The sequence below is a fragment of the Corvus moneduloides genome, chromosome Z (genome assembly GCF_009650955.1).
Source record: "Corvus moneduloides isolate bCorMon1 chromosome Z, bCorMon1.pri, whole genome shotgun sequence".
NCBI classification, from domain to species: Eukaryota; Metazoa; Chordata; class Aves; order Passeriformes; family Corvidae; genus Corvus; species Corvus moneduloides.
The window spans coordinates 42248439-42367273 of record NC_045511.1 but is presented as its reverse complement, the minus strand read 5'-3'; the positions used below and the strand labels follow the sequence as shown (position 1 = coordinate 42367273).

Below are 118835 nucleotides of genomic sequence, written 5' to 3'. Positions count from 1 at the left end.
AACTTGTCAGAAAGCAGACATTTTGTTTGATCCCATTTTTATCTTGCATGTGAACAGGCCAACATGCTGCAAGTACTTTATGCCAAAACTGCATCCATTCTGGACTTCTATTTATTGTGGATTTAAAAATTTTCCCCATCTGACTGAGGCTCTTCCTGCCATCCAGATCTGCATTTTTCCAAAAGGTTCAAGCTTGTTCTTACATATAACATGTGAAATCCCAAACAGTTCTATTTCCACCTGGCTAAGTGAAATGAATGCAGCAGCTGCCAAGGACTGTGACCTTTGGCACTGTGTGGTGTGCCAGTCACTGCTCAGTGACAGGAAGTTTATTGCTCTGCCCCTGCAGCTGACTCTTACTAATAACTGCTGTCTTTTGGCTGTGCAGGAAGATTGGTGGAGCAGTGCCCTGTCACCCATTTTATTTTTTCTTGTTTTCTTGGCTGAAAAATACAGCATTAGAGCCCACTGCAGTGTTCTTCCATAGTGGTTTTTCTGGATAAACTGCCCTCTTTAAAAAAACCTTTGTGATATTAGTACTGAGAGATCCAGTGAAGCAAAAGAGCACTGGGATCTTTTTTACTGAACATGCTAAACTCTGCTTAGAGGTTGCAGCGTGATCCTGCTCACTTCTTAAGCTGTTTAAAACTGTGACATCACACTGTGTGTTTAGCTTTAGATTATAGAGCAACAGGTAAGTCAGGCCTGGAACTGGGCAGAAGCAGTTTGGCTTTGGGTAAAAAGGGATTCAATTTTGTTTGATTTTGCCAGTGTAAATTCTGACATCAGGTGTCATGTCTGCTGGTAATCACCATGCAGACTCCCTTTGGCTTCTGGGTGTTTTTTGGCCGTCAGTCCTAAAATGACTTGTAAAGGTCACATTAAGACAAAAGTTTGGAGGAAGCAGTGTTGTTATGAATGTTATGAACAGGTGACTTCAAGGCTCCAACATGGCATCCTTCAATAACACTTAACTTATTTAAACTCTCTCAAAGGAGCCGCAAATCCCGCAATCAATCTGCTGCTGCAGGAAGGACTCGGGGCAGTGTGAATGCTTTTAATATTACCAAGTTAAACTGTCTTGCTGGAGCTTTGTACTCACTGCAGAACGCATTATATTAATATTCTGATTAGGTACAGATTAGTTTTTTGATGGAATAATTCGGGTAAGTAGACTACGTCAAACACAGCAGCAAGATTACAGAGGTTCAAAGCACAGCACTTTGCATTTTTAAATATGTAATTCCAGCTGGCATCTGTGGAGCTGGAACAGCGTAATGCATTTCTGTCAGCATTTGTGTTGGGGAATTTAAAAGAGGCATTTCAACAAGAAAACATAAGTGTTTTGTTGGTTTTTGGTGTTTTGTTTTTTTTTTTTAATGGAACTGCTGGTTTTGAGCTGCACAGTGTTTCTGGCCTGCCACATAGTAAACCATCTCCCTGATGAATGCGTTGATACCGTGAGCATAAAAACCCTGGGAGAATGTTTTGATTGTGCATATTTTAGAGCCGCGACAGAAGCATCGCATTTACCCTGACATTAAATTTCATGAGCTATAACTTGGCACAGAGCAACTCAGCGTTTTATTCTTGCCTGAACAGGATGATGGTGCTCTGTTTCCTGAGCAGAGCCCTGCCACGAGCCAGGCATTCACCCAGCCCTCTGGGGAGACAGCTCTGCTCAGCCGGCGCAAATAAGCCAGTGTTGACTTTATTCACCAAGGTAAGAACTGTTTACACAATAAAGCTGGGCAAGGCCGTGTGTTTATCAGCTTTGATACACAGGAATCACAGATTAAATGGCTTGTCCTTGCTTTTTTTCCCTCCCATTCAAAGTAGTATTGGGTGTTTTACTTTGTGGGTTTCTGCACACCAGGCTTTGCAGCACAGTCCTGCTCTCATTGTAGCAAGCAAGAATTAGCAACCAACAAAGATTTCAGAACCCTTTTGCCTCAGTGACTCTATGGTTCTTTTACTGGTTGAAGATTTGGTCCAGCTGCCAGTGTTTCACCCTGAAAATGGAGAAAAGAGATGAATTGTTATACATAATCTGCCAAGCACAAGCATCAACAGTCAAAGCAGGCTCTTCAAAGTGCCTATGTTTAATTTCAGCACTACCTGTGAGACTGTAAAATGTATCCAAGTAGTGTTGGGAGCACGTGAGGGAAGAGTAGATTTTGTTTTACCCTCTTTTTGCTTTATTGGCAACAGATAAAAGCGCAGGAAGGATTCCTAGGCATATTCAGAAAATGAGATGAGCAGGAAGGATCACTTACAGACTGTCACATTCCATTAATTGTTTTTGATTATTACCTGCCTAGTTCTGCAGTTTTATAGAGGATGGCACAAGGTGAGTTATGCTGAGTTTATGTGGTTGCTGCAGCCCTCAAGAGGAGAGTAACTACAAAGCACTGAGAGTGCTGACATCTGTATAGTGGTTTTAAATACGATTAAAATAATTTCCTCCTGCTGCACTGAATGAATGTTTGTTCATTCCATCACCAACCATACAGGAGTGTTTAAACTGTGTGAAAAATGAATAGGTTAAAAATAATAGGTCAACATCCATTTAATAGTCATAACTATAAAGTTGCAGCTTTGTCTCCTCCTGCCCAGTTCAGCCTCAACTCATTCATAATTCAAATGCAGTAAGGGAGGGAATAATGCTCTTACCTTTGGGTTAATTATTGGAAAAAAAAGCTTTTTGTGTCCTAAAATTCCTAGCTAGTAAGGCACTGTGTGAAATCAGATTTTCTAATAGCAGATTTCCAGCAGTTCTCTAACATGGCCTTTTGTTGAAAGTGGCTTTAGCTCTAAATGTTTATTTTTAACTTTAAATGTTCACTGGCAATTGCCAAGCAAAGTGCAGACTATAAAAAAAACTTAATCCACACTGTTAGCTTATGCTAATTAACCCTTTTTTGCCTCCTCCTTATTTTTAATGAGGAGAAAAGAGGAGGAAAAAGTAGAAGGGAGCTGTGACTTCTGCAATACACTGATAGAAACTATCAAACAGGTTTCCCCTTGCAGTCCCCTTTTATGACAACCCCAGCATTTGTGCAACAACTGCTTATATAAATGTACTTTTGAAAAAGATTTCGCTGTTAAAATAATTCACTTTTGGTTTTAAACCAGTACTGTCTAGTGCCTGAGCTTGCCATGAGAGTAAAACCATATTTTTTTCCTAAAAGTTAGCCGACTTTGTCAAAAGCATTTATGTGACTGGTATGTTAGAAAGCTGTCCACAGGCCTAGTGGAACCAAGTGTGACCTCTTTTGACTGGCAGGAGCCTGGTGTGTTACAAAACCGATGTGCAGGATTCTAGGTCATTCCTTTCAGTCACCAGTATACCCTCCAAAAGCAACCAGAACCATTAAGAACACAGAATTTTAGTATCCTGCATAGGTTTTCAGAGCACAAGGACTTGTCTGTGCCACGGGAAAGGCAATTTAGATGAGATCTGAATAAAAGTAGGGTGTTTAATCCTAAGTAATTCAATGCAGCAAATAAAAAGTAGCTGTTTCATGTTAGCCTTACGTTTAAACAAGCCCTAGGAAGACTTTTCAGTGGGAGAAAGAGGAGAAGGTCTTTTCCAGCTGTGGGCAGAGGGACAGAGCCATCATGTTCACCTCCATATACTTTGCTATGTGAATTATAGCCAAATTCTGCTGTTGCAAACACTGGAGCAGCATGCCTTCATGAGTGTTGCTTCTTCACTTACAGACTGCGTGATCAGTGGAACTCAGATGTTCAACTGCAGTGGAAAATGAGGGAGTTTTCAAAAGTGTGAGGGTTTTTTTTTACCCTGTCACAGGTCAAAACACTGCAGCTGTTTGCCAGTTCTCCCTGCTGGAGGTTACTCTCCTTCCAGCTCTGCAGTTTGGAGGATCCTGCCTAATTTCTTCCAGGCGAAGCCACACGGGTTATCTTAAATTGCCTTCTTTTCCCATTTGAACTGAGCCAAGTGTCTTGATCTGAGACAGGCTGGAAGTTACTTGTGTGACTCTCTCATTCCTCCTCTGGGTGCAATGGTACCTGCAGATGTCTTCATTTGGTGACAACAGTGCTTTGAATATTTATGGCTGACCAAAGCGAGGAGTCTCTGCAGGACCCTTCAGATCATTCCCTTGGATCAGCTTTTAGAAGACTGTTAATTTCCTCCGTGGGAAATGGGATAGCAAATGAAAAATAATTAAATTCAGTGGCTGGATAGTTTGTTTTGTCTTTTTTCACCCACACTGCACTGATAAGTAAAGGTTCAGAAAGCCCTAGGACAGGGTGCTTGGTACAGGGGAGGGAACCTGCATTTGCAGTAATGGGTGCTCCTGTCTGTGTGTATTATTTTACAGTACATACAACTTCTGTGGTTTACTGCATGCTTTAACCTACTGTGAACATTTTCCTTTAGAAACCATGCCCTCTGTGTGATGAAGCAAAAGAAGTTCTTGAGCCATACAAAAGAAGGGTAATGTATGGCAATACTGTATATGTTTTCTATATGGAAAAAAACAGTTAATCAGGATTCTTGCTTTGTAAAAAGAAAATTGCTTGGGTTTATTTGCATCTGTTATTCTTTCATGGGTGACCTCTTCAAGATGATTTCAGCACTGATTTACATAAAACTCATTATCCAAAAGCATTTTGTGACAATGCTACTCAAATAAGTATTGGCAAACTAAACTGGTATCCAACATGTTGCAGTAGTTCTTGGAAACACTCCTTTCGTAAATGCTGTTGCCTTGTCCGAAGGAGGAGTTTGCAACTCTCATGAGGCAAGTAATGATAGAATTTGAGAAGGATGTTACTAAGTGGGGCTTCAAGTATTTGAACCATGTGTGACTGCAATTTTTGCCGTTCTTCAACCAGGTTTTGATCTCTCCGTTGAAGGATGAAACTTTTAATGGAAGCATTAAGAGCTGTTGCACTCTGCTGCCTGACAGGCAGCTGTTTTGTTCCCAGCTGCATGTTTGTTGAGCTTGCTGCTCACAGGAGAGTGGTTCCACACAGTGGAACAAGAATATCCTGGGCTAGGGAGAGATTCCTTTGTGGAGAGGCAGCCAAGGGTTGTGGCTACATATATTTTGTACTCAAAAAAACAGGCACTTATCTACAACACAAAGAATAAACCCAAAAGCTTCAAAAAAACAGCCTTGCATTTCTGGGGAAAACATTGATCAGAAGACAAGCAGGTATTGCTTTTCAGTGTCCAGCAGGAACTGACATATTTCTTTTCTGTCACAGTTTATTCTGCAGGAGGTGGATATTACCCTTCCAGAGAACTCAGCGTGGTATGAAAAATACAAATATGACATACCTGTTTTTCACTTAAATGGGAAGTTCCTCATGAAGCATCGAGTCGACACTCGGAAGTTTGAGGACCGACTTAGGAAGGTGGAGCTGCAAAGTGATGGAAACCAGTGAAGAAAATGCAGCTGCTCTGGTGCGGATCTGAAAGGTGAAAAGAACCATATTCATGATCTGGCCTTAAATTTCTTAGATCATATGGTATCAGAGTCTGAAAAACTTGAGTGACTTGTTCTACTGTGTAATAATCACCCAGCCGAGCTGCAGCAGGAGTCACCTTTTCTGTACCATTCATTTCTTGCTCTCGTGGGCTGGTTTTTCATTGACAGAATAAAAGCTGCTCCGTAACAGCAGATGAAGTAAATTCTGTTTATACGTGGTTGGCATGGCCAGGTTTTGGAAGTGGGGGGTGGTACAGGGCTGGTTTCTGTGAGAAGATTCTGTAAGCTTCCCTGGTGTCCAGCAGAGCCAATGCCACCGACTCCAGGATGGACCCTCTGGCCGCATCCGAGCCCATCAGTGATGCTGGTGGTGCCTCTGGGATATCAGATTGAAAGAGATGGGCAAAAAACCCTGCAGAACACCACTGCAGCCAAAGAGAAGTGTGAGAATATGTGAAGTAAACAGCTCTGCAGACACAAACGCCAGAAAAGGAGCAGGAGGAGCTGCTCCAGCTGCTGGAGCTGAGGTTCCCCTGCAGCCTGTGCTAAACCCCTGGCGAGGCATCTATGCCCCTGCAACCCTTGGAAGTTAGCAGGGCAGCAGAGATCCCCCTGCAGCACTTGCAGGACCCCATGACAGAGCAGGTGGATGTGCCTGAAGGAGGCTCTGACCTGGTGGGAAGCTTGCACTGGAGCAGGTTGCCTGGCAGGACCTGTGACCCTGTGGGGCGCCCATGCTGGAGCAGCTTGCTCCTGAAGGACTGCTGCCTGTGGAGAGGGACCCAAGCTTGTGAAGAACTGCAGCCTGTGAGAAGGACTCACTCTGGAGAAGTTAGTGGAGGACTCTCTCCCATGGGAGGAACCCCACGCTGCAGCGGGGGAAGAGCACAAGGAGGACAGAGAGAATGTTTAATAAAATGACCACAAATCCCACTCTCCATCTCCCTGAACCACAGAGCGGAAGGAGGAGGAGAAAACTGAGAGTGAAGTTAAGCCTGGGAAGAGGGGATGGGTGGGACAAAGGTCTTTTTAAGATTTCGTTTCCTTTCTCCTTACCCTACTCTGATTTCCTTGGTAATAAACTAATTTCCCTAAGTCAAGTTCTGTTTTGCCTGTGCCAGTGATGAGTGAGTGATCTCTCTCTGTTCTCATCTCAACCAACGAGCCTTTTGTTGTATTTTCTCTCCCCTACACAGCTGCTGAGGTGACTGATAGAGTGACTTTGGTGGGCATGTGGCATCCTGCCAGGATCAGTGTTTAAAAGATGATTAGCACGTGTAGACTGTAGGTATGAAGGAGACTTCCTTGAAGAAGTATAGGAGTCTATCCTAAATGATAATTTGTAATGGAAAATAGGGCATTTACTGTTAAGGGCACTTGGTTAAAGACTACACACTCTCACTGGAGTTGTATCTATAGAATGATCATCACAGTTTGATCCAGTTATTGCTAACCCCTAACACTGAAAAGTTCATTTTTCACATTTCAGTTCTGTCTGCAGCACAGCTGCAAATCCATTTATCATGTGGCAAGAATGCCATTTTATCAAGGATTACTGCAGTTGCATTAGAGCAATGTAGGCATGTGAAGGAGACAAAATGTCCAAGTTAGACATATTTTCAGGAAGAAGAGAATGACAGATTTAGGAAAAGTCAACTATTTTAACTTAAACAATCTGCAATAGACTGGAGAAAGTTTCTGGTGTTTTTGATCTACTTAACAGATTCTTTAACAAAGAAACAAATCCCTACCTGCTGCATTTCTTTTCTTATCGTGGTGATATTCAGTCTTTTCTAATCACTAGGGCTTTAAGCAGGTTCACTTCACAGATGTGGCTCCACAGAGGGAAGAATCCAGACACAATGCCCGGCTGGAACAGCAAACTGAAATACAGTAGGATTCGTTACAGACTCTAAGTTTTGGAGTATAATTTTAATAAGAAGTCAGCTGATCTGCTGTGGTGAAAATGGGCTGTTCCTTTATAGCCTCATCTGCAGTGTCCTTAGCATTTGACAAATCATTTGCAATACAGTTTTGTTGTATTCCCCAAGATGAAAAATTTCTGGGGAGTGGGGAGTAAGAAATTAAAACTTTTTTCCAGCTTGGTAGCTTAAATCAACTCGGCTTGGGGTCTGAAACTATCCAAGATTTCCCAGGAGGGAGACCTGCGCCATTTTTATTGCAGAGAACTTGAGGTAAGTTCAGCCAGATCATCGATCCACAGTGTTTTTCATCACCATTAGCAGAAGAACAGGGCTCTAGAGACAAAAACTTCTGTACTTTCTGCAGTTCATGCTGCTACAGCCAAACTTCTAACTGTGCCACAGGTTACTGTTAAATAAAAGGTCTCAATTACCTCTGTATCAGCAAGTGCCACTTGCTTTTCTTCTGTGATTTGAGATGGTTTCAGAGGGCCCAGGTTTTTCCCTCACTGAGGTTTTGCAATAAGAGAGCTGCATAGTGAACTTGTCAACCATAGCTCAAGTGCTCTTCTAAAATGTAACAGCATTATCTCAAAGATAGGGAGAGCAGAGGTCATGTGGACTCACCCCATTTCCCAAAATACAGAACTGACAGAGACTGGCAGAGCTGTCAGAGAGCATTTTGCCTTTGTTTTATTTTAGTAACGCCTGTTTTGGGAAGAAAAAAAAAAAAAAAGGAAGCTAAAACCAAACTTCGTAATCATTTTAGAGTTGATGAATCCCTTGTTCCTTTTTCTGTCAGACCGTGGAGGTTTTCTTCTGTAACCAGTGCCAGATAAGTTTTTTCCCCATTTATTTTGTAAAGTGAATGATAACACGATTTCCATAATAGCTTTTGTCTATTGCATAGCTTTTGTGATTGAGATGGAGCTTTGCCATCAGGGCTGTGCTGCCAAAACCTTCCAGTGGCTTTGCTGTTTTATGCTTTTAAGGGAGTGGAAGCTCTCTCTTCATCAGCTTGGACACAGGGATAGGAGGTGGGAATGTGTCAATATAGAGTGTTGGTGGCACAGGCTCTCCATCTTCCAAAAGCAAGAAAGGATGCATCATATATAAATTAGAGGAGGATTTTTCTTCTTTTTGAATATAAGAAATGCAGCAGTCTCCCAGCACATGCATCTCTCTAATCAAATGTGCTAAAGTACAGCACAGATATTAAAATGAGAAGGCATATGTCCCTGCTGAATATATATTTATGGAGCAATATGCAACTTCGTGAAAACTGGCAATTTACTCTTTTGACAGTGGGTATTGGCAGGAGTGCAAAACCTCATAATGCACTATCCCCATCATGTAAAAAAAGCTTGAATACAAGATGGGTTTATTTCCTATTTCTGGCCAATTAAAAAGCACATACACAATGTCCCATCTTCTTCCAGTAACTATAAAAAACAAGTACCAGCCAGGCTTACTTGCTTATAAGTTCTGCTTCTCTGACTCTTTCTTTGTATTGTCAAACTGTACACAAGACACACAAGAAAATGTCTCATTTCTTTAAGAAAAGCACTCCAGGCACAGTAGTGTCTTCCTGTCCAAACTGGCCTGCAATACACAATCTCAGATTCAGCTGTAATCACATGGCCATCTGGATTAACCAGACATGGAAGTAAACAAAGCCCCATGTGCAAGTGTTTACAAGATCATATTTAGTTTGGTGTTTTGTTTTGTTTTTTTTTTTTAATTTCAGTGGCAGTGTCACTTTCTAGGCAGTTTTGCTTTATACTCTACCAATATCTCTTATATCTACCAATACCAATCTCTCTTCCATCATGCCCTGCTGGCGAGAAGGCTCCATCCCATTCTTGTGAAGCTGCTTTGCCTTGTATATCCAAATCTGAGTTTTTGAAAGTCAGGGCTGGAGCTGTGAGAACAGAACAGCTTCCAGGTAGGTAACCTCACCTGAATGATGATTTGAGCTGCTTTGGCAAAAATTAAAAAAAACACAGTAAGGACAACAAAACTATTCTCTGCCCTCTATCCTCAACTCTTGTAGCATTTCAGATCAAGTCAGGGCTTGGTTTGGATCTTCCAGAGATAAACTCCACATGATCAGGCTATCCAAAGGCTAAAATGAGTTTCTACAGGGACAAATACCCTCAGCTGTCTGTCTTGTCCATGGAATGAACTGCAGAGACTGAGGGCATTCCAGACCTTCCTCATTTTCCCTCAGTGCTGCCTTCTGGGACACATATGGTTGATTACAAGAACAAAAACTAAATCCCTCCCAGTCATACACAAACTTCACTGAAATCAGACACAACTGCACACACTCACTTCCTTTCTCCCATTCCTGAGTCCTTCCCAGGGATATTTAAACCAGGGACCAGTTCAACAGGTGATCCGGCTGTGTTTTTTTCTTGTTGGTTTTGCTTTTGGTGGTTTTTTTTTTGTTGTTGTTGTTGTTTTGTTTTGATTTGGGTTTTTTCCTTAGCTATGACATTCCCTGAACGTTCCCTGAAGATCTGCTCCCAGAAAGGTGGCACCTATCTCTCCATCCAGTGGAGAAAAGCATGGTGAATCAAACCACATTGATACACATAGATTTGATTTATACACTAGGCAGTGGTTTAAGCTTCTTCTCCAGGAGGTGAGACGCCCATTGCAACAAGATCTCCAAGGTGCCAGGAGCTGTGGCTGCAGATCTGTTTGCAAGGCTGGGACCCAAGTGACTTCATTGATGTTCCCACTGCAGTGAACACTACATTTCTGCTTAATTTACCTCACCTGCCTCCTGCTAAGGTGTGCTGGGTGACTTGGACAACCCGTGCCAGGCTGTCCCTTTTAATTTTAATTGCAGGTAGCTCCTGTGTGCTGTTTCCATTTCCACCTGGAAGTGCAGCTGTGTCACCAGGGGTGAACCTCCAGGTGCACATACAGGTGGGCTTTTTTTTGCTTCACTGGCAGGAAAGCAAACCAAGGATAACCCCTCCCTGTTCCTGTGGGCTGCAAGTAAAATTTTAGTACATCCCAGTGATTTAAATGCAGTTGTATTCAGGGAATGCAGCAATTTTACAAAATTCCATCTCAGCCCTGCACCATTCCTTTATTTCCGAACAAAGCAAGCACGACAGAGGCAGTGAAACGGAGAACTGTGGTTAGGCAAGGAAAAACACTAGCCTTCAGGTTTATCCATCGCTATCTTTGGAACTCGGAGCTGTCGTTTTCGATGCAGCTCCAGCTGAGTCTCAGCAACTCGGACGTTTTCATTGACATCAGCACAGGAGCTGCGGAGGTGCAGCTTTTCCCCCCCGTCTCGGACTATGGAGAAAGGGCTGCTTAGAGGTTTTTAACTCCCGTGTGACAAGAAAATGATTAATTCCTTGGTTTCTCGCAGTGCTCCGGCCGCCGCCGGGGCTCGCAGGGAGCTGTCGCTCCCCGGCCGCTCCTTTGTGTCGCTGCTGCTCCGCGGGTACCGCCAGGGGAGGAGGAGGAGGAGGAGGAGGTGGAGAAGAAGGAGGGGTTGATGGTAGCGAGGTCCTGTGGCGACAGCCGAACCGAAGGCACGGTTCCTGTGTCGCTCGGGGTCTGGCGGCTGCTGCTCGTGGGCTCTTGCCTGTTTGAGGCTGCTTCGTCCGCGTTTTTGGAAGGACAGCTGAGGGTCCAGGTGGAGGAAGTAAGTGTAACTGGACACATGCAAATGAAAATGCGTGACTCTGGGAGGGTGGGCGGCTTGCGTTTTCTGTACAGGAATAAATTCCCGCTTCTTTCTTCTTGTTATTCTTCTTCTTCCTGATATTGTTGTCATCGTCGTTTTCCAGTAGCGCAACTGAGGATTGGATTTAGCTCTTTCCTTAGAGAAAATGACGTGAAACCATTTAAAGAGTAATAATGTCCAGCGAGAAGCGATCTAGCTGAAGGCTCTTTCAGGCAGAATTACCTTCGGGGCTTTGGAATCGGGGAGGAAAGAAATACAGCCTCTTTCTGTTCCAGAGGCTGTGACAAACTAGCCATTTCTGGTATTCAGCCTAGGAGTTCTGTATCCCTTAGCCTTTTCTTAAAAAAAAATCTTTTTCCTTTTAAGGGTCATATGGCTCTTTGCAGATATAAAGGTTTATGAAACTTGCAGTAATGTACTTGCACATGTCAGAGGAGTTTAACTTTCAATGCAAAGCAATTGTTTAAACTTAATTTAACCCTGTGTTGCACCCTCTTCGGCTGCTGATGGTGCATGCAGGATGTTTAGCAAGTAGTGTCTCAACCCTAGACCGTACAGGGCAATCCAGCCATTCCCAAGTCATCAAACCAGTGAAAGCAGGGTATATTCATCCATTAAAGAGGACTTGTTTTGGCAAGGATGCTTACAGCCCATCCAAGGTCCGTTGAAGTAAACAGGAAAACTCTCACTCACGATGACTCATGTCCGTGGGCTTTGGACCAGTGCACGGTGTTGGAAACGTGCTTTGCCAAGTGGGACTCTGTAGGTAGCCCTCCTGCTGCCCCCTCGGCTTGTAAAGGGAGTGGGATGAGGTGGAGAGTGGTGTCAGACAACAACTTGTGGGTCTGTGGTTTGCTTTACCTAAATACATTTGCTAATTGTGCATGTGTTCCTTAGGGTTTTACATGTCATTGATCTTTAATTAATTGCTAATGGCTTAGTCTGCTGCTGTTTACGAGGCTGATGAGGCAAATTGCAGCCTGTCTCTCTGCAATAATTATTATTGTGATGGCATCTCGGGGTGTGCAGTGTCTGCTCTGAAACTTCCAGGGGGTAGGGTGCTTTTGTGTGAGGGTTACAGGCATCAGACTCACCTGGGAACACACAGATCAGCTGGCTGCCGGGTCTCCCGGTCAGAAGGGACCTTGTCTAATACTTGTTCTGATCTCTTGCTCATCACAGGCCACAGGATTTCACAAATAAATTCTGCATCAAGCCCACGACTTCTGTGAGGTCTCCACTTGCCCTTATGGACAGGCTCCATCCATGGCAGGGGTTCAAGCATATTTGAGCCACTGCCTAGTGGCTCACAGGCCTGAGCTCTAAGAGGGTGAGTAATATCTTCCATTTAAAATGCCTGTAATTAGGCTGAGAGCTGTTTGGATCTATCAAAATATGGTTTTGCAAATAATGCCTATTAAAACAAATCAAGATAATTGTAGCTGTTGTGGCATTTGTGTTAGCAGAGCCACTTTCTCTTTGCATGAATTAGTAGAGACTCTTCTGCAGTAGATACAAAGTCTTTCAGGGATGTCTGATGTCTGTAGTAGCAGAAACTTAACCTACATTTGCAAACACATCTGCCTAGTGTGTTCTTTGCAATTCTCCAGGGTCTCTTGATGCAAATTTTAGGGGGGCTGTTTCTGAAAGTTGTTCTGAGTGGATTCATCCTCAGATCAGCATTGATCAAATATTACCCTAAAGATGACTCTAGCTAGCTGGAGCAGGCCCAGAAGAGCCGTTGTGGGCCTCCTTCTCTTAAAATAAAACAGGTTATAGACCAGGGAAAAGTACCTGAGAGCATCACAAAAGTGGGCACAGCAGATTTCTGCTGCCAGGAGGGTGTCCTGCTTTCCTTATGGAAGCTGGCAGGAAGAAATGCTGCTGCTGCTTAGACCCTCAGTCTGAAAGGGAGGGAAATTATTTGTGACACAGTGCAGGAGGGCTTGTCACAAAATCAAAGTGCTGAAAATCACCAAAGTGATAATAAGAATGCTTATCAAGGAGTTCTTGCTTTGCTCCCATGTCATCCTTGCTGTGTCAGTCCCCTTGGCACTGTGCTGTAGATATTTTTTGGTATCCTTACTATGATAGATCCCTCCACACAGCACAGAATCTTGTATCTTTCTTTCTTGTGATTGCTGAGCCTATTTTCACAGCAATACAAAGCAACAGGAAGGGAAAAAGAGTGTCTGGTATCTCTCTCACTCTGCTCTCAGTTAAGCTTTGTGCAAGGCAATGTAGACCAGAATTAATTACTAAATCTAATTATACTTTGTGTCTTGGAGATATTGATGATATTTTCAATTTCAAATTTATGCATCTGCAGCTTCTTTTTTTTTCTTTTCCTTCACTGCAGCAACAAAGCCAGCAAAGCTCTTAAACACGTGCCTATTTTAAGCCTGCCAGCAGTCCCTTTGACTTAATTCAGCTGAGTGGCCCAGGGCAATTGTTTAATATAAAATTCTCTCTGTCCTGATGGCAGTCAAAGTCATTGTGGTTTTGTCAGGGTTTTGAGGGAAGAGGAGGGAGGGAAAAGAGAAGAAGTTGTTTATTTCTGAAGCCTGGCATGACTTGGCCAAGCTCTTCTAGGTAAACTCTCAAAATGGGGATTCTTGTATGTTAAAAATACTGGTGTCTCAGTACTTGCTTTCACCCTGAAAAAACTCCCTTTTTTATGTGATACTCATTCATTCCAAACAGTGTTAGAAGGTCTTGTTCATTCCCACAACACTTAATTACAATGAAACCACCGTTAGATCTGCTTCAGACATGCCTGTTTCTAATCTGGAGTACGTCCACACCCTGGCACTTTAGCATCCTTCCAGACTTCCTTATCTTAACCTTTTTTCCTTCCTTAAGCTCTTGCACTTTGCTGTTTCTTTACCCATTTTGCCAGTATTTAATTTACCTCACAATTTTTCCTTCCTTGATAGCCTTCCCCTGCTAAAATGTAGCTGGCAGAACAATATATTTGCCAACTTCATCACTCTGCTTTTGTGTTTTCCTCTTCTCTGTTCAGTGTCAGCCTGAACACTCTGAGCAGCTTGGGACAAGGATTTTGGCCACCCTTCTTTGTTTGTCCCCATGCTTGGACATCAGCATGCACTGCTGCAGTGATCACAGTGATACTTCTTTGATTGTGTCTCAGAGAGGTGTGCCAGTGGAAAACTCCTTGTTTGGCCTCCACTAGGACTAATTTGGGGGATAATTCAGCACCCAAAGCTGGACCACTGTGAGTGACCAGTGGAAAGGAGGGAACGATGATCAGCACCACAGTTAAAGGGAATGTAGCCCTGACACTGATGAAATTTGACTAATATGGGGCAACCGTGGCCCATTTGGCTTGCTGAATATCACCTCATAAACTCCTGATCCTGGGACCCTCCTTGGCTCTTGAACTGAAATCTGCACCTTCCCATCCTTATTTTTTTTAATATATGGATGTTGTAATGAGTTCCCATCTAGCAACAGTGCATTTGTTATTCTCTGTTCTGAAAAATGATGATTACTAGCATGCTTCTTTCCTAACAACCAGCTTCCTCTTGTAGCTGTCACTCAGTTTGATTTGCTTATACCACAGATTATCAATGTCAGACTTATTCCTGCTGGTGAAACCCAGTGCTTGACATCCTGGTATCTCAAAATACACAGAAAGGATGAGGGGGCTATTTATAAAACAGATAGTAGCCAAAAAAGCTCGTACCCAGTGTGAACTGACAAAGAAAACAAGGCATACTTGAAAGAAGTGATGGCAAAAGAGTCCACCTGTCTTTAAATTCAGTATTAAATTGAAATTATGAACGAATCTGTCCCTGATATTACCATGTGGTAATATGCATGAATATCTGTTAGTCCTTTGTCTCATTTGAAATTATCTTCTGTTTTTTCATAAATTAATATTTGGTCCCCAGCACTGAAGATGCTGGCATAAGGAATCTGCATTAAATTTTAAGATTACCTCCATCAATTTTAGCAATCTCCGCTTATTAAATGTATTATGTAAACAGTTTTAAAATGCCATTGCCTAAGAATTTCTGAAATACCTTTGAGCAGGTGCATTGCAAGCTGATTTCACCTCATTTTGGAGGTTTGGGAGAGTGGGATTTTGGGCAGCAGGGGCAGGGGAGGTGCAGAGTTGTTACTCATTTGCAGAGAAATAGTCCTTTCTCAGCTCACTCACAGGTCAAAGCATGCAAAAAACACCAGAGAATTTCAGTGGACTTTGCCAGATAAATAATCAGTATAACTCCAGCCGGTCTTCAGAAAGTAGATTTTCATTCAACCAGGTATTTAAAAGAAGGAGAGAGAGATTTCTAAATTTGAATACCTGTGATTTAAAAGTATTCACATTTAACACAGTATTTTAGTCCTAGTGATTATTCAAAATGAAGTTTTATATTTTCCTTTTGCTTTCCAGAGTTGTGAGTTTTCCTTGTATTTCTGCCCCTTTTTGGATTGAATTCTGCTGTCTGCACCTCAGTGACTGTGTAAGGAAATTTTCTCTCATGCAGACACGACCAATGTAAACTCTAAGAGCAATTTCTAGACAGTTTTGAACATTATGCCCATAATACTTTTTATCAGAAACACATAAGAATTGCAATTCTGCTATCTCTGTGAGGATAATATTAGCAGAGTTCTCATCATCTTTGCACTGTCCTTACTGGAGCTTTAGCTTTGTGTTAAGAGCTCTTCTGGAGGCATTCCATAAAATTAAATGGAGATTAAAACTAATTGGTTTCTATGTAAGCCACTGTAAAAAACTTGAATAATAAGTTGAGGAAATTGTCTTTTTGAAAGGATTTTTTTTTCTCCCATTGAAACATTTTATCACAATGGAGTTATTTTCCTCTCCCACCCTATATAACTTTTACTAGTGGCAAAGAATCATTCACTGTAAGTTTCAAAAGAAAACTGTAAACAACGGAAATAAGAATCAAAGTAGTTATTGAGCATCATTTGTATCCCCAAAGTTTCAGTGATGCAAAAGCCAATTACAGGAGCACTTCCAGTATCTCATTTATTATATTTTGGTGGTATTAGTCATGGTGAGTTTCTGGCTAGAAGGATGAAAAATGCAGTTTTCATATTTAATATCTGATATTTAAGCTTTGAAAATCCCACAAAAAAAATTGAGTGAGGAGGTGATTCAGTGGTGTAACATGGGACAGGAAATCGCACAGCTTTTAGAAGCCAAATCAGTGCATTTTGTGACCTTGGCTATTGTCCATTGATGCTTATCTGAAAGCCTGTATGGGCTGGATTCCTCTGCTTAGGAGCAACTTTAGGAAGAACTTTTTCTTTAGTCATTCCCCTTTGTCTGCAGAGAGATTATTTCCATAGTGAGGAAAATTAGGAGTGCTGTAGGTTTTTCTGCTGCTGACCAAGTCTTTGCAGCAAGGTCTTCACTGGGCCTTCACTGGTATTTGAATCTTCTCATCTCTGCCTCTGTTTCCTTGTGGAGTATCTGAGTCTTAGTATTCTTATCTGAAAATGCATTTAAAAGGGATTAGCTGAGGCGTGGGAGTCAAGACACTTTTGAAATGCATAGCATTATAATCTGAAATAATTCAGTGCCCCTGTTAGGAATAGTTTTTAATTTAATCTACTCGTAATGAAAAGTGAGAAATATGATGCCAAGGGGAAAAATACTTACATGTCATCAGGTAAAACTTAGGTAGCTACTTAAATTCCTAGGCTTCCTGACATTCTATTTTACTTAGTTGATCTTAGCTGTTAGGTTTGCCCAGTTTGCCCTGTTGCCCAGTCCAAATATTTGTCTCGTGTTTAAATTGAACCTGATTACTTTTAAGTAATTTGCCGGTGCTTTGTTTCCTCACTGTTTAATCAGTGAATCTGATGACTATTCAGATTTTTTTTCTCTAAGATATATGAATATTTTAAATGGAAATCCTTGCTGGAAGGTATTTGTATATTTAATATCACTAAAGGATTACAAACTGCCCTGTGAGCCAGAAGGGGAGAGGCAGAGATGCTTTCTCAGATCCGTGAGATCCTCAACATTCTGTAGGAGAACCTTCAAGTTTTTTTAGGAAGAGGAAAAAGAAACAGACTCAATTCATCTTTGAAAATTGCAGTTGTTAAAGAAGAAAAAAGAGGAAAAAATAAACCTGGTATTAATTAAAGCAGAACTTCGGAGGAAAACAGTAATCTTTTCTGCATCCCAGCTGCTTACAGGAGTACATTTGCTAGTGCCAGACTGGTTACAGATAGGAACCATCCTCTCATGCTAATTTAGGTGGTTGAATAGCTGCCCAAAAGCCTGGGGCTATTTAGATAAAAGTAGGTAGAGTTATGCAGCGATGACTGAATTTGAATCTGTTGTGAGACTCATCCTTCACTCACTGAATGTCCTGAGCAGAAATAACCCAAGCTTACAAATACAGGGTACACCATGCAGGTGACTGCTGCAGCAACCTGTAGGAACTACTGGGCTCATGTTTTTGCATAGAATTCTCTATATTAAACACTGTTAACTTCGGGCAATACACTTTAAACCAGTCTCTCATGCCTTTTGGAAAAGAGCATTCAGGGGGATATTTTTCTTCTCAGAGATCTTCCAGAGCCATGCAGGGTTTTAGTAAAGTTTCAGATCCAGAATCTTCACTGTGTTATAGATCTGATCGTGAGGTCTGTAGGCATGACCTGGAATCCCCTCCCTTTCCAAGCTACAATTTGTGTTCTGACTGTTGGAGGGAGTTTGAGGTCTGACTCTCCAGTGTTCAAAGTCATCCTGACAGAGGCTGCTGTAAACACATCTGTGGCTGACCAGCCAGCCTTCCCTGTTTGCACTGGGTCTGGCTGGGGTGGAGGTAATTTCCTTTAGTGTAGAAGCCCATAAGTTGCTGAGGTTTTGTTTTGTGGCTGGACCAGTGTTGTTGAGGTTTTTGCTCTCTGTGCCTCCCCTGCCTCCTGCCCCCACAGAGAGTAGGTTGTAGGTTTTTGGGGGATGACCTGTGCTGACCAAAGGGTTTTCCACAGCACATGGTGTCATGCCCAGCAATAAAACCTTGGGTAGGGGAAGGGGGAGAGTGGGTGTTGTCCTACAACTGGCATAAAGCTTTCATTGACTGTGATATTTATTAGGAAGGGTAAACACAAATAAATATATTCTGTTGTGAAGCCGTTACAGCCCAGGCAGTCTGAAGCTTTTTAGAATTGGTAATTTATAAAAAGCTAGTACAGGAAAAGAGTTGTATCATATTTCACTCCTGCACTGGAATTTTATCCTGCATTTTAACTTTTACCCAGTGGTCAGGTTATGGCACCATGTGGTGGCTGCCAGTCTCCGCTGGGACCATCTCCATCACTCCTTTTACTTCTCTCTGAAGCCTCTGTTCCAGATTAGCTTCACATTTCACCTGTTAAACTGGTGAGTCCTGTCCACACGGCTGAGGATCACCCTGGAACATGGGGGCAAAACAAATCCTTGTTTTTCTTTGCTGTGACTGCCACCACTAAACACAAACTGAAACCTGTTTTTGTTCTCTTAAGCGAGGTAATGGATAGTAAGCAGTGAATTTGAATGCTGCCCTACAGGCAATTAACTGTAGATTGCTCTAACCTTGTTTTTCCCACTGGCCACAGCAGTCCTTGACACTGATTTGCCACCTTCTCTTTGGATGCCTCCATGGAACCGAATTTAAATCCTCTTCCAAGTCCCACATAACTTCGCCTGCTTGATGCCTCTCTTCTGCAGTGTGTTGTATCCACTTGTATCATCTCTCTGACCATTCAGGCCTGTCTCATTCCATCCTTTGACTGAGTTTCTCATAATCATCTCTGTTTTCATTTGTGTTGCCAAATGTGGGAAGCTGTTCATGATGTTGTCCTCAGAAAGTTCTTGCTGGTGTAGTGGAGAGGGACAGGATGACCTTTGGAGGTCCCTTCCAACCTCAGCCTTTCTGTGATTCCACTTGGAAGAGTTATCCTCGACCCCTTGTTCAGTAGTTTTCAGCATTAGCTGTGCATAATTAGAGCTGACTGTCCATTTTAGTTAAGCACCAGTCCCACCTCATCAATAATTACTCTAGCACTATAGAAGGGGAATTATCTCGCTGTGAGCACCATTTGCCTAAATGAGTTGTCATATTTCCCTCTAATTTACACCCTGTTGCTTTATTGTATTGGATCATAAACGCCCCTAGGCTGAGGAGTTAACTTATTATTCCTATTTGGAAAATATTTCATATATTAGCACAACCATTAAGAAACAAGGTGCAGATCATCTCTGGCTGTCATGCCACTATCACCACGTAGCTGTGGCCTTCCAGAGGAGTATTGCTGCAAGTTTGCACGTGGTGTCCATGTGTTCACGTGCTGACAGATTCTGGAAAGCCAAAATGAAAGCTCAGCCCTAATCGAGGCTGAAGGGCTGCACCTGCACTGTCCCCCATCCTGTTGTCACCCAACAAGCTGCCTCAGACCACGGGGGCATTTTGAGACTCTGACTTCATGTGTTGCCAAGAGGATTTCCAGAGCTATCAAAGGCTGATATGCACTTTTGCAGGTGGTGGTTCCCTCTTGCTCTCTGGATATCGGAAAAATTTTTGAGGTAACAGAGGACGTGGTTTGGGAAGTGTGACTTCATATGAATGTGTGTGTCCTACTTTAAAGTTTTGGATAGTAAAAATGGCGGGGTCTCATTTAACCTGAAAAGAAAGAGGAATTATTTATTTATCTCTGAACTGCTGATTAGTCCTTGTAATACTCAAGATGTTTAAGCAGCAACACGGAACAATAGAAGCATAACAGTGCTTAGAAATACAGAATTCAAAGCTGTGCTGTTGACTCCCCAGGAGCCTGTGTTCAATAACTGTACTTCAGAAGGATGAGGATACTTTAAGTTTGTTCACTGAGGGGTTTTATAGACTTGTGGTGTCTACAGGTGATCAGTTGTAATGTGAATATTCTCTATTCTGTGTGTATTCTGTAGAATATATATAGTAACCTGTAAATGTGAACACAGCCTTTCTTTTAAAATCTATTTTCCTTCCTTTCCTTGAATGTAACAAGTAATATTAAAACCAATTCTGCCCTGGTGCTGCTTGTGACTAAGTTAATTTTTTAAGGGAATCCTTATGAGTAAAATCTTAGTACTGGTGTTAGGATTGAACACATTTCTTAGTCGCAGGCATAATGCTAAAGAAAACTTGAATTATCCTTGGCTCCACTTTGAGCAATGAATCCCAGACAACTTCTAGAGCTTCACCTTTACCAGAGTGCAATCAGTGTTGCCAAGGAGAGTTCAAGGGTTCTCTGGGCATTTGTAAATAGGACAGAGGAGAGAACTCTTTCATCTTACCTGGGCAGTTTGCAGTGGAGACATATGTGAGAAATCTGTAAGAATTCCAGCAAAAAAACCCCTTTCAGCAGCATCCTTGCATCTGTGTAAGGAACAGTTTAAGCCCAGAGTTACAAATACATTGAATTTACAGACACAGCAGCCACAAGCTGCAATGCAAACAGACCTGTGTGTCCTACCTCATTAGAAAAAAGCAGTTTTGTGTGTTGTGTGAGCCAGCTGGTCTATTAAGCAAAACCTGGAACCCCTCCCTTTTCACATCTTTTAGTTTCTCTGCTTCATGCTGGAGCAGCCAGCAGAGAGTCTACCACCAAAGAAAACGTGGGGGTTCAAAGCAGGAGACAAAAATCTTGAACAGAAATAGTCTTCCAGAAAATGGTAAATTAGTGCAGAAAGAGATCCTGTGAACAAACTGCCCTCTTCTTTAAGGAAAAGTTAGATTCTGCCTCACTCTGATCTTCCCCACGATGTGTTGTGGCTGTATAAATATTTCGTGGGAATCAACAGAAGGTTGGTGTTTCTCCCCTGGATCGTGTTAAATATTTACATTCTCAGCCTCTCTCCTTTCCTTGCTCAGCAAGGACAAGCAAATTTAGCAGGACTGAATGTAAGTCTTTGCAAATCGCTTTCTAGTACACAGAGATATTTTTCCTTTTCTATCCTCTCTCAGTTCTGAAACTGCAGCTTCCTTGTAGAAAAGAGCTTTGGGTAGTTTCTGATGTCTTCTAGTGTTTTTAATGTCTGAATGAATCTGGGTGTCCATGGGGTCACATTGCCCTTCTCAGAATGAAAATCTGTCAGTTTTCAGGTGAAACCAATAGTTTCATCCCAAAAGGAATTTTAGGGAGCAGGGATGGACAGACTGGGATGGGAAGTGTAGTTTAAGCTTAGCAGCAGTGAACATGAACTGTGCTCAGTGCAAGCTCAGCTTGAAAACAAGGCTCTGTCCAGAAATGCTTTGGGTTGTGAGACATTCGTTTCACAACTGACCTTAATGTGCTCACTTTTGGTTAAGTTGCTCAGGGCACAGCTCAGGGTGTGTGATGCTCTGAAAAAGTGATGAAAAATTGTCCTACAGAGCCCTGCTATTCCATAAACTAACTAACTTTTACACTTCATTTGTACTGAATATTGCTGCTGCGGCAGTGTGGCCTCTGGAGAGAGCAAATTCAGCCTAGCAGTTAAAAAGGGAAATTTGCCAGCCTATTCCAGCCACTGAAAGCGGGAGAAAGCCAGGCAGTACTTCCTTCCACCTCTGTTTTATTGTCTGTAGAATGAATATGACTACCTGAAAGTGATAGTTTGATATTTTAATACTGGTACACCTTGCTAGAAAGGTGTAGAAAGCTTTGCATGCTGCCCATAACTTCAGTAAACTGACAGAAGCAGAATTGTTTATCTGTGATGGTCAAAGGACCAGATTCCTTCAGGATATCTTCTAAAGCGGTACCAGGTATGCGTTTTACTTCAGGTAGCCTGCCTGACATCTGTTTGTAGATTATTACCCCTTTCAGCAGTGGTCATCAATCACTGGGTTTTCCTTAATGGTAGGGAATGAATGATAGCCAGAGGCAACAGTGATTTGTCTTTCCTTTGCTTTGCATTTCACTTCCCTGTGCTGAAGAAGTCGCACAGCTCATTCTGCTTCAAGGTTGGCTCAGTCTTCTAGACAAAATGATCGTGATCAAAGCTTCACTTCAGAAAGGAGTTTGAAGAGGTCATTAAAAAGGACAGAATACCATTCCTTGATTTTTAAACTTTGCCAGTCCTCAGTTAATTTTTGTGGTTTTACAAATGTATTCCCCCTTCCAGAAAAAGCTTTGAATTTTGTTTTTTGGTTGGGGTTTCTTTTTGCCTGAATTTTGTTTTGTATTTTGCAATTGATGAGTTACTGGTGGTTGATTACAATTTCCCTCTGCCTTGATTTGTTACCTTTCTCTATTTCATCCCCTTACGTCCTCCTTCTGTCTTATCCTTGGGGGTCTCTCCACCAGCACCTCTCAGGGCTTTTTGGCAATAGCAGCTACCAGCAGCTCTCAGTTCTAACTCCTGTAATTCATGTTGGTTACCCAAGTTCTAGGATAGAACTTCATTGCACTTTTCATGCTGACAATGACGTTTTTCAGGTGACCATGGCACTCACCCATAAAGTCAACAGAAAGTATGGGAAGTAACAGGAGGCAGAAGCTGTGTAGCAGCACACAAGGGCTGTTAAATGATACAAGGAAGAGAAAATACATCTTGGAAGAACTTATCATTTATCTCAGTGGATTAGCTGAAGTGAGACAAAGTCTTTGAAGGCTGAGAGAATTCTGGCAGTGAATATCCCAGGTGGCTGAGGCTGAAGGTCTGTCCCTTTAGGAAGTCAAGGTGCCCACAAAAGGTGTTGATGTATCTTGCGGGTTTGACATGTACACTCTGTGAAGACAGACTGGCAAGATGGAAACCTCATCTGGGACACTCCAAGGCTTTTCTGACCAAACATTTTTTGCAGTATGTGCTAGTGCCTCATCCTATCAGAAACAGTGCTGTAAACAGAATCTATTTCATTACCCACTGGGGAAAATAATTGCCTTCTATAGCTGTCTGCTTCTGATAAAATCCAGTTATTGGACCTGTGAACCTTTCCAGATGGAGCAGTAGGAAGATGAAACACAACATCTGATGCGGTCCTGGAACTGGGCTACCGGTCCACTGAGAGTTCACTATTCCATGTGTAAAACTCCAGCCACCTGCAGCAGGTCTGTTCTGTTAAATCCACTACCCCACAGCACAGAGCAAATGGTTTATTATTTAGAATGTTTTTAAGAGCAGTATTTTCTCACTGTCTTTTGGACACAGATCAGTAAAAAGATGACGTTTTAGCAGTGAACCGAATCCTGGATTTCAGGCTTTATGTGCCCCTTGTCTCGTGTCACTGTCGTGATGCAAACTCCAGTACAGAAGGCACGAGGGCAAAGTCCTCTGCTCTCACAGTCTCCTGCCCAAGCAGGTGTGACCAGAAGAATTTTGGCTCCTGCTTTCCTCTGATGCAGTTTGGCTTATGATCACTCAGCACAAATTGTTGGAGTATTTTGCTGGCTCCCCAAAGGGAGCTAAGAATACTCTTGTAAGGTGTCTTGAATTGCTGAAAGTTGTTCGCAGGAACAAGACTAATATCCACAAATCCTATGCTTTAGGATAACCAGGGGTGGTGATTGCTTACACCCGATTGTGGATCTCTGCCTGGAAGTTTAATCCTGTTACTTTTGAAAGACATTTTTATACCACACTAAAAATTCTCGGAGTGCTGTGCAACAATGTAGGGGTGTTTAAAAGTGTGCACGAGGACATTGTGCTGTTGCCAACAGCATTTCCCAGGCAAGAATAATTTTTTTTCTTCCCCAGTGTGTTATGCTTTATAGCTTGGTTCACTTTATAAGGGCTCCTGGCAGATCTTTAAACTCTGGGATACATCCAGAAGAAGCAGCCAAAGTAAAGCTGTGCCAAACCACAGCTACTGTGCTGTTGATTTGTTCATTTTTATTACAGGCACAAATTACAGTATTTAGCAAGCAGTCATTCCCTGACATTTGCAGCAGTGGCTGAGTTTCTCAATGTCTATTATTAAATAAAAATTATAATAGTAATAAATAGTCATAAAAAGTCATGAAAAGCATAAAGCAAGTCTTGGAACTTTGTACAACAAATAACTTAGATGTGATCTGAACCAGAATCTACTCTGAATTTGGGTTTTTTTCTGCTTTTGTAGAGAAAGAGAGAATTTCAATTTTTTTTTTTTTTCATGGTCTCCTTTTAAAACCTCATATGTCTTGTGTTTGGGAAGAATCAGTAGCCCAGTTTCCTCCCAGTATTCTAGGACCACACCAGAAACTGTGTATGAACACATATATATACACACACAAATATTTGTATTTAAGCCAGACATTAAAATATTTTTAGCTGATTTACAGGATGTCTCCAGAGTATTGAAAAAGCATGGGAATATTCATGATTTCCCATGATGACATGATTCTTACTCAGCTTTCTCTGAGGATAGTGGGGAGGGGGTGGGGGAGACAGCTGGATGGGAGACAGCAGCAGCTTTTTAGTACATGCTACCAAAAAAAATTGTAGGATTCTCTTTGCATGGAGACACAATGTTTAAAGGAGAAAAAGAAATGCATTTTGTGTCTCCTCAGGTTCTCTGATTGTAAATATTTTGACTAAACCTTTGGGGTGTGGATGTGGTACTTCTTTTCAATCTCCTCTTGTGTTTTTTCTTCTCACTTGAGGGTTCATTGAAATATACAAAAATTGGAGTAAGAGATTGGTCAGGCTCTGCTTGCAAGAGCAGGGAAGAGTCTTCCCTAGAGCTCTCTGCGCCCTGTATTTCTTATTAGAAGCTAGTCAGATTTAACAAACCCACACCCAGTGTTTTAAATCTTTCATCTCTTACTTGTTTCATCTCTTACTTTCAAATCTTACAGTCAAAATAGAGGGGGTTTTTTAGTGTGATGAGATTTCCTGCTTCAGAATCGGAGAAGTCAAACCTCTTACATTTCTAAAAGCAGAGAGAAATCCTTTCAGGGTGATAAAGTTGGGTCGTTATGTAAAAAGGGAGACTGAGTGCACCAACACATTTTCCTGTCATTTGCGCGTCTTTTTAATGGGCAAAAATCCGTATTGGCAGCCTTGTGCGTCAGCCCTAAGCCTGTGTAATTTCAATCTTGCCTAAACTCTGTTTTCCTTGGAAGAATTACCATTTGTCATCACTCTGAAACGGGACAGAATCTTCCAGTCTTGTTAAAGCTCGTTTGACTTTCCCAGGTAGTTTTTGCAACAGGAAAGCAGAGGCTGTGTGTGTGTGTGTGTGTGTGTGTGTGTGTCTGTGCGGGGGTGTAACTCAACTTTCTGACCCACAAATATTTGTCAGAATGCTCTCTGTGTTTGCAGAGGCTGCTCTTCTTGTGTGTGAAGGTCAGGCAGCCTCTGAGCCCAGCTCGTCCCTCCCCAACACCTCTGTAAGACATTAACTCAGCAAGAATGAATGAAGAACTAATTCAGGAGAATAAATGACGATTTAGAGGAGCTGCAGGTTGGCTGGGAACACCAAATGGCACCATCAGCCTGACAAGAGGCCAGTCCTTCTCCTGCCTGTCTCTCCAGCTAATTGTGCCCTCCCAGGACAAGGGCAGCGTGGAGCTACCACCAAGATGAAACAAGATCAGCAGAAGATGCAGAAACTGCAAGTTTCTGGCTGGTTTTTAATCTTTCACAAGGAAAATTCTTAAAAGCAGCCTGGAAAAGGGCAGCGTGGTGGGGACCTGTCCTCCCCCTTCTGTGGCAACCAGAGGGTTGAAATGATCTCTTTTGCAATTGTCACAACATCAAAGGTTTAGTTTTTCCTGGAGAGTGTTTCTTCCTAGCTGGAGGCTTATGTGAAAGAGATTTCTACAGAATAAAGCATGGATACAGTGAAAATCCAATGTCTTGCTCTTTTCCCAGAGGGTGGGAAAGAGACTTAGCTTTACAAACATTTGCAAATCTCTGTTTTCTCATTAGTTGAGTCAATTGAGCCACTGATTTCAGGCCTTCTGTGTATGTCTTGTACGGGAGGAGAGAGGAGCTGGCTGAAGAGGGGAAGAGAAGTTTCCCATAAAAAGAGAATTATAGCACAGGGAAACAAAGCTTGAGCCTGAGATGCAGGAGTTGAAGGGAAAAGAGAGTACAAAAGCTGTGTATATCTGAAAGGAAAAGATTAAACACACTGAATTCCACCAAGGAAAAGGCACTGAAAACTCAAACAAAATTTGAAGGAAAAAAAAAAGCCAGAAGAAGGAGTAAGAAATTCTAAGGTCACAGTATAAATTGCTTATCTCTTTCTGATTTCAAGCAATAAGTGATTTGATCCACATGCTTCCAAAGAAGCCTCTAAACCTGAAATTCTTTCATAGATTTTTGCCTATTAAATGAAGAGCAGGGAAGATGCTGACAGGAATGGCAGCAGGGAGTATTCCAGCTGCCTCTGAGCTAATTTTACAGGCACACTGGAACAGGAGTCATGGGTCCACAAGTCACTCATTAGCCCCAGTGCCTGCTAGTCCTGAGTATTTTATTGTTGACAACACTTGGCTAGTTCTGAGTCCTTTCCCCGTACCAGTTGCTGGTCTGTAAAAATCAGGGAAGAAAAAGCTGTGCCTGCTTGGCACACCTAAAAATAAACCCACAAATCTTTTTTTAACTTTACAGCTAGGACTTTTCTCTCCTTTTTAGAGAAGGGGAAAGAAAAGAGTGACACAGATGAGGATTATAGCTTGTATTATGGAGCAATCTTCTCATAAGCATGTATAACATCCAGTTCACTTGTCATCTGAGCTTTTTTTTTGATTAAATATCCATCTCAGAGAAAGTCATTGCTACTTGCTGATGAGTAGCTTTTGCAATGCTTGGCATCAGGTCGGAAATTGCTAAGTGTGCTGTACCTGCTATAGTCCTCAAGGCAGGCTATGGCAAGTAAAAATTTCTGTCTAAATTACAAAATAAAAATAATACGGAAATTAAAAACCTACTCCTAGGAAAAAGTTCTTGTCCAACAGCAGTAACCACTCACTGTTTTGTGGGGTTTGTTTGGGTTTGTTTCATTAAGTGACCTGGCAAAGCATGTTTTTCTGGTTAAATTCCTTCACCATTCACAACATCCTGTGTGTTTAAAAGCATGATTCTCTGCTGTTGGGTGATACGCTGAGATGCAACTGCAGGCGAGCTCCATGCACCAGGAAGTCTCTCTGTGTGCTGGAATGCATCTTATGTGCCCTCAGTTAAAATAATAATAATAATAATAATAATAATAATAATAACTAAATAACTTTAAATTTCTTTTAGTTTTGTAGCTTGGAGCTGACATGCAGCCCATTGTGTGACATGTACAGTTCTTGGCATGAGAGATCCCTTGCTTGTAACAGGCTGTGGGGCTTTGGGGGTGAATTTTGGACAAGGAACAAACAGAAAGCAGAGAAGACCAGCTGTAATTTGCTCTTGGACTGTCTAGCACGGCTTGTTCTGTTGGGATGATGTGACATGAGCAGCTCGGATGTCATCATTTGGGTATGGTGTGACTGTCCAAAATACCCAGTGGTAGAAGGGTTGTTTTTTTTTTTTCCTTCATTATTCTCTTTCTTATTAGGAAGGAAAATAACCCAGCTCTGCAGGCAGTGCTGTCAAAGATGCACTTATTCTCCAGGACTGAGAACGCTGCATTTGTCTTTCGCCTTTTTATAGCACTCTTTCTGGCCATGCAGTTTTCTTAATGGAGTCGTGTGTCTGATCCTTTTAGCTGAGAGAAACATTTCAGCATTAGTGACTAAGGAGGAGATGTGGCTCTGTGTGTGCCAGTGAGGACCTTAGGAATGCTGTGGGAGGCAGCTGTAAATTCTCAGGTGGTTGTGGCTCTGCTGAAAGGATGAGAAGTCTGTAAGGATGGAAAAGGAAAACAAAATTTTAAAGCGTTTAATGAAATAGAACAAGATTGCAGCCAACCTGTGCTCCTTCTGCCATATATGTGGGTTCTTATTTGAATTATTTATTTTTAAGTGCAAACACAAAATAAGCATCAAAAAAAGAGAAGAGAAGAACTCAGTTCCATCAGTTCTGTCCTTCTGTGGTCACCTTTTAACCATTTTAGCTGTTAGCACATCTGGGAGCTAGAAGTGGTAGAAAAAGATTATATAGTAGTCAGATCTTTCAAAACCCTGAGTTATTTAGAAGAGTGATGCATTTCACAATGAGTTAGTTTCTCTCCAGTTGAATACCCAGGTGGGAATAAGTTTGGATGCTGCACAGTTTGTGTGCAAAATTAGGCATTCATTGCAGAGGTTTCATGGGTACATTTCCCTAAGTTTTTAAAGTGTTTGTTACACAAAGCAGCGTGGAGAAATTAAAAATAATTTTAAAAAAAGTTAGCAGGGAAACATGTTTGCTTTGGAACTGCTATCCAAAGGTGCAGAGGGACCTAGGAGCACAGGAATTGTCTTTCTAGGTTTGGAGGAAAGGAAGGAAAATATATCCAGGGTGAGGCCTGCTTCTTCATCTTGTACACAGGATTTGTATTTTTGCTCTTTTAAATCTTCCCTATATGAAAGAAATTTACTTTCACACAGTCTACCAAGATATGTGGGAGAGAACAGGAATATGTTTCTGGGAGTGGAAAATGCTCCTTTTTTTGGGCAAGCTAAGCTTTGAAATCTCCTTGTGAAGTTTTCATGCTAGATGTGACAAAATAATGTGAAAGTAAACATAGTAGCTTGAAAAGGCAGAAATCACAGTTACTGATAACTGCAACATTTGAAATGTGATTTTGAAACTGAATGTTGAAGACCAGAGACACAAATAATAGTGATGGATAAGCTGAAGTGCATTTGGCTACATATATATCATCTAATTACTGTGTTTTAAAGGTTCCTGAAGCTTCTATCCCAGAAGAAAATGGTTCCTCTAGTAGGAGAATCTGGGTTTGAATTTTGTACAGTGAACAGTTATATATGTGTTCATGACATAAGTAGAACTCTTTATTTGGCCCTATAATCTCAAGAAAACAGGACTGGGGGCATGTGGGGTGTCTTCAGAACAATAGAAAACTAAATGAAGGAGGGTTTTGTGCAGCGTGACTGTGAATGAATGGTTAAAGATACAAACTCAATGCTTCTGAATATGTTTGGGATGGTCAGAAAAATCTCCCAAATGTATTGTACTCAGTTTTGTTAAATAATTAAACACACGTTGTGGGACTGAACCACTAAAAGCTCTCAGTGAGTGCCTGGAATTCAGTAAGTGGGAGAAGAACCCCCTGAAAGGCAGCCCTGGTCCACAGAGATTTCTCAAGCAGCTTGATTGTGTTTAGCCAACAGGATCTCCCTCCTGTTTTGTCAGGAGGGCTGAACAAATAATCTAAACTCTGCCATGAGTTTAGAGAATCTGCTTGTCAGGCGTAGGAATCATCAAAAGGGTCGTGAGTACTTCGTGTTTTCTTTTTCATCACGCCACTGAATGCCCTTCTGCTTCTCAGAACTGATGTCTGGTAAAGCAAAGAATTCATAGAGAGAGGCACTGAAAAGTTTAAGCCATCTCTGCCTTTTACCTAAGCTGTGGTTCAAAAAAGCGTGCTGCCCATAAATTCCATAAGTTCTGGAACTGCATTATAATTCCCAACAAAAAAACAGATATAATCAAACTGCATGCCAGCTTTTCTTGCATTAAAGCTTTACTAGAAAAAGGGTGGCCAGCTGAGCCAAAGATCTGCCCCCATGGCTTTATGGGTAAGTCTTGAGCTTGCCAGGGTAATGCATCTCGTGGAAGCCTGTTTTCCATCTGCTGGTCTAATGACACATTAAAGCTATAACAAAAAGTTAATTCCCAGAGCCTTGAAATCTTGTCCCTTGTGTCTGTTGGCATCGTGATTGACTGGATGAATTTTGGAGCAGTGAGCAGTTACATTTGTGGATGGTTTGTATCACTGAATGATGGCTAAATATTCTCTGCATCAAGTCTCTGTCCTGCTGTAGTTCTGTGGCAACAAATCTGCGATGCACGTACAGCATAACTTTAATTTTAACATCCTGTGGCCTCACCTGAACTATTAGAAACTGAACTATAGTCTGCCTCAGGACTGGTATGAGGCATTTCTGGCTGATTTGGGTTTTGTAATGTTCGAGATGCTGAAAGCAAAATTAGCCACTGAGTATTTGACACAAAGTAGCTGAACATCAAGTGAAGAATCAGAGAGAAATAACTTAATAACAGTCAGCTGGCAACAAAGGAACTGAGCTTAATTGCTGAATATTCTGTTTCTTAGAATGATGAACATTTCTAATAGGCAGTTTTGTGAACTGGGTTTCCAAGCCTGTTCTGTAAACATGCAGAATAATTGATCTTGCCAAGAGCCTGCTGAGATGGACCTTTTTTAAAGCAGTAAGGTGATGATGGCCAACACAACAGCAAGGAAATCTTGACCCTGCTGAATTCAGTGGCAAACTTCTCCTAAAAGTCAATTAATTCAGAAGTCATCTTAGGTGCTGGATCAGAGCTCCTGAAAGTTGCTGGAAGTAGATGGAAGGCTCCTGGTGGAATCTATGCTGAGAAAGACACCAGGACAGGATGGGTTTCTTTGCTTCTTTGCTCTACTTATGCTGCATTATTGGATTTGCATCTGTCTAAATTCCCTCAGGCTGAGCTTGCCTCACTGTCTGCTGCTGTGCTTTGTTCCTGTCACAAACTTTACAAAAATCTGGTGGTTTTTTCACAGTCTGGAGCTTTAAAAAACATCTGTCTTTGTTTTTCAAAACAATGAGTCTGATGCTGCTCCTGGGTCAGTCCAAGAGAACGTGACAGGACTAAGCTGCTGGGTCCCAATAGGGGCCAAATAAATTTTGGAAGAAAGCAACTCTCTTGTTCTGTATCCCATTTTATTCTATGGTGCCTGGGGATGCAATTACTTAAAAATTTAAAGCCTAAAATTAAAAACAGAATTCTTTTTGTTAACTTCAGCCCTTGTGGAAAATTAGTAAATACTTACATATGCAATTGGGTCAAACACTGTTCCTGAGCTTGCATAGACTTTTCATTGAAGAGAATAAAATACATTATAAATTTGTGCTTGGCAGAAGGACAGAGGCGTTGGATTACACCAGACACAGGTTTAAGAATAAAATACTGGTAGATACTGTAAAAATATTGAATTTAGTATTACAGTATTAATATTAATACTTCGTGTACAGCACCCAGACTTTGCCCACAGGCAATTTACATTTTACTCTCAACACACCCTAAAAACACTAAACTTCTTGTACACATTGAAAACCTCCCAAAATAGGAGGAAGTAAACTCCCTGAAAATATATAATTCTTCTTAATAAGGTGAGCACTAAGTTGCAGTTCTTACCACTGGTGGAATAAGGCCTATTGCTCCTCATCAGATATACAAGGAAAATATGTGATCAGTTGTAGCCCAAGTTAACTGCTTTGTCTGCTTTTTAAGCATGCAGACAGGCATGCAAACCCACAATTCTTTATGGTTTCATAAAACTTAGCATGAAGTGATTCCAGGAAAGTCTTCTAAAATGGAAATTAATTAGAAACTTGGTGCAACAGTCACATCTCCAGCTCTCTGGATTATTCCAAATTTTCCAGAAAAGCCTGTCTTCTAAAAAAATTTGCATTAATATAGGCATCACTTTAAAGTAACCAAAAGTCATCGTTTTTCATCATGTTTTTCCTCACAGTTTAACTGTGCTTTTAAATAAGAACTGAAAGAGAAGCATGAAACTCAATTTGGCTTGAGAAAACTGCCTTTCTGGCTCTGCTACTCCTTTAGTTGAAACACAACGTTAATTTCCACCAAGTGAGATGTAAGGCAGTGAAGGTGACTGTGTTGTAAGGAGAGGTTCAGGGGGTCAGTGAGAAAATCCCCCTGGCTGTGGTGAAGTCCTACCTGCAGGTCACTGCACACAGCAGCCCTAAACAGTGGGATAATCAGCACAGACAGCTTGGACAATGCATGCTGATCCCCAGACTCACACGTGAAATGAGTAAAAGATTGTGTCATTGGATGAGCAAATGTTAAATGTTGTGGGAGGCACCCAGCCTTTTTCCCCTGTAAATGTTTCTCTGTGGTTACATGGCCAGGGAGCTCCATGGTGAATGGTTGAGATGCCCTCTCAGTCTTGCTCAGGACAGAGTTCTCTTCACAGCACTGTTATTAAAAAAAGCCCCACAATATAGAGAATAAGAAGTTTCATGGATCTGGGATTTGTCCTTTGGAGTAATTAACAGCTCACTGAACTGAGGATTCTATCGTCCGTTCTCTGTGGAAAAATAATAAAATTTGTAACAGTTGCCATTCATTTTTATTTAATGGAGGGGTGAGGCTTTTGTTAGCAGAATCAGGGAATTAACAATCTTGTTAATGTGTTCTGCTCTAAGCTGTTGGTTGTCATTGCAATGCTGCTCTGCCAAGGACAAAGGAATAGAAAATAACTTCGGATAATGTAGTCTATAAATTACTTTCACCTGAAGAGTTAGTGTATTCCTGTGCTGAGCAGATCCTGGAAAAATGAATGTTAATTAACTGACTGGTAGACATTTGTTTCAAAGAAAAAAAATTAGGAGTAAAAAAAAATGTTATTAAGAGAGAACAGAGATATCATCTACTTTTAATTATTCAACAGTATTTTGTAGGGATGAATCATTACTGGCACTGCTAAAGCAGAGACAAAATATTTAGTCTAACACTTTGTTAAAAAAAAAGCATTAAATGCTCAAGACAGATCTTGGATCCATTTTCTTTGATTCATGCAGATCTTTACTGAGTTTTATTTTGTGGAATCACACAGAACCACAGAATCAATTAGGTTGGAAAAGAGCTCTGAGTCCAACCTCTCACCCAGACCAGAGCACTTGGTGCCGTGTCCAGTTGCTCCTTGGACATCTCCAGGGATGGGGATTCCACCACCTCCCTGGGCACCTCCTTCCAGTGACCAATCACCCTTTCTGTGAAGAAATTCCTCCTCACATCCCACCCCTGGTGCAGTTTGGACTAAGCTGTGGAAGTGGATTGAGCAGCTTTTTTTTAAACTTGTTTTAATTTTTTCGTTTTGTTTTGATTTTGGTTTTTGTTTGTTTGGTTTTTTTTTTTGATATTGAATGAGTCTGGTGCTACTTGTAACACAAACCTGCTGGGTTTTGAGGACCAAATTTCCTTTTCTGACTATCACACCTATGTGTGGAGAAGCACACTGGCTTGGATAGAGCGCTCTGACAGGCTCTTTTACTCCCATTCAGTTTTACTGATTTTTTAATGTTGGCTGCTCTGTGGGAGATGTGGAGACATATCATGCCCTGGGGACAATCTCTGCAAGACTGAGGATTGCTAGAACATGGGGAAATAGTCAAAGCCATGAAATAAATTTGTGGTTCATGAAGCTTGCCAGAGGACCTTGATAAACTGCTTCTCAAATGTTGGGTGTCTTTTCAGAAGGAATAATTTTAAAAGGTAGAAGCCATGTTTTTCTTCCTAGTGTAAGGCAGCAGTAGAGATGGCCACTGGAATTGTAGAGCAGGACTCTGCTAGATAGAGCTGACCAAAGTTTTTTTTTTTATTATTGTTCTGTCACATTTATGTTAGGTTGTCTAAACTTTACAGCAAGTGTTGCAAGAGTGCTAAGCAAGTATTAAAAAAATAACACATAAAATATGCAAATTTGTCTCTGAAGAAAAAACAACCTAGCAAAAGAAATCTCTTTTTCTTTCTGGCTTGATGACAACAGTTGTGATGGAAAGGCAAATTTTGCAGAAGGTTAACCAAAGTTTACAGGCAACTGGCACAAAGCTTTCATTGACTGTGATATTTATTAGGATGTGGCAGTAAACACAAACGAATAAATACTGTAGTGAAGCTGTTACAGCCCAGGCAGTCTGAAGCATTTTAGAATTGTCATTTTATAAAAAGCTAGTGTAGAAAGATATTGACCATATTTCACTCCTGCACTGGAATTTTATCCTGCATTTTAACTTTTACCTAGTGGTCAGGTTATGGCACCATGTGGTGGCTGCCAGTCTCCGCTGGGACCATCTCCATCACTCCTTTTACTTCTCTCTGAAGCCCCTGTTCCAGATTAGCTTCATGTTTCACCTGTTAAACTGATGAGTCCTGTCCACATGGCTGAGGCTCTTACTGGTCACTTCTGGGGAGGTAGAACCTGGAGATAAGCTCAGGAGGTTGATGCTGCTGCAGAGCTGCAGTTGGTCAGCTCTTTCAGCATTTCATCATTTTAGTAGACCTGGGATTCCCACAGGCTGATGTGCAATGCAGAGAGGTGGCACCTAACAAGGGTTTAAAGCTGCACCCTCAGGATGGTGACTGCTGCTTTGGGGTGCTCAGTGTGAGGTGCTGACCCATAGCATGGTGCTCCTTTACTGGTGCTTAACCCTTCCATTAAGCCACCATCAGTGACACGAAGGAAGAGGAAATAGTCCAAGATGTTTAGATTGCAGGCGAAGTGCAAGAGATCTTCCTTTTTTTTTTTTTTTTTTTTTTGTTGTTGTTGTTGTTGTTGTTGTTGTTGTTGTTGTTGCTGTTGTTGTTGTTGCTGTTGTTGTCGTCATCAAGTCTGGGCTCTGCTGTCCCAGTTCTGAATGTAGCTGATCCCTGCTTTACCTCAAGGAGCCTGAAATCAAGAGAGCATGAGAAGCATGAGGCAGGGTCAGAGCTACGATAGTCTGCAATCCTTTCTTATCCATGTGGTTCTTCCTACCTCTGTGTGAGCTGGGTGCTTTACAAGCCTCACTGGGCTGAGTGCTGGGGAGATTAGTTTTCTCCAAACTAGCTTATAGTTTAGGTAATTGGTTTTCCAAGGGCTTAAAAAATAAAAATTGTAAATCTGACGTGAGGTCAGTGTTGGTTCTTTGCTTATCTGCTCTAGGCTGTTTATGAGAAGCATCAAATGCATTTATCTCTAAAATGCTTGGAAATAAAACCGTGTAACATTTCAAGGCTGTAGCTGGAATTAGTAAATATAAAGGCCTTGTTTAAGCCCTCAGTTTCTTCACATGAGGACAGGTTTACACCCTCATCTTTTGGGCTGTTTGAACCCCCAATTTAGTCTTTAAAGTCTCTGTGAAACAGAATGAAATACCTTCTGTGGATGCCACTGGAGACCTTGTGAACTTTATGTTACGGAGATCCTCAGGCTGCTCCTTCCTAAGGTGAACTGTGCCAAGCCGTGTCTGATGGGACTGGTGCAGAGGGAGGAGTTATTATTTCAGTGTCAATGGGAGTATTAATAACACACAGAATAAGCTTTGTTTTCTAGGAGCAGCCCCCGAAGATGATCCAATCTCCAGAAGGTGGAAATTGAATCCCACCTCTGTCTTTGCTCCTCCCAGCAAACCGCAGATCCACTTTTCCACAGCTGCTGAAGTTGTAGTTTCTCTGACTCACTGCATGCATCTGTGACAAGACAGGCAGGAAGATGACTGTGGTAGCAAGTCTCCCCATTCCTGCCCTCCTTCTACTGGTGCCTGTAACCTTCCAATCCACGCAGCTCAATTGCAGCAAGACAGGGCCGTTCCCCTTGCAGCAGCTTATTTTAAGTTTAGACATGTTCTGAAACCCAGGAGATCAAAGTATTTTCAACAGCACAAGAGGAACTCATCCATAATAGAGCCCGTAAAACCAGCTTCTTGCCTGTAAGCTGATTTCATTGTGCAGCAATGGTTGGCCGCTCACTCACTCTGACTATGGGGTTCTGTGACAGCCCTGCTTTTAGGGACACATATTGGGCTGGAAGTAACTGGAGTGGTGTGGGCTTTCAGCTGTGACACTAACACAGAGTTACTTTCTAGCTGCTTTTTGACTGCCTGCTATTCAATAGGGTGCTGCTTGGCTGCCAATATGAACAGCCAGGGGTTTATACAGACTTAAAAAAAAAACAATGGAGAAGAACAACTGGAAGTAGTTCACTGGGCATTACTGTTGTAATCAGCCTCTGCTGATACCACTAAGGTTTAGAAATTAGAGACAACTCTCTCAGTTCCTGGAAATGCTTTATACTTTGAAATTTTTTCTATGTGTACACATTGCTCGTGTTTGCTGGCTCTCAACCCATTTGTTAATTTTCTTTCTCCTTTTAACAGATTCCAGATAAAGTTTTATTTAAAAGCTTCTATTAACTAAATCAAATTAAACAATGAAATATCAAATTGAATAATGAAAAATGAGAGTGACTAAGGCTCAATTTTCCCCATGTTTTGTATAAATCTGTGTTAAAGCCAGGGGACACAAGGGCACCTCCATCCCAGCTCACTTGGGTTGTGGCTGCCAGACCTTCACAGTGTGTGTGTTCATGCTTTGTTAGGAGTACAACTTGTTCAGGAGCATGTGCAAGTGTGTCTTATTTTTTTCTTCTTCCTGAAGACTCAAATGGCAACGAGTCAGTTGCCACCTCCCATTTGCACACATAAAAATACACCCTCAAAATCTGGGTGAAATTTGTTACCACTTGGACTCCAGTGCTGGCCTGTTGCAATTAATTGCCTTTGTTGATCAGTAGGCTTCTGTTGTTTTGCTCCTGACAAAAGACAAGTGTGCTCTGGCCTGGGCCGAGGTTGTTCAGTATTTTGGGGCTGAGACAGTGAATTTCCTGTCTCTGTTTTGCTTATTTCAGAACTGCTTGGCAGTCGAGAGCCGATGGCTCTATGCAATGAGACAGATAGTCTGAGTTTCTGGGAACGCTTGGTCACAAATTCCTATCCCTAATTAATTCATCCTCTGTCTGTATCAGCAGCCAGGAATGTAATGTGCTTGAAGCAGGTACTGACTGTCAGAAACGACTGATCTCACAAATATTGGAAGCAAATATGTGGTTTAATTATTGCAGTTATCATATGGGACTGTTCAGCTTTGGAGATGAGCTGCACTGGGGAGGGGTTTGAACAAGGCTTTGCCTTGCTTTAAACTAATTTTTGTCAGTCTTTTAACTCCCTATTCTTCATTAGGGCTACAAATACGTTGTGTGCTTGGAGGAGGTTACATAGACAAGGATGCCAAGAGCATTAAGATATATTTTATAGAATGATGGGATATCAGGGATTCATCCTCCTTCCACAGCTGTGGTAAGAGATAAACCAGGAGCTAGAAAGGAAGGAGAGCTGCTGGAGGATGTCAGCTTCCTTAGGAAAATGGGATTCATTTAATGGAAAAATTGAACCAGTTTAAGGACAAGTGTGACAAGCTGAGAACAATGCCCAGGTGGTGTGGGAAATGTAATTAACCTTTGGCAATGCAACAGTGTCAAAGTGATGATACAAAAATTCACTAAATTCACTAGTTTATTAGGGTGTTTGTACATTAACTGATCAGTTTTTCAACTTTGGTATCAAAGTTGTTATAAAATATTTATGGAAGTATTTTAATACTTTTTAATTAAAGACCCAGAAACATCCACTTAAAATCACACTAGTCTACGGCAAGGAAGGCAAAAGTGATGGAGATGGCCTAACACAAAACAAAAAATGATTGAATCTTACTTATCCAATTTATGGGGTGAAAAATGATGTTTCCAGCAACAGGCAAAAGCTAGGAGAATTGGTACTTAATGAGGAAATTTGTTTCAGTGCTTTTCTCTAACAAGGTGTAATTTCTTTCTGACCTGACAGGCTGCTAAACCTTGGGATGCCATTAAACTGGTAATGAAGTGCCATGCTAAAAATAGCCTTTCTGCTTTCTTTCTGGTTGCCAGAACCAGCAGAATCCTCTGTATACTCAATTTACCACTGAGTTTGAGGCATCTCTGCGTGGAAGCCTCCGGGGAGGAGAAGTGTTGTCTTTTCTCTGTCACGCAGAGCAGAGTTCCGTGTTCATCATGTGCTAAACAGGCAGATAGAATTGGGAGCTAGGCATTTGATCCTGAGTGTTTGCTCACCAGGTTAGGATCACCATGAAGTGTCCTTTGAAAGCTCAGTCCTGAGCATTAACTGAACCAAGGAGAGTGATCTTTGTGGAAAGTGTGGTGTGCTGGTTTATTCTATTAAATGGCGGAGGACCTTTGAAGCCAGGATCCTCAAACTTTACATTTCTTGGGCTGCGTAAATATAAATTGCTCTTGATTAAGCGATGGAGCTGGAGTACATTGCTAGGGCTGTTTTTCAGGACTGTAAAGATTTCCATTTTTTGGTTTCATTGGTAATTGTTCCTAACTAAACTCTCCTCAACTGCAGTTGCAGCCACTGCACCCTAAGTGTCAAAACAGAAGGTGAGTGAATAGATTCCAGAAATTTCCACAGTCCTACAGCGAGGTAAGGCTAGCTGACCCTAAACTCTGGTGTTTAGAGTAGCGGAGGGGACAGAGACCAACAAAACCCTGCATTGTGGAAGATAGAAATCAATCAAGAGTTTGTGGAAAACTTACATCCTAAACTTCCATCGGGGTGCTCCTTTTTACCTGCCTCAGCAGCACGCAATGGCAGGAGGACACATCTTGGAGGAGAATCCTTTAATTGCTTGTTTACCAAGAAAGAATAATTTATTGGAGGATGAAGCAGGCTGGTAAAACACATTGCTGAAAGCAAATATGTATTTTATCTTACTTTTTACTTCTGGCTGTTCACAGCATCTCCAGAGACCCCAGAATTTTGCAGCCCCCGAGGTAGAACTTGGAGCTCTTTAGTTATTTTGCCCTTTGGCAACAGCTAACTTCACACAGATTCTTCTGCAACAGAGCCAACGTGCTCAGCCAAGTTTTAGCATTTCCATGCTTCTGGATGATTTTTGTGCCATCAGTGATGTGTTACGATGTGCAAAGTGGTACAAATATCTGCAAACGTTTTGATGAGACATAAGTGAATCTTTAATAAGATTCTGCTTTGAAATTGGAATTGGAGGAATATCACAATCATCATATTCTCAGACCTAGTGGGACTTGGCCCTGGTGTTTGGGGCAACCCCAGGCATCAGTCTGGAGAAGGGAAGGTTTCAGGGTGACCTAATTGTGACCTTTTGATGCAGAAGGGAGGCTACAGGAAAGATGGAGAGAGATTATTTACAAGGGCTGGAGGGACAGTACGAGGGGGAACGGCTTCACACTGACAGACAGTAGGTTTAGGTCAGATATTAGGAAAAAATTCTTCCCTGAGAGGATGGTGAGGACCTGGCACAGGGTGTCCAGAGAAGCTGTGGATGCCCCTGCATCCCTGGAAGTGTCCAAGGCCAGGTTGGATGGGGCTTGGAGCAGCCTGGGATAGTGGAAGGTGTCCCTGCCCATGACAGGGGGTGGCACTGGATGAGATTTAAGGTCCCTTCCAGCCCAAACCATCCTCTGATTCTGATACACAAAGCTCCACCAAGCAGCAATCATATAGTGGTCCAGGGATGTGGTGTCCAGTTTCTGGATTACACACACTCAGCTTCTAAAACAGGATTAGCAATTATCTGCTAGTGAAAACAAATAGCAGAGCTTGCTCGGTGGCACTCTAAAAATCTATGATATCTCTTGCCGGTCCAATTACATAATACTATAATTTTTTACCATTAGTCTGGCTCACTGCTGTTCTGCAAAGCTCTAATAATCCTGGACCAAGCTTGTCTTGGGTATGCAAGGAAATCTGCATGTCAGGGTTGATTTCAGTGCAGAAGTCACAATAACACACAGAGACAAATCCCAGCTGAGATCAGCAGCCACTCCAGATTTCTACCACCTTTATTTCTTATAGAACTAAGGCTAATACCTAGTTCACTTCTAACTCTTGCTACTTTTCTTGTTGGCATTTCTCTTGGATTTGGATAAGGAGAATAATGTTGTCCAGTCAAATTTTGCCTCTGCTATTTTGATTTAGTTCTGTCTTGTAGTTTTGATTTGCTACTGCAGCATTTCAGTAATTTGCTTGAACATTACTGAAAAGAAATTGAATTTTATAGGCTTTATTTTGCAGCAATAATTTTTCACTTCCAGGTCTGCACGTCAGATCTGATTTGTTTGATCAATGCCAACTTCATGTGGCAATGACTAAAAGCATTCTTGGTGTGCTTGTTACTGGAAAAGAAATGGGACTGTTCAGTCCCCACAGCATATAGTTTTACATAACACATCACATACCCATGTAAAACTAGTTAGTGTAGGGGATTATCAGTGATTTTAATTAACTCACAATATTCCCCATGTATTTGTCTCATTCTGGACTAGAGAGAGAGTCTTGGAGTTTGATGAAAGACTCTTCCACCCACCCCCCAAAAAAAAAATTCAAGTTCAGAGGGAAGTCTTTATGTAAATATTATAGAAACCCATGGAGCCCACACTTTGATCCTGCTGAGAGAAATAGACTGATATGGGAACAGGAAGCTTTTATCTTCCCATGTGAAGAAAAATGCAGCAAGAATATTTTTAGCTGCTTTTGGCTGAAGGGTAAAAAAAGGGAGAGGAATAGACCTGCATTTGGAGGCATTTTGCTTTTTAAAGTGCTTTCCTCTTTTTCAAACAAGATATTTGGAAGACTAATTCCCATATCATTAAACATCAAAAACTCAGCTGCTGCCAACTGAAACACAACAAGATAAAATAATGCAAAGTAAATTCTCTTCAGGGAAGGAAAGTGGCTTGTTAAATGGCACCTTCAGAATGACCTGGGGTGATCCCAGAGTCTTAGAACAAGCGAAAGCACATATTCCACATGTGAATATATTAGTTTGGGACATGCTTTGCAAAGCGTCACACACAAGCCAAGTTTTGTATAGTTGCAAACAATCATCAGCTGATTCATTGCTGAATAAAACATGAGAATTGAATCTGCCCCATGGGGTTTTCGGTCTTGTTGTAGAACTGACAAGCACCGTACCCAGGGAAGAAGAGGTCTTCTGATTGTACTTGGCGCACGTAGGCTTCAACGCAGAGCACCAGACAACAATTTTAGTAATGCAGGTACCTTGCAGACAGCAAGACGTCTGGGGTGCACCATGTGGAAAGGAGAGAAGTCCTCTGTGCAGGAACTAAATGTTAATATTAAATTTTTATGCAGACGAAGATTAAGGAAGAAAAAAAGTTAATATGAAGATACCTGACTGATTTCAGGTTAAATTACAATGCATCAAAACAGAGGTATGCAGGGTATGATAACAATCTTTGTTTCAAAACTGGAGTCCTAAAGAGAAGCTATGCTCATTGAGCTTCTAATGAAGCTTTTATCAAATGCAAGACTGATGTAGCCAATATTGCCAAACTCTAGAATTAAAACATAAATGTATTAAAAAGAGAAATGTTTTCAATTTTCTACTTGCTTTAATTTGAAAGTGGGTTTAGTATCTTTTCTAAGTTTCATGCATTGAGCTGTTTTCCCATCAATAGTGAGAAGCAAAATGCAATAATTGTAATAGGATCATATTCATGTGCAGTATCGACTGCAGGAGCTGGAAGAATCAAATGTACTAAAAGCGGGCAAATAATTGACTTAGCAACGATGAACAGAAGAACTAGCATTTTTGTTAGGCTGTCTGCAGAAAAGCCATGACAACATTGTTCCAAGTAGCCCCCATTAGTAACTGGAAACATTTTGCTTTGTGCTGGCTCTTTTTCTGCCCTGCAGTTTTCAGGCTCTTGCTTCCATCACCTGCCAGCACTCCCTGTGCTCTCTGTTGCTCAAACTCTTGTGCAGACACATTGCTTGGTCACAGCCTCAGAAATCTGTGTGGATTTGGCCACCGTGAGCCAGGTAGAACCACAGGTTAAAAACTGGTCCTGTTTTCGAGGAATTAATTCACACAAGATTTACATGAACAAGAGTTCATTACTAAACCCCAGGCATGAAGTTAAGCCTCGGGTATTAAGTATTTACACCATTTGCAGTTTAAGTAAGTCATTTTCAGCTTGGCCTTACCTAGCCAGGAGGAATCAGTTGGATTCAGGTGATGTTTGTCTGTGTGAGTACAAAAAGAAGCCAAATTAGGGATTTATTGCATGAGGCAGGGCAGTGATTTGTGTGGTGTTGGCAGCCCTCCTTTCAGCCTTGTAGTGGAAATGAGGAGAGCTATTTTTGAATGTGAAAACGTGGCCTTGGGAGTACATAAATATTGAACTTTGAACATTTTCCCCTGAGCTCCATCTTACAACTGTGGCACAGTAACTTTGAGTCCAGCCTAAATATGAGGGAGGTCAATAGTAACAGTTCCATCAAATGCAGCACTTTTGGATCAGATCTGACTGAACTTGTCCTCCTAAGACCTTGTATTTAAGAAAGACTTCAGGAATTTGTGTTTGACTGAAACATTGGTCCTCACGCTGTCTCGATTCTCCCCATCTGCTGAAAAAATAGTTGAAAGCATCAAGGTGTAGTAAGTGTAACTCCTGTTCCATTTCTTTGGTGCACTTTGCTGTGTGTGGGTGTAGTGTGAGTCTCAGAGGGTGGAATGAGCATCCTGCACTCCCAGATTTTGCTTTTTCTGACATAACAAGCGCCAGGAATGAAGCACCTAAATTGAGCAGAGGTCAGAGTCCAGTAGCACAGACTGATGTGGTTAAAACTGCTGCTGCTGGAAATAGCAAAAGGCAGGTTTTCTGATGAAATCTGAGGTGCTTGCAGAGAATGGGACTGCTGAAAGTTTTACAGTTCCTGTGCTGAAGGAAGTGCCTAGTCAGTAAAACATATTGTGCAAAAAAATACTGTTGCTCTCCAGAACAGAGTGCTTGGTGATTTTTAGAGATGACTCCTGGCATTAAGGACTGACACGGATTTCTTTGTCCTAGACTCTCGCTGAGAGCAAATTAAACTCTCATCTTACAGGTTTTAAGCCAAAAAATGATTGTCTCATCTGTACAAAGTGACTTAATTTAGAAGATGAAAGAGAATCTAGAACTTTCTAGAGCAAAAACCCCAAGCTTGTGAGCCTCTTAATTTGCAAGCTTTGAGTATATAAGCAGATACTAATTCTTTCACTGCGTTTTGATGTCCAAGTGTGAAAACAATTGTGGTTTAAGCCATGCCCTGGGGCCAGAATAAGCAGGAAATTTGTGGACAGGAGCGGGGAAATAAGGGAGTGGGGGTCTGAAGAGGACGTGGCAATGAAAAAAAGAAATTTAGGAACATGTTAGGGTAGGTGCCTTCCTAACCTGTGAGGAAAGTCCTATCTGCTAGAAATAATACAACACAGTACAAGAAAATATATCTATTTCCTTATACTTTGAAAAAAAACCCAAACCCATTTCTGTTTCCAGATCAGTTGTAAACAGTATTTGTAAACAGTATTTGTATCTTCTTGGGTTTTTTTTCTTATTAATGCAAGGCTAAAATGCCACCTCCACCACAAGTGCTTATGGTATTTATTATCATGTGGAAACTTTCATTTCAACAGCCAGCAAAAGGATACAAATCTAAGCAAATGACCCAAGTTAGTGGCTGTGCAGGTGTATAAAGCAATTTAGTAGAGTTAAAGTGCCAAAAAGGGAGTCTATTGCTCTCATGGAAGATGGTTCAAGGTTCAGTACACAACAAAATAACAATGATTTATAGGTGGGCAGCGAAGTTTTAAATGCATGGCCAGACTCCTAAGGACTATTTATGCTGGACTGCTTTGTGCTGCTGCCTCAGACTAGCAGTCAGTTTTTTGATGTGCTTGTTTATAAAATTGCACTTTGCAAGCAGCCTATTGCGTGGCAGTTTTTAAAAGCCCCTGGAGCTCTCTGCAGTCAGACCAGATGAATGGAAAATGCTGTTCACAGCATGAAAAATTAGTAATGTGTGGGCTGAAACAGAGTAGAATTGCCTAATGTCATCCGGGTTTGATATTGTGCTACTTTCTGTGTGTCGAAATGCTTTAATGTGAAGTCTGTTCTCCTCAGCTGGTGAACAGTTACCACATCTTCCTCTTGCACTTTCCAGTGGTCTCTCACAGCTCCTTGGGTGGTGGTTGTAGTGATATATTGCAAACTGGATGCTGTTGACCAAAAAAAATTTTCTCCAGCCTTCTTCTCCTGTCATCATGTCCCAGAACTGCTGTGTCCTCGTGCTGCCTCTCTCACTGATGGCCATAATGAACAGGTCAGGCAGCATCTTTTATCTCTCCTTGAGGTGAGGCACGTGTCATTATCAAATATAGGAATTAGTCTTATCAATTTAGAGAAACTGATTTTTTACTCTGGAGGTCTTGAGGGTCTTGTGGTGCTGCAGCATCCAGGGCTTCTGCTGGAACTGCCAATTACTCCACGAGTTTCTTTACTCAGTGTTTGTGTGTTTGAGACCAGGAGGGCATCCATGAAGCTCTTTGAGGTGGATCATAGAGGGAAGAGTCAAGAAACATTTCAAACAATTCCAGATGTGAGTGTCTGAGAAAGGATGTGCATAAAACTCCACTAAAATAGGATTTTCAGGTGCCCCAGAGGTTCTTACTTTTTTTAAAGTGTTCTGTCCATTCCACCTTCACAGTACCCAGCATGATTTCGTAATAGGTAAAAAGCTAAGAGGTTTCACAGTGCTTTAGAGCTGAGAATTTTAGTTCTTCTGCACTTTTTTGGTGGAAAGGGGAAACAAGGATCACACAGCAACTGTGTGATCCAGTGACTGCAGTGGCTGCTTTGGTCTCTGGAGCATCTTAAAGGGTGGCAAAAAATTGTTGTCTAAACCTCAGAGATGGAAGGATGAGTTCCTGTTCTCCATTTCTAGAAACAAAGGTAATCTTGTAACACTTGAGCCAGTGGAGAGCACATTTTTCACACAGCCTCTGATGACTGCATTGTTGGCAGCTTTTGAAAACAATAATTTATTACTTAGAATGCAACAATTTGCATTCTGAGTAACCAGCCAGGGTTGGTAGTAGAAAAGAAGATGGGCGATGCTTCTCCATGATTTGCACCGTACTTCCAGCTTGCACTAAGACAGAGAATTCTATCTGTGCTCCAACTCTGCTGACCTGTCTGAAGTGAAAGCTGCCCACAGGTCCCTGGGGTCCAAAATTCTGGAGTAAACTCATCAAAAATATGTCAAAATATAAAAATAGGAAATAAAAGTACATTTCTGAAACTTCTGAAAACTGGAGAGTGTTTGTTTTGGTTTTGGTTTGGATTTTTTCTCTTTTTTTTTGTGTGTGTATGTATTTGCGATTTTTTTGTGGGTGTGGGGGCTTTTTTGTTTTTGGTTTGGTCTGTTATTGTTATTATTATTTGTAGAAGTAGTATTGGTATTATTATTTCGGCTGTCTTTTTAAAAAATAATGCAGTATTTCTTGGGAAAATGTCTCCTTGTGGGATGCTGGTGGTTTTTCATGCATATTTTTAAATCTCAAAGCTGATTGATGCAAGCTCGCATTGCGTTTCTTGAAAGTAATAGAGTCACTAGTGGGAACGTGGAATAAGAAAGGTGAATGGGTTTCCAAGTTTGAAACCATGACTGAGAGGTTAAATAAGTGCTTTTCTTAGCAGAGATGCTGAAAGAGAAGGAAAAGGGAGCAACTCCACGAGTATCTGTTCAAGATTCGCAACCCACTGCTTGAAGTGTAAAGATCATTTTGTCTCGTGCAAATCTCAGCCACCCACAGCTTCAGCAGGAAAACAGCGCTAAACAAACTCTGCTGTGATAATTTAACTCATCACCCTGATGATGCTTTGTGGGTCTGAGAATTGGGGTGAATTCATCCACAGTCAGAAAGAGCGTGACAAGGATTCCAGTGGTATTCCAGTTCTGCAGATGGCTTTGTCTTTAAATTTAATTTCAGGGCAGTAATGCTGGGTTTTAACATCTTATTTGAGTGCAATTTGATGGAAGTGGCAGTGTCTTGCTCACTGGCATTTGTTGAGCTTTGTGGGGTTTTTCTGATACAGAAGTCATAAATCTATTAAATTGGAATAAAGGAATGTAGGAATATAGGAATATAGCATCCTATGAATTATTATGGGGCAAAGGATGTGTTTTGCACTTGAATCTTCTGCCTAGCTTCAACATGGCCTCAGATAATTTGCTTGAGTTTATTGGTTGGTTTGTCATTGTTCTTACATTTATTGCATGAAGAAAATACCTGGAATACCTTTACTTTTATTCTGTTACCCATAAACCCATACATATATATATATATGTAAATGAAAAATTAAGACTACTGAAAACACAGAAAAGAAAGAAAGAAGAGCTAAATACTAAGATACATTCATCATGCCAAATTCAGCCACTTTTCTCAGAATTTTCTGACGTCTGGAATAAATATTGATATTTTGTCTTCCCCAAATTAATACTGCTAGATTTCATAAATACTATCTAAACACATCTTCCTGTTCTTGTTCTTTATTTTCTCTTTTATTGAGGCATTTTTAACAGACTTCCACCTGTTTCAGGTCAAAAGCTTTTTGACATAATACATACATATAGGTAAATACTGACTTTGGAGGTTTGTGGCTGGTAAGATTTACAATTCCTTAATGTCGGCTTTGACTTCACGTTTGCTAAGGATCTCTGTGCTTCTCAGGACAACTAATCTTCATTATTTACCATGGAATTCATTATTAAAGCACATATAATTTAATTCTGTAATTGCATTACTTTTCAGGCACAAGCACTGATCTTGCGTGAAAGTGGTTCTTCTGAATTCGGAAAAACGTGTTGTAACTTTCAACTTCCTTTTACAAAAAAAATGAGGAAGAAAGGGATTACGTTTATCTGCTCTGCCAAAGTGGGATATCAATGCAGTGCTGTAGACAGAAATTTGAATTAACGTTGCTGAGATATAGCCAGATTATTTCCCACGTGCTTTGAAGCTTTGCATTTAGTTGCATCTTCTGATGCTCCAGCAAGTGCTCCAAACTCATCAAGTTACTGATGGATGTGTTTGTAAAGGCCTGGATGGTCACTTTATATGAAATTATAAACCCACTGTTGTACTTAATGAGGTCAGTGAAGCAATCAGGAAAGAAATATATAATTCTGCTGCGTGGGTCTGTAAGCATGATACATCTTAGGCTTTTTAAGTTTAATGAAGCAGCTACTCAGCAGCTGAACGTTCTTGTTAAAGAGTCTCAGCATGGATTTTAAAACTAAAATGTTGCTGAACACCGTGGTCTCCTTGGAGAGTCTGTGGCTCTTATTCTCTTGAAATGTCTGCATCTTTTATATGTTAATGGTTTTGACAAGAGCCATTTGCTTCATTTTCATTGTAAATTAAGCCCAGAGTCCATTCCCCATTCTCTGAACACTCAATCCCCTGTAAGCTGTCTCATCAGTCTCCAGCTCACTCCCTGGGGTATGTGTGGTCTGAGAATAGCTGAAGTAATCCTGCAAAACAAACGCTTTGCCGAAGCATTTTCCTATTTTAGAAGCCTTTCTAAGAATACAAGTCCCTGTGTGAAAACTTGCGTGGTGCAAGTGGTCCAGCATCCTCATTAGTCCTCGCGTGCAGCAAAATCCTACTGCCAAATACATCCCTTCAGGGGGCTTCCCAAGGTTAATGCTGCTATTACTCAAATCCAACAGAGGCAAATCACAAGGTTTCTTCTAAACCCTTGGAGAAACACCCCTGTTTAAAGGGTTTTATTAACGTTTAGTTTTTAAAGATTCTTCTCAGCTGCAGTGCTGACACCACACAGCCATGGCATGCAACACAGAACACTTTTTTTGAGGGGGAAACTCCTGATTTTAACATGGGAATATCATCATTGCAACCTGCAAGGTTTACATGTGACTGCAGCCAAGCGTCCCAAGGCATGCTAGGGAATCTTTCCCCCTTTTGCAGAGGGATTAATCCACCCTGCACGTGTGTTTTTGGTGCCTGACCTGAAGGGGAAGAGGGCAGGGACACATCCTGGTGGAGCCACGCAGCCTCCCCTCCACGACAAACCCACCCAGCCAGGAGCATCCCACCAAAATATCAGGAATTTACATGCCCGGGCTCCTTGTTCCCAGCGTAACCCTTCCTTCCCGATTACCATTGAAAGCACCATGCAAAACACACCACCAGGGATGCAAGAAGGAGCAAAATAGAGAAGAGAGATGTGGGCAGGCTGTGATTTCTGCCTCACCTTGTGGCATAAATTACTGCTGTGCACAGGCTGCTATTAAGCAGGTTTGTGTGAATAAAGCCCTGTACAGGATTAATTGCCAGGTCTGTTCTCTGCTGCAGGCTGGTGATAGGAGACACTGAGCAGCAGTGAAGTGTTTTCAAAGGGGATTTGAAGCTGATCAGCCATTTTTTCTTCCAGTATGTAACTTTCCCCGCTGGCAGACAGTGGCAGAACCTTTAAATTTAAAAGTGCAAAGGGTGAAGATTGTATATTCCTCTGAAATATTTGGAGGGGGAGCAGCAAAAGGTTCAGCCTCTCTGTTTATCACTCGTGACTTCAGGAGTCTGCAGAGAGGAAAAACCAGGGTTGTTGGCTTGCTGCTTGTGGGATGCGCCGACTGTTTTCCTGTGACACCTAATGTTGTGAACTCACTCTCCCTGCCGAGTGGGCTTCAGAAATCCGGGGTGGGGAGTGAGGGATGCTCCTTCTCACGCCTGGTGTTGGTCAGACAGGGGCAGATGTGTCCCACACCACCTCCCTGTCCTTCCTCCTGCCTAGATGGGGACCCGTGGCCCAGCGCCATGAGGACGAGCCGCTGCAGCCACCTGCCGGGAGTCCCTCCGGAGTGCCCGCGCCCACCAGCCCCTGATGTCAAGAGCCTGGCCAGCAGCAGCGGGGGCCTGGCCAGCAGCTGTCCCCAGTATGTCATGCAGGTGTCCTCCAAGGACGGGCAGCTGCTCTCATCTGTCGTGCGGACCCTCGCCGTGCAGAGGTAGGTGGGGGACAGCGCGAGGGACAGGCCCCTTCCCGTCTGGTTGGACCCCCATCCCAGCTTCATCATGGCCATGCTACAGAATGCACCACATTTCCTAAATGCTTCCCCAGCCAGCGTGCTGAGCAGCCAGACAAGCTGTTTCTAGCACCAGTGCTGCAGCTTCAGTTGTTGTCCAACTGAATGGCCAGCTCTTTCTGCTGCTGGTTTAGAGAAGCAGATTAGTGGTGAAATATATGTTTAATTTATGCCTTTGAAGCCTGCTTCAGGCTGGCTTTGTTCTCATTAGAAGAAAGAAAGAGCATTCTGAAGGCTTTGGCCTTATCTAGACTTGATGCTTGGGTCAAAATTAAATTTGTCTTCACTGGTGGAGTGCTGGAAAAACTTCATGGATCTTAAAGCAGTGCAGAAGAAATACCCACAGGCAGCCACACAGCAGGGATGTGTTTGGTACAGTCCTTTTCAGGTCTGTTTGTATGACTCCTTGACCTCCCTGTATTGTGTCCCAAAGAGAGGGAAACTCTTTCCAGGGACAAGAGCTTTCTGCTTGCATGTGTTTTCCTGAAGTTGTGGCCCTGCCTTCACTGTTCTCCAGGGCACGGTGCTGCTCTTTCAGCAGCTCTTTGCTGTTGGCCAGTGAAAACAATGTTTAGGTCAGAGGATCACCACTACAACAAGAAGTGTCCAGCTGAGGCAGATTGAAAACCTCCCTGATGCACTTTGGGATTTCTTGAGGTGGCTACACCACGGGTCTGTGAGGAGCTGGGGAACAAAAAAGTACAGAAGCACTTGCTCTTCTGCCTCTCATCTGCCACTCTGATGTCTTTCACTCTGCACTTTTCCCCCCTAACAGAAGAGATATTTTAAACAAGAAGGCCAAAATGCCTTAAACCATTAGCCCAGCAGCTTGGATTACTAATTACAGAGCAAAGTACTCTTAAACTCAAATATTTCGCACACCGTTAGTTCGTGACACAGAAAAAGGCTATGCCACAGCCTTGTGCATTGACCAGCAGTTTTCTCTCCCTCTCCTGCAGCAGCCCCTTCAATGACCGTCCCATCTGTAGGATCTGCCACGAGGGCAGCAGCCACGAGGAGCTGCTGTCCCCCTGCGAGTGTACGGGGACCCTGGGGACCATTCACCGCAGCTGCCTGGAGCACTGGCTCTCGTCCTCCAACACCAGCTACTGTGAGCTCTGCCACTTCAGGTTTGCAGTGGAGCGCAAGCCCAGGCCGCTGGTGGAGGTCAGTACATGGGGCACGGCCCAAAGTCTTAGTTTTACTGACAAAACCTTGTCTGCTTTTATACAGGCATCACAAAGCCTCTGCGGATCCACGGGAGCCAAAATGAATTTTGGTGTTTGGAAACACGAGGGCAGGGGCTCAGGGAAAGGGCAGGGAATAACAAAACTCCTCTTTTTGGGCCAAATCAAAACAAGTGATTAAGAATGGGATCAATGGGTTTGCTTCACTCTGAACCTGAGTGAAGATTTAGGAAGCAGTGTGCAGGGTGTTCCTAGAATGCCAGCCGGCCTGGTTGAGGGTGGAAGAGAGGTAAGGAGCAGTTTCTGTGGAATGTGAGACAACTGTCTGGACTCAGAATATTAAATATAGGTAAGGAATTTTATTTTCTTCTTGCTTTTGAGAGAGAGGTAACAAACTTAAGAGCTTTAGAAACCCAGTTTCCATGTCAAAGCCATCAAGAAGGAATTGTTCTTGTTCAGTATCTGGCATGTTTAGACATTTTGTGAGTGACCTTTTGGCCTCTTCTTGCCTATGTGCCAGACTCAACATTGAATTGGAAAATTGTTCTTCCCTTATCAATGAAAATTCAGTTTTTGCCAACTATAGATAGCAGCTTCATTAAGTTTTCCGGGTTTTAGGGTATGTTTGGCCCTCAGGAAAAGAAAAGAAACCGAAGAAAGTTCAGCCTCTTGACACTGTTAATGACCTTTTTTCTCCTTCATTATATTTTGGAAAAAGATGAAGCAAAGTTAGAGTTTCTTTTGGAATTAAAAGTGAAATACAAATAACACTTGACAACATGAAGGAGAAGCATCATTTTGTACCAGCTGGTGACAGAGGCACCTACATGCAGAGCTTGGGTTCAGGACAAAATGTCTTTCCTGTGCATCTTAGTTGTTCCTGTAAACTGTGTCAAAACTGGTGGAAGGAGTTACAGTATTAAAAATGATGATGGAAGGAGCTGAAAGCAAAGCTGACCCTACACAGGTTGGAGCACTGTGGTTGTTTGATTGTTCCCTGATGAAGTGAGGCTTCTTTTTTGGCAAAAGCAGTAATAAATAGTAGAAACAACAACAATGATATTTAGAGTAATAATGGTAAACCTGTCATTTATTTCTCAGCTGAGGACAAATGAAAACTATGAACAAGAACATTTCTGAAACATAGTAAAATGTTTTTTATCTTTACTGCTCAATATTTTCTGCCTTCTCAGCTACTTACACCCACAGTATTTTAGTGCAGAAATCAACAGCTTGATGCAGTTGCAGGAAAGATCATAAAACCCCCCAATCCTTTTAAAAAGGATATGTTTACTGTTTAGAAGGGAACTGAAGATGTACTTCTAAAGTTGAGAGCAGCAGAGACAAAGAGTAACTAAAGTGAGCTGTATGCCAGGGGGAAATTAAGCAGGAAGATAATCAAACTTCTTGATTTCTGTCAGTGTAAGTCAAGTTTGTCCTGAAAGTTTCTACTTATTTAATACACGGTGCTTTGAAATGCAAAGACCTCCCCACACAAATAATTGCAGCAAATCTGAGAGTTCCCAAAGCAGGACTAAAGCAGGTGCCAAGTTGCCAGATTCCCTCATCCTCTGTGTCCTAAAAGCACTTTCATGCCTGTCTCTCTGTGTTACCTTGAGTGCGAGGACAGGCACGGAGGTTTATCAGGTGCAGTGGGTTTTTTGCATTTCTCACAAAAACCTTGCTGTAATATTTGGCAAGTGACAAGCCAAAGTGGCCATCTGCTTTTAATACCACAGTGTGTGTAGGTTTGGAGTGGGGTGTCTAAGTTCTCTTCATTTAATGAGATAATTATTTCTCCAAAGTTTCCCCTGACCTAGACAATGGAAAGAGTAAATGGTCCTCCTTTCACTGGAGGTGAATGGTGAGCCTTACCAATGCATTTACTAGGTCAAGAGGGACTATTGTACTCATAAAGTGATTTATAGAGCACGGATTCTACAAAGCTATCCAGTAACTCCTCAACAGGCCCTATCTCACAGAGAGAATACATCCCATTCAGGGGTCAGTGACAGGTAGTGAAGAAATGCTCAAAGCAATCAGTCATCATATTGATCTTTTCTCCGAGATCTTCCACCAGGAAAGAAAAAAAAAGGTGTTTTTGACTATTCCAAGTCATATTATACTCTTTCTTAAAGCCCCCCCCCCCCTAAAACAAAGAAAAGAAAACAGCATGCTATTATGCGTTCTCTTCATCCCTTCACTGGATTGATCACTGCTTCCTGGTGGCTTAGACATGGGCCTGGAATAAATCTGTTTCAATGCAAACAAATTGAGATACTTTACTTGTATTATCTATAAATGTCATATGTGAATTTATTCCTGCTGTTAGAAGGAGAGGCTGCAGCAACAGTGAGCTTGAAATGGAATCAGTGTCATGGCTGATGGTTCAGCCATATTCCCTCCTCCCTGTCTCCATCATTATGGAAGCAGCAGAGGAGTTTCTGTGCTTCTCCTTTGTCTCTGCCACAGGTTGTATATTTTTGTCTAAAGGAGAATCTTCTCCCCAGAAATGTGCAATGTGCTGGCTGTTTGATGCCCAAAACCCAACCAGAGCAGCAGGCAATGGTAGCGCAGTCTATCAGGCAGATCCATCCTCTCAACAATAAATGTGTGAAGCTTCCTGGTTTCTTTTTTTAAACTCGTATTATTCTCCCCAGAACTGTGTTTCCACACTGGGAACGTGAATCAGGCACTATGGTGGTGATTAAACCCCTCCTTCAGCACTCACAGTACTGCAAAATTCAGTTCAAGGAGCCAGGGTCTGAACCCACCCCTTCCACTCTGTGCCAAAGGAAAGAGAAACCTATAATATGGTGGTTGATATGCATAGATTTGATATTCCTTGTGACAAGCCAGCCAAGGACCTCAAAACCAGCTCAGTAAAATCTCAAACTGAAGTAAGTCCATTACTGACTTTTATGGACCTTCCAGTTTTATACAAGCTGCTTTTTTAATGCAGCTTGTATAAAACTGCTTCCAATCCACAGGAAGAAATCTGCACCAGGAATGTGTGGTATTATCCACGTAGCTGCTTTTTCTATGTTTCAGCATAAAGATTAGTCAAGCTTTATGTAAGTGTTATATATCATCTCCATTTCAATATCCATATTGTGCCTGTGTTGCTTCCACTTGGCTCAGTACAGAAGCAGGCACAAAACGTGGCAGTACAAATATATTTATTTGCAATAAAATGTTAGGGAACAACCAGCTAAGGCATAAAAATGGTATAAGAGTATTATGTGACCGTGTAAGTCAGGCTTGTATTGCTTGTAAGTTACTTACCTGTCTTGAAACAACCAGGATTTGGTACCTGTTGGTTTTTTGTTTTTCTGTTTTTTTGGTTTGATTTTTTTGCAAACAAATAGAATTTTATTTTTTAATACTTAATTAACAATACAAAGCCCATAAACAAAACAGCATGACTAGGAGAAAAAATAAAGTCAGGATAATCACAGCAATATTGGGCTGAAATTAACTTCAGTTTTTCCCACTGTGTTGCTGTCTATAAAGCTTCTATCAGTAAGGTAAAATAAATTTAAAACCCCTCTAAAATGTACACCTATGCATGAAGTAGTTAAGATGAGCTTACATTATAAATTAAAACTTCCCCAAGCCTTACATTGAAATATGAATTTATTCCCTTTGCAAGACTTCAAGTCACAATGTTTTTATCTGCTGGGATTATTTTTACTTATTTTTCCTCTCCACTGTTCAGTGAAGCAAGTCATTAGCATTAAATTACTGTAATGAAGAGACACCAGATTTGCTGCAGGTAGTTTATAAAAGGATGATGCCTCAAGCCAGAAGGAAAATAAATGGTTCCTCGGCATAGTAACCAACTGGGAAAACTTTCATAAATCAAAGTTTGGAGGAAATTCAGCTGTCCGTACAGCATATTAGGGCTGGGAGCAGATAATTAAGGTGTGTCCATCCTCCTTCCTTTCTTGTCCCTAAAAGGGCAAGGTGACGGAGACACATTTTGTACCTAGTTGTCTTCAGCTCTGAAAATAATCCCCCTGAGACCAAGACACAGGGAGAATTTGAAGTAACCATGTATATTTCCAGCAGAAGTATGTCTGAGTTTAAAAAAGTACTAAAAAAAAAAGTAATAAACTCCCCAGCACAGTTTTAAAACCATAAACTCTCCAAGATGCATTTTTTTTTGATCTATTTATTCCTAATGGAGTGAAAACCAGAGACCAAACCAGAATGTTCTTTCTCCTTTAAAGAGAAATTAAGTAGTTGTTTTATGTTCCTTGCAACAAGGATTTGCTACTGTGCACAAATCTTTCTTCTAGTACTGACAGCAGGAGTGCAAACAAGAGCAACCCACTCCCCATTAAAAAAAAAAAAAAAAAATTACTTATCAGAGAACAGACTAATTCAAACCATCACATCTGTAACTGCTCATTCCTAAATTTATAACAATCAAGGGCAAAAATACTCGAGGAAATTTTCCAGGACAAATAAATGAACAATCAGAGATACTTCAAGAATGAGCAAGGTGGGGGAAGGTGATTGCAGTTTTCAAAGATAAAAAAATAGAAGTGCTACGATTTATTGCACTTGTCTTTTTGTAGACCTATCAAGCATTTATTATCTATCATGTCCTTCATTCCCATATATTTGAGCTTACAGATCAGGACATTTACAGTGTGTGGAAGTATGTGTTATCAACAGTGAATCTCTGCTTTCCTTTTGTTTCAAAATGCAAAATGTGATTTTTGTTGGTTTTCTTGAAAGCATATATTTGTCTGCCTAACTGGGAAGACAGTCACCCAAAACAGAATGAGAGCATTGGAAAAATACACAGATAGAAAGAAACAGAGCTTTTCCCACAATTCCACAAAATCTTTTTTTCTTGACACATCCTGAAATCTTCTAACTGACACAAGCATCTCCAAAAATATTAAGTGGCTAGTAGGAAAACCGAACAGCAGTGAGCCAGACTAATGGTAAAAAATTATAGTATTATGTAATTGGACCGGCAAGAACTTTCATAGATTTTTAGAGTGCCTCTGAGCAAGCTCTGCTATTTGTTTTCACTAGCAGATAATTGCTAATCCTGTTTTAGAAGCTGAGTGTGTGTAATCCAGAAACTGGACACCACATCCCTGGACCACTATATGATTGCTGCTTGGTGGAGCTTTGTGTATCAGAATCAGAGGATGGTTTGGGCTGGAAGGGACCTTAAATCTCATCCAGTGCCACCCCTGTCATGGGCAGGGACACCTTCCCCTATCCCTGGCTGCTCCAAGCCCCATCCAACCTGGCCTGGAACACTTCCAACAGTCCATCCCTCAAATCCATCTCTCCCCAGTTCAGACAGAAGGTTGTTCTGTCAAAGGCTTTGCAGAAGCCCAGGTAAGTGATGCCCATATTCCTTCCCTTGTCCACTGGTGTGGTCATCCCATCAGAGAATGCCACTGGGTTGGTCAGGCAGGACTTGTCCCTGGTGAGGCTGTGCTGGCCGTCCCCAGCCACGTCCCTGTGCTCTGTGAGCCTCAGCAGAGCTTCCAGAGGGTCTGTCCCACGAGCTCCCCAGGCACAGAGGCAAGGCTGACAGGTGGGTGTTCCCAGGGTCTTCCTTTCCATGTGTTTTGAAGGTAGGGGCAATATTCCCCTTCTTCCACTCACCTGGGATCTCACTGACTGCCAGCACTTTTCCAGTGTCACAGAGAGTGGCTTGGCAACTCCACCAGCCAATTCCCTCAGGACTCTGGGGTGCATCCCTGCAGGTCCCCCAGACCTGTGCCCGTCCAGGTTCCTCAGCTGGCCCTGAACAGGATCTTTCCTTTCCCCCAGTGCCCACCCTGCTCTCCATCCCCTCGGGAGGGTGGGAGGAGAGGCTGCCATTGGAGACTGAGGCAAAAAAGCTGTTGGGTGCCTCAGCCTTCTCCCCATCCCCTGTCACCAGTTTGCCAGTGTTGTTTGTCATGGGGCAAAACACCAGCTGTCTGTGCTGTGGTTTATCCTTTCTAGAAAACAAAACAGAGCAAAACTTCAAAGTTTTATCATGCACCATCCTTACAATGGAAAACGTAATTCTTCCCCTTTCAGAAACATGCAAATGTAGCAAAATTCCTTTGCTATTTCAAAAAGAAGCCTTGGTTCGTAGAGACATCCACAATTAAAATATTCCCTGGAATTTGAGTTAAAATAGGGGTTAAACTTAAGAAAGAGCAGAATCATTTACAAAGAGGCCACAATATTGGCACAATAACATTATAGAGATGAAATAATTTTGATTCCAACTCTCAAATACACAGGCCTCTGTCTTTGAGAGCAAAGAAACATCTCTGTGAGCTGTCACCATGGCCTTTCTAAAATCATCTACTAAAGACAATATCACTGTGCCAGCAACTGAATGTTTGATATAAGGAGGAAACCCAAGAACTGGAGCATAAATATTTTTTTCAGCCAAAAGGTAACTGTCAAATGTTTGTTTTCCTTGGCAAAACATTAATCCAGGAAAGTTTCAAGACACCCAAAATGTTTCACAGCACTGAAAACAAGCATACATTCCATTCTAGTCTGGGAAATTTTGGTTTTGAGTTACACATCATTAAGCCAAGTTTCAAAACGTTTCACTGAAAAACATTAAAATGGACATTCCGAGTAAAAATAGGGTCAGGAAAAAAATTGGTTCAGATGCAATTTTTTTGGGGAGGGGCAATAAACGCTGCTCCTGGTCCTCAAAAATGTTCTTCATTCCAGAGAAACATTCTAAAAAACCCAGGCAATATCAGGCTTTCTGTGCTTAAAGCCCAAAGCAAAATGCTCCCACTGGTCGCTGCTGGCACGAAACCAGAAACCACAGTAATTTCCAGCACTTCAGCTTGTGTACAGCCTGCTTCCACCAGGACTCCCTGCTGAGCCATCAGCGTGAAAACGACAAAATGAACTGATAAGTTTTGATGTGCAGTGAGCTATTTTTAGCTCAAAGGAAAATGCATTTAGGGGAGATAATTCCTTCCTGTCCTCTCCCCCCCGCTTCGTGGTGTAACTCCAGCAATGTTTAAAATCATTTCTCCAAGAAAAATGTACAGAACTAGAGGGTGCTCTCCAGCAGAAACAGATTGTAGCCTTGGGATCTGGTCAGGAAAACCACTGTGCACACACTTTACTTTTACATTTGTGAGTCATCTAATTGAAGTTAGACCTGTGGAGATGAGCACTTCCAGGATTTGGCCTTTGGCAGTGGTGAGACAGCTCAGAATCGTGGAGGTGTTTTACAGCAGTGTTCTGCTGGCAGCTCATTTAGGTTAGGACAGATAAATTCAGAGTCTGAGCCTCTCCAGGGTGTTCTGGTACCTGGCTGCTGCTTGTTCCAATGATTTCCTTCTCCAATTTCAGCTCTGCCTTGTGAAGTGACTGCAGCAAATCTTTCTCTGTGTGTTACGTGTGTGGGGTGAAGGAGCCCCAGGTGTGCTCACAGTGTTTTGTCAAGTCGAATGTGGTACATCAAAAAATCTCTCTCAGAATGTAAGCAAGGTCCTTCTCAAAACTGTGTCAGCTTTTAGGGTTTTGGCGTAACCTGCCCTTCTTGGGAGGCTGTTCCAGAGCTGGATCCTCTGAAGGATGGGGACTTTTTTTCTGATTCTCATCCTAAATTTATTTGTGGACAACTATTATCCATTTTTTCTTAAGGCAGCCTTGTCCCTCAGCTTAAGTAGCACTTTTAATTCACTGATGTCCCCCTTCAGTTCTCCCATCTGGCTTTCCCCAAGATGAATTTAGGGAATGACTTTGCTGAGATAAATGTGGACCCCCATCCCTCTGAGGTGCTGTATTCTCAAATGGTCTCTTTGCTTGTCCCAGTAAGACTGGGTTTTGCATCAGGTGCTGCGCTTAAAGTTCTTGAATTCATTTTTTCTGCCATTGCTGAACTCGTTTCATGTCTTGTTACTCCAGCTCTCTACCTGTGGATCAGGAACAGGGAATGCTGATCACTTTAAGATTGTACTTCACAAAATACCAGGCAGGCCAGCATTTTACTTTAAACACGACACTTTTTATAACCTCTTTTTTTTCTTTCTCCCTCCCCCAAATGGAAATTATCACTCTGAGAGTCTCCATTTATTGCAGAAATAATTGGGCACATTGACACATTTTAATGGGTCAGATTTCAGAGTTTCACAGTGCAGATCTGACAGCTTCATCTGGCCTTACATCTCGTTCTTGGCCAGCAGGGTAGTCCATACCATACTGCCACAGTAATTAATTAGCTCAGGGCTTTGTTAGGATCCCTGTGTGGCTATGAGTTGTACAAAAGGATTAGTTGACTTGGCTTTTTAGCTGTAAAGTTAACTTGACAGTGCCCATTCCATTCCCAAAACAAATGACTGAAACCTAGAAACAGATGCAGATTTAGGCAGGTGTGCACTACTTCAGGAGAAAAATAAGTGCTGTGACTGAAACCTGTACAACCACTGAAATTGCTTAATCTTTGCTTTTGACTTATACTTCAGAGCTTGCTGATGAAATCTTTCTGGCTTTTTGAGGTTAGACTGTAGATTGGTGATGGCTTTATTTATTATTTAATACTACTCTTACCTGTCACAGCCTCATCTAATATTTGAATTGCTAGGATTTGACTCTTTGTTCATGTGCCACAAGGCATAAGGAGCAGGGAGCCATCAGCCTGTGAAGCAGTTTCACACCATTTTAATCTGCTCAAACTTTCAATCAAGTTTGATGGCACACAGAAAAATGCGGTGTTAATTCAGGTGCACTGCACTGTGTCCAGTGACAATTGTAATGTGGGGATAATAACACATGCCTTGACAGGTATGCTGCCTCCCCTGCACTCCTGGTCTTCTTCCTCCTTGCTCAGAACTAGGAACCATTTCTTGCCCTCCCTGAGCTGCATGGGTGCCAAAATTTTGAAGTCTGTCCTGGGAAAGTGGTGAACACCTGCAATTCCTGTTGGGGTCAAGGAGAAGCATACAAGTGCTCGGCATTTCTCTTCCAGGTCACCTTCCAAACAAGTGCTTTCCACAAAATCTTTTTGCAAAGTCTTTAAAACCCTTAAAAGCACAATCTCTACTCTCAGGTGCTTTCAGTTCCTCTCATTTTCTTGGTGGTTTCACATTGCAGGGACTCGTGGAAATGGAACAAGGGGAAGGTTGGAATCAGACCTGTTCAGAAGCAAACAGATATAACCCAGAATGGCTGTGCATAAACCCTTGGGGGTGTTTTTAAGTAAATGGATTGAAAGCTCCAAGGAAAGTAGTGTGAGACTTTCACTCACTTCTCAGCACTTTCTTTAAAGCTACAGTAAAATAAAGAGATGCTCAAATGTAGTTGTATGTCTCCTCATTTTCCACAAGTTCTGCTGAGGAAAACTGCTTGCAGCCCCTTGCTGTTCTCCCCCTCATACTGATGGGGTGGAGGGGTGAGGAAATGGCTGTGTGGGGGCTTAGCTGCTTGTTGGAGTGAACTCTCCACAGCTGGTTATTATCTTTCCTGGTTAAGGAAAGGAAAAAGTCAGTACTGAACCCCCCTCTTTAACTGGCACCTTCCCTTACAACTTCTTACTTACAGTAATACATAGCTAGTTTAAAGCACTTTGCACTTCCTTAGCATTTCAGAAGTATTCAAGCAAGTTAAAAGCCTACATCCTTCAAAAAAACATTTATGAACATATTTTTCGTGTTCTAAATTCCTGAGTTGTACATGAGGATGGATCTTTGGCTCCTGAGTCATTCTGTTGCAGTTAAGCCTCATGGAAAAAAGAAAGTAGATTATTTATTATTTCCACCTGAGAGATGGTGAGGCTGAAGCAAACTTGTCTACTGATTTGTGTCTTTTCTGCTAGTGCCAGAGTAGTTCCTGGCTGCACTCAATTTCTTGACTGTTTTTCACAAACATGGAGAGATAAGTGCAGCATTTGTTTTCATGGTGTGGGTAAATTGGGAAAAGATGAAGCAGAGGTTGAAAATAATAGAGGAGTGGGATACCTAGATGAGAAATATTCCTTACCTGGCACACTGTCCTCGACAAAACTCCTGAGTCCTGCTGCTCCTTCAAGTCAGTGCTGCAGCACTGTAACAGGGAGGAACAGAAAAACCCAAACCAAACCCAAAAAACAACCAACCAACCGAAAAAAACAACAACCCAAAACCAAACAAAACCCAAGAAGGTGGCTAGAAATTAGGGCACTAAGCCGTGAAGAGATGAAATTGCCTCCTCAGCCTCAGTTTCTGGAGCTAAAGGGACAGGACTTCTACTGCCACATTTAACATGCTTGGAGAAACAAGACGACCAAAGAGTTTAAGGATGCACGAGCCTCATCTGGTTCTGCTGGCCCCAAAAACCCATAAAAGGATGCTGCAGAGCAGGTTTGACCAAACCCTACAGCTCATGTTGGCAAAAATTACAGGGCTTAGTAGTTTTCCTGTTCAAATATTGACTTGTGTGACGAGGTTTTGGTTTTATTTTAATTAAAAGGCCTCAATGTACTGTTGTAGGAACTTCTTTCACCTCTGCTCTCTCAAATCCTGTTTATAGAAATGTGGGCGTGTGGGCTTGATAGCTGTTCAATCTTAACCTTTGCTTCAGCAGCTGACTTTCAGGCACTCTGTTTCACAGGATTAATATCCTCTTAATAAAAATAACCTTGTGTGCCTCGAACTCTGCTTAAATGTGGGTATCTGCAAACAAGTTGAAAATGGCTTTGCGAATATTACGAGCTGAATGTAAAGCAAAAATCCTAAAATAGCATGCAAAATGTTAAAACATTTTCTGCACGCTGCACATTAAGGAGGGAGTTTTTCAAAGAAGCCAGCAGGCAAATGCCAGGAGCTGCACTACACTAAACACATCCCATTCTCAAGGCAGCCCTTACCACAGCTGAACAAATGATGTGGTGGGTACAGAGAGAGGTGGACACCAGCAGGAAGCAAGGGGGAGAAAGTCAGGTCTCCAGTGTTGCCTAAAAACAAAGGAAAATCCCTGCAAACAGTGTTAAGTGTGGTAAAGTAAAAAGCAGCTCTTTAATGGACGCTTTCAGGTGCACAAAGTGTAGGTATGCACATGCCTGATACAGGATGTCTACAATTTTTATAAGGTAAATTAATGAGTATATCTAGCAGGTACATCCAGTTAGAGACCAGTTGCCCCAGGGTCTGTCCCTTGGAGTTGGTCCAGGGGGTTGCTTGCCCTATACCTTTTTACATCTCTCAGATTCTGGTGAAAAACAAGGTATCCTTGTTAGAAGCTGTCTCCTTGAGGGTACAACTAAACAGAATATGAAGAACCTGTTACAAAGGGTTAGCTTATTATTCTGAAATGTGAGAGAGTCCAGGCAAAGTACTAGAAACCATACAGCTGTATATTAAAAATCTACAATTTAGCATGAAAAAGCTAAAAACCTTTAGTCATCACCAGGGACATCCACAGCCACATCCTGCGTGTGGTCCATGTTCAGTCCTCAAAGGGGTGGGTCTGTGCTTTGCAAACGACAAAAGAACATCCTCCCTGTGCTGACACTTGCTTTGTCTGTGTTCTGCCTGCAGTGGCTGAGGAACCCGGGCCCCCAGCACGAGAAGAGGACTCTCTTTGGGGACATGGTGTGCTTTTTGTTCATCACCCCGCTGGCGACTGTCTCCGGCTGGCTGTGCCTGCGAGGAGCCGTGGACCACCTGCACTTTAGTAGTAGGCTAGAAGCTGTCGGCCTCATTGCACTCACTGTGGCACTCTTCACTATTTACCTCTTTTGGACCCTAGTAAGTATTGGGGATTTTATTTAACTAACAGGAATAAGGGAAAGAGCAAACGGGAAAATTAAACACACAGAGTGCTCTAGACCATTGCACGGGGCGTTGCTTGTCTTTGCCTCCTGTGCTGGTAAGTGTGAGCTGCATCTGCAAAAGACCTCTTGTTTCCACACCATTCCAGTTCCCTGGAACACCAGAAAGTTTGCTTCAGGGTAAGGATTCTCAAATCCCAAACACCAGTGGGGACAGCAAGAGGGAGACAGGGAAGTAGCATGGAGGAGTTCAAGGCAGATGCTACAGGAGGGAGTTTCATCAAATATGATGTGCAAAGGGTGAAGGCACAGCATACAAGAAAAAAAGATTTAGGTGAACAACTTGGCTGCCACAGAGGATTCAGATTTTATTCTAATGCAACATCTTGCCAATTTTACAATTCAAAAGTACAGGATGTGGGTGCTTCCTGTGCCTTTCCTCTAGTTCGTGGCGCTGGGGGAGGTCTGCAGCAGAACACGCATGTGCCCAGCTCTGTAAAAACAGAGCTGCTTTTGCAGTGCAGGTTAAATTGCATCCTGCATCCCAGCATGAGCCACCTGCATGCCATTCCATCCTTCTTCTGTGTCAAGTTGTTAAACTGAGATGATTTTCTGGCCCTAGCGCCTTGACAGGATGTTGGCCCAGCAGAAACGAGGGGAAAATAGGGGACAGCTGCCAGAATGGGTGTTTATCAAGCCATGGCCTAGCAGTTCACTGAAAACCCCAAGTTCCTGCTTTGTTTGACATTTCACAGCTCTGCGTGTGGTGTGGGAAGGGGAAGAAGAGCAGGGTGGGTGCAGAGGGGGTGCACTCGCAGCAGTGCTCCTGTGGTGGTGCCAGGCTGTGTTGCTGGGGCAGGAAAAGCCCATCCTGCCCATGGTGCTGGCATGGCCACATCCCACAGGGCCAGCACACAGCTCTGGCCCTCACTGGCTGTGGCAATACCGTAACACAGACCCATTCCAGCAGATTTGGATCTGTGTAAGCTACTGAGGAGCTGGCACCTTTAAAAATCTGCATTAGTAGATCTAGCCCACAGCAAGAAACCCCCTGCACTGAGAGATGAGGAAAAGGGGGTGTGGGGGGAACACAAAAATCCCACACTTCCTCACAAGTATCTCCAAGAAAGCTACGAAAGGGAACGTCTCATTCACACATTTGTGACAGTGAAACCCTGTCTACCCACAGAAGACTTCACCATCACCAAAATTGTTGGAAGTTGTAAAAGGCTTTTTTTTTTTTTGTTGGATTTAATTAGCTATGACAAATGGACTTATCCAACCTTGCTTATTAAAACCACTGCAACATCTCAGTTTTGGCCCCTATCCCTGGGTATTGGATTTGCAGAGTAAGAGGCAAAAATGCCTTCTATTCACTTTATAAATTTTACCCCTTCAAAAGTACACAGAGAAATGTGCTACTGGCTCTTGGAGAACATGACAGTGACAGTGAGCCTGATCTAAATGCACACCTTGCTTGTTTTAATCAAAATTCAGGATCTTTGATGCCCACTCAGTTGTGGACAGCTGTGATTCTACTCTAACTTATTATTCGGGGCAGTAGGAGATGGATAGGCCAAGGAAGGCCTTTAGGGGACTGAATCACAAAACTATTGAAGCTGGGAGGCAAAATAACCCTCCCTTCAGTGATGTAGGAAAGCCCCAGACTGGTTTTGCCTTGGGGAGGGCTCCAGGCTCCCCTTGTCATGCAGGAAGGAATGGTCCCACACACAGACGAGTTAATTCCATCAAATTCTTCAGCAGCATATTCCTTGTCTCTTTTGGAAGTGGGAGAATCCTGTTACATGGCTGTGGCTGTGCAGGGAATAGGTTGGGTGCTGCAGGGTACATTACATACACAGTGATACAATACTCCTTTAGGTCCTGCGAAAATTAAGAGAACTAAAAACTTCATTTTACTTCCAATAAATCAGCTTCCCTTCTCTGGAGGCAGAAGCTGGCATACAGATTATTTACACAGCACAGTTATCCCAGTGAGCAGTGAACAGGAGGGATGTTATTTTTAGCATCCCAGAAGCTGTTTTTTCCCTCCCTCTAAAACAGAGAAGTGATCCATAAAACACTGTTGGTTTTTACTCTGTATTTTTTACACACACCAAAAGAGGTGCCTGGTCCTCCCAAGAAGAAAGCTCCAGACACAAAAAAGGGGATTGGCATTTAAACAAAGAATTCAGGGCCACACCTGCTTTCTCTTGTGTTGTATACATGCCTGGTTTAACAAAGCAGCTGTTACTCAAAGAACTTCATGTTCTGCTGTTTGAAAACTCAACCTGAACTCCAGCTCGCTCTCCTGAAGCTGTCATTGCATTCCACAGGGCACCCACCCTTGCAGATGTTGGGGTGTTTTTTTAACCTCCTCACTACACCAAGTGATTCTGCTGCTCCTCCAGTGTCTTTTGAGATTTCTCATATTCCTTCAGACACAATGCTCCACAGAAACAGAAGATGCAGGATGCTTTAGGAATAGAGGTTGAAAGTTGAGGGAATCAGTCTGAAGATCAGTCTGAAATCTTTGCAAAACCGCTTAGTAAACCAAAGCTTTATAGGTTTCCCTCAGACAGCTGTAAAAAGATCTAAAAAAAAAAAAAAAAAAAGAGGTTTTTTAGCCCTGGTAGGGCATTATTGAAAGGTAAATTTAATCCATTAAAAGCAGCCCTTTTGCAATAAGGAAAGGACACAGTGCGTGGGTCAACTCCTGCCCATAGTTCAAGAACACAATAATCATCATGTGGCACATTTCCCTCAAAATTCACAGTTTGTTGTTGATTTTTGTTGGGTTTTTGTTTGGGTTTTTTTTGGAACTGCACATATACACCCTCTTACACAGCTACAACTCCCACAACACTTGGTTGCCACTAAAACAAGTAGCAAACTACTTTTTTGAAAACATGGGGCCGAGCTATCTTGCATCTCCACAGCAGTCACACATTTCTCTTCCACAATAAGGTTGAAATTACCTGCTAAAAAGAACAAAACAAACAAACAAGAAAGCCCCCAAAAACCAACCAAAAAACCAAACAGCCCCCCAGACCCCCCCAAAAACCCCAAAAAACCTAAAATACAAAACAAAATAAATTTAAAAAAAATTCAGAGACAATCTAAATTGAGACACACACACTGTCAGCTCATTGCCTCCGTGCAATCCCAACTTTGATGCATTCAACAGTAAAGTTTTACAAGGTAGAACACACAGCCCTGTCTTCAGCTGCCTGCAAGCCTCCACCATCCAAACAAGTACACTGTTTGTCAACCTAGCAACCTGAAGCAAGAGAGTATATCCCAAATTCTCATTCCATGTGTGCCAACAGCTCTTGGGAGGGCAGAGGCAGGAGGTCTGATTTTTCAGGTTGTGAAAAAGGGGAATGAGAGGTAAATTAGGTACAGGCTGCTTTTCTCCTCTGCTGTGGCACCTCGGGGCACGAGCCATCCACATGGCAGGTCTCTCTTTTCACCACTTTTTGCCCGTTTTGTCCCACTGGAAGGTATTTTGAGCCCCAGCTGACTCCTTGCAGGATCACAGTGACTGAAGGCAGTGTACCTTCTGTCCCCAGGTGTCGTTCAGGTACCACTGTCGGCTGTACAACGAGTGGCGTCGGAACAATCAGCGGGTGATGCTCCTCATCCCAAAGTCTGCCAACGTCCCCTCCACCCAGCAGTCCCTGCTGGGCCTGCAGCCCCTCAAAAGGAGCTCAAAGGAGACAGTTGTTTGATTTGGGGCAGATCTGAGCAGGAGCCGTGCACTAAAGATGTTTTTTCTCAGACTTGCTGGGGTCAGGCAGCATCCAGTGCCCAGGAACGTGCTATTTGAATTTACAGACTGACTGCAGAGGGATAAATCACTGCTCGAGTTCAAGTCATGGGTGCTGCAGTCATTTGTGACATTTGCTAAGCTGCCAAATGTGTTTAGTTAGCAGGGACCCTATGGATTCTGCAAATATGTTAATTGTTGCATCATCAAGCGATGCAAATTTTTTTATTGTTTAAAGTATTAAACTATGGTAATTAACAATGCAAAACAGGTTTAAAAAGTGCTTTGTTTTTATGATTTCTTGTTCCTACAGTACTAGTTCTTTAGGCAGCTGGACAGCAACCAGTACTTCTTTCTGCTTCCTAAGGCACAGCAATGGAATTTCCTCATTTGATTTTATCTGCAGGTCCATTATACCAATGTTTTCATTATTAAAATATGTGCGCAATGAGTTCTACAAATTGGCACATTATTTAAATGCTACAAAGTGATTAGGAAATTATCTTACCCATTTCCTATTTGGCAGGGAAGGTCTGAGAGGAAGATTCTTCAGTTATGAATTGAGCATGCGCAAGAGAAAAATTAGACAAATTGCAATAATCTTCCTATCAAAAGTATTACAGTACATAGCACTCAGGAAAAAAAAAAATAAACTTTTCCATGCAGAAGCAACAAATTAGGCACCACATTCTCCACTGAAGTGCACATTCTGCTGGTGTGAATTCAAACTTAGCCAATTTACCCTGCACTTACACCAAGCTGAATTTAACTCCACAGCTTACTTTTGTATAGGGAAAGCTCTGCATACATAATGAATGAGATCATCAGGTAAGTTTTAGGAAGCAGGGACTCATCTTGCATGAAGAACAGCATTATCTTAGAGCAGCAGAAACTCCAGCTTGACAGGTAGGATTTGGCAGAGCTTGTGCAAACCCTGACCTCTCATGGTTGCACTGAAGCACCTTTTAAAATATTTGACACACAGCCCTCTATGGTGACCAAATTGAATTTGGAGTGTAGAAACCAGACCTTATTCCTGGGTGACTTTATCTACTTCCCCTTGGTTTTATGCCCAAATCATTCAGCAATTCTTCACTCCCAGAAGAGATGCACTTATGTAGACAGACTTACTTAAAATAACTACACAAAATCTCATTACCAAATGCTGCCAGAATGAGAAATTGATACAAAGCCCCTCTGAACAGATGAATTTCTTAGAAATGTGCTTGGACGGCAATACCACTAGGTGCTTTGTTTTCCAAACCCTGCAGGAACTGAAAATCAAAAGGAAGACATAGCAGGAAGGCTAATAATTTGTTACTCATAAAGTTGAAGGTATTATGGGTATTTACCATCAGACAAGAAGTTATTTGATGTTTTGTGTGTGCTCTGTGCGGGGAAAATAAGCTTAGTACACAAAGCCAAATCTGTTAAGTTTCTTTATTCTGTCTGTGGACCAGTCTAGCTGTGAGCATGTTATTTAACAATGTTCTTTGTAACTGCCAGTCATGGGGATAGGAGAATCATGGGGATATAAAGCAATAACAGCCTCATTCCAACAGAAAGCTGCTTACACAACAAGCCAAGGTGTGTAAGAAAATCATGAACCTGCAGATCTGCACTCATCAGTCTGACAACAAGGCTGGGGTTGGTCATGTGTGGCTGTGAATAACTGCTTCTCTTCCAGGGAAAATTATACGAGGCTCCAAAGGGATGGATATCACAAAATCTGTGATAGCCTAAAACCTGTAGTGCTTATTTATTTATTTTTTTTATACCTCTTCCCAAAGGTAAATAACTATTTAGATGGAAGACTGAACATGCACTTAAGCAGAGTTTCTAGGTAGGAAAAAATTTGCTGGCCAGGGGCCCAGAAGTAAAGCAAATCTGGGTGGGTCAGGATGCTGTCAGACAGTGTTTTAATGCCTACACACATACTTTAGGTAATCTTTCTTCCAACCTCTGTTACTGCTTCTCCTTCTTTGGGAGATACTCCAGAAAGAGTTGTTATTCTTAGTACTGCTGTTGGGTTTGTTTCATAAAACCAAAAATTAGGGTGATAAGGAATTAAATAAAGGGCACAACATTCAGGGAAACATTTATTCAAGCGAAGCTGCAAGGTCTATGCACAGAGATCAGCACAGTGACTTGGCCCAGCTCACCTGTGTTATTTCAAATTTTTTTTTTTTTTTTTTTTGGTGCAAAGGCAGCTTCATTCATCTGAAGAAGGCATATTGAAGCAGACAGAAGGAACAAGTATGGTCCAGTTTAGCACATGCACGACTCATCCTGTTTCTGTGCTTGATGCAGCAGCACAGCAGAACTGTCTGGTGAAGTCAGCAGCAGTAGTGTCCCATGGATTTTCTTGAGGAAAAAAAGTGTCAGGAAAGATCCAGTGGGACATCATTGCATTAAAAACATGGAAAAAAAAGCATACTTACATTTTTCCTCGTTTTTCCTAAAACACAAGATCTGGGAGGTGAGAGACATTACTCCTTAATCCCGCTTCTGTTCTAAAGCTTTACAGACAGAAGAATCTGCCAGATGGGAGTCGATTTTTTCCTTCCACATGTTGACGCTGTTGCTGCCACACCAAGCCCAAACTTCCATAAAAACTGGATCATTACAGCAAGTATTCCACAACAGTAGCAATACCCATTTCTGTCTGAATAGAAGTGAAAGACAAAACTAACCACAGTAGAAGCCACGGCGAGCACAGCTCCTGACAATATAATGACACCTTTGTTATGCTCTCCTTACAAAACAAAATTAATTAAAGAACATAATTAATGAAAGGATGAGTGACCACTTTTTTATTTTTTTTAAATGTCACTCAACTTCCCTCTTAGCAACTTTATGCTTTCTTCTCATACAGCTGACCTTGTCATTTACATTCCTTTTTCAGATAAGGAGTTATACAGAAGGAACAGTACTCAACACTATTTGAGTCATTATTTTAAGTTGCAAGTGATGAAAGCAGCCCATTCAGATTCGGTGTGATGAGTGCAATGCAAAAAAAAGTGAGGAAGTTTTACTTTTTTTTACATAGTCTTTCCCCTGCAGGACTTGCCTATCACATTACATGAAGATTTAGAAATACCACAGCTTTCTGTTCAGCAGGAAGGAAGTCACAGCAGAAGCAGTTATTAAAAATACTTCAGTTTTTGGTATTGTTCAGGGTTTTTTTTTTCATTACTCAGCTGTACAGTTCTGCCAGACTGAGACCTCACAATGCCATTTGCATTTCATTTATTAAACCCAGCTTTGCACCAATACAAAGTCACACAGGGCAAAAGTGACAACTCTGCATAAAGGGACCCGGAGCCAATATATGCAACTGGCTTTTGATGCAATGGGCACCATCAGAAAGAGGTATGAGAATAGATATTGGGACAGACTCATGCACTAAGAGAGCTAAAGAAGCTCTCCCTTTGAAAAAAGAAAAAACAAACCTGTTAATAATTAAATGTCTTTGCTTGTTACTTTTTGTGAGCCGGCGCTTCATTTAATTGGTTGATTAAAGAAGCATTTTCCTTGCAAGCAGAACTGAGCATTGCCTCTTTACTGCCAAATATTGGGTATTCAAAAGTATCTTTAAAAACTACAACGCAAACTCATAGAATCACAGAGTTGTTAAGGCTGGAAATGATCATCGAGTCCAACCACTGACCCAGCACCACCACTGATGTTCACCACAAACCACGCCCCCGGGTGCCACATCCACAGGTTTGCTTTTGAACATGTCCAGGGATGATGATTCCCTGGATTCCAGCTCATTCCAATGCCTGACCACCCTTTCAGTGAAGAAGTTTTTCCTAATATTCAGTTTAAAACTTGTCTGGAGCTGCAGGGGGTTGTTGTGACCCAGTAGCAGGACCCAGCAGTTCCCCTGGTTGTACCTCACCCCACTGGCCTCATCCCATGGATGCAGCCTGTCCAGATCCCTCTGCAGAGCCCTCCTGCCCCACAGCAGATCCACACTCCTGCCCAATTTGTTGTTGTCTGCAAATTTACTGAGGGTGCCCTCAATCCCCTCGTCCAGACCAATAAAGACAATAAACACACCTTGTCCCAACACCTCACTAACCCACTGTGTTATTCCACACTTCAAATTTAATTTCATATGCATTTCTACAGGAGACAGCTTTTTCAAAAGTCAAGGATTACATCTCTCAGTCCTTAAATAGTTTTCAGGTCTTAAATCTGTTGCTGACAGCCTCTCCACACCTGTTTATGGCAAGGCTACAAAACATTTGTCCCTCCCTTTGGTGTTGAAACATTACAGAACTGACGGGAATTTTCTTTATTCTAAGTGTACCAAATGCTTTCCCAATAAAATGTCTCAAGAGAGAATAAATGTTGATATTCCATGGACAACATACCCTCAGAAGCAACAACAAACACACCACCCTCAAAAACAAGATGCTGCAGTAGCAGGGGAAACCAACGTCACAGCTTCATTCCATAGCTTCTATTATTATGCACGAAGACTTGCTTGCCAATAATAATATTTTTTTGTTCTGAAAGTGCAGAATAGCTATGAAAACTCACATCCAAGAGTTAAAGGTAGGAAAATTCTATCACTCAATCAGCTTAAGCTGAAATGTGCCCTCCTTTATCGATTGCCCCAAATCTAACTTCTTCAGGGTTAATCACACTGTGTTTTTATCACACAGAAGTCCTGTATTTATGCAAACCCACTAAAAAGAAACCAGGAAATCAGCAAAAGACTCTTGAGCAATAAATGCACACCAAGCAAAACCTGAGATAAAATAGCTAACTTCTGCCATAATCCTGTGATGGAGCTAGTTGAATATTATAAATAATTAAGTGACCCAGCATTTCCTTGATGTTAGCCATCACATACCAGGAAAGGTTAAGTAAGAATTCACATCCATCACACACAGCCTCTATTCCCTTTCTAAAAATCACCAATTATTACCAGTTGTCCACTTTGGAACAGGGCCTGTAAGAGCTTTTATTCTCCATCAACTACTTGATTTCTTTGCCTGGAGAAAAATCCTTCATAGTTATCACGTGGCCATTTCTGTAAAAGCAGCGGCGTTTTTTTACCTTGAAATACAGGTACTGCTTACGGTGCAGTATGAATATAAAAGGCACTGTTTCACAGATAAAAACTATCATTTTCAACCCAGAAACCCTCAAATTAGTGTCAAAATGACACACTGGTAAGACAGACTTCCATGGAAAAAATTAAGACCAGTGTTTGAAACAACATAATTTATAGAAGAAAATGAATAATTAGCATCTGTTGAACAGAATTTACATGTTAATTTCTCTGTCCATATTTTGCTATCTGCTTGGGCAAATGTGATGTAGGTATGTGAATCAGGGACAAGGAAATCCAAAGCAAAACCCAACTTTCAGCATGAAACTTCTGTCAACACCACCATGAACTAATCTGCACCAATTTCGATTACTCTGGGGTTTTTATAATGAACACTATAAACAAAGAATGCAGTTCCCAGGTTTGCTGCACAGCTCAAACCACTTGTTTCCTAAATTCCTTACCCGTTTTGCACAGGAATGAGTGTGTTTGAGCAGAAACATTCCTGGTAAAGTGTGTTCATCCAGCTACAAGCAATAAATTGCTAAAGAGTTTTCACCTGCAGGATGATTCAGTTTGTATCTTATGCCACTACCAATGATATTCAAGTTATGGAACTTGCAGGGCAGTGCAGGAAGCGTTGGTTTGTTGCTGTACAAGTATTAAAAAAAAGACAAGCAAAACAAGACCTCCACCTTGTGGCAGGATGTTTCACAGTTGTGTTTCACAACAATCCTTCTGCTATTTTATAGGAATTCTTGTCACAGCCAAAAAAACCCTGCCAAAATTATTGTAAAATCTGTATTTCTCCCATTGTCATTGAAGAGGAGGCTCTACAAAGGGTGTAACCACGAATTTGATAATGCAGGAAGGTTCCTACCATGACCTAAAATTGTGCATCAACCCCCACCCCTTTCTACCTCCTGCTGGCACATGTTGAAATGCCACCATGCTGGCGACCAGAAAAGAGCTTATTCAAGATGAAAGACATGTTAAAAAGTCTTAATTTTGCCATGAAAAAATAAAAACTCCACTCAACTTTTTCTAAAAGAAAACTCCAATCAACTTCCAAAATTTTGGCTGTGCATTTAAAAATACATTCAGGCTATGTCAAAGGTAACTATTTTACAGTATTTCTAAATTTCTCTTTATGTTATCAAGCTTGCTTAAACTGCTCAGCCTGGTACTTCCAAGATGTGGTAAAAGCCAGTAAGAACAGACCCATGAGCGAAGAAGAGCACAAATGCAACAGAGTGAGAATAAAGCTCTGAAGAATTAATTTTCCAAACATGAAGTAATATTACTCATTTTATAGAAGAAATCTTTGCATCTCAAATGCCACTGTTCCATTTACACAGATGTTTCTTCAGCTTCAAAGGCCATCAATTTCAAGGATTCAACGCTCATTCAACTTTCAGCTCAGTTCAAGGACGAAACAAATTCCAAAAACTTTACTCTGCAGCAGAGAGATACTTTATTAAAATGTTTTTCAGACATCAGAATAATGTGAAAAGGACAGAAAAACTTTCAACATTGGCAAAATTACAACTGTTTCCCATACAAATGTAGACTAGACCTCTAGAGACTTTGTTTTGTTACTAAAAATTGTAAACAAATAAGGCAATTCATATTAAAACAGCCTCCTAATTTGTTAAGAAAAACCACATAGGAAAATTTAAGCTGGTAACACTATCTTAACAACACGACTACAAGGTGTAACATGAATCCTCTTCCAGAGTAAGAACTCTAAACCAATCCCCAACAGCACCTAAAATACAAAGAGGTCGTAGCACTAGTCTAGAGTGGTATAATCTAAAAAAAAATCGATCCCCAAAACACACTGGAATATTCCTACTCCAGCAAGGTTTCAATGAAAAGAGACTGGCGTACAAATCTGAGAGAGACAGGAACATCAAATCTCAAACAGCTCCTTGAGGGGAGCCACCAGCTCACGTCCTGCGAGGAAGTCGAGATACTTGTCACAAACTTTCCTTTTTTTCAGTGGCAAAGGAAATTTAAGGCCATCAGACTCACAGCTTCAAAAATTCACAGACAGGAAAATAATGTTGTGCTTCTCAGAAGGCTCTGTTCTGCAGGCAGGGATTACCACAGCTGGAGGAACCTGGAGTGTCTGCAATTTCACATGACCACACAGCCTCTGTTAGACGCCCTTTGCTCTGCCTGTTGAGAAAAGAGAGAATCATTTAAAACAAAACAAACCAAAAAATCCAGCAGCAAAATATTTTCCTACTCCAAAGGACCTACTGTGCATTTTTAATATATTAAATTATTAGCATGGCATGGTATAAACAAGAGTCAGCAAAGCTGTACAACCTGTTATACCCTGGAATTGAAAGAATGTTACATATCCTTTCCTATGAGGGGTAAAGGAGGACAAGTACCAGAAAAAACACAAATAACTGCCATACTTGAATCAGGGAGCATATACAATCACCTTGAGAGGTTTTATTTAAGAAATCTAACATCTCTGATTTCTAACACAGTCTTTTTCTTTTTTTGTTTGTCTTCAGAATTTCATTTTTTCAACATGCAAGGAACATTTTCTCTCAAAGAATTTTCAAATCTCAAATTTTCTCTATGAGGAAAAATATGTGAACAGAAGTCACTAACAAAATTTTCTGTACCAGAGATATAATAGAGAGATTTGAATTCTCTAAACTTTCAGTAAACTCACCTGCTTAAGCCAAACTTTACTATAAACAACTGGCATGGGGGGGAATCTTACTAGGAACGGAGTTTAAGGGAAAAAAAAAAATCCCCATATCTTTAAACTTTGAAAAAAGTGTACTTCTCTCCAAGGGGATATATTAGACAGTATTTTTACCCTGGTTTCAGAAAGACAGCTCCATGCCTTCACTAATTACTGACTAAAAAAAGAAAAAAATTAAAGAACATCCACACTTGGTATTTTTTATGTTTTGGGGTTTGGTTTTTTTTAAGATTTCATGACTTCTATCTCCTTTTTTGCAACGTAAACAACCTTGCTAACCCTAAAAGAAAATACCTGCTGACGGTAAAGGTCTTCCTCATCCAGAGCTTCAGCTGCCTCTTCCTCAACTTCCTCATCTTCCCCTTTACGTGCTGTTGTTTTGAACACAGTGCTTCTCTGAGCAACCTCCTGCAAGACATTTTTAAGACCTGAACTCTTCAAAAAAACCCCAAAAAACACAAACCAATCTCCTGTTGCTCACCTGCTTAAGACTTTGAGAAATGAAAGCTCCAGCTGCTGGGAAAACTACTTGTACTCATTTTGTTTGTATACTTTTCACAGATTGCTGAGCATAAACAGCTTAGTTTTAAATCTCTTAATGATTAAAAGGTGTCTTTCTAACAAAACACTCATCAGTTTCTTCCAAAAATCTGCTTTTTTCATACATATTTAAACATTTTCTTTAAATTGCAGTCACAGTAGCTGTCCCACCCCAAGTTTTAAATCACACCTTACACCTGAATTAACCCCTCGCTGCTTCACGTGAATTTCACTGTAACATTCCCCCCCTCCTCACCAGCACACAAGCATAAGGAAAACTACTTCAGAAGACAAATCACTGAAGAGTTTACCAAAACTTTCTTGTCAAAGCTTGTTCTAAGGCACTGCCCAGCTCCTGGCATGAGGGAGGTGTCTGAACAAGTCATTTTTTTACTATTTAGACTTGATACAGGGGAAAAAAACCGACAGGTTTCAAGTAGAGGCATTTCTGAACTGCAGCTAATTCTCCAAAAGAAGAGAACTTTACCAACACTGCAGTGCACTCCTGTGTGAAGCCCTAACCTGCATCTTTGTAAGTGGTAACACCACAAAAAAAGCTCACGCAGATCTGAGGTGCTTTACCTCTCCCTGAGAATTTTTCAGTACAACTTTCACATCTTCACCGGTGCCCCAGGAATTCTGGTTCTTCCAGATGAGGTCAGAGGGAGGGCTTGCAGTAACTCCAGCATTTGCAGCCCAGATCTGTCAACAGAAGTCACACAGGAACATTGTTTGCCAGTTCTTACACATTTCTGAATTACTGACTCATTTCATGTATTTCTGAATCTCTTCCAGTTAAGAAAACACAAGTATCTGCAAAAACGTTTTGGGCAATAAAACAGAGACTTTAGAGTAGGTAAGCACACCTGTACATGGTGAAAATTACTGCATCATACAGAAAATAAAGTTCTGAAAAACACCTTTCTGTGTTAATTGCCCCAGCAACTGACACAACTAATGTCCAACACAAACACAGGTGATTATTTTCTGAACGTGTACACAGGAAGGACAAAACTAAAAACCTGATGTCTTTTTGACCCACACAAGTTGGCCTGGAGTCCATTTCAACTGAGCAGCTGAAACTTGACAACTTACTGTAACAGTTTGGCCTGCCTTTAGTACGTATCTTGAGGTATATCTGTAACTTGCAGAAGTATCTCCTATTTTTCGGATCATCTCCCAACCTCCCATAGGTTGATCCTAAGAAAAGGGAGAGGAAAAAAAATTATTCCCACCAGCGTTCATTTTCTGTTATGCTTGCAGTGAGTTTTTTATCCTTAAGGTTGTGAGACACATAAAACTTTCAGTAAAAAGGGTTCATTATCACTTGATCTTCAGCATGGAATTAGAATAATTTTAGGTAAATTTATCTTACCTCTTATTTGAAGTTAAAACTTAATACATCCTGCTTTTGAGTTTTGATGTTAACTAATGTTTATGATTTGCATCAGTTTTGTTATCACTTGGTCCAGAAAAATACACATCAGTAATATGTATTAAATATTAAAATCCCCTTACAAATATTTAATATGTTTTTTGAAGCACAGAATGGCAAGCAGGCTTCCTAGAAAACAAAATATTGCTCGTTAGTATTCTTGAAATAATTTTACATATGTACCACCTGCCACCACATACTCCCTTGTATGACCTATCAACTACTTGAAAAGCATTAACAAATCATATACAAGTCATCCTTACAGAATGACTGCTTCAAAACAAGAGTAGGTATTTTTTATATTCCCCCACCAACAGTTTCTGATCATTCAACAGCTGCCACTGGACTTCAGACAGCTAAAATTATCTAAAATAAAAAAATCTTAGGTATCTTAATGGATGCTGATATTTAGTTTGTCAATGACAGAAACATACCATACTTAAAGAGGATTTACTATGTTTTAACCTATTTATTTATACAAACTGTCAGACACTTGTGAAGGTTCCCCAAGTACAGTTTATTACACTGCACAGCAGGGAGTTGCTCAAATCTAGACTCCCTAGAAAAGTGCTAAAAACATGAACCACCCATGGTTACTGGGAACAAAACTGATGCTTCTCCTTCCTTACGAAACAATGAATGTGTATGCAAATTAAATAAAAGCTGGGGGGAAAATCTATGTGGTAAACAAGTATGTGTGTGGCAGGGGGGAAGCTAAAAAAAAAAAAAAACAAAAAGGCAAAAAAAAAAGCAGGTTCTGACTCACTAGAAATAGTTTTTGACTTGGCTGAATTGAGTCATCTACACACTAAAGTGTCTAGACCAAGAGAAATGTCAAGGTTTCTTGAATTCACTAAACAAAGCCATCACTCCCCAGGTGTGGTAATTACAGTAATTACAATCCACATTATCACAGTCTGGAGGAGCCTGTCCATGTCCTCACTGATTAGAGGGGACTGGGACACTTGGAACCATCTTTGTCATCTAAATCATCACAATAAGCTGCCTTTTAGTGAAGATAAAGGAGGGAAATGTACTGTATGTAACAGCATCATTTTGAGGGCAACATAAGGAAAAGTTGTGATTACTATTTATCAAAGAGTTCTTCATTTGGGTAGATATGTGTAAACTCCAATATAAACTCCTACCTATCCACAGAATCAAATAACCTCAGTAGTCACTGTAACAGTGACTTTGGCATGGGAACTGAGGGCTCATAAAATTGCAGGTGCAGCCAAGGGAGAAAAACTATGATTTAGAAGAGCTCTATGCAGATACAAGGGACATTGGCAACTAATTTCATTCAGACATTTATTCTGCATCTGTATGTATTTCTCTTAGGGCTTTTTAAGGCAGAGAAAGTGCTAAAAAGGCTTCTAAAGCAGCCTGGTTATCTATCTGCAAAGTTTTAGAACTCTGCTCTGCAAGGCAGAACTCTGAAGTGCAAGGTAACAATTTGGTGGGTGGGATACCTTGCAGAAAAACAGCAGCACTGAGAATGGTTGGGAGAAAGTCACCATCAATCCAGAACAGTGTGTGAAAGCTGTCTTTGAGACACACCAGCTCCTTAACGCCATAAGCTCCGGGGTCAACACGAAGCCCAGGAGCTGAGAGGGCGCTGAGGACTCCCTTTGTGCCTCAGCTCGTGACACACATGGCACTTTCAAACCTGTTCAGAGGTGTTCTTCAAGCGGATGAACTTCCCATCCACGTCTATCTCCTCGATAGACACATTCCCCGTGGCAGAGGCTGAGTGAGAAATGGTGACACTGCTGCTGGCTTCGGACTCCTCCACGTCAATCCTCTTCCTCTTGCCGCCGGCCGTGCGGACGCTGCGGCTGGACGATGCCCGTGAGACGGTCACCCGGGAGGAGGGGCTGGGGGAGAGCTTCAGCCTGGGGTGGGGAAGGGAAGGAACACACACACACACGTCACATCAGAGGAAAGGAGGCTTAGGGAGGCACCTTCTTTCTCTCCACAGCTCCCTGGCAGGAGGGTGAAGCAAGGTGGGGGCCGGGCTCTGCTCGCAGGGAATGCAGGACAGGGTGGAAAGAAATGGCTTGAGCTGTGCCAGGGATGGTTTACACTGGATATCAGGAGGAATTTCAGGACTGAAAAGACAGTCAGGCTTTGCCCAGGGAAGTGTTGGAAACACATGGGGATGTGGCACTTGGGGACACAGTTTTGTGCTGAACATGGCAGTGCTGGGTCAACAGCTGGACTCAAATCTTTTCCAACCTTAATGATTCTATGATTTGGCTTAAGTTTTTCCACCTTTTTTTTAAATAAACTTTCTTCCATCTCCTCTTCTTCCCATAGACTAATACACCGATATAGTAAACAAAGCATGTTACATGAAGAAGTGAAGCCTTATGTACTTAAGAGGTGAATAAAACGTGTCAAACAGCTGATTAATGTTCCTGGAGCACAGAATACTGATGGACTACTACATTAAGAGCATAAAGGCATTTCTGTGCATTTGTTAAAGACTGCAAAGAAACAGAAACCCTAGGGAGACTTAAGCCACTGTGGGAAATTTATGCAAAAACCCAGTGGCATAAAAGCTTTGGCTGTTTCATCCCCGCAGTTGAGAGGAACCAGCCTTGAGCAGCTCAAAACATAGTGAAGAATCAAACTACTTTAAATGACAGCGGTGACAGAGGTGAAAATTCTCAGTCTTGGAAGAACTCTGATTCATTTCCAGATGTGGAAAAAATGCAGCTGGCTGATGAGCTGGGCAATCAAAATGGTTATGACTTTATTAAAATTAGTCTATACTTAGAGAAATTTGGCTAACAATTAACTAACCCTGCAATTCATTTCGAAAAGGAATATTAACTATGGCATCAAACAGGCATACAAATGACAATTCATTACCTCTTCTGTGCTGGATTTTAACCAAAAAAAAAAAAAAAAAGGTGTTTGCTGCCTTGAGAGCTGGTCTGATACTCAGTGTGCTTGGTCTCATGGTGACTTAGAACTGTCTCAGACAGGAGGGGGCAAAAACAGTGCCTTGCAAAGCAGTCTAGCAGCATTAAAAACTGCTTTTTACCAGAGAAAGAGGCCAGTGAAGGAAGCACAGAGATAACAGAGACACCACCACTTGTTGCTGTGTCCTTTCCTACCTTTCCTCTTCACCCTCCAGCAATTTCCGGTATGCATTGATCTCCATGTCAAGTGCCAGTTTAACATCCAGGAGCTGCTCGTAGTCAGTCAGCTGCTCCTGCATTTGATTTCTTATCTCTGCAATTTCCTTTTCTTTCTCTGCCAGCGTTTTGCGGCAGTTTTCCTGTTCCTGGGCCAGGCTGCTCTCCAGCTCCTGTGCTCTGTCCTGCCACGCTCTAGACTGGGGAAAAAAAGCATTGAAAACATCAATGACGGTGCAAAGGAAAGCCCACCCAAGCCTCCATGTGCTCTGCTGTTCAGGCAACATGGAATTCAAAACACAGGAGTTGCACGTCCTCCTCTACTTCTGAGTTCATACTCACCCGTATTCAACTTCCTGCTCTCCACTTCACCTACTACAAAAATAAACACCTCAAATTCCAGCGAAACTTGCAACATCCTTGGGAAAACAACTACTTGCTCCATTTTTCAGAGGTCTGAAAATATGCTACTGTACTTGAATTCACTCAGGAAAGAAAAATTGAGCTTAAGAGTTTAACTGTTTAAGAAGTGCCAGACACGACATAGTCTTAACCTGCACCAGGGGAGGTTCAGGCTGGATGTAAAGCTGAATTTCTTCACAGAAAGGGTGGTTAGACATCAGAATGGGCTGCCCAGGGAGGCAGGTAGTGTAGTCACCACCCCTGGAGGTGTTCAAGTGCTCTGTGGTTTCCAAATGTCTGCTTTGTGCTTCAGCTTGCTGCTGCTAATCCTGAATTCTGGGAGGCAGTTCCTCTAAAGGAATAAGGGTTGTTGTCAGTGAAAACCTGCCTGCCTATCATCAAAGCCTCCAAGGCTTGCTCAGTGTGGTGGTAAGCACTCCTTGAAGAAACCTAATTTGTCTCCCGCTTCAGAACTTCCATCAAGCCAGCAGATCTCAAAACTGTACACCCAGAATGGACAGCTTATCAAAGAAAGGCCAAATGATGGCAGCTGTAAGGCTTTGCTTTCCATAAGTATGATTTCTTCTGTTTGATTGCCCCTTAAGATTTAATTTTTTAAGGACAGACACAGGCACCAATGGCCCACAACCACAAAGTTTGCTATGCATGCACCCAATTTAGGAAATCATCCCAGTCCAGAGACAAAGAGAGGAGAGTCTACATGTCTGACACAGGGGACCAGTGTAACTGGTTGTCAATGTTAAGAGAGTCAGATAAGGAATTTAATAAATGGAGTTTTGTGTCACGTGGAAGATCACAGTGGAGTCTACTACAGAGCTCAGTGCTGGCAACTCAAACCAGACCAGCACCAGGGATAAGAGTGCTCTTCCAAGAAAATAAAGCTTAACTTAGCGCTAGTAAAATGGAAAACAAGTGTGCTGCCTGACTTCACTAACGCTACCAAAAAAAACCCCCAAAAACACAGCAAAATGGATCCTTTGGTGGAAAATCAGTCAAAATGACAGAAGCTGATTTTCATAGCCCTGAAGTTAGCAACAAACACTTCTGCCACTTCAGAAGTAAGTTCTCTGAACCAAGCTGTCACTCCTGACGTAACAAAACAGAGGCAATTAACTTAAAAAACCTGTTGACCGAACCCCCAAAAGATGATGTTAATCTAAAGCCAGAAATAAGATCTAAGTGGCCAAAACTTTCCATCCAATTCCTGTGTAACCTCATGCACATTCATTACATCACCTGATATTTTCCAGAGACTAACTTGACTATATAAAAGGAAAACTAGTAAAAGATTCTTCCTAGTATCTGCCAATTTATTTGGAAAATTAGGAAATAACAACCCCTGCATTAATATTTTTCACTTGAAATATACAGTACTTTGATGTCCTACTGCACAGGAGGAATACAATCAAAATGTATCCCAGAAAGGATGAAACAGCGCTAGTATTTTATATTCCTAAAAAAAATTAAAAGTTTTGCTGCATTTTCAAGTGAGTTACAAAAGCTTACTGCAGAACGAACTCCTAACACTTCTCATTTTCACTCTGGATTTCCCACTGCAGTGCACACAACATTACAAGTAGGCCAGTACTGAACACATCACTTGTCATTTGTTATGTCATACTTCTCTGGGTGTGATTTATGCTCTCTGGGATCTAGGAATAACCAATTTCTGCTCGAGATCCTGCCCTACAGATGCTCAAGTACAGTTATTTGATGTTTTTACTCAGTCTCATAGTCCTAATCTGGGCAAGATCACGCCATTAGGGGTTTTTTCTGTCAGATGCCTAGATGCAAATTGGATCTGGGATGAAAAGAGACACTGAACAGAGACTGCAAATTCCAGTTCTGGCTTTGAATGTTGCTTTGTGAAATCCTACACTAGGCTGTCTAGTCACTACTAAACTGCTCAGTGTCAAGAACTTTTAATACAGGTTTGTCTAAAGTTGCCTCATCTATCCACAAAAATTTTCACAAAAGCCAGTTAACGCTACCTCGTTTCAAACACTATCTCTGTCGCAGAATACTGGACAAAAAAAAAAAAAAATTGAAGTTTCTCAAAAGGAGACATGAAGGAATTTGAAAAAGTACAGAACAGGTAGGAGAGAAGACAAACTCAAGTCATGACGCTGAACATACTTACAAGTTAAGGGATTAAACATTGCCTTTAAACATGCCCTTTAATAGAAAAAACAACAACTGCAATGTAAAGAAAAGTCCTTCAGTACAAAAACCAACAGCTGTAATTAGCAGGGCTGAGGAGGCACAGCTGGTTACCTCTTTCTGGAGGCTGGTGATGTGGGAGGACAGGCTGTCGATGCGGATGCGGCTCTCGTTCAGCTGCTCCCTGATGGTGTTGGCTGCAGAGCTGCTCATCTCCACAGACAGCCTGGCACTCTCCAGCTGCAGGACATCAAAGTTAAGACATCAGTTTCAAAGTAACTTTCACTAGAAGGAAAAAAAATGAATCACTAAAAACCCACACCCAACGCTAAGCCACCTAGTTCCTCTCTGCAGCTCCAAAGCAGTGAAACTTTTCTTTCTTTAAGGCCAAAATGTGGTGCCTCAGTTACCACGTGGATTGCCCTGCCCGGAATTCCAGTTCTCTGGATACTTACTCTAGGATTAAAACTTTCCCTTGTAGACATTACTGAAGTTGAACTAGAGAGTTCAGTTTTCATGCTCAACCGAGTTTATGTAATATGCTTAAATTGAAGAAGCTAAACTGAAATTACCAATTCCCTAAAAAGAAGCAAACTTGTTAACCTTCAGGCAATATAAGCAACTTAGTATCAGCACCCTAAGTCACTACTGCTTCATTCTATCACTTCAATCTTGAATAGTTTTACTTTTACAAAGTAACTAAATCCTTCCGGCTGACCACCACCGCACACACTTGGTCTGCACCACAGACTTACGGAACTTGTTGTTGATTATAATGCCAAGGAGTCTAATTTTTTTAAAAAGTAAGATTCAAAAAATACAGAAACAGTATACCTGGTGAGAGATCAAGAAAGCAATGAGAGGTCGCCTTTTTGGTTAGATCTTACTTTAAAAAATCTTTTCCAAGCCAGACTGAAGGCCTGGAGATAAGCAGGCTGAAAAGACCAAAACCAATGCAAATAAATTCAGTCTGTATGAACTTTTTGCTCTAACATCCCACCTTGCTTTTAAAAAATACTAACTGCAACAAGTACAGCCACAGAAACAAGGTTCAGTTGAGACATCAGGGTGTCTCCTGACATAAATGCTGAATAACAGCAGAGGAAGGAAATGATGAAGCATAACTGATTTCAGCTTTCTGTCTAGATGAGTGAAAAACAGAAGTTTACTGGGCACTGTAAAACTTCCCTATGTTTTGTAATGGGTCAGAGGACTCTATCTTCTGTCTTCTCAGCAAGCCCCATTATGAATTTTTACACAAAATATGGGATGCTTTGTTGATCATTGTTCAGTATCATACTTAACAACACATGAAAATTTCCTCAAAATCACAGTAATCCCAGCACTAATCACTTTTTCCCCCAGATCACCTTCACACAGTGCTTCCTTCCTCTCTGTTTTTGTACTTGATGAGGATTAAACCTGCTCCCAAAGTGAGTTGTGAAAATGCAAATTCACACTCAAACGCATGCTAATTTCAAACCGAGTTCCCTAATAAACTCCTCTGAGCTGCCAGTAATTATGGTATTAAGCAAAACAAAAACAAAGCACATCAAACAGCTGTGTGAAAACATGTCCTCACTTTGGAATGGTAAGTCTCCTCAAGCTCTTCTTTGTACAGCTTCACTTGTGCATCGTGCTGCTCTCTGATCTCATGGAGGGCTTGGGCCAGTTTGTGCTCATACTCAATCTGACGCCCAGAATCAACCTCAACTAGGCGAGTTTCATGCTTCCTTCTTGTCTCATTTATCTCCTATGAAAACCAGGAAAACGTGGTAACATTCAGTAAATGCAGGACAAAAATGTTTAGAAGACTACCCTGCTGAGTGGAGAGCAATGCAGGTAGTAGCATTAGATTATTTTGACATGGAACTTTTAGTAGAAACAGTCTCCCCAGTGTTATTTTGCAATAGCCTGTCAGTAAAGTAAGAGCTAGGATACCACCAGCATTTTTTTCTGAGAGTTGTCTGAACTTTCAACAAATACAACTCAGCATCACTAGACTTTAGAAATATATCCCCCCTTTCTTGAGGTACCTTCTCTGCTTGCACAAAATCAAACTACTGGGAAATGGAAGAATCACTTCCACTAATCAGCACTTTCCCAATTTGCTCGTGTGCTTGCCTGTGCTTTCCCTGGAAAGAAAGAGATTCCAACAACATGAAACAAAGCTGAAAATACTACCAGTAAAAAAAAGTACACATGGAACAAAGACAGTACAGTCAAGTACATTTGTTACTGCCCTAAAGTTCCTCCTGGAAAGCCTCCAGGTGAAAGGGAGAATGTCAAGAAAAAGTTCTAAAAGACAACTATTCATCCACTTTTCTTTCCTTTATTCAAAAACATACTATTATAAAGGCTTGAAATCAAAAATACTGTGGGTCCACAGCACCTGTTTGAGTGTCCCTCTCCACTTTATTTCTCATAATGGGATTATGTGGGAAATTACTAACCTACTTTCTCATTACTAGGAAAAGACATGTGCACTGCATATCATGATCAGAATTTAAGATGAAACAACACGATACACAAAGTTATTTTCCCACAAGAATTCAGAGTTAAAATCATTTTTCCTAGAAAAAGTAAGAAAGAAATCTTCATGCTAGAACAGAGGTAAACCCTACTACTCCGAGCAGGAGTTCAGACAACTTGCAGAGGTACCTCCCAACCTAAATTACTTTCCTGTTCTAGAATGACCTCCCAGTCGTCTTCTTCCCTTTAATAGTGTTGATTCTTGAGACAAAAGTATTTACCTCCTCATACATATTTTTACGGAATTCCAGGTCCTCAATGAGGCTCTGACAACGGTTTTCGAGGTCCACCTTCTGCAAGGTTTCATTTATAAGCTGGTCCTTGGCAGCAGCTAAAGAAGCTTCAAGCTTTAAGGAACAAAAGAATCAACACTACAGTTATACAGCAGAATGCACAAAATGACCACAGCCTCACAGAACTACAGCTAACTACATATTAAGGTTGAACTTCACAACCAAATCCCAATATTTACCCCAGTGATACTACATATCACACACACACACTTTTGCAGTTGTTTATGCAAGTGAGTTCTATATATTTCACGCTGGTAACTGGCATTAAAATTGCTACTTACTGATTTTCCTTACAGATCAATTTTTAATACATGGCAAATACCAATTTCCTGGTCTCCACAACTCGTCCTCTTGGGGTGGCATTGCTCAAGATTACAAATCAAAAGGCTAACAAAACTAGGACAAGAGGTTTCTTTCCTTGTTGTTCCATCAGAACATGGAGAACCACAGGCAGAACCAAAAGGAGGGCAGAGAGAATCACAAACTGTTACTTGTCAGTTATTATCTGTTCTTGTGAAGTCAATCTGCCCCCCAAACACTTCTGAAATGTGTCAAGTGTACTTTGAGTCCTGACCTGCTTTCTTCCCCATAAGTAACATCCCTTGCAATTTCAGCACCTGCAATTTTAAGAGCTCTCGCTTCGACCACTCATGTTATTAATAAAACTCAACAGTGCTGGACTCAGAAACCTACTCAAAACTCTGCTGCTAGTGTTGAAAGTGAACCACAATTTGTTCTAGCTGTGACTAGATGATAAGTTTTCATCCTTCTTTTTGGTTACGAAGTTATATTTTATCACAATAAATAGTACAAAAACCACTCATAGTATAGAAAACCACCTCATAGTATAGAAAACCACCTCACTTGCTAACAGAACCTGATGGTTAAAGGTTTCTTCTTCTCACCTCTCTAATTTGATCTTTCAAATCTTCAATTTCTCCTTCCAGACTTTTCTTATCACCAAGGGCTGTGGCCAGTGCAGCTTCTTTAGAATTTAGGGCTGCTTCAAACTCACGAAGTTTGACTTGGGCTCCATTGAGGTCAGATTCCTTTTTTGCATAGCTGGAACAAACCAGAGAAAGTGGTCAAGAAAATCTAGAAATACCCCCAAAGTTGACTGTTGACTAATAAAGCAATCTGAATCTCAAACTTGAGAAACACCTGGAAAAACATTTTGTCTTAGCTAAATCTATTGTGCTTTTGCAGCACCCTTCTGATCATATGGAATGGCAAAGTTCCACAGACCTGAGGAAACAGACCCAAATCCTGTCTATACAATACCTGCTATGATAGAAATTGCACTGGTGCAGAGGCGATTTGATTTCTTTATGAAGACAAGCACACAAGTTTTTCAAATACCTTCAAATTTAGTTTTTGTGTCTACACAAGCAGTCAGGCAGTTTCTAGGTGTTTATTTCCTAAACCAGCACATTCAAACAGGGAAATCCAACAGGAAAAAACTAAAGTAATGTCACATAAACACAAGTTTGTTATCCACAAATAATGCTATCCCAGGCTACTACCAAAAATAGGAGAAAGGAAACCCATACTTGTGAATCAAAATGTTTCTTGTCCTTAGATGGCACAACCAACCATTAAGTGTGTAACAATTTCATCCCCCTTGGAGTTCATTCTTTTTCTCCCTGGGATATCCACATTTGTCTATCAAGGGCAGTAGCATGCAGAAGTTCTAGATGGTTTTAACTGAACTATGAACTTTTTAAAGGAATAGACTGATTTAGGCTCAATAATACCACAGCTGGCACATCCTTCTTCAGTTCTCACACTTTTCTTTCCAGATGCAAAATTTTTTAAAAAAAAGGAGAATTAACAACAAAATGCTGAGAAGACTTAAAATTGGATAAAGTTTGATTCAGAATACATCTACTGCTCTTTTTAACCACTGCCCAGGTGGTAAGACACAACAGCAACACTTCTCGACAAAATGAGACCTAACACAAAACCAACACAATTTTAAAAGGAGAGCCCCTCAGGTTTAAAAGATGCTTTTTTCCTAAGATTACCTGCACTTAACATCATGCTCAGGAGAGGTGCGTGCCCACAGAGGGATGCAGGGATGGAATCCGTGTCTGGAGGTTTCAGCACCATAGCCACACCACATGGCAGGCTTTACGCAACAGATTTAGCGCTGGCTAATCCCGATCCCGTGGGATTAGCGCCTGCTCCCCCGTGGCACCCAAGGGGCAGGCTGGGAGCCCCTGAGACACACAAAAACACACCCTTCTGCACTCAGATGCTTCCTGCTGCTCAACACTACCCAGTCCCTTCGCGGCATTTCACTCCTCAGACCCACAGCTGGATCCACAGCTCAGACAAAAGCACAGCATTTAAGGTTTGGACACATGGGCTCCTGCTTCCAACTCTCTGCTTTATTCACTGGAGATTCTGTCCTGACCTTCCTTCTCCCACCCAGGCCTGTAGAAACTTCAGCATCCAAGGAAGGTGTGCAGCAGAAGAGGAAAAAGAAGGAAGGGAAGGTGTCTTGCTCTAGTATGTCTATAAAAAAGCCAATCTCTCCATCCCCTCTCAGGAAGTATGAGGGCCCACAGCAGACATCTGTTGTTTGATCACTGCTGGAAAAAGCTTTAATCAAAACATGAAGAAGCTGCTTCTCTCATGCTGAAACCAAGCCTACCAAGTCAGACCCGAAAATGAGAAAGCTGCAGAGCCATAGACAGTGTGCTGCTCCCCCATCTGCCCCAAATTATCCTGGACTCTGAAACAGAGAGACTCCCCAAAATACACCACCATGCAAAGTGCATGAATATCTTAAAACTTTCTGGATTTTAATTTCTTTTAACACAAATACCTTTTTAATGCATTTACAGACTGGAAGGCAGCTGAGAAGAGCATTCTTGCCATGCACCAGCAGAGAAAAAAGGGTATATAAAATGGACTAGCAACAACAACACGATTAAAACCCAATGTAGCACCTGTACCACAGAAAGTAAGTATTACCAGTTAGATCAGCCCTTTCTGGCTTGTTTGCAACAAGACTGTCTGGGAAGCCACACTATAATTTAATGCAACAAAAGCCACAGCAGGGGGGGTGGTGGGTGGGTGGAGAATTAAAATTAGTCACTATTAGTTTTTAGCATCATGAGTTGTCTAACTATGAGACAGCTCATCTGAACACATTCTCAGAGAGAAAACAGAAACTGGAGCTCAACACTTCAAACGCTAAGAGCCAGATGAAATCTCAGCAACTCAGCAGTGTCATCCCAGCCCTAAAGGGAATACAGGAAAGGAGGGAAAGATCAGAAAAGCCTCTGTGATTTATAAAAACAAACACTAATGTATACAACACATACTTCACCCTTACACCCACTAATTTTCACCAGGAAGAGCTTCAGCCTCTTGACAATAGCTGGCTTCTTCCTCCCCAGCAAAGCCAAAGCAACATCTGAATACAGCAAATAAAAAAACCTCAAACACCTTCCTGTTACAGTGCTCAGAAATTAGCTAGAACTGTACTCCTTTTCAAATAGTTTGACTGATGAAAGGAAAATAAAAGCAAAGAAATAATTGCAGACTTGCATCTTTTTCAAAGCAGCAGCTTGGTTTTTCTCTCTTTTGGCTTCAAAGTGTGCGGATCTTCTTATCCATGGAATTGTTAACAACAACCTAGAACTTCCCATAATCTCCTTAAACTTCTTGCTGAGTTAATAGAAAAGCCATGCAGGGAAAAAAAAAAAAAAATTCTAGCAGTTTAATAGGTTGAACTGACCATCTGGAGTCAGACAAGCCACACACCTAATGCAAGGCAAGCAGTCAGCAGCCAGATCTGGGGAGGTGTAACTCAAAAGCTCCTCTGAACCTGACCAAGCGCAGGATGCCGTCACCCTACAGCAGATTCTTCTCACCTCCCACAGCCCACCCACTCTTTTCTGCCACTGCTTAAGAGTCTGATCACAAAGCTAAGCATTACCAACATTAATCAAACTCTCCCCGAAAAGCATTGGCTTTCAGCCAAGTCATGACATAGATATACACGTGCTGTAATTCCTGATAATGCAGCCTATATTTAGATCCATAGAAAATTACATTTACTGCACACTGGGCTGGTTTTCCACTACAGTTGTAGAGAAACATGAAAATAATAAAAAACACCCCAACTACAGTCATTAATAATTTATATTCTATTTAGCTACCAGTCAGTCTCCCACATTTTTCCCCTATGACAGACAAAACACTAAGGTTGTGTTTTGCAAGGAAGTGACTTAAAATAATGTAAGAAGGGCTTGTCTAAGAGCACTCAAATTTTTGTACAGAGATCAACGTGAAAGTAAGAGTAACTGGACAAGTTTGGCTTTCCTGTAAATAAATATATGTAATGTGGTTTCAACTTGTCTCATGTCACTCATTTTATTTAACTGTAGTGCTTGAAACCAACAATAATACACCATCTCTGACTGCTCAGCTGTGACCTTTCTCGAAGTCACAAACCCAACCTGAAGTTCATGGTCACCTATGTGAATCCCATGGCTATAACCCTATTTCTAAGCAGAACCTACACACACAAAACACCTATCAAGCCACTGCCCACCACCCTGTCATCATTACCTGTCCACGTATTTGAGACCAAATATTTATGTCCTGCACCGCACAGAAGACAGGCTTACTTGAGAATATAAATTCTTACATTTCAGTGGCTTAAGTTATTTTGCAACAAGTTAACCACCCCACTCCTTCCCCCTTTGGGTGCTCTATGGTACACATCAAAACAGCGAGAGATTTCAGATTAAAGCTCTGAAGCTCCCCAGACTCCAATCTCTGCCTCACTTTTCAAGATCACCTACAATAATAAAAATAAGCTTCAAAATTTTTAAGTCGGCTTCCTTTCCACAGTTCCTCCTTACAGCACATATGCACCCTGGGAAACCCTGGAACAGGTGTCACATCTTTGCCTGCACCAACACACCACATGGTTCTGTGTAGTTGCTCAGGGTATCAGCTGCAGAGTGCCACACACTTGCACAGTAATTCAAGCCACAGGCTGATGGGAAGCTGTTCTTGATATTTATTTTATTGCCTAATCTCAATGCAGAAATGTACTTCAGAATGTAGATGGGAAGGAAGGACAACTGGAGATAAAAGGTAAGACAGACAGATAAATCATCTCTTTGATAGTTAAAATGAAAGTTTAGTTCCTCGCCACAATTACATCTCCTATTAATGCTTGCACTCTACAAAACACCTGAAGATAATAAAGGAAGATTAAATCCTTTGCCAACATCTTCAATAAAACACACAATTTCCTTTGAAGTTACTTTAATCACATTGTCTCCTCTTCCAGGAGAGCAGATGTCCCTCAGCACTGGAAAACTGCCACAGTGAAACCTCAGCCTGCCAAAGACAAATGTAAACAATGGGTTTCCTAAATGAACTAGTGTTAACACCAGCTTATGCTTCCTGAAGGACACAGTTTCCTCACACGACCAGTCACAACATGGAAAAGTCCAGCCAGGGATTTTTGACCTGCCATACACTTAATTTAAGTCCCCAACACAAAAATTCTTTGAAATAAATTTTCTTATCTTGGAAACCATCTCCACCAATGGAAAACTGTGCTGAAACCTGACCCATCAGCAGAGCCACATAACACAGCAGCCAGCCTGGCTTTCTGAACAGCCCTTGTTCAACACGTCTTGGTGACACAGCTGTACCAAACTTCACAATGTGCATCCTTGTTAAGTTAATTGCTCAAGTGACACACGAGACTTTTTCCCTCCACCACCCTGGCTCTGCAGTTGTCCCTGGTGTGCCGCTGTGGCAAATGATGAACCTATGACACATTACCCCTCAAAAGCAGAAGCTTTATCTGGTCTGTAGGATGTGATGGAGCAATTGGGACCCGCTGCTTAAGTGATGACATTATGATGTGCCCACGGATCACATTTTTCACTGCTTTGTATGCCTTGTCTATTTAACCCTTTTCTCAAGAAATATGAAATTTGCAGCAATCTGAACTCTCAGCCAAGGTAAGGCTGCTCTGTTGTAGGAAGTGCACTCCATCTAAAAATATCAGCAGTTACTCCCCTAAAATAATTTGTTGCTAATTGTATCATCACACATTTTGAGACTTTATGATACAGCTATCTGCAGGCAACTACCTGCTTTCACCTCCACGGTTCATGAGCAAGTCTAGCAGCTGGAAATCCATATGCACAGACATTTTTTTCTGTGGAGCTAGTGCTGGCGTCTTCCACAGCCCTTGACTGCAAAATTGTAGCAGTCACAATTAACTGCACTATTTATTTAAAGGAAGGAAGTAGAAGGATATCTCTACAACATCTATCACCAATGGCAAAGCTTAGAGTGAAGTCTTGCCTCATCAACACTGAGAAAATAAACCGGAAATAGTGTGAAATCGGTACGGTCTCTCAATTCTTTCTCAAACTATGGAAGACAGAGAGCTCCCTCTTCTCCACCTCCCAAGAGCTATACAAGAGTTCTACACACCTAAAATCAAATTACCTGGTTTTTTTCCCCCCTGAGTCTTCAGATACAGAGATTTATTTTCCCTTATCTCCATTCTGCCCATCAAAAGCTTCCTACTTACACAACTATGAGTATCATTTTTCCATCCCCTCCCCAGAACAGAAATAGGGAGGCTGGTTTTTTTTTTAATCCCACTTCCCCCCCCCCCCTCCCTCCAGCTCTTTAAAGATTTGAAGTATTAAAGAAAACCTTCATATTTAGCTACAGCAGAACCCACTGCATGGCAGGCACTCTAGAAGAAGAGCATGCAACAAGTCTGCTATATATAGCAGTGTCAGCTATAGAAACAAATGCAGTTTTTCTTGAGGGATTTAAAGCACAGAGCAAGCTTTTGGTGCATCACACCACGTAGGTGGCACTGAAGTCAGCAAATCCAACAAATAGGTGACTGGGTCTTTAATTTTTATAAAGAAAGAATAAGAGAAGCCCTCCAGCACTTTTGGGAGTAGCTAGAAGCTTGAGTTTGAGGCACTAATTCGAAGAGTGGCTGAAAGACAACTGGAATAAAATAGATCAAGCAATTAAGAAGGAAGCCATGCTAAACAGAAAAATCAGAGTTGCACAAGAGTAACACCTGCAAAAATATTCAAACAGCACAAGAAGGCCAGCTAGACCATGAATAATATTGCCCACCTTCAGGTAACTAAGTGGCAAATCATCTTTGCTCCCCCCACAGACCCAGAACACCTTGAGAGCTATTTCTCCTCACATTTATCTCCACTGGCTCTGCAGGGAACCAAAGTCATCACTAATTTAAGTGTTATGACATGGCTACCAGAATACCTAAACCACACGAACCAAACATGCCAGGAAAGTCTTTTTTTCTTTTTTTTTCCCCCCCTCCTTTTTTCCCCCCAAGTGGTGCTCTTAGATCCAAACTACCACATACTCACATTTAAACTAAAGCCAGCACAGACATCAAACTACAGTTCAGCTTTCAGAGAGGGCAAGGAAAATTCTGTTGAGAGCACACATTCTCATCTTACCTTGCAAACCTTTACAGTACTCCTATGCACACTTGTGGAAAGTGTTTTTAAAAGCAATTTTTGTCAGGTTATAATGTGACTTAACAGCTTTAAGAAGCCATGAGGGAGCATGCTCCAGTTCAAGTGAAAAAAACCTTTGCTCCTTTTTAAGACTTTGCAAATAGAATTACAGATAAGCTTAGATATCCAACACTCAAAGACAAGTAAGAAACTGCTCGCTCATCGTAAGGTCTGCCACCAAACAACACCAAAGAGCCACAAGCAAGTGGAATACAGGAGCTTCAAACAGCATTAAGTGATTGTTTTACTACACTGTCCAGGAGTTCTTGTCCAGATCTATCACCTGTATTCTCTGGGGTACAAAAATGACCAGTTTGAGACATGGATTGACTACCAGGCAGGGAGACCACTCTCCAGAAAGGTTGTGACTGCAGCGCAGGAGCAGTTAATCCCCTGCCCCCACCAAATCGTCCGTTTTTTGCCAAGTATCCCATCACAGGCAAACGCAAGACAGAATATGAAGATGTCCATGTTCACATTATTAATGCCTTGGTTCCAGCCACAAAAAGGGAATCCACTACAGACTGCATTTAGAGCCCAATCCCCCACATGCAGTCTTGTGAGAAGCCAACAGAAGAGTGTGTCTTCCTCAGTAAAATCACTAAGAGATGGAAATTCCTGGCTTGACCTTGGAGTCAAGTAATGTTGATGCCTGTCTGCAGCTACACCTGGCTCTCCCTATCACTATCAATAACCACTTTAAGACCTTACTAAGGCACCAAGAGATAACCTCCAGAACAACCAGTCTCACTAGTTAGAAGCTCACGGTTTTAATTTTTTAAATAACAAAGAGGACAAAAGATATCAGGGCTGTCTGCAGATGCACGAAAACATCAATATGCTGGTTACACATGAAATATCTTTTTCATAATGAAATAGCAGGGCTGAGAGTGCGTTAAAGAAAACTAACAGGTTACACAGTACCAGAGGAAGATTAAGAACTCTGCAGGTTTCTTCCCCCCCCAATATTGACACACCTTGTGATTCCAAGACTAAAGCTTGAACGCCTAAAACTGCAGCAAATCACAGAAATCAAATTGAAGGTAAACACCACCAAGGAACCAAACAAACAATTGAATCAAGTTGAATGTGTAAGAAGCACAATCTAGTGTCACAAAATCAGTTCGCTGCAAGAGCAGGGAACTTGGCACTGTGCCGTAAAGCCGTCAATCTGGAGGATGTGTGGACACAAATTCTGCCTGCTCTACCTTAACATCCTGGAAGGTGCACAGAAGTTACAGTTCTCTTTGGTTTTAAGTATGCCCCACGTATTACCTAGTGAGCATTTTCACGTTAAGAAGTCAATGTGTTTCAGAAAAGTTCCATTTCTCATTCCAAAGCAGCTCGAGCCTTAAGGAAAGTCCCTGTCTGTACAGGGAGCAGTGAATATTCATGGAATCACAGAATGTTAGGGGACTGGAATGGACGCTAAAGCCCATCTAGTCCCAAGTCTCCAGCTAGGGGCAGGGGTGCCACTCACTAGAGCAGCTTCAGAGCTCCATCAAACCTGGCCTGGAACACTTCCAGGGATGGGGCACCCACAGCATCCCTGGGCAACCTGTGCCAGGGCCTCACCACCCTCACAGCCAAGAATTTCTTCCCAATATCTCATCTAAACCTGCCCTTTTTCAGTTTAAAGCCATTCCCATCTCGTCCTAACCCTCCAAGCCTTTGTCAAAAGCCTCTCTCCAGCCTCCTTTAGTTACAGGAAAGTGCTCTAAGGTCTCCCTTATTGCGGGTGGCAATCAGAGCACTTTACCTCATCTTTTAAGAGCTAACCTCCCTGTAGAACCTGTTACAGCACCTCACCACCGGCACAGCAAGGATTTTCTGCCTACTATCTAACCCATCTAATCAAAACTTCCCGCTGTTGTCCACACCGGTTGGAGCCGTCCCGACGGGCACCCGAGCGCCGGACCGGCCGCGGATGCTGCGGGGACCGGGGCACTCGCAGCCGGCAGGGGCGGCGCTCGGGGCCGGCGCTTCCCGCCGGGGCGGAGCGGCGGCAGCGCTGCCCGTGCCTCATTCATTCCTTCATTCATTCCTTAATTCACTCCCGGCCGCGCAGCCCCCGCCGGAGCGGGCAAGGGACGGGCGGCCGGGAGCGCAGGGCTCGCACCGCGCGTGTCCCCGCCACCGCTCCGCCCGCAACCCCGTCTCCGTTCCCGCACCTCACGGGTGCTTCCCGGCCCTTTCCCCGCTGCCCACCTGCCCAGCAGCTGCTCGTGCTCGGCGCGCAGCTTGCCCAGCTCGATCTGCAGCTTGGCGCGCTCCCGCGCCGTGTCGTCCAGCGCCCGCCGCGCGTCCGCCAGCTCCGCCTCGTAGATCGCCTTGAGCCCGGTGACCTCGCGGCCCCGCACCTCCTCCCGCTGGGTCACCTGCAGCTGCAGCGCGCTGTTCTCCGTCTCCAAGCTCCGCACCTTGTCGATGTACACGGCCAGGCGGTCGTTCAGCTGCCGCAGCTCCTCCTTCTCCTGCAGGCGGGAGATGCGCGTCGGACTCTGCGGCATCGCGGCGGCTGGGCCGCGGGTCCGCGGCGTGGTTTCGGCCATGGAGCACGGGCGCGGAGGACACCGGCGGGGCGGGGACCGACGGACGTGCGGGCAGACCGACGGACGGACCGACCGCCACCTCCTCCGCCGGCTCCGCACCGATCCAATATGGCCGCACGCCCGCCCCGCCGGACCGCGCTCGCGGCCCTCCCGCCCACGTGACCGCGCGCCAGCCAATGGCGAGCAGCCTTCTGCCGCGGGCTAAATTCAAAACCCGCCAACGGCCGGCGGGCGCGCCACGGAGGCCACGCCCCCCAGGGCCGCGCCCACGCCCCTCATTCCCGCCCCTCGCTCCCGCCCACGGCCCCGGACAAAGGGAGCGGACCCCGCTCCCCTCCCGCCGCCGCGCCCGGGCTCCCCGCACGGCCTCCCCGCACTCGTTGGGCGGTGTGGCTGTAAATTACAGAATCACGGAATAAATCAGGCTGGGGCAATCGAGCCCGACCTGTGACCGGACACCACCCTGTCAACAAGACCGTGGCTCTGAGCGCCGTGTTCAGGCTTTCCTTAGGCACCTCCTGGAGTGGTAACTCCAGCACGTCCCTGGACAGCCCGTTCTAGTGCCTGGCCACCCTTTCTACGGAGAAATTCCTCCTGATGTCCAAGCTAACTCTCCCTCGTCTCAGCTTGGGGCCATTTCCTCCTGTCCCTGTTCCTTGGGAGCAGAGCCCGACCCCCCCGGCTGCCCCCTCCTGTCAGGGAGCTGTGCAGAGCCACAAGGTTTCACCGAGCCTCCTTTGCTCCAGGCTGAGCCCCTTTCCCAGCTCCCTCAGCAGCTCCTGGTGCTGCAGACCCTTCCTCAGCTCTGTTGCCTTCTCTGAACATGCTCAAATTTTTGTCGTGAGGGGCCCAGAAGTGGGCACAGCACTCGAGGTGTGGCCTCAGCTGTGCAAGCACAGGGACAGTCACTGCCCTGGTCCTGCTGCCACACCACAGCTGGGACAGCCCAGGGGCCATTGGCCTTCTTGGCCACCCGGGCACCCCTGGGCTTGTGTTCATGTGCAGCTATAAACCCCGCATAAATAAGGGATTTTGCTGTGCCAGGTGTTTCCTATCCCGAATTTACTTCTTCTTCACACACACAGGCTGCTCGCTGTGGTTTAAAAACAGTGTTGATTTCTGGTGCTACCTGAGCACCCAGTCTGGGGCTGCTTTGAAGGAGTTTGATATACAGGGTGACCAGCAACAGGATGAGAGGGCAGCCTTAAGCTGCGTCAGGGGAGATTCAGGTCAGGCATTAGGAGGAATTTTTTCACAGAAAGGTTGATCAGACATTGGAATGGGCTGCCAAGGGAGGTGGTGGAGTCACTGTCCCTGAAGGTGTTTAAGGAAAGAGTGGAAGTGGCACTCAGTGCCATGGTCTGGGTGATGAGGTGGTGTTCGATCACAGGCTGGACTTGATGACCTCAGAGCTCATTTTCAGCCTAACTGATCCCATGATTCTGTGAGTTTGCTCATTTCAGTACTCAGAGTACAGTTCCTCAGGTTGAGTTAGCCGAGCTTTGGGGTGTGCATTTTCATATTCCTTGGCTGATGTCAGTCTGGTTCCTGAAAGTTTGCTGCCAGTGAGAGGCACTCACTTTCAGGTTGAATATTGATTCTTCAGAAAAAGCAGGAATCCTTTTGCAAATTTCCACTGCTAGGTCACAGCCCCTCAAAGGGAAAAAAAAATATATTCCAATCACAGGGGTATATTTAACTAAAGTAATTTAGTCATAGTGGGGAGCTCCTGGGTTTCCTACATGGTACCTTTGCTGACAGAAACCATTATGTCTTTCTGTTTTTCCCCTTCACTGCCAGTTATTAGAATTTGCTCCTTTTCCACTGGAAAAATAGAAAAGCAGGGTAACAAGAGTGATGGCAGCTGGGAAAAAAATTCTACAGCACCTGCTGGAACATAAAATTGTCAGCACAGTAGGATTATAACCCAGGGTAGTTTTACACTGCAGCTGGCACTGGTGTGAAAGCATCTGTGTTCACAGGCAGTACAAGAGACAAAGTTTGGGAGGTTTTATTGTTGGGCAAACTGAGCCCTCTGCAGGTGTTTAGTGCTGGCTTTGATTTTGTCTGCTTCCAGAATTTACCTTGGTGCTTGGTTTTTTAAATCACGGAGTTTTCATAGCGTTATAAAAATGCATGCTATTATCCCTTCCCCATCCCCCGCTATTTGTCTTGCAGTTGACGTGTGCCTGAAGCAAAGCACTTTTCTTTCCCAACAGAGGTATGGGTGTGATGTGCTCCATTTCCCCTCCCAAATCAAAATAATGTATTTAAAGTCGAAACTATTTGTAAGGAGGCCTTCCTTTCCCCCTCGGAAGCCTCAAGATTTAACTTTTTGTTGTTGAAACCACTGCATTTTAGGTTCCCGGTCTACCACATGAGATTAAACTAAATGGTGCTTATTTAGCAGACAAGGTTGGCTCATACTATAAAAATTAAATGGAAATGAATATTGTAGTAGAAGCAGCTGGCCAGATCAGTCTGCTTACTGTAATTACCCAGTGAAAAAACTAAATGTTGATCTTGCCAATTCCATGCTTATTTTTTACCCGTCTGTGTTTTCAAGTTGCTGCTTACACCTCATTAAAAAAAAAAAAAAAAGTTGATGTAGCATTTCCTATACACATAAAAAATTATAATAGTTGAAGCTATTAATATCTCATTGTTAAAAAATATACACCTCTGTTGGTTTCAACAGCAAGACTGGCTTCCATAAAGAAACAGGTAATCATTGCTGCTGTCAGATTTCCCTGCCATTTTCTTATGTCTGAGATTTCTTTCTGCTGCTTGTGTGATTGAATTTTTCCTGCTGGATTAGGCTGAAAAAGGAAGTGAGTAAAGGATGGGTCTTCAAACTGCGCCTGGGCTGATGTCAGGCTTATGAAACTGAATATCAACATTGTTCCTCTTTACTCAGGGCAGCTCTGGCCGGATGCAGGGCATTTCAGTAACTGAGACATTTTGAAGAAAAGCCTTCCAACTTGTACCACTTAATAGCAAAGATTTTCTCTGTACACTGATTTAAGTAAAATTCTAGAATCTGGAAAAGTCTGTGGGAAATTTGCACAGATCCTGTAATTCTTAGTAAATGAGCCATTTATTTTTGCTGTTGCCAACTTTGTATTGCTAAAATAGATTTTATGTATGCATATAATAATTTGTATTTATACTGTATTTACTTTTGAAGTGGACAGAAATCACTGTGAATAACATTCTGCATATGTATCCATACTCTGAGGGTTACCTCAGTGATTCAGATATTGTTCTTCTAAAGAAAAAATGGACAAATATTTAACTTTATGCTACCCGACACGAGTATTTATGAGAAAATACTGTCTGTTTGTTTCCACCTGGGGAATGTCTGCTGAAGAAGAGTCAAAAAGTGCTTTAGTCTGTGCTTTTAACAAACAAAATAAAACCACAACAAAATGAATAGAAATGTTTTCCTGTAACAGCCATGGCAGGAGGAGAGAGCATGGGGGTGTCTGCAGCTGTTTAGAAAGAGAGCAAAATCTGGAGAATCCTCACACGAGCACATGGAGTAATAGTAATACTCCTCCCTTGTTTTTGGCATCAGTGATGTGAAAATGTGAGTGCTGCATGGCCCATGTGCTAATTCTAATTGCTGCTCTGTATAGCAATAACTCGAGTATGACTACACTGCACTTTGTAGGTTCCCTCATGCAGAACTTGAAGCCTTTCCTAAAAAAAATACTTTAAAAATACTAATTTAGCACTGTGTCTTACCAGGATTCAAACAGAGCTATCAATATTGTTTGAGATAAACGAGTATATGAAATGAAAATGAACAAATGAAATTTTTTTTAAAAACCTGCAATTTTTTTAAACTGCTGTTTCAGGTAGAATGGAAAGTCTGTTTTCATTTCTGCTGAATCTTTCACACCGAAAACTTTCTTAGAAAACTGTGTTTAGTGTTCTGCGGGATCTCTTTTTCCAGGAGAAGCCAAAATAGGATGAATAAACACATTTGGGACGTGGACACACACAGCATGTGCCTGTGACAGGCTGGAAGATCGAGCAGTGCAGGGGCAGGGGAAGCAGAGCAGGAAAAACAGAAGCGAAGAGAACCATCACAAGAACTGCACTGCACTGGTCTTTGTCATCTAAGTCATCATCTAAACCACCACTCTTCAGCTTGCTCTGCTTAGGCAGACCCTGAGCCACGCAGGGATATGCATTTGAAGGGATAAACACATGGGGTGGGCGTTTGGTTTTGGCTGCAAACAGCCCAGGGAATTGTCTACCCGCACTGCAGAGCTACCCACAGGGGAGAAACAGTGATATGGCTGTTAGCTGTGGTTGAAATCACTTCCCACATTGATTGCAAAACACCAAAAGGGAGAGGGAGAGGCTGTGGAAGGTAAAGGAGAAGGAGGAACTCATAATTACACAGTTCCAATGAGGGTCAGATTAGGCTCACTTTAAAACAGACTGTGCAAAACTGGAAAAGTTGCATTTCTGAAGAACAGGCTACAAACCAAGCTACAAATACAGGATCTTCTGGCTAAAGGACCCAGTTGTTAGCACAGATGGCTTATGCTTAGACAGAAGTACTAGTTTTTGGTAAAAAAACGTTTTGCTGGGAAATTACAGAGGTATTAACCCTACCAGTACATGAGAGTACGTGCTTTGCCGTGGCTGGTCCTGTGACAGGACAACTTTGATTTACTTTGTAAGCGCGTGGTTAGAGAATACATCAATTATTGCCAACTTCTGAGACTTTAAAGGCGATTATATGAATTTTTCAGATTAATCACAACTCAAAGTCTTAGTTAACAGGTCCTTGTCCCCTTAGAGGCAGGGGAGAAAAGCAAACCTGTTGTGTGAGTCAGTGCAAAATTAAACATCTTAAAAAAAATTAAACACTTGCCCTAAGTCTGATCTGGCATTGGACAGGTAACAGCAGGCACGGTGAGTTTCCCAGATTCTCCGAGTTGAGGGCCTGTGTAGCTGTTGTGCTCCATGTCTCGGGAGAAGCACAGAACTTCAGAAAACCAGATTTTTACAGCCTGCTTATCTCTCACATATGCTGCTCTCTTGCCAGTCAGAGATCCTCTCTTCTGTTTTTATAGAGATCTGGAGAGTTTGCGGCTCTGGAGGGTTTTAACTTCCAGAGCTGCTCCTCTAGAAAATAATTTCATGCTTTTTCTGGGGTGAAAGTGTCTCACTTCCACTCACCCACATCTGGAAGATTGTCATTATCAACTATTAGATAATTATTCAGCACAACTCTTTTTGTTGCATTAGTACCCAAAAAAATAGCAGTTGGGGTGGAAATCCAACCTTCTCCAGCAGGCCTTGGAGAGGGGATGGCTATGGGGTGGGCCCAGAGGATTTAGGAAACCCTAAATTTTACACACACACCTCACCCCACCCTGCTGCCTGCAAGGGGCCACTGGACATGGGGCTGCCTCTCTCCTCCCTCTGCTGCAGCGTCACCTGTGTCACCCCCACGGAGGGACTCCCACCCACCACAATGCAAAAGGGGCACGGCTGTCCCTGGAGGGCGTGTTCCTGCTGTCCCTGAGCAAGGGACACCCTGGCATCCCAGCACAGCTCCAGTCCTGCCCGCCAGCGAGCCCTGAGTCTCTGAAGGGCCAGCGCCCTGTACCCATGAGCTCAGCTTGTCTCCATCCCAAGCCCAGGTGCACCTGAAACCACCTTAAGGCAGCAGAGAGGGATGGGAAGGCAGCTGAGGACAAGGCTGCACTCCAGTGACAGCACCACCCTCACCTCTACCCCTCCAGGTCCCATAAATTCCGAACTGCAGCCAAGAGAACTTGGAGCACACCAACGCAGCATCAGCTGTGGAAAGCCTGGTTGCCCTGCTTGTCACGCTAGCTCACAAGTACCCTGGGAAACTGGCCCACAGCATGTTGACCTTTGTGGTGAGAGGTGGCATAAGAGGTGGCCCCAATAGCCCCGAGGGCTTGTTCCCTGTGGGCAGAGGGATCCTAAGACTCTCTGGCTGCCAGACCAGAGGAATGCTGCTGGACAGCCCCTTGCAGGGACGCCCTCAGACTGTGGGAGCAGATGTTCTCCATGCCCCAGACTCTGGAGAAGGTTTTGAAGGAGCTGCACATCCAGCTCTGGCACAAAGAGCTCATCCACACAAAGGAGGAGGACATCTGCCTCATCATCTTGGCTGTGAGTCAGCAGGAGAAGCCCTGGTGCCCCTGCCCTCAGCTACACCTGGGGACCAGGTGTTGCACAGTGCGGGCAGCCCTGCTGGATCTGCCGGCAGCTCACTGCTGGGTTCCTTTCAGCTGCTGGCCTCTGGCAATGTGAAAGAGGAATTCACTCAGCTGTATAAAGCCTTGAGGTTCCTGACGTATCCAAGCAGTGGTCTGCTCTCCCTGCTGCTCAGGGGCCTCACGACGCTGTCGGAAAGAGCCCAGATGGTGAGCAGTGCAGTGTCAGGGCACTCGTGTTGGCAGCGGGCTCTGGGGCCATGGGGAGGGCGCTGGCTTGGCGTGAGCTGGGAGTCAGGAGGTGGGGTGAGCGCTCCAAACCCCCTCCCTGCCTGGTGTCTGTCTGGGAAGCTGTGCTGGCTTGGACCTTCTCACAGAATAGGAGCTGTGTGTTTCATGCAGGCAAGAAAGACACGGGTCCTCCTGCCAGACTTGTTAGAGCTCCTGTGCCCTCACTGCACATCTCTCGGGAAGGAGGCCCTGGTGGTGCTCCAGAACGTGCTGAAGCACCTGGAGAAGACAGAGGTCAGCACCATCGCTGTGCAGCTGGTGCAGAAACTCTGTCCCCACTTAGACAGGGTAAGACTGACGTGGGAGCCTGAGCCCCCCAGACAGGCACTAGGCAATGTCAGCTGCCCTTCAGCCCAGCCCTGTGAGCAGCACTCGGAGCAGGCCCTACTCCCCTGGGCATTTTTGGGACAGATTCCAGCAGCCTAGCACTGCTCCTTCTGCAGTCTGAACATCTCCCCTCACCACTGCCACCATCACGCCTCTCCTGAGGGAGCCACTGTTTCAGAAGCTCACCTTTTCTCCTTTCTACCCGTGTAGAATAAAATCCGTGTGTGACAGCACTGCACTCACTTCTTTGGAGGGCTGCTGGGGCCCACAGTGGGCAGTGACAAGGAAGAGATGAACAAGTACACATGGAGCACACTGGTCACGCTCCTCTTTGGCCTGAGCAGCCAGGCCCCCAGCATGGCCAGAGTATGGATTTCAAGGCTGCGTACGGACATGGGGGCATGGGGGGGAGGGTCAGGAGAGGGGACTGATGGCTCCCGGGGGTCCCCGGGTGTAAGGGCAAGGGCTACTGGCAGTGCTCCCCCAGCCCAGCCTGTGGGGAGGGTTCCTGCAGAACCAGCACGAGCAGGGCCAGGGAAGCTGGCATGGCCATTTCCAATGCCTGCCCTGCTTGCCCCAGCAGGTCTTGGCAGCAGCTGCCAACCACGGAGGCTGAACACGGGGGTCCCCAGAGGCTTCACAGCTGTCCCCACCAGTGTCGGAGGCCACGGCTTCGAGCCTCAGTCCCTGTCCTCCACGGCTGTCCCCAAGAGATCCCCAGACACTTCGGTGGGAGCACATCCAAGCTGGGGATGCGTAAGAGCAGGATTGCCACAGGAACAAAGCCCAGAGACCTCCTTCATTGGGCCCTGTTGCCGTCTCCCAGCATCTGCCATCCTGCAGGTCTCCAGGGAAGCCCTCCTTGCTGCCACAGCGCTCCTCAAGTGGAAGGAGCTCAAGCACCTGGGGCAGACGCAGCCGATGTGGAGGATCAGCAAGTGGGGGAGGGCCCAGGCTGGGCCAGGGCTGCCCCTGCGCCCTCTGGCTCTGCAGCCGTGCCCCATACACCCTGCTGCAGCCCAGAGTCCACAGCCTGGAGCTGCACCCTTGTTCCTGTCCCCAACAACACAACGCCCAAGGGCTCTTTAGGCCCCTCTCCCCTCCCTGCACTGAGCAGGAGGGAGGCCTCTGGACAACAGGGGGAAGGGGGGAGATCTGGCAGGAGGGACTGCTCTGGCAGCTGTGGGGCTCTGTGCCCTCTGTCCAGCTGGCAAAGGATGGGAGCAGGGCTGAGCAGAGCCTCAAGTACCTGCAGGACCCTCACACCCTTGTGTGAGAGGCGGCCCTCAGGTTCATTGGTGAGACCCATTCCCTGGGGTTCCTCTTTGGGCAGCCTGGCTCCCATCCCCCTGAAGCCCAGCGGATGCCCCGGGCAGGGCCTCCCCCTTGTTCTAAACAGAAGTAGGGAATTGGCTTTCGTATGTTAATGAGTTTATTAATTGTGCATTAGTGTGTTAGTGGGTTGATGAGTCATATTGAGAGTAATATGTTATGTGAAGTAATTAGTTGTATAAATTGACAAATGTCTTTGTGTAAAATTTGTATTTATGGTTGAAAACTGGTCATAGAAGTTTCTGGGCATGAGGCGAAGGAGGGGCGCGTGTGGTGATCACATTAACATAAGGGGAGAAGACAGAAGACTCCATTGGACAACTGTACACCAGTGAAGAAGATCCCTAGATGAGGACCAGCCAATCTGAATACCGTACGGAGGTGGGGTCATGGGAGGAGCTATGCTTAGCTCCGGAGTATAAAAAGTATCTCCCTGGCATAAGGGGTGTGCCTCTGGCCATGTTCGTTTCTTGGCTGAGTACCCAGCAGTGCTTCCTTTGTTTTGTAGCTCAGCAGTTCACTAACTATGGTCTCTTATTGTCTATAGCTTACACTTCTAAATAAAAATCCAATTAAATTTAATTGGCTAGAGAGCTATTCTTGGGGTATCGTCCGGGATAGTAGGTCTCATTCCCATGGCTCCAGAAGATTTCAGGATGGAGGCACGCCCCGCCGATTTTCTTTGGCGGCCCAACTGACTTCTTTCTGTGTCATTGGGAATTGCTGGCCAAAACCCCGGAGCCATGAGGAGACCACTACAAAACAAACGAAATCAAAACTCCAGAAAATCAAAGTAAAGGAGAAGGAGAGGTACCTGGAGGCTCCCTCCACGTGGAGTGACCCACAATTCAGAGCACTTGACCCGCAGATGAATAGGAGACTGTAAGTAGCTTGCGGGGGGCAGTTTGGGGTGGTGACCTGAGTGTAGCGTGTGTGAGACGGGGACTGGTGATCAGATTCCCAAAGCAAGTGCAGAGCCCTTCTAACTGTGGTTCCATCCCTCCACGAGGAGGCTGGCCAGTGAAGGGGTGAAGCGAGGGTTCTGATGAGTGAAAGACCCCCCCAGGAAAATTCTCCATAGCTCCTCGGATCGAGGATTTCCTTGGGTGAAGGATGGATTGGGGAAAGTAGCAACTAAGATGTCCAGAGTGGGGCGGAGCTAGGCTCAAAGAGAAGGAAGAATATTCAAGTTTCAGTGATAATTTGTGTGAAGCCCCCGGGGAAGGAGAAAACTAAGAAGGGATCCTAGACCCAAAAACCCAGGAGGGCACCAGGGTGGTTCTGGGCTTGGGCTGACTGAGGCATCCCAGGCTCCAGACAGCCGTTGGTTCAGGGGTTCCTGAGAAGGAACTTAAGATTTGAAGTGTCTGAGTTTAACTGGGGAAGGGAGCAGGTTTCTCTGCTACAGTCCCCCAGGGAACCATAGGCCGGGGAAAAAGGTTCCCGGGTCCCTTGAGTCTTGCGGACAGGGGTGTTCAGGGAGACTTGGGAGGTCGAAAATTCAAATATGGTATTTGAAAGGGGTTCTGGGTGAAATAAAGAGTTCTTTTGTTGTGGGGTTCTTTTGGTGGAGTGAATGAGAGAGAATTAATTTAAGACTGGCACATGGGTGGGATTGGATGTGTGACTATAATATGAGCGTTGTGATTTGAAAGTGAGTGGTGGCCACTGGATTGTGTGTGAAGGAAGTGTGTCAGTAAAGATATTGTGTTGTTTAAGGAGGCATTATTTCTGGTGGGTGTGGGATTTTTGGTTTGTGTTTTGGTTAGCGGTGGTGAGGGTGGTGGCAAATTGGGGTATTGTCTGGGTTTCCCGGGGTACAGGGGGGTCTGGCTCGGTCTCTTGATCTGTGGTGACAAGAACACTACTATGTATTACTGTCTCTGTCCGGCTCTGTGGCTCACACATATGTATGCATGCACAAACGTTGGTCTCAAAGAGATGGGAAGCGCCTTTGCATAAATTCCAGCAGGACCATTTATTGCTTCTACACTGCTGAAGATTCAGGGGCAAAGACTAGAACAATGGTGAGCTCAGGGTTTTTCCCGGGGCCAGGGAAAAGGCAGGATTAGGGAACGGGACCAATGGGGGAGCTCTGGGGGAGTGACAAGGGGTAGAGGCTGACAGCCAACCAGGGAAGCCAAACTGGGGTAGATTAACATAACAAAACAATGCATTCTGGGAGAAGCCTTTCTGGTCAACCTAACCTAAAGTGGTTCTTTTGGTACTAGGTGACTTGTCTTACTGAGAATTCTCTGTCCCTTGTAACTTAGGTTCACTGGCCACCACAACTTTGTTCAGTTTTTGCCAGGGGAGTTCTTTGGTGCTTATGTGATAATGAGAGCATAAGCAACACTGGTGAAAGAAGATGTTGTCCAGAGTCCAGGTTCATCTGGGTGGACATCTAAATCCCTAGTCCGGAGCTTGCCCAGTGTTAGCCAGTCGTTCGATAATGGTTGTGGGAATAGGCGTTGCCTGTGGGTTGTGCGTCGTCCAGTCTCTTTTCTTTCTTTCTTTTCTTTTGGTGTGATCCCATAGAGGACACCATCCAGGCGAACGCCATTTTGTTTCATGAGGGTGGAACGTCTCTCTCTGTGGGATGAAGGTACTTCCTAAGAGCATAAGAGGACTAAGACACCGGCAAAGTACAGGAAGGGATGGGATTAAGAAGAAGCAAATTGAATCGAAGGGAAAGGAGGAGTAAAAGGGACACTGTAGACGTCCCTCTGGACAGTCCTTTGGGAACCATGTTAGCTAATTGGAATATGGACCCCCACACAAAGGAAAAAGACAAAACCAAGATGATTCAATATTGTATGTTGGAGTGGACTAAAAGAGAAATGAGGCATGACAGTGTATATTGGCCTAGATATGGGTCTACTAAGAGATGGATTTGCCAGGCTTTAAAAGCCTTTGTAAACATGAAAGAACCCATAAATCTGGAGGAATGTGAGTATGCAGCCTGTTGGCTGGAGGAGACTAGAACAACAATACTAAAAATATCAGAGACAACCGGAAGGAATGTAGAAAACCAAAGGAAAGAAAAGCAATGGGATCCTCTCGACGTAATACCTCCCCTATATACACCTACTCCAGGGGATATAAATGTCCCTGTGGCTCCTACACCTATGATGCCAGCCTCTCCTTCTGCTGCACCTATTCCTACCAGCCTCGCAGATTGTGCTCAGTGTCCTTCTCCCACTTCCTCCATCACCGAGCTGAATCCTGAGTGTAAACCCCTCGAATTGCTAAACCCTTGTCCCAATAGTGAGGGACCATACTTTAACACGTGGGGAAGAAAGGCCCTCAAACCTAGGAATGGAAAGGGAGACAGGAGTAATCAGGGAGTCAGCATGGTTCCCTTACGGGAAGTTCCAATGCGGGGAGTCAACGGAGGGATGGGTTATGTGAATGCTCCTCTAACCTCCATGGAGGTGAGGGGATTTAAGAAGGAAATAAAGGGACTCTTGGAGGACCCAGTAGGGTTGGCAGAACAGTTTGATCAATTTTTAGGGCCCAACGTCTATACTTGGGAAGAGCTCAATTCCATTATGCAAATTCTGGTTTTGCCTGAAGAATGGCAAATGATAAGAGTGGCCAGGATGTGAATCTGGGAAAGGGAAAATCACCAAGGCCCTCTGGAAGAGAACAAAATGCTGATAGCCTCCCCTCAGTGGAACCCAAATGATGAAAGAGAAAGAAGGGATATGAGTGACTACTGAAATTTATTTACAAAAGGAATCAAAGAAGCTGGACCCCGAGGAAGCAGTATCAAATGAATCTTTGAAGCTGGCCTTTGACCCAACAAGAGAAAGATGAAACACCCACCGAATAGTTAGGACGACTCCACTGTAACATGGTGCAATACTCCGGGATGAACCCTGACGGCTTTGCTGGACAAGCCTTATTAAAGATCCATTTTGTAACACATGCGTGACCAGACATTTGTAAAAAGCTGGAGAAGATCGAAGACAGGCAGGAGAAAGGTTTGAACAGGTTACTGAGAGAGGCCCAAAAGATATATGTTAGGAGGGATGAGGAAAAGATGAAACCTGAAGTGAAAATAATGGTAGCCATGACTCGTGAAAATCAGTTCTCGCAGAGGCAGACTCTCAAACAAAAAAGAAAAGGAGGGGGTAAAGTTTCTAAACGGCCCAAACTAGAAAACCAGAGGGGAGGTATCTGTTTCTATTGTGGACAGGAGGGACATTTCAAGAGGGATTGTTGGCAATATGCCAAAACCATGAAAATCTATAAAGAGACTCAATCCGAGAATCCTGAGGATTAGGGGTGTCAGGGGCTCTACCTCATGGGAAATTGTTATCCCAGTGAGCCCTTGGTAAACTTACAACTAAGACCCCAGGAGGAAGAATTTGAGTTCTTAGTGGATATGGGGGCGGAGTGTACTTGTGTAAGCAGAACACCAAAATTAGTGGGGAAATAATAGAGGTGGTGGGAGCAAATGGAGAGTATTTCATGGCTTTGGTCATCAAACTGGTAATGATCAAAGGAAATTCTAGAGTGGGAATAGGGGATGTTTTATTAATACCAGGGGCAGGATGTAATTTGTTGGGAAGGGACTTACAGATCCAGCTAAACACAGGAGTGATCCCAGAAGAACGGAAGATGGTGGCTCAAATGCTGCACCTGTGAAAACAAGATGAACTTCAGATAAATGAAAAGGTTTGGGCTAAGCCTGGGAACCAGGGAAAAACGGACATCCCACCTGTAAGGATCACCATCAGGGAAGAATATCCTCCAATTAGGGTGAAGCAATATCCAATTTCGGTAGAAGGGAGGAGGAGGCTACACCATATTATAGTGGAGCTTCTCAAAGACAGGATACTAGAACCTTGTAAGTCTCTTCGTAACATCCCAGTCGTATCTATTAAAAAACCTGATGGGACTTTTAGATTGGTTCAGGACCTGCAAGAGGTTAATAAACGTGCCTTAGCCCAGTACCTGGTGGTACCTAACCCATACACTCTCCTGAGTAGGATCTCCCCAAGCCATCAATGGTATAGCATTATGGATCTCAATGACACCTTTCAGGCTTTCCCTTTAGCAAAAGAGAGTAGAGACATCTACTATCTACATCCCACTATTGAGTGGGAGGACATAGACTAAGGGAGAAGACAGCAACTGTGGTGGACTCGACTCCCCCAAGGGTACACTGAGTCTCCTACACTTTCCGGACAAGCTCTGGAGGAATTGTTGCAATCCTTCTCCATCTTACCCAGAATACTGATGAACACAATACGTTGATGACTTATCAGTATCAGGGGAGAAGGAAGACCATGTCCGGGAAGTTACCACTGCATTGTTGAACTTTCTTGGAGAGAATGGACTAAGGGTATTAAAGAAGAAACTTCAGTTTGTTGAGAGGGAGGTAAGATATTTAGGGCTTGTGATGGGGCAGGGAAGCCGATGGTTGAGCCCAGAGCGAGTAAAGGGTATTCTCTCTATTCCTCCCCCAAGGACCAAACGGGAAGTTAGGAAGTTGTTAGGACTGGTGAGATACTGTAGGATATGGGTGGAAAGTTACACTCATGCAGTGAAATTTTTATATGAGAAGTTAATAGAGGAAGAACCACTGATCTGGACAAAGCAGGACACTGAAAGACTGAACGAATTAAAATCCAAATTAGCTTTGGCACCAGCCTTGAGTTTACCATCTTTGAACAAACCCTTTGACTTATATGTCAGTGTGGAAAGTGGCATTGCTCACAGTGTTCTAACTCAGGAGTGGGGAGGAGTTAGGAAGCTGGCAGCATTTCTGTTGAAGTTATTGGACCCAGCCACTAGGGGTTGGCCGACATGCATCCATGTGGTGGCAGGGACATCAGTCCTAGTAGAACAAAGTATCAAACGGACTTTTGGCGGAAGACTAAGAGTGCACACACCTCATGATGTGAGGAGTGCGTTGAGTTGAAGGGCCCCCCAATGGCTCACAGAATCCCGCATGTTGAGATATGAAATGGTGCTGACGCACTCCGATCATCTCACGTTACTGACGGACAAGAGCTGTAGTCCAGCTCAGTTTTTGTATGGCGAGCCACAAGAGAATTTAGGCCATGATTGTCTGGAGATTGTGAAATATCAGACCAAGGTGAGGGAGGATTTGACAGACCAACCACTTGGGGAAGGAGAGAATATTTTTATAGATGGTTCCTCCCAGTGTGTACAGGGAAAAAGGTGTTCAGGATACGCAACTGTGGATGGGAATAGTATGGAAGTAATCGAGAAGGGCAAGCTACTGCCTAGTTGGTCTGCCCAATGCTGTGAATTGTATGCCTTGAAGAGGCACTTAGAATACTTAGATAAGAAGAAAGGGACCATCTATACTGACTCTAGATGTGCTTATGGGGTAGTACACACATTCGGGAAAAGTTGGGAGGAAAGAGGATTACTGAATTCAAAAGGAACAGGTCTGATACAGGAGGGACTCATATTAGAAGTCTTAGAGGCTTTAAAGAAACTGGAGGAGAATGCAGTAGTGCATGTGAAAGGGCACCAGCGGGGGATGACTTTCTAAATGAAAGGAAATAACTTGACAGATAGGGAAGCTAAAGAAGCTGCAAAAAAGGGTAGTGCAAGAGCAGTGACAGTCATGCATGAAAGGGAAAAAAGAGTGGAAATCCTGGTATTTGGGGAAGCAGAAGAAAGAGAACTGATAAGAATAGGAGGGAAGAAAGACAAGAATGGGAGATGGGAACTTCTGGATGTAGACAGTTACTGAACAAAATCTTGACTAGGAGAATATCGGAGAACATGCACGGGAAAACTCATTGGGATGCCGAAGCTTTGTGTGACCCATTTCTGAGATTTTATGGGTGTGTGGGAGTATATGGATTGGCTAAGAAAGTAACAGAGAGATGTATGATCTGTCAAAAAGCAAACAAGAAAACAATGAGGAAGACCATAACTGGGGCTTGACTTTAGCCACCAGACCATTCCAAAGCATGCAAATAGACTTCACTGAAATGCCTTAGATTCAGAGGTGGAAGTACTTGCTAGTGAGGGTGGATCATTTTACCCATTGGGTGGAGGCCATTCCAACCACTAAGGCCACAGCCAATGAGGTGGGTAAAATCCTTCTGGAATGCATTATCCCCAGATATGGAATAATTAATCAAATTGATTCAGACCATGAGACACATTTCACTTCAAAAGTATTGCAAAATTTGATCCAAATTTTGGGAATTGAATGGAAGCTACATACTCCCTGGCACCCACAAAGCTCAGGAAGGGTAGAGCGGATAAACCAAACGTTAAAGAGAACATTGACCAAATTAATGCTCAAGACGCAAATGTCCTGGATAAAGTGCCTGCCACTAGCCCTGTTGAGGGTCCGGACACAGCCTAGGACCGATCTGGGTGTATCTCCATGTGAGATGATGTTTGGGTTACCCTTCCTGGTTACCCAATATGAAGCTGCCACACATGAGGGAGGACAGGCCAGTGCAAACAAATATCTAAATACTATTGCAATAAATTTAGAGAACTTGAGGTCCCAGGGTTTGTTTCCCCAAACAACTCCCTTAGATTTCAAAATTCATAGTATCAACCCTGGGGATTGGGTGTTAGTTAAGAGCTGGAAGGAGAAATCTCTAACTCCACGTTGGGAACGTCCATTTCAGGTCTTGCTGACCACAGAAGCGGCTGTTAAGACTGAGGAAAGAGGATGGACTCATGCCAGCCATGTGAAGGGACCTGTACGGCCACATGAAGACTGGCCTGTGACCTCCACACCGGGTGAGACAAAGGTGACCCTGAGGCGGAAAAGAACTGGTTGTATGGACAATTCAGACTCAGATACACAGGCTTGTAAGACCAGTTGAAGAATAACACCTGGCTTTTGGGGATATCTATCTGACTTTCTGCATCCTCACCTCCTGACAGTACTAAGGATATTAACCCTCCCATAAGTTAGCTGGTCCAGGTTTCGAGAGCTCAGTTTGAGACCGTGGAGGGTTGGAGAGAGTGTGATCTCAGCAGGAAGGATCAAAGACAACAGCAATAAGAACAGAAAGAGGGCAAGACCAGATAGTGGTGCATCTGCCACAAGGAACAACCCCACTGTAAGAAGCAACCTTACAGGTATGGAGGGTGGAGGTGCACACTACACCGGACCTCTTACGTTACTCCTTTGTCTTGTGTTGGGCCTCCCATATGGAGTCAGTGCAGACTCCTGTAGTAAGCGCTATCAACTTGCCTACTTGGGAGATGTCCAGGCGGCTCTCATCTGGAGCCACATGTATCTGGACCCGGCCTCTTTTGGTTCCTCTAAGCTGAAAACTTTTGAGGATAATGGGAGAACATATTGGTTAGCTGAAAACTTGGGTACGTATGAACGATCCGGAGGTGAGTGTCCAGACAGAGAAAGGTGGGTCTGTTTTGAGCGAAATCTGGGAGAGGGGATTATTGAAAATAGGATGTATCCCCCCGATATAAGAGAACAGGTTGTGATACAGGAAAAACCAACTACCAGTCCCAGACCAGTCTCAGATAATCTGATAATACCAGAGCCGGGTAAAAATTTGTTTGTGGACCTGGTAGAAAAGATGAGTAAGGAGCTTAATGTAACTAATTGTTGTGTTTGTGGGGGAACACTCATGACCAAAATGTGGCCCTGGTGAGGAAATAGTTTAGGTCCAGTCAAACTTTTGAGATGGGACAGGGACCGAGACAACCACGAGAAAAGACTCAAAACTGGAATTTGGGTATTGAGTGCACCTGTAATCGGGGAGAAGTGTCTCCAACGAGTGGGAAAAAGTTTAAAGATGAAGTTAGAAGTACTTCACATAAAAGATATTTAGTAACCAATGGGACCTGGTCGGTGCCCAGTGAACCAGAGATATATTGGGCAAAATGGTACCGCAAACGAAAAAAGTCTGTCAGAAATCCAAGGGAAAACTTGTATCAATGCTATGAACTAGAGAAAAACCCCTTCTCTGAGATCCCTGAAGTATCCAAATTCTGGAGGAAACTGAAAAGCCGAGAAACTGGATTTTGGGAAGCTCCCAAGGGATGATTCTGGATATGTCACCAGAAAGCCTATCCCACGCTGCTCCCGAGTTGGAGAGGCAGCTGTACTTTGGGAGTAATACAACCTGGACTCTTTCTGTTACCAGAATGAGAGGGGGGTAATTTAGGAATACCTCTATATGACCCCTTATGGTGAGACAAAAGAAGTATGCTGGGGAAATCTCAAAGATGGGGAAATGAGAAATGGCCTCCCAAGAGGATTATTAAGACTTATGGACCGACAACATGGGTGCAGGATGGAAGCTGGGTTTATCAGAGCCGGATCTATCTGTTAAACCATATCATTAGACTCCAAGCAGCTCTCAAAATAGTAGCTAACCAAACTGCCTCCACCCTGGAGCTAATAACGCACCAACAGAGACAGGCCAGGGCAGCCATATATCAAAACCCGACTGCCCTCTACTATTTATTAGCCAAGGAAAGAGGAGTCTGCAGTAAATTTAATACCTTGGACTGTTGTATCCAGATCAATGATACTGGGAAGGCAGTTTTGGATATTGCACAGAACCTCAGAACAATCACCCATGTTCCAGTACAGAGATGGGAGTCCACTCTTAGACCAAATTGGTGGGACAACTTGTTGGGGGCGGGTTGGTGGAAGAAATTAGGGTTTCTTTCTGATATGTTCAGTGACAATTTTACTGTTTCTCCCCTGTCTAGTCCCATGTTTTATTAAGGTTATTGTTAGTGTAGTTCAAGGAACGCAGATGATTGTTGAGTTGGACGACTTCAAAACCTCCAAAGCCAGTAGAACAAAGAGGATGATGATACTGAAAGGAAAATAGACCACCACAGATATTTGTCAAGAGGCCAAGTTTATATATGAAAGGCATGAACTAATAAGTAAAATCAAAAATGGATACGAAAGCCAAATGGTCTAATGAAAAAAGAAAAAGAGGGTGTTGTTATAAACAGAAGTAGAGAATTGGCTTTCGTATGTTAATGAGTTTATTAATTGTGCATTAGTGTGTTAGTGGGTTAATGAGTCATTGTATCGAGATTAATGTGTTATGTGAAGTAATTAGTTGTATAAGTTGACAAATGTCTTTGTGTAAAATTTGTATTTATGGTTGAAAACTGGTCATAGAAGTTTCTGGGCATGAGGCGAAGGAGGGGCGCGGGTGGTGACCACATGAACATAAGGGGAGAAGACAGAAGACCCCATTGGACAATTGCACACCAGCGAAGAAGATCCCTAGACGAGGACCAGCCAATCTGAATACCGTACGGAGGCGGGGTCACGTTGTTGTAAACAAGGCAGAGACTTTTTGGAAAAAAAAGTCAACTCGTTTCTTTATCAACAACTGAGAGCGGGAACCCAGGATAAGCCCAGGCTCCACATGACAAGCCAGAGTCAAACAACACACAAAAAAGAACAGTGACCCACTGGGTACTCCCTCGGACACCAAGTTCCACAGGAGGACCTGGGATAAAGTCTCAAGACAGTTCTTACACCCTCTGTCAGTTCACAATTGGTGGGTTTTGGATCCTTCCTCTGACTGGCTCATTTCTAGGGCTTCTATTGGTCTTTATCAAGATGCATTTTTGTCCAATCATTTCCCGAGGGCATTGAATAATTGGATGATTCTTTATCCAGTAGCAGTCCAAGACGTTGACATCACCTCCATGAGGTAATCCTCTAATCTATCACATCATCACATCCTCAATTACATCCCCACCTAGTGTTCACGCTTCGATATTACACCTGTACAGTTTCACAGTATCCTCAATTAACACGTTAATCTATTTAACTATCAACTCCCCTCTTTTTCTTCTCATTTGAACACTAACAATCAACGCCCCGAAACAAATTCATTTATTACAATGGGAGGAACTATGCTTAGCTCCGGAGTATAAAAAGTATCTCCCTGGCATAAGGGGTGCGCCTCTGGCCATGTTTGACTCTTGGCTGAGTACCCAGCGGTGCTTCCTTTGTTTTGTAGCTCAGCAGTTCACTAACTATGGTATCTTACTGTCTATAGCTTACACTTGTTAATAAAAATCCAATTAAATTTAATTGGCTAGAGAGCTGATTACACCCTGCCCCTCCGTCCCTCACAGCTGGGCTTGGCAGCCACTGAGGCTTTTTTTTTGCTGGGAGCCAGCTGAAGGGAGTCTACCCCTCGCGTACCAACAATAAGAAGCCTGGAGGTCAAAGCTACAATCCCTCTGGAAGGTGGCACTCCCTGCCAAGACACACAAAAAGGAAGGGGTAGAGCTCCTCACTCGAGGGAGCTATCTTCCTGTTGCTGGAACGAAGGCACGTAGGCAAAGGCAAAAAAGAAACAGAGAGGGGACTCTCTATGGTTTCCACATAGGTTTGCTCCGTGAAGCAAACAGGGACAAAGAGCCAAAATTTTTACAGAGTCCAGGGATTTTATACTAGGCACGGAATAGGCGGGGAAAGGGATCCCAGCCAATGGGACAAGGGCAAGTAGGCGGGGTTAACAGTGAGGAAACCAATAGGGACAATATGTAGGCGGGTCTTAGGGAAGGAACCAATGGTGTGTCGAGTACCAAGGAACTTTCTAGAACTTATACATAGGGAAATGAATAAACATGATCTTATTCATAAAACAGGGAGCGGAAAGCATGAACCAATCTTGGGAAAACATGTAGATTACTGAAATGGGAGACTGTGGGCTCTCAGCTTAACTAGGAGTGAGCTGCTTTAAACTTGGGTGCTTGACCACCACAGCCTGGTGTCGGTGTCTTCATCCAAAACCAAAGTGGTTGAAGCCACTTACACTGCCACAGGCCACCTCACCCAGTGTCATACCGGGGTTGCTGGTGGTTGCTGGGGTCAGTCTGCCTGAGGGGTGAGGGCAGGGCTGGGGAACGTGATGGAGTTCTGTGCCCAGGGATGGCCATGCAGCACCTGAGGGGCCCGGGTGAGGAGAAGCTGGCTCCAGGCTTCAGCAGTGAGTGGGGAGCGAGGGCTGGGAGCAGCTGGGGGGGGGAGGGGGGGTCTCTGCAGACACAGGGACTCATCTCACCTCTGTTCATCACAGCTCTTCAGCCCCTGGAGGTGGACGTTGCTCCTACCGCTTCTTGCCTGGTATCTCAGACTGCCTTGATCTTGAGCAGCCCAAGGAAGCAGCAAAAACCAGGATGCTTGCTGCAAGCGCTGTGCTGCTGCCACTGAGCCAGCGGCCTGAGGCAGGCAGGGTGGGAGCTTCAGACAAGGTTTCACAGAAACCACAGAATTCTGCGTTGGAAGGGACCCAGAAGCATTGTCAGAGTCCAGCTCTTAAGTGAATGGCCCATACAGCAGTCGAAGCCACAACCTTGGTGTTACCAGCATCAAAAGACCCACCAGCAATGTCAGGAGTGGCAAAAAGGACCTCCAGGCTTTCTGAAGTCCTTCTCAGAGAGGAGATCTAACCCCATCCCCAGGGCTGGTCAGCCATTTATGTCTAAAGGATCACACAGGTGTTGTTGAGCCTCACAGGATTCAGGCTGGCAAACCAACTCTATTTATAGAGATAAGACAAATTATTTATTTTTGCAGCCCAAAAAGCAAAACATACATTGGGCTGATCCCCCAGAGTGGGCAGCAGGGGCATGGGGATTCTACTCCTCTGCCCTGCTCAGCTGAGACCCCATCTGCAGAGCTGCTCTCAGCACAGGAAGGATGTGGACCTGCTGGAATGAGTTGGGGTGGGGTAGGGTGCTTTTTGAGACCTTCAGTGAAAACACTAAAATCTTAGAATGTGGACATTCTGTCTGCTCCTACAGGAGTTGCTGTGGGTGACAGTGCAACTACAATAAATATGCATCAGATTTCTGGTCCAGACATGCCTTTATATTTAGTTTTATACCAATAGCCTTTTTTATGTGGCTGCGAAGTTTGTTCTGAGGGTGTTGCAGGCATTGGAAATACCAGTTTTCATACTTTGAGGACACAGGGGCGTATAAAAGCCTTATGGTTTTGTTAAATGAGTCAGCAAAGTACTCATTACAATTTTAAAGTTTGGCATCTTGGCTGTGTTCTTTAAAAGTCACATTCATGAAGAAGGCTTGTGAAAATAGTACTGTTTCAGAGTTAGGAACTGTGATTGCCCCAACACATCAAGAAGGGATTTCTGATACAGAGCACTAACATAAGGAAAGTCTTGTAAGCCACAAAACAATTTCAATGCAATTAGGGCGAGTCTTCCTCCTAAGCCCAGAAAAAAACTTCATTTCTTAGCTGTGTAATACTGCCTTACAGTATCTCTCCAGTGGAAATTCAGTATGTGTTTTTTATGAGTTTTCTGAAGATTCAGAATAAAGGATACTTGCTCAGCTCCTGAAGTTGATAGTTGAAAACTCTTCCATTTTAAGTGTTGTTTTTGCTATATCTGTCAAACTCCTCGATCTTGCTTGGCAGAGGAAAAAAAATGGCAGTTTCTAAACTGTCATAGCAGTCTTTTCACAGCCCAGCTATCTGTGGCCCTAAGTTAAGTGGAACTATGGATCCCCAGAAAGCTATAGAAGCACTCAAGTAGCCATTTTAGAAAAAAAGGTCTTTGAGAACTTGATAAAAACTTGATAAGGAAGTTTCAATGTGTATTTAATAATAAGTTTCCAGTTCTGGGCTTTATGAATACAACATTGTAACCACAAGTATAGGGGAATTTTGGCCCTGCAACTTTAAGAGGATTTAATTTTTAAATTATTTTTTATTTTATTTATTATTACTTTTTAACTATGGCTCTATTTAATTTTGGCATGCTGCTTTTTACTTCTTGAGCGAGAAATGCACGTTACTGGCAGGTTGTTACCTTTTAAATTACCAGTAACATCATTATAAACATTTCTCAGTGCACAGGTACGTGCAGGACTAATTATTCAGAAAGAAGGATCTATACCAGGGTGCAGAGCTTTATTGTACAGACCCTGAGTACTTCAGCAAAACTGATCTCACCCTATAACTGTCATTAATAACTGCCTTTCACAGAATAAATTAGCTCATAGAATAACTTCACTTCTTGAAGTTTCCCTGCATCCTTTACAAATGGGGCAAGAGCACTCTGCAGTTAACTACAGAAAATTAAAAGTTACTTATTTTCACTTGGCTTCAGTGACTAAAGTCATCGTTTGTGTTTGCCTCTAGTATTCAGCTGTTCTCTGAAAGTTCTGGCAAGTTCTCTGAAAAATAGCTGTGTGTCCCAGCATGAATTTAGGTGAGATAAGCCAAGGTCCAACAGTACAAAATCTGATCTTTCAGCTCAGGGATCCCAGTTCCTGCGGTGGGGATGGGAGCAGAAAACTTTACCAGTCCCCTCAGCTGCTAAGTTAACAAAGCACTGACTAAAGATAAGATTATTTGTTCTGTAACAAGAATCCTTTTGTTACTATTTATTTTATAATTTTTTTTTTTACCCGCAACTCTTTTCAGTGAGCCCTATATGTATACTCATAGATTCATGCTCCTGTATTTTATTTCATTTTATTTTTCTATTAGATAAGGCTCCAAATCAAAGACTTTCCATGATCTGTGAGTATCTCATTGCAAATTGTGACGTTAACTGTCACCAAAGTGATACCATTTGCACTAATTTCCCCAAATCAGCTTCATTTTTTCACTGAGTACACTGAGTGCACATGTGCTTCTTGGTCACTACAGTGCTTCTTGCTTAAACTACTAGAAACTACATTTAAAATCACAGCCTTTAGAAATTTCTCTTAGGAGGATGAGGAAAGAATTAGGATTGTTAAGTCACACCTTCGTAAGTTTTAGGTCTTCTGTTAATTTTCTACCAGGCCATATTCTTTTACTTGCATCATTATAAAACTATTTTACAATAATACATAAAATTATTTTACACTGATAATTGGCTGCCTTGCACATGAAGAATTTTTGGAATCCTAAAGCTTAGTTCCTCATGGTTTAAGAGATTTAGGTATTAATTCCAAATGGCATCTCACAAAGGGCCAAATTCCATCCAGGGATAAATGACTGCTCATCCATGCCAACTTTAATGTAATCTGCTCTGCTCAGCAGAGGACAGGATTTCACAGAAGGCTCTTATTTGATTCTGTACCCATTTGCAAGAGTGAATTCTTCATGCTTCTCTTGGGCACTATTGAAATGGCAAACAATGTTAAATGCTGCTAAGGGTGCCAAAAAGAACTTGAGCTAATATTCTTACTGATTAAAAAAACCATTTTGGAATTAGCTGACAGAAATCTTATCTCATGAATGAGAGGTGCTCTGCCTCGTAGTAGCCCATGAGTGGGAAAAACAACTTTTGATAACAAAGCTCTTTAAAGAATAATGCACTTCCTGTATGTTCTTATAAAGAAACTAGTGTAATGCAAATAGGGTGATAGCTAAGATACAGGTGTGCTGGATACAAAAGAAAACTCCTGTGCTTTCTAGAACTCTGACAGTCGGCTCATCATCCTCCAAACTTCTCGAAGGCTCAAACAGTACTCTGCTGGTTCCAAAAGTTTAAAGATGTCTGAATAATTATTTCAGGCCTCGTGCCGAAAGTTGCTTGAACGTCTTGCAGAGATGACTTAGTTCTGAAAATATGCATGCAGATAGGCAATAATGGACCTGCAAGATATCATCTGCAAAGTTCTGGGCTAGAGACCTGAAGCAGCAAAATGTGTTGCTCTCTTCCCTGCCTTTCTTTTCAGGATGTAGCTAATTTTTCTTGCCTGTGATTTCCCCTAAATAGGCCCTGGCAAAATACCACTTCCTCTTGTGTGTACCAGTATGGGAGGATATTATGCTGGAGAAATATGGTGTATAGAAACAACAAAGAAGGAATAAGGAAGTAATTTAATTTTTATTCCGCCTGCATGATAAAATTCATGCTTCACTGTGAATCAACTGCCAAGCCCAAGGAGAAAAGGACTATCCTACTCACAGATACCTGAAAAATCAAATGAATAGTTATTTTTATTCATCAATTGATTTATTTACTATAAACCTTTCAACTTGCAAGTAGTGTTTGCATTTTTTAGGACAGAAGATTCATTATTCCTTCCTCCTCCCCCAGTAATTTTTGCATAATTACCTGACTAAACTTCAAAGGGGAAAAATTATAGCTCTACAGAAAAACATCATAAAACTGCCTTCAAAGAAGTGGCTTGGAGACACAAAGCAATGCTAACGTGTTATCTTTTTTATTATCATTATTCTTAAAAGTAAATACTGTGATAAGTGCATTCAAGCAGCACAAACAACCCCACAGCCAGCTCCTTTTCAGAAAAAGCTATTTTCATGCCTGTCCTGCTCTAGGAAATGCTTGGGCAGGAGCGACACTCAGAGGAAGGCAGAGATTACACACTTTGTCAGCATTTTTTTAAATTAGTTTTGGATACAAATAAATATTTATATGTATATATAAAAATAAAAATAATTTTCCTGTCCATGCTGAGGCAAGGATATGGTGGGTACCTCTGTTTGGATTTCAGTGAGCCCCCAGCATCACTTTAGATGATGGGGCTTGCTGAGTTTGGCTCCAAGTCCTGCTGATAACACCTTCTTAACGTCTCAGACATCAGACTGCTATTTCCTCCATTTACTCTTCCTCTGGGAGAGCTTGTCCTCCCAGCACATACCAGATCCAGATTTTCTCCTGGCTGCCTCACACTCCTGATTCACAGACATTATCCAGCACCTGCAGAGGATTTCCTTCAGGGATGCAACTGCTCAGTTTGGTCTCATTCCCACATCTTCAGCTTGAAACACCAGCCACTG

At 42.9% G+C, this 118835-nt stretch overlaps 3 protein-coding genes across 9 annotated transcripts in view; 2 read left to right on the top strand and 1 right to left on the bottom strand.

The window, feature by feature from the left end:
• CZH5orf63 (chromosome Z C5orf63 homolog) overlaps positions 1-6565 on the top strand; it is a 9457-nt gene extending 2892 nt beyond the window's left edge. For all 4 annotated transcript variants that reach the window (XM_032097002.1, XM_032096999.1, XM_032097001.1 and 1 more), the window contains 3 exons: positions 1603-1723; positions 4409-4465; positions 5242-6565. In XM_032097002.1, the coding sequence (XP_031952893.1) occupies positions 1604-1723; positions 4409-4465; positions 5242-5421 (357 nt within the window). In that variant the 5' untranslated portion in view covers position 1603 and the 3' untranslated portion in view covers positions 5422-6565. The remainder of the gene's footprint in view (positions 1-1602; positions 1724-4408; positions 4466-5241) is intronic.
• A 4344-nt stretch (positions 6566-10909) lies between these two features.
• On the top strand, positions 10910-88172 carry MARCHF3 (membrane associated ring-CH-type finger 3). Of its 3 annotated transcripts, none has more exons than XM_032096126.1 (6): positions 10910-11060; positions 12285-12432; positions 48476-48689; positions 49727-49934; positions 61477-61686; positions 86656-88172. In XM_032096126.1, exons 3-6 carry the CDS (start codon positions 48499-48501, stop codon positions 86725-86727), a joined length of 681 nt encoding a protein of 226 aa, XP_031952017.1. In that variant the 5' UTR covers positions 10910-11060; positions 12285-12432; positions 48476-48498; the 3' UTR covers positions 86728-88172. The 3 variants fall into 3 exon arrangements, with proteins under 3 accessions (XP_031952017.1, XP_031952018.1, XP_031952016.1); XM_032096127.1 differs by lacking the exon at positions 86656-88172 and adding an exon at positions 67685-69024; XM_032096125.1 differs by lacking the exon at positions 86656-88172 and adding an exon at positions 65282-68835.
• Positions 71997-94036, bottom strand: LMNB1 (lamin B1). Of its 2 annotated transcripts, none has more exons than XM_032096122.1 (11): positions 93583-94036; positions 84712-84868; positions 83735-83860; positions 82564-82734; positions 81096-81221; positions 78378-78598; positions 76922-77147; positions 74913-75017; positions 74400-74519; positions 73572-73685; positions 71997-72727 (listed from the first exon to the last, which is right to left on the bottom strand). In XM_032096122.1, exons 1-11 carry the CDS (start codon positions 93924-93926, stop codon positions 72686-72688), a joined length of 1752 nt encoding a protein of 583 aa, XP_031952013.1. In that variant the 5' UTR covers positions 93927-94036; the 3' UTR covers positions 71997-72685. The 2 variants fall into 2 exon arrangements, with proteins under 2 accessions (XP_031952013.1, XP_031952014.1); XM_032096123.1 differs by lacking the exon at positions 93583-94036 and adding an exon at positions 85831-85933.
• Between the last annotated feature and the right edge of the window lie 24799 nt (positions 94037-118835).

Bases quoted from the DNA above. Each gene is read 5' to 3' on its own strand.
- MARCHF3 (XM_032096125.1), top strand. From the start codon at position 48,499: ATGAGGACGAGCCGCTGCAGCCACCTGCCGGGAGTCCCTCCGGAGTGC. The intron at 49,935-61,476 runs GTCAGTACATGG...TTCTGCCTGCAG, and splicing joins AGCCCAGGCCGCTGGTGGAG to TGGCTGAGGAACCCGGGCCC. The intron at 61,687-65,281 runs GTAAGTATTGGG...TTCTGTCCCCAG, and splicing joins TTTACCTCTTTTGGACCCTA to GTGTCGTTCAGGTACCACTG.
- LMNB1 (XM_032096122.1), bottom strand. From the start codon at position 93,926: ATGGCCGAAACCACGCCGCGGACCCGCGGCCCAGCCGCCGCGATGCCG. The intron at 83,861-84,711 runs GTGAGAAGAAGA...TGTTCCTTAAAG, and splicing joins TGAAAGATCAAATTAGAGAG to CTTGAAGCTTCTTTAGCTGC. The intron at 77,148-78,377 runs GTAGGAAAGGAC...TCCCCACCCCAG, and splicing joins CTGGAGGGTGAAGAGGAAAG to GCTGAAGCTCTCCCCCAGCC.